At 35.4% G+C, this 144179-nt stretch overlaps 1 protein-coding gene and 1 long non-coding RNA gene across 3 annotated transcripts; one reads left to right on the top strand and one right to left on the bottom strand.

The window, feature by feature from the left end:
• Positions 1 to 23580: 23580 nt before the first annotated feature.
• LOC103106267 (uncharacterized) lies at positions 23581 to 41803 on the top strand. 2 transcript variants are annotated; one of them, XR_463250.3, is made up of 3 exons: positions 23581 to 23701; positions 38565 to 38716; positions 41034 to 41803. It is a non-coding gene; the product is annotated as an uncharacterized LOC103106267 (long non-coding RNA). The 2 variants fall into 2 exon arrangements; XR_463248.3 differs by having other exon boundaries at positions 23602 to 23701; positions 38486 to 38716.
• Positions 34833 to 137377, bottom strand: SNX7 (sorting nexin 7). Its single transcript, XM_007485014.3, has 9 exons — positions 137079 to 137377; positions 116313 to 116495; positions 107692 to 107802; positions 106385 to 106549; positions 100909 to 101107; positions 93804 to 94003; positions 78828 to 78914; positions 51727 to 51879; positions 34833 to 35246 (listed from the first exon to the last, which is right to left on the bottom strand). Exons 1-9 carry the CDS (start codon positions 137271 to 137273, stop codon positions 35169 to 35171), a joined length of 1371 nt encoding a protein of 456 aa, XP_007485076.1. The 5' UTR covers positions 137274 to 137377; the 3' UTR covers positions 34833 to 35168.
• Positions 137378 to 144179: the final 6802 nt, after the last annotated feature.

Genomic DNA, 144179 nt, shown 5'->3' with positions numbered 1-144179 from the left:
ACTTGTAATTAGTTTACTGGTCATATGGCAATCTATATCAAAAGAAAAACTGCTTTTTTTTTCTTAAAAGGATGACCAGAAATGATGACAAGGCAAATGAATGATTATCTTTTCTTTTTTTTTTCAAAAAAGAGAGTTTTATTACCTCTTTTGCCATTCTGATTCCTTCAATTTCTTTTTCTTCTCTTATTGTTATTGCTAGCATTTGTAATATTATAATAAATAATATCAGTTATAATGGGAATCTTTGTTTCTCTACTGATCCTATTGGGAAGGCTTCTGGCTTCTCTCCATTACAAATAATACTTGCTAATGTTTTTAGGTAGATGTTTTTATCATTTTAAGAAAAAAACTCCATTTATACATAGGAATGAATATTTTATTTTATGAAAGACTTTTTCTGCATCTATTGATATAATTATATTATTTTTATTACCTTTGTTAATATGATCAATTCTTTTGATAGTTATCCTGCATTCCTGCTATAAATCTTGTTTGTTCAAAATGTATAAGCTTTCCAATATATTGTTTTTGTCTCCTAGCTAGTATTTTATTTAGGATTTTTGCATCAATATTGATAAATGACATTGGTCTATAATTTTCTTTCCCTATTCTTGCTCTTCCTGGTAAAGGTATTGGCACCATATTTGTTTCTTAAAACTCCTTCTTTACTGATAATTTCAAATAATTTGTTTAGCTTTGGAATTAATTGATCTTTAAATGTTAGGTAGAAATTGCTTGTGAATCCATCTGGTTCTGATATTTAAAAAAAAAACTTCATTGATGGCTTGTTTGATTTCTTTTTTTAAAACAGGTTTATTTATATCTGCTATTTCTTCCATTAATGGTCTAGTTGGTTTATATTTTTGAATCTTCCATTTCACTTAAAGTGTTAAGTTTGTTGGCATATGCTTGAGCAAAAAAATTCCTAAAAATGGCTTTAATTTTATCTTCTTTGTAGGTATATTCATTCTTTTCTCCTTTAATGTGGGCAGTTTTCCTCTTTTTTAAAAAAAAAAGTCATATTAACCAATGCTTTATTTATTTTATTGTTTTTTTTCATAAAACCAATTCTTATATTTATTTATTAATTCATTGGTTTTCTTACATTCAATTTTTTATCTCACCTTTAATTTTTAGGATTTCTAATTTGTTGTTTAGTTGGGTGGGGATTTTTAATTTTTTTCTAGTCATTTAAATTGCATTCCAAATTCATTGGTCTGTTCTTTCTCTGTTTTATTAATATAAACATTTGGAGATATACATTTTCCTCTTCTATTTTTGTTGTATCCCACAGACTTTGGTATATTGTCTCATTATTATAATTCTCTTTAATTAAAGTATTTTTTGTCGTTATGACTTGTTCTTTAGCCCATTCATCCTTCAAGTTAGTCTCCATTTAATTTTTACTTGTGTTTCCATGGAACCTTATTATATGCAATTTTTATTACATTAGTATCTAAAAAGGATTCATTTTATATTTTTGCTTCTTACATTTACTTAATTTTGTTTTATATTTTTGTTTGTTTTTGTGATCTAATATATGATCAATTTTTGCAAAGATATCATTGCCACTGAGAAGGCTTACTTTTTTTTATTCCAATTCAATTCTCTCCAGATATCTATCATATTTAATTATCTAAGATGCTGTTCATCTCCTTGACTTCTTTCTTTTTTAATTTTATTACATGTCTCTAGTTCTGAAAGGGGAAAATTGAAGTCCCCCACAATTATTGTTTGTCATGTATTTCCACCTAACTTATTTAGCTTTTCCTTTAGACATTTAGATGATATAATATTTCATGCATGTAGGTTTAATATCAATAATGTTTCATTATCTTTGTTCCCTTTTAACATCACATACTTTCCCTGTTTATCTCTTTTCATTATATCTATTTTAGCTTTAACTTTGACAGAGAACATAATTTCTATCCATGCTTTTATTATATCAGCTGAGCATAGTATATTCTGCTCATCTATGGAAGAGTAGAATGTCTGGATGCTGTTCTAGGAGAGAAATGCCCTGTCTGAGTGTATAGGAGAATGGGGGTTTCTGGGGAAGCTCTTGAGATCAATCACAGACTAGAGTTTGAGCAAGGTAGAGGGGAGCAGGGACTGTGCATGGCCCTGAATTATATAAATTGGAAGAGCTAAGAATGGTCCAGGAAGTAACAAGCACAAAAAAATCCTGAAACATGAGGCATCACCCCCCACAACCTGTGAATAAAGTCCAACTCAAATATAAAGCTAACACTTAAGTCTATTGGATTGGTCATTAAAATTGGGGGCTGGGGAGTGATTAAAGAGAAAGAACTCAAATATAAATAGCTATTATGGAAACAGAAAAAGCCTGGGTTCAAATTTGGAGGACAACAAAGTTAATATATCTACTTTTAAACAGCAAAGCAAAGCAACAAATGATCACAAACCCAAAAGCATTTTGGAAGAGATTTAAAAAGATTTTAAAAAAGAAATGAAGAAAAACAAGGGGGAAAACACAATGCAATAAATTCAAGAAAATTATGAAAGAAATATCATTCAATTGGAAAGAGAGATTTAAAAACTCACACAAGAAAATAATTTACTAAGAATGAGAATTTGGCAAGGGAAAGGTAATAATTTCCTAATATTATAATAAATGACAAAGCAAAATTTAAAAAAATGAAAGAAGAGAATATGAAACATTACAAGAACAACTGACCTGGAAAATAGAACAAGGAGAAACAATAAAAGAATTGTCAGACTCCAAGAAAGTTATGATTAAAAAAAGAGTTTAGACACAATACTCCAAGAAATCATTAAGAAAATTTGCCCAGAATTTCTAGAACTAAAGGGTAAAATAGAAATTAAAAGAATCCATAAATCACTACCACAAAGAGAATCCAAAATAAAGATGCACAGGACAATCACTGATGAGTTCCATAATTTCCAGGTAAGCAGAAAATACTATCAATAAACACACACACACACACACACACACACACACACACACACACACACAAACAAGAAAAAAGAAATTTAAATGCTATGGAGCTACAGTCATAATAACACAAGACTTATCAGCTTCAATATTAAAAGAATGAAGACCATGGAATACAATATTTTGAAGAGTAAAGGAGCTGGGTTTACAACCAAGAATAACATGCTTAGCAATGCCTTTGAGCATAATTATAAAAGGGAAACTATGAACATTCAACAAACTAAAAGAGCTTCAACTATTCTTGGGGGGACATAGAAATCAGTAAAAAAATTTAGTCTATAAACATCATAATATGGTAACATGAAAGATTAATTAAAAGGGACCCAACAAGATCTAATCATTTACTTCTCATGGGAAAATGTTATCTATAAATCTTAAGAACATCATCATTACTTGGGTAGTTTGAAAAGACATATATAAGACTTGAGGTCAAGTTGAATCTAATGGAATGGGCAAAAAATAACATAAAATACAGTAGAAAAGATAAAATGGAATGATTATCTCATATAAAAGGGGCATGAGTAGAAAGACTGTCACAGAGAAGGTTAGAGGGTTGGTGATATTAGAAACTTATCTCATCAGATCTGTGTTAAAGAGGGAACAACATATACAGGTATAAGTGTAAACATCTTCTAAAGGTATAGAGAAACAGGAAGGTGAGGGAATAGGACAAGTGAGGCTCCAAGAATTCCTTCAAGGAATTAATGGATTTAGAGAAGAAAATGTAGATTAAGAGAAAAAGGGGCAGGGGAATAAGAAAGGGGAAGGTTTCCTAGAAGTGAATACCTATCAAGAAATAGGAGGGCAAGGTAAAAGGGTAAAGGAGGATCCTTAAGGGCAGGATAGGGGAGCAATTTTTAGTAGGGAATTCATATCAAGAAATGAAAGGGCAGGGGGATGAGTGAGGGACTTTTGGAAGGGAAGACGTAATAAAAACTAGAAGGTAAGAGGAAAGGATAAGGAAGTGGCCTTTAGAGGGGTGGATTTTTTTAGAACTAAAGAGGCAAGGAAAAATGATAAGGGAGGGGTTCCAAGAAAAGGTATGAATCAGAGAGCTAATGTATAGAAAAAATTCAATGTCTTAGGAGGGATATGGCAAAAGGAAGGGAAAAGGACAAAATAATGAGGAAAAATAGAATAGAGGAAAATACACAACTAGTAATTATAACTTTGATCATGAATGGGATGAATTAACCCATAAAACAAAAATGGACAACAGAATGGATCAAAAAATAAAACCTGACAATATGCTAACTACAAGAAATGTATTTTAAAATGAGAGACACTCATAGAGTAAAAACAAAGGACTAGATAAGAACACACTTATCTCTTGAAAGCCCTATAAATTCATATTTTGTTGTAAAATGTAATATGTAACTTTGTAAAAAATTGATTAATTATAGGCCTAATTGTGTCATATCTTAATATTAATCACATAAAACTAGTTTTCTGCAATTTTACTTATCTCAGTATGTTTTTCTTTTTTTTCCATTCATACATATCCCATATAGAGACTTTCTACCTTATTTTTTTCTCTCTGAAATTCTCTCTATTTAAGGTAAATAACCTTACACAATATGCATGAGATTCTTAGAGTATCATTAGAATTCAAAATGGGAAGGACTTTAAATAAGGAATTTACTCAGTGACAATTACTGGAAATATATAATTGTAGAAAAAAAGGACCATACATTTGAGACTCTGGAGAGTAGACATTAAACACATCTTTAGCAAATGATTGTCTTTTCTCTAATTCTAGTTTCTCAGGAGCAATGAATTTCAGGTCAGATGCTAAGGGAAATTATAATCATTTGGTTGTCAGTCAATGGCTTTGAAAAGATATTTTGATTTAAGCTGATCCAGGATCAGAGAGCTTCTGCCAACCAAAAATTATTAAATACATGCAGCTTTTTGAGAGTGGTCATTACATACTTTTTTGTGCCTATTTGAGTTCTTAGTGTTATAAGCTGATGAGTTACTATGACGACCGTTTCTACTTGTTCATAAAACAAAACCAAAGGGTTGGCATTTCTCCATACTTCTACTTGGCTTTGAACCAATCAAAGTTGGCTCATAATTAATACCAGAGGTGCCAGAGGTCTATTTATGAGAAGCTGCCATTTTACACTGAAAAAAGTAGCATCATTTCCACTAGTGAATCAATTCAGAGACAAGGGGCACAAACATCAACTGCGCTGTGATGGAGAACCTATGGCACGTGTGCCCAAGGGGGCACTCAGCGCCCTCACTATTGGCACACATGCCATTGCCCCAGTGCAAAGTTCACCAGAGTTCATTATAAGAAAGCCAGATGGAACCAGGGCCAGGCTGCTTCCCTCCCCTTTTCCATGCATGCCTGAGGACATTTCTCACAACATCTACCCCTCTAAAAGGTTTGCCATCACCAACAGAGGTGATGGATAGATCAGTCTTTTTCAATCAGACAAGTACCTCCACGTTGATACAATACTTTGTAATGGGTAAGGAAGACAAATATTTAACCTTGGGATATTGAGGCATCAAAATTCACAGTTTACACTTTAGAATACAAGTTAGTAAAATGTTTGTCTCTTATATTTGTGACAAGCCTATGTAAGGAGAAAATATATTTGGTACAGAGAAATGTGTCTCTCTGGAGCAAGAAGGGGATTTTTTAATTAGCCATTTCCCAAAAATACTTATATGCAGAAAGAATGAAGAAATAGTGGTCAGTAATTGCCCTTGGGGACAATTTGTTGCATTTATTGGGAAGGAAGACAAATATTTTCTAATCTGCTAATCTATCGTTGTTCTTGGTGATACGAAGAAGGATGGTTTCCTTTTATCTTTTGGTTATCCTTATATAAGAACTAGGACAAAGAAAGTTAAAATACAAAAGAAAAGCATGACTGTCCACTTACACTTGGTATTACTCATATCCTGCAAAGGACAAATATACTATCACCTCTGCTACCACAAGGGTCTAGAACTATGTGCATAGTAAGTGGGAAATAGTTATTAGTCATCTATCAAACTATATCATGAAAATAATTTTAAACTTTAAATACTTTAATATTCAAATGCCTTATCTATCAACAGATATGCTTGGGCAAACACAATAAATGGACAAAGAATTGGATGCAGAGGAGGTCCAACAGGAAGAAAACAGGTTCAGTTAGAATCTTATAAGAAATGCAAAACTACTTTAATAACCTCCAAACTTATCACAGATATCCATTTATTATCAATATCCTACCACTGTTGTCATGTGGTTGCAAGTGATCAAACACTGAAATCTTAAGAATTAAAATTTTAAAAAAATTCTAAGAATTAAAAATGATTTTCATCCAGAGGGCAATAAGATATACAAGGTCTACACTAGAGAATAAGCATGAAATTTGAAGAATTCAAATATAATTTAGACTAAGAAATTCATGCATTATATCAACTAGTGGGTCAATATCCCAAAGAGAGAAAAGAAAAGGGAAAAAGGACCTATTTATGAAAAATAGTGTAGCATTATTTTATAGTGGGAAAGAATTGAAATCTAGAGGATGTCTATAATTGGGGAATGACTAAACAGATTGTGATAAATGATTTTGATGGAATCTATTGTGCATTAAGAAATGATGAAGATGGTTTCAGAAAAACCTGGGAAACTTTTATATGAATTCATACAAAAGAAAATGAGCAGAACCAGGAAAACGTTGAACATAGTAACAATATTATAAGGATGATCAACTATGAATAACTTAGTTACTCTGATCAAAGCAATGATCCAAAACATTTCCAAAGGACCCATGATACTATCCACTACCAGAGAGAGAAAACTGATGAAATCTGAATGCAAACTGAAACATATTTTTTTAAACTTTATTTTCTTGGTTTATGTGTGTGTGCCTCTGTTTCTTTTGCAATATGGCTAATATGTGTGTTTTGCCAAAAAAAAGAATCTCAAAACTCATGCATCCTCATTGCTTAACTCTAATAATATTTTTTCACTCTTGTTTTGGGAGACAATCTATTTGGGCCAATATTACAAGAATGAAGAAACCTGACAAAAAAAATAGTTTGTGTAATGGGTTGCTAGATATGAGAGGTAATGAACCCCCCCCCCCATGAAACATGGAAAGGGTTGAAGAAGTTGCTTCCAAAAAGTATGATGCTGAGTAATAGAAATGTCCTGCTCTGCATTTTGCTGCATGTGCAGATGTTCTATGGCTGGTTCCATACAGCTAACCACATAACAAGGAGATAAACTATTAATTGTCTGTATAGCCAGAATTAGGAAAGCTTAAAAAGCATTAGGACTATCTGACACATAAAATGAGTTTGGCAGACTGTTTTCTTTCTAGATTTGTGAGAACAATTTGGGCAGTATAGACATTAAATGCTTTTCTACCTTGGATAGAATTCACTTATAAAGCCATCTGAACTAAGTGTCTCTCTATCCTCACTTGGTGGTTTCTTATAGCTGATTCAATTTCTTTTTTCTGAGGTTGGTTAACAAAGCAATATATTGCTCTGTTTCAAATTCTAATATTTGAAAGTATTTTATATTTTTGCACTTAATTATCCATTTCTTTTAAGCTCTAAGCTTTTTTGTTGAATAATTGCACAGAATTACTTTATTATTATTATTTTTTTTGGTAAACCACTCTAGTATCTGCCAATAAAACCCCAAATGGGGTCATGAAGAGTTGAACACAACTGAAAATGATTGAATAACATTACCTTAAATTTTAATTTTCTAAGTACACAGGAATTGGGATATGAATTTAAATGCTTGCTTTTACCCATTACTAGAGTGACTAATGAGTTCCTTAATCTCACTGTACCTTGGTATAAATACGTTTAAATTGATGAAATTTAACCCCTTCTAGCTCTAAATCTAGGATCAAAAAAAAATATATATATATATATATATATATACACATACATAAAAGTCAGATTCCTACTGAAATATGTATAGACCATGGAATATAGTATTTAGCTCATTTTTGCTCAGTTAATTTCAGTTTAGTTCAATTTATTCAGTGCCATCTTATCCATAAGGCACTGTGTTAGACTCTGTGAATACAAAGACAGAAGTGAAATGGTCCCTAAACCTCAAGTAGCTTACATTGAACTGAATTGTTCAACTAATATTTTTCCATTTATTATAAGGTGATTTTAGAAATTCATACAGTTACTCTCTAGTCTAGGGATTACTCAGTTTTAGAAGGAATTTGTTGCTCCAAGGTCAAAAATCATGTATATATGTATCAAATCAGCATCTCTCTTTAAGATGATCCAGAAATGTACCAAAGTATCTTTACAGAGAAGGAAGTTTTGAAAATGATCAGAGACATATTTGAGATGGCTGATTTATTTACTGAGGTTTATTTTATTTTATTTTATTTTATTTTTTTGCTGGGATAGTGAAGAAAAGATGTGCAAACAAAATTCCCAAGAGTATTTCAGAAATATTTTAGGACAAGCTTAGAAAGGATAATCCACCCCAAAGACAAGGATAATTTAACTTATGGATTATTCACTTCACATCAGGAAAGTGTTCAGGACATAATATTCACTACATTTATATATGAGATAGTAATGTTTCCTCAGCAAAGCCTTCAGCTTAATGCTAGTTATGTCTATAATTTATTCATAATGAAATAAGAATTTATGAATTATATGAATATAAAGAAGAGCATGAATCAAATGGCAAAGATACATCCTAGGAAAGTAGCGGACATTTATTTTGAATAAAAATATAAGGAAAATATTTCATAAGACAATGAACAGAAAAAATATGTGCTATATTATAATATATAACTTATATCTGCCTTGTTGGAGAGGCAAGAGGGGTAAGAGAGAAGATGGAAACAAAAGAGCCAGACAACTTTTTGGACAAAACATATGTGAAAATTTGTTTCTCTTTGATAAGAATATTCATTATGATTAATTACATATTTATAATAAAACATGTTACATGTTATATCATTATTTAGGAAAATGCTAACAAAAAGGATGTCAAATGGTCTTCAACAGGAAGAATCAATGGCAGAAGAACATAAGAACTATAACAACCATTGACTTATCATGACAAAAAAAGATTTTTTTCAATCTCTGTACCCCTCGCACCCAATAGAATGTTTTATATAAAGAAAAATATAGATATAAGAATGATATAGATATAAGAACTGTGCTTATTATTTCATTGGTATAGAGAACTCCCAGGTGAGAAAATATAGCTTGGCAACTTTTCTGTAATTTGTAGTCTTAGAGAGCTGTTGAGAATATTGAGATGTTGTGATGTTCCCAGTGTTACCAGAACCCAGGTTTTCCTGATTTGGAGCCCAGAACTTTTTCATTAATACCAAAGAGTCCTGTACACAGATGGTCATTAATCAACATTTGTTGAATTAAATCAAATTAGTTTCAGATCTTCCTTTTATATTCCTTCTCCTCCTTTTCTTTGACAATACATGTATGTGATGACAATAGGATTCATATGAATAATTTTTAAAATCATGAAATATTTAAAAAATAAACTTTATGTTTATGAGAATATATATCCACACATTCTCCTTTGGAATGTTTTCCCCTTAAGTGCTATGTGTTTGTTTGTTTTTCACAAGTCTACTGTGTAAATGACAAGGCATATATCAAAAAACATTTTACAGAGAAACAAAGGTCAGTTTTTAACTTATTTTTATTAGATACAAATACCTTTGCGTAACACCCCTTTCAAAAAATCTTCCAATATTTTGTCATTATTTACCATAAAAACATAAGGGAGGAGGAAAGTGGTATAAATTGAGCTACCAGATACTGAAGATAACTTCTGCTTTAGGAGGCCCTTCATTAGCAAAGCTGACATGTTTGATGGAAAGACAAACATTCAAAGGAAGGAGCTACCAAATGGAACAAGGGATCTAGTTACCTTCAACTGTGTTTAGACTAGGCTCTATCCTGCTTACATATTATTTCTCCTGGGTCTTGCTATGGAAGGCTCTTAGAAGTGATATGCACCTATTATTGGCCCAAGTGGGTTTCATGATGAGTCTACCATTTTAATTTGCTAGAGCAGCAGGCCTAATGATAAACCGATATACAAATGAATTCCTCCACAAAGAATCTTCTATAGTTAGCAGTCATCTTGACTTAGCAGATTGTCAGTCTGACTTCTTAGGTCATTTCTTTTCTAATTCCTACTATTTGCCCATTTTTAAAAGATTATTTAGTTAATTGTACCTTTAAGAAACAGAGGATCAGGATAAGATTTTTGAAATAGAAAATGATTACATATTTTGTATTTTTTTTTGCAACTGGTCAATGTCAACTTTATTGGAAGTGGTAATATTTTTTATAATAAGCTGGAGTTTCTACGCAAACTTTCCATACACATGGTCACAGGCAATGCTTATATGGTAACAGGTAATGAATAATGGAGAGCCTTGAGGATCATAATACAGCCTGTCATACATTAGTAATTTATCGATTACACTTCATACAGGGATTGGAAGACTGGGGATGTCCATACATGATACATACACAAGAGTTTGTTGGGAATACAGTCACCTTCAGGGGTTTCTAGGGATATAGGATACAAACATGCCCTAGAGAGAGAAGGAGAGAAAGGAGGGTGAGTATGACTCTTCTGCTCGGGAGTCTCATCAGGCAGACTCTGTCATACTTCTTGAAGGCCCACATCAAGAAACTGTTAGCCACTGTTGTGCATAACTCTCAGTTCCCAGTCAAAATGTTTCTTGCCTACTGTAAAGACGTCAGCAGAGAAAGCTACATCTTCTGTATCTGTGGTAACTTCCTTTTCTGGTCTTGTGGCCTGGCATTGCTCACCCTGAAATATTTCATCATCATTATCTGAATAAATATATAAATAATAAGCATTAGTTAAGCTCTATATAAAAACAGAAAAAATAAAGACCAACTCTGGCTCCAAGGAAGTTACTTCCTAATAGGGGAAGAGAACATTTAGAGTGGAGTGGTGGCCAGGGATGAGTGCTTTGGTCAAGGAAGTCACAAGAATGGTAAATGGAGCACTTGACTCACATATCCCTTTAGGGAAGTATGGGTAGGAAGAGCATAGATGGTTGGAGGTCATCTGGGGTTATGCTGGTCTAGCAATGGTGAATTTTCACCAGTCAGAAGACCAGGAGCCCATTACCTAATTGTTTCGTAACTAACGACCTCAGTATGCTTCAAATTAATCTTGAACGTGTTCCTCTTTCCATTTCCTTTCTAGTATTTGCATCTAATATGATTATTAGAGATTACACTATGGAACAGATTAAATCTGAACTCCCCCCCTTTTATTAAAGCAAACTCTTGTTTTATTTTGTTTCATTTTTTTACTAAATTTAAGCTCAATTCACCATATTTGCAGGGTTACAAAGACACCGTAGTAGAAACTTCTTCTTTTAGTTCATCATCTTGTACCTGCTTAAGTGTTCTAATGAGGAATTCATCACAGACAACAGCAGTGAGGCAAAAATGGCTTGGATGCCTGAGTTTAAAGGTCATCTGAACCATCCCCCTGAAACTTCCACTTTTTATTTTACTAATGAGGAAACCAAAGAGTTTAAGTGACTAGTCTAAAGTTACACAGGACTTAAACCCAGGTCATCTGATTCCATCAAGAAAGTCCCAGAATATTGTTATTATGGAATTTTAAATCTCTTTACATCCTTGTTGAGTTGGCTATAAACTTCTGCTCAAGTACTCTTGCAATCTATTCCTATTAAAAATCCCCATGGAATTCTATTGAGTCCAAGATTCAAGTCCATCATGAAGCCATCAAAACTGGCCCCATGGAAAGTTTGAATCTATTGTTTCACCAACTCAGGATGTTAATAAAATGAAAGAAACTCTAAGATGCTGTCATATTTCTCAAAGTCCAATGCTTTGACACACACCAATGGGCACCTGGGAAATATCAATATACATTTAGTAAGTATCTACAATTTTCTGGCATTCCCTAAGCACTGGAGACACAAAAAGAGGCAAAAGACAGTCTTTGCCTTTAAAAAGATTATCATTTAATAAGAGAAACAACAAGCAAGCCATATACAAAATAAAAAGGAAATAATCAACAAAGAGAAGGCACAAGATTTAAGAGGGGTTGGAGGAGCCTTCCTATACAGGATGGGATTTCAGTTAAGTTTTAAATAAGGTCAATAGTCTGTCTGTATAGGCAATTCCAGGTATGGAGAGAGAGAGAAAATTCCTACAGTCAAGAGGTGGAATGTCTTGTTCATGGAACAAACAAAGAGTCCAGTGTCACTGGATCAAAAATTGGATATGTATCATGTTGTCACATATCCACAGTTGGAAAAGATTTTTAAGTCCATCACACCCATCTGAGCCAATCCCTTTACTGTGAAGACTTCTCTGCAAAAATAGATAAGATGAGAACAATTTGTTCCAATGTTCCTGAAGGTGACTAAAGTAGGTGCTGTGTAGTGCTTATCAAAGATAACAAAGTAATCCAGCCATCCACTGCATCTTGGGCCATTTCCAGTCATCCGAACCCTTATCTGGTCACTTTTTTTCTTCAGGAAGAGATAGTGAAGCAGATGATTGCAATTCTGATTCACTTAAATCTAATTCATGTGCAAGTCAATACATCACCCTGTGATGTCATTGGTCCCCTAGTCCAATCCCTTCATTTTACAGATGAAGAATTTCAATGAAGTGACTTGACAAGATCATATAAGTTTTTCAGCTCTTCTAATTCCAAATACAGCCCTCCTTCTCCAGTCTCAAACCATCTTCAGTAGAAACCATTATAATCTTAGGTGTACATCTGATGTTGTGGTTAGCAACCAGCCAAATATCCACTAAGTCTTAGGAGGACTCTTCATCAGGTGGACTAAATTGGGCCTAGAGTCATTAAGAGTTTTCATAAAGGTGCTGGATCCAAGTTAGGCTCTATTTGGAGAGTTGCAGGAAGGCTGGATCTGTTCCATGGTCTTTAATTTATTCAGATTGACTTGGGGAAACAACTCCTGTCCAGGAACCTAATATTCCAGTGATGTAAAGCACTGTAAGGATTGGTGGAATGACCGCTCCAAATATTCCATACCTATTTCTCACACCATTTGTCTCTGGGACACAGGTACTGAGGATGAGGGAAGACTCATTTTTGGATATGGGGTTAGACACAATGCACTGGACACTTTGATAGAGGTCTACTGTATGACTCAGCTACACCTTTTTTTCTGAAAGATGTACATGTGGTTCAGTAATGTTCCATGTATAGTTTAGAAAATTGCTGTCTTCTGTCATATTACATGAAACTGTAATGTTTTCTTCATCAGAAGCACAGGTGAGATCAGGTTGTAGAAGTTTGTTTGTTCTAGCAGCTGTGTCTTTTAGCCGAGTTTGCTGTTAAAAGGGACTAAGTGGTGAGAAGGTAGAGTAAAAAGGCAAGAAAATTCAGAAATTTATTGAGAATTCTTTAGACTCCTGTGTGGTCAGCCACAATGTGATATGGAAATCACTTTAAAAGACTGATATATATTAATTTAAGGTCGCCAAGGAATTCAGCTATGTAATTCCTAAATGAAAACTCAAGTCAGCAGTCAACCTTTTATGGAGTTTTTAATTACTAACAGGAGGAAGAAAGGTGAGGGGGGGGGGGGGAGAAGAGAAGGGAATAGGACTTAAATACCCCCTCTGTTTAGGTTGGGCCAAAGGCCCAAGGCCTTGGATAGCCGAGGCAAAGAAAAGAGATCACGTGACCAAAATGGAAACAGTCTCAGGGCCTCCAACCACCACACTCTCCCTCCACACAGGCCATATTTTGTATTTTAAAGCTTAAAAGCAAGTAGTTAATAGCAGCCCTTGTTATTTATTTTGTATGTGTAGTTGTGTGTGAGTGCTGTTTTTGCCTTTCCACGTTTCAAGTTTAAAATGAAAAATATGCTTTCAAAGAGCATGAACCCTCCTTAAAAGTAAACCTCTTTGCTTGCTAACATGAGAATGGATACATTTTTTTTTCCAGTGAAGGATGTCCATTTAAAATTTTAGCTTTTTTTCCCCCAAGATATCAGAATCAAAAATTATTACTAACAATATGGCAAGGCAAAATAGAGCTAACGGAAAAAGAAATCATGATGGCAATGAAAAGAAAGCAAATATCCCCCAGGATGGTGTTGCTCAAAAGACAAAGTCATACAACATTTTGTGTCAAAGTTTTTATGTTTTCATTTTAATCAAAGAAAAAGAAGAAAATATCTGACTAGCTGGGATAACAGGGATTTATCCCTCTAGATCCCCAAGCACTAAGATACTGATGGCCTTTTTTCTTCATAGTCCTTAACAAGCTGGATGCAATTTGGTACAGTGTATAGAGGGCCAGCTACAGAATTGAGGATGCCTAGGCAAAGGTACTGGAACTGATACAGAATTCTGGTTTACAGATTGTTTTGGTCTTATGCTCAAATAATTCCTATAATATATCACCACAAAGCAAACTCATTTTTAGTATGTTTCCAAAAAAGCTAAAATTCTTTAGATATTCCTAACCAATCCGTGACACTTGTCATAGTTCCCTTGGGCCAAGGCATCCCTTCAGGACAGCAGTTTGATTTTTGGCTCTTGTGGAGTTGAGGAAGGAAATTCTATCCAGACAAGAGAGACAGAGAGGTTTGCATTGTAATAATTGAAGATGATACAAGTGTCCCCTCAGAAGTTTAATATCATCAGGAATGAAAGCATAACTGAAAAAAAAAATTAAGGAACTTCCGGTTAAGATGGCGGCTTAGAGAAAGCTAAAGCTCAGATCTCCTGAAAACCCTTCCCGACCGATCTCAAACGATAAGCTCCTAAGGCGCCGAAATTCAAAACGATCAACAGCACAGACCCTGGGAACCCTCCTCCTGGACCTGGACCCGGTTCAAAAGGTACGGCTCCCCTTAAAAGCCAGAACCCGAGATCCCTCGGACCTCAGGGGTAGGAGCGCAGAGTCCAAGGCTCCCGGAAGCCGCAGCCCGGCCGGGCTCAGAGAGCAGAACCCTCAGGGCCTTCTACAGTCCCAGTGAAAGTTACTGCCTGGGGCTTCCGCTGCAGAGAGCTGGTGGAAACAACAGCAACCCTCAGGGCGAGCAAGACAGCCTCACATCCTGCTATCCAAGTCGCAGTGAAAGTCCTTGCCCTAGAGCTTGGGAAAGCTGCAGCCCATCCCCCCGCAGGCCTACGAAACAGCCTCACGGCCAGCGATTCTGAAGGCAACTTCCTGAAAGCGAGCTAGGGGGAGAGTGTGGCCTCGTGGTCTGACCCTTCCATTCCAGTTCCAGTGAGGCATATTCAGTTTAACCCAGGGAAAACTCTTAGAACCAACATCTGCCCAGGACTAAAGCCTCGGATCACCAGAGATAAGAAAAGCTAATCCTCCACATTCAGAAATGGCAAACTCCACAGAACCACAGAAGCCCCAAAATACCAAGAAAAATAAGAAGAAAGGGGCGACTTTGGACACATTCTATGGAGCCAAAATACAAAATACAGACAGAAGATAATATAAAAGAAAATGCTCCAAAACCTTCCAAAGGAAATGGAAACTCTCCACAAACCTATGAAGAATTTGAATCAGAAATTACCAAAAAGATGGAAGCCTTCTGGGAGGAAAAGTTGGAAATAATGCAAAAGAAATTCACGCATCTACAAAACCAGTTTGACCAAACTGTAAAAGAAAACCAGGCTTTAAAGGCCAGAATCAGGCAGCTGGAAGACAACGATCGTGTAAAAGAGCAAGAATCAATAAAGCAAAGCCAAAATACCAAGAAATTAGAAGAGAACATAAAATATCTCACCGACAAGGTGATAGATCTGGAAAATAGGGGGAGAAGGGATAATTTAAGAATAATTGGACTCCCAGAAAAGCCAGAAATAAACACCAAACTGGACATGGTGATACAAGATATAATCAAAGAAAATTGCCCAGATATTCTAGAACAAGGGGGCAATACAGCCACTGACAGAGCTCACAGAACACCTTCTACACTAAACCCCCAAAAGACAACTCCCAGGAATGTAATTGCCAAATTCCAAAGCTATCAAACAAAAGAAAAAATCCTACAGGAAGCCAGAAAAAGACAATTTAGATATAAAGGAATGCCAATCAGGGTCACACAAGACCTTGCAAGTTCTACTCTGAATGATCGTAAGGCATGGAACATGATCTTCAGAAAGGCAAGAGAGCTGGGTCTCCAACCAAGAATCAGCTACCCAGCAAAACTGACTATATACTTCCAAGGGAAAGTATGGGCATTCAACAAAATAGAAGACTTCCAACTTTTTGCAAAGAAAAGACCAGAGCTCTGTGGAAAGTTTGATACCGAAAATCAAAGAGCAAGGAATACCTGAAAAGGTAAATATTAAGGAAAGGGGAAAATGTTATCTTCTTCTTTTACTCAAACTCTCTTCTATAAGGACTACATTTATATCAACCTATGTATACTAACATGTGGGGAAAATGTAATGTATAAATAGGGGGTAAAGAAAGACCAAATAGAATAATCATTCTCACACAAAGATTCACATGGGAAGGGGAGGGGAAGAAAACTCCTATAAGAAGGAGAGGAAGAGAGGGGGGGTTACTTAAACCTCAATCTCAGGGAAATCAGCTCTGAGAGGGAAAAACATCCAGATCCATTGGGATCTTGAATTCTATCTTACCCAACAAGGGTAAGGAGAAGGGAAAACCAAGGGGGGGAGGGGGAGAGGGAGAACAAAAAGGGAGGGAAAGAGAGGGGGGAGGGGGAGGGAACAAAAAGGGAGGGACTAAAAAGGGAAACATCAAGGGAGGGGACAAGGGGGACTGTTTCAAAGTAAATCACTGGACTAAAAGGTAGAGCCGAAGAAGAAAAGGTTAGAATTAGGGAAGGCAATCAAAATGCCAGGGAGTCCACAAATGACAATCATAACTTTGAACGTGAATGGGATGAACTCACCCATAAAACGTAGACGAATAGCAGAATGGATTAGAATCCAAAACCCTACCATATGTTGTCTTCAAGAAACACACATGAGGCGGGTTGACACCCACAAGGTCAGAATTAAAGGATGGAGTAAGACCTTCTGGGCTTCAACTGATAGAAAGAAGGCAGGAGTGGTAATCATGATATCTGACAAAGTGAAAGCAAAAATAGACCTGATCAAAAGGGATAGGGAAGGTAAATATATTCAGTTAAAAGGGAGTATAGACAATGAGGAAATATCACTAATCAACATGTATGCACCAAATGGTATAGCATCCAAATTTTTAATAGAGAAACTAGGAGAATTGAAGGAGGAAATAGACAATAAAACCATACTAGTGGGAGACTTAAACCAACCATTATCAAATTTAGATAAGTCAAATCAAAAAATAAATAAGAAAGAGGTAAAAGAAGTGAATGAAATCTTAGAAAAATTAGAATTAATAGACATATGGAGAAAAATAAATAGGGATAAAAAGGAATACACCTTCTTCTCAGCACCACATGGCACATTCACAAAAATTGACCATACATTAGGTCACAGAAACATAGCACACAAATGCAGAAAAGCAGAAATAATGAATGCAGCCTTCTCAGATCACAAGGCAATAAAAATAATGATTAGTAATGGTACATGGAAAACCAAATCTAAAACCAATTGGAAATTAAACAATATGATACTCCAAAACCGTTTAGTTAAAGAAGAAATCATAGAAACAATTAATAATTTCATCGAGGAAAATGACAATGGCGAAACATCCTTTCAAACCTTTTGGGATGCAGCCAAAGCGGTAATCAGAGGTAAATTCATATCCCTGAATGCTTATATTAACAAACAAGGGAGAGCAGAGATCAATCAATTGGAAATGCAAATTAAAAAACTGGAAAGCGATCAAATTAAAAACCCCCAGCAGAAAACCAAATTAGAAATCCTAAAAATTAAGGGAGAAATTAATAAAATCGAAAGTGATAGAACTATTGATTTAATAAATGAGACAAGAAGCTGGTACTTTGAAAAAACAAACAAAATAGACAAGGTACTGGTCAATCTTGTTAAAAAAAGGAAGGAAGAAAAGCAAATTCACAGCATTAAAGATGAAAAGGGGGACAGCACCTCCAATGAGGAGGAAATTAAGGCAATCATTAGAAATTACTTTGCCCAATTATATGGCAATAAATACACCAATTTAGGAGAAATGGACGAATATATACAAAAATACAAACTGCCTAGACTAACAGAAGAGGAAATAGAATTCCTAAATAATCCCATATCAGAAATTGAAATCCAACAAGCCATCAAAGAACTTCCTAAGAAAAAGTCCCCAGGGCCTGATGGATTCACCTGTGAATTCTATCAAACATTCAGAGAACAGTTAATCCCAATACTATACAAACTATTTGACATAATAAGCAAAGAGGGAGTTCTACCAAACTCCTTTTACAACACAAACATGGTACTGATTCCAAAACCAGGCAGGTCAAAAACAGAGAAAGAAAACTATAGGCCAATCTCCCTAATGAATATAGATGCAAAAATCTTAAATAGGATACTAGCAAAAAGACTCCAGCAAGTGATCAGAAGGATCATTCACCATGATCAAGTAGGATTCATACCAGGGATGCAGGGCTGGTTCAACATTAGGAAAACCATCCACATAATTGACCACATCAACAAGCAAACTAGCAAGAATCACATGATTATTTCAATAGATGCAGAAAAAGCCTTTGATAAAATACAACACCCATTCCTATTAAAAACACTAGAAAGCATAGGAATAGAAGGGTCATTCCTAAAAATGATAAACAGTATATATCTAAAACCAACAGCTAATATCATCTGCAATGGGGATAAACTAGATGCATTCCCAATAAGATCAGGAGTGAAACAAGGATGCCCATTATCACCTCTACTATTTGACATTGTACTAGAAACACTAGCAGTAGCAATTAGAGAAGATAAAGGAATTGAAGGCATCAAAATAGGCAAGGAGGAGACCAAGTTATCACTCTTTGCGGATGACATGATGGTCTACTTAAAGAATCCTAGAGATTCAACCAAAAAGCTAATTGAAATAATCAACAACTTTAGCAAAGTTGCAGGATACAAAATAAACCCACATAAATCATCAGCTTTTCTATATATCTCCAACACAGCTCAGCAGCAAGAACTAGAAAGAGAAATCCCATTCAAAATCACCTTTGACAAAATAAAATACCTAGGAATCTACCTCCCAAGACAAACACAGGAACTATATGAACACAACTACAAAACACTCGCCACACAACTAAAACTAGACTTGAACAAATGGAAAAACATTAACTGCTCATGGATAGGACGAGCCAATATAATAAAAATGACCATCCTACCCAAACTTATTTATCTATTTAGTGCCATACCCATTGAACTACCAAAATACTTCTTCACTGATTTAGAAAAAACCATAACAAAGTTCATTTGGAAGAACAAAAGATCAAGGATATCCAGGGAAATAATGAAAAAAAACACATATGATGGGGGCCTTGCAGTCCCTGACCTAAAACTATATTACAAAGCAGCAGTCATCAAAACAATTTGGTACTGGCTAAGAAACAGAAAGGAAGATCAGTGGAATAGACTGGGGGAAAGCGACCTCAGCAAGACAGTATACGATAAACCCAAAGATCCCAGCTTTTGGGACAAAAATCCACTATTCGATAAAAACTGCTGGGAAAATTGGAAGACAGTGTGGGAGAGACTAGGAATAGATCAACACCTCACACCCTACACCAAGATAAATTCAAAATGGGTGAGTGACTTAAACATAAAGAAGGAAACCATAAGTAAATTGGGTAAACACAGAATAGTATACATGTCAGACCTTTGGGAGGGGAAAGGCTTTAAAACCAAGCAAGATATAGAAAGAATCACAAAATGTAAAATAAATAATTTTGACTACATCAAACTAAAAAGCTTTTGTACAAACAAAACCAATATAACTAAAATCAGAAGGGAAACATCAAATTGGGAAAAAATCTTCATAGAAACCTCTGACAAAGGTTTAATTACTCATATTTATAATGAGCTAAATCAATTGTACAAAAAATCAAGCCATTCTCCAATTGATAAATGGGCAAGGGAAATGGATAGGCAGTTCTCAGATAAAGAAATCAAAACTATTAACAAGCACATGAAGAAGTGTTCTACATCTCTTATAATCAGAGAGATGCAAATCAAAACAACTCTGAGGTATCACCTCACACCTAGCAGATTGGCTAACATAACAGCAAAGGAAAGTAATGAATGCTGGAGGGGGTGTGGCAAAATAGGGACATTAATTCATTGCTGGTGGAGCTGTGAACTGATCCAACCATTCTGGAGGGCAATTTGGAGCTATGCCCAAAGGGTGCTAAAAGAATATCTACCCTTTGACCCAGCCATAGCACTGCTGGGTCTGTACCCCAAAGAGATAATGGACACAAGGACTTGTACAAAAATATTCATAGCTGCGCTCTTTGTGGTGGCCCAAAACTGGAAAATGAGGGGATGCCCATCAATTGGGGAATGGCTGAACAAACTGTGGTATATGTTGGTGATGGAGTACTATTGTGCTAAAAGGAATAATAAAGTGGAGAAGTTCCATGGAGACTGGAACAACCTCCAGGAAGTGATGCAGAGCGAGAGGAGCAGAACCAGGAGAACATTGTACACAGAGACTAATACACTGTGGTATAATCGAACGTAATGGACTTCTTCATTAGTGGCGGTGTAATGTCCCTGAACAACTTGCAGGGATCCAGGAGAAAAAAACACCATTCATAAGCAAAGGATAAACTATGGGAGTGGAAACACCGAGAAAAAGCAACTGCCTGAATACAGAGGTTGAGGGGACATGACAGAGGATAGACTCTAAATGAACACTCTAATGCAAATACTATCAACAAAGCAATGGGTTCAAATCAAGAAAACATCTAATGCCCAGTGGACTTACGCGTCGGCTATGGGGGGTTGAGGGGGGAGGAAAAGAAAATGATCTATGTCTTTAACGAATAATGCTTGGAAATGATCAAATAAAATATATTAAAAAAAAAGTCAGTTCAAGGGAACTTAATGATTAAAAAAAATGAAAGAAAGACAACAAACAAAAGAAAATGGAAAAGATCTGCAAAAGTTTTTATCTCCAATTTAAATCTAATCATTAATGACACTAGAGAAACCACAATTGGTCTCTAAAAAAAAAAAAAATTAAAGAAATATGCCTTTCAAGTCATGATGACTTGGGTTCAAGCCTTGCCTCTGAAACTTTGGCTATGTGCCTCTGAGGAGGTCCCTTACTTCTGAATCCCATAGTCAGCTCTCTAAGACTGTAAATTATAGAGAATATACTAATTTGCATAAAAAGGGCAGTTTCCTAATCTGGGAGTTCCCTATAGTAATTAAAATAACTTGCCTAGCCCCTATCCTTTATCCTAGTTAGTTCAGGTAATTCCCAAAATTTAGTGAATTTATATGCTAGTTTGGAGCAAAGGAATATCAAAACAACTAATGTAATTCATCACACACCACATGCATGTATTAAAGTAGTTTTTTATTCCTATGCTATGCCCAATTAAGTGTTGGTATTATTTTATGAGAGTAAACCAACTGGTAAATTTGATGAATAAGAGGCAGCAAAAGTATGAGTGAAAAAGGAAATCTGCAGAAATTTAAAATGTGTCTCAGACGGTCTTGGCTTCTTATTGTCGCTATTATAACTGGCATCTTTAATGCACCATTGTATAGTTTGGGAAATTGTGACACACAGATGAACTGAGCTCAGTATTTTAGTTGCTAAATTGTTCAAAACCCAATTTCCTTTCTAACTTACCTTTTATAGCAAGGTGATCTGCAGGATTCTCATCAGTTACTTTACTACATCATCCTCACAGAGTTTGACATTCATGCTACAGTTTCATAGGGAGAATTAAGTCAGGACAGAAGGGCTTTCATTTGGGGATAATGCAGTTATATTTTTCTGGCCGCCACAATTGTAAAACTGTGCTAAAAATGATTAGTGGCTAACCTATGAAGAGCCTCCCAATGAGCAAGAGATTAAAGGAATGAAAAGGAATCAGCTTTCTCTTTACTTCTCTTTTGAACACATCATTTGGAACTCATTCAACTCTACCGTAAATTTCTAGATTGGGAGAGGAGTGCCTTTCTCTCTCTTCTCCTTGTCCAGTAGGAGCTATGGTGGCTATAGACACATAGAAGTAAGAAAATATGCTCATTAAAAAGATCCCGAGACTGGCTCCTAAATCCTTGGCTACCCTTTTCTCCTTTTTCTGAAATAATTTAGTAATATGAGTTACCAAATTATATTCTGGAAAAATAGACATTTCTAAACTCTGGTGGTGCATGAGTGAGTTTGAGACCCAGCAACCAACATTAACTATCACCTCTATTTTATTCTCCTGGGCACAGACTCATTTCTCAGAGATTACATTCTACTGTATTATGGGAAAATCTTGAACCCTTGGACCTGATCTCCCAGAAATCCTTCCATATTTCCCAGAATTCCTCAGCTCTCTCCACCATGTTTGCCTGTGGAGAGTCACAGGGATGTAAATGAAGCCACAGGAAAATTGATTGGCACAATCTTCCTCAAACACATGTAATACCCTATTAAAATATGTAGGTTTTAAAAATTAATATCCCATACTACGAGTATATTTTTATACTTATTATATATTATTATATATTAGATTTATTAATAATAAAACTTAAAGCAAAAGGAAAATAAAAGTCTAGAGAAACAAAGAGAGTTCATCAGCCTCGTACCTGAAAAGGCTAGAGCGGGAAGAGTTACAAAAACATATATACAACAATGCAAGAACATACATAAACAGAAAGGAGAAAAGAATTTTGGGACGAGGAAAGGATTCTGGGAGATGGAGTTCAAATTTTTCCAAGTGTATGAATGATTAGTTATTTTTAAGTTTAGGCGGTAATACATTGATTACCAAGTTCCACTTGATTCCCTCATCTTCAGTTTAAGGGTAGATGAAAAATTCTGGGTTTAGCCAGTAGCACTTCAGGCAGTCAACATTTAAATAGAGGTTGGGATCTCTGCCTAACCTTACATTTGTCTCTATCTCTAGTAAACACCTATCTTGATTTCCTAGAAAGTATGAATAATAAAAGACCAGATTATATTATATTTGTCTATCGGCATCATGAGGGTAAACTGGGAAAGAACAGAACTTTCCTTGAGACTTCCTTCAGTTCTGAGCTGCCTCTAGAGCCAACATTCCTTATCAATATTTCCCTTCTCCATAATAGTTCAGTCCTCCCTTTGCTCCTCAAAGATATGTAGGAAATATCACATTTGTTTTAAACTCTCAAATCCAGAATTTCTGAGACATCTTTTTTATATAGTAAAAGTTAAAATTAAATCTCAATAATAATATTACATTTTAAGAGATTTATTAATGATCATTAGAAATCAAGGAATAAAGAAGTTACAAAATAAAGACCATGTGCCCATGGCTGGTTAACCACTTTTTAGTCAACCCCACTCACCACCATCAATGCTGATTCTACATCAGAGAGAGGAAGCCTCCAAAGCCCATGCCTTTGATCCTCTGTCTACAGGAAGTACATAATGGCAGGAAGTCAGTGGGCTCTTGGGATATGTAGTTCTCTTTTAGGGTAACTGATTTTTCAAACCTGTATTACAGACTGCTTAGGGCATGACTACATCTCTCACCACATGGCTTGGTCAAGCAGGTGTACCAGGTTGTTACTCAATTCTTTTTTTTTTTTGCTTTTCTCTTTATTTTTTTAAAGCCTCAGTGTATTTATTTATTTATTTATTTTTAGTTTAATTTAATTGGTCGATTTAGAACATTGTTCCTTGGTTCAAACTCAATTCTGATTGTATGATCCAAGCCAAAAAACAAGTTTTTGTTTAAGGATACCTGAGCTGTCAATTTGATTATGGATCCTAGTGCAAGAACTGGAAAAGGGCTGGGGAAGGTAGGTGGCAAGAAGAAAGCAAGTGTCTGAATGGGATGTGAAGCATGGCCTGGTCTTAGATGATGTTATATGATGTTGTGAGAGGACAAGTGGAGGCAATGAGTATAAAGGGCTTTTTTTTTAGGACTTTGGTCAGGAAAGGGAAGAGAGATAGAGGGGTTTAAGGAACTCCCCCAAGGTCCTAAAGGGTAATTTAATATTCTGATTCTGTAGGTACTGGAGCAATATTCATGTTATCCTTCTAGTACCATTTGCTCTGGCTTTATGGCCATCTCATCATCTTTTTAGTCAGATATTGCCTCTCCATTTTTTTACATGACACTTTTTATGCATTTTCTAATTATATATACCAATACAATATGATTAAAAACCCAAGTGGCAATGGCAGCTGGGTAGATTGAGTGGATTGAGATTGAGAGCCAGTGGATTGAGAGCCAAGCCTAGAAATGGGAGGTCCTGGGCACTTCCTAGATGTGTGACCCTAGGCTAGTCACTTAACCCTCATTGCATAGCCATTATGCTCTTCCACACTGGAAACAAAACACAGTATTGACTCTAAGATGAAAGGTAAGGGTTTAAAACAAATTTAAAAACAACAAAAAATGGTATGGAAAAAACAGAGATAAAGCAAATGGCTGCTATTGTATTTGGGAGGTGGGACTTGGCTTGCCACATCAGATTTTTTATTTAAAAAAGCAACAATAGAAGTGCTTAGTGGATCATTTTATTTTCTAACTACATGGAACTAGAATTTAGTGAATTTATATGCTGGTGTGCATTAAGGGATCATGAAAACAAGTCATGGTTCATCTCTGAACTTTGCTTTAATCATTAGCACTCACAGAAAACTTAAAATTCAGATCTTGCCCAGGAGCCTGCCCTGGAACTGATCATTTCATAAAGCTGGACATGAATGCAAAATCAGAACTGCTGTCCTCATTTCTAGGCTGGAAAAAAAAAAAAGATTTTCTATTTGAGAATCAATAGATAAGGTACTAAATGGCTAATGGAATTAAGGAATGCAACACACTCATGTGATAGCCCCATTTCCTCCCATCCATATAGCCTAGATTTGTAACCTCTGTGCCCTTTTGCTATTTTCTTACACCCTAAAGCAGATACCATTGTTAAGATGAGAGGGAATATTCATCTCATAGAAATTCTTTAGAGACTAGTACCCTAAATAAAACATAGCAGTGACTTGCCCAGTTATGCTAAGAATATATATTGATAGTAAATTCTCAATCAGTCGCAATCTTCAAAAGGCTTTCTCAGAAAATCATTAGGAAAAGGTTGATTGGATGTAATATTCGGACAATTAATTGTCAAGCATTGTGCTTAAAAATGAAAAGATTCACAAAGAAGTAGACAATCTCCCTCCTCCCCTGAAAAACCAGGCACTCTAGAATTTATGTACATGAAACCAGAAAAATCATAGAAAGGAATATATAATCATGTTTACAGATGAGGAACCAGATGAGATTAGATCTCTCAACATGGTAGGAAAAAACAACTGACTGAAGAATAATGTCTATTGCCCAGTCTTTGATATACAGCTGGATGGAGATCCCACTAAATGAGTTCCCTCAATATCGATATCTTGGACATGCACCATGGATGGATAATAAGTTGGGTTTAGAATTCAACAAGGAGAAGACAGTGGACTAGACTGTAGGTAGTTGGGGGGGGTGCATCAAATAATGTTGAACTTAGTGTAGGGAAGATTAAAATTAGAATTCTGCCTCATAGACTTACAATCTAAGTGATCTTGGTCAAATCACTTCACTTTTCTCAGCCTTGGTTTCTTCCTGTGTAAATTAGGCTAATATTAACAATTGCCTTATAGAATTATTCTGAAGATCAAATGAGATCACATTAAAAGCATTTTGTAAATCTTGCAATGTTCCAGCTATTATTATTTGAGGAAGTTGGGCAATACTTTGAAGAATCTCAAGTTTATTCCTGAAACAAAATTCATCTTTTTACAACAATATTCTTTTGGAGATTCTGTCTATGTGACTAAAAATGATAGAATAGAATAATCTTTAAAGAAGAAAAATTACAGTGTTCCAAAGAACAAAAGAAAGATGAAAACTGAGCACAGAGAGGTTATACTTGCTAGAAACAAAGATATGTTCAAGATGTAGTATAAAATACATCTTCCAGATAAACAAATGATGAAAGCAGGCTCCTCATATATCACTATTAAGGAATGACAGATGGACAATCTGTATTAAAAGCCTTCAGTGTGTTGGATATATTGTAGAGAATTTTAGGAAAGGAATGACTATAAGATCTAAAAAATGAGAAGAGCTGGCAGATGGTGATCTACACCTTAGGAGGAAGTACCACATTAACAGGATGATAATAATAATAATAACACATACTGCTTTAAGATTTGCAATGTGGGTTTTAAAATTAATATACAATAACTAATATATTTTAAAAGTTTTATTAATAATAACTAAAGTAAAAGAACTACCTAAACCCAGCCTGGTCATGAGAGAAGAGAGAAGAGGGAGGAGCTACTGTGAACTTTAGATTACTCCACCCTACTTAGTCTAACAAAAACAGGAATGTCTACACCAATACTTAAGGATTAAGTATTTAGGAGGATGGCCTATGACAGACATGTGCTAGCAAATGACGAATCAGAAACAACTGACAAACCCTTGGGCTGTCTGAAGTCAAGCATAAGCGACCACTGGTACATGTGAGATACAGGAAAGTGGTGTAAAAACCTTCTATATATTTCACATCACTTCCTCTCTCCAGCCTCTTTGGTGGTGGAGAGGTGTCTGGTGGCAGCATGCTGAGCTTTTCGGCATCTTGGCGTAGGGGCTACTATTGTCTGGGTTTAGTGGTGAGTTTTCCTTGATACCAAACTGGAGGAAGCTGAGTTAGTTCAGGGGAGGCATCTTTATTGAGCTCTCTCTGAGTTTAGGCTCCATAAATCTCCAAACTGACTGAGGTATTTTATTTGGGATATTCCCTAGTGACCAAAATTAATTTATATTAGGTCACAACCCTAAAATTATCCTTACACTATAGAACTTATAAAATAATAACACAAATGTGGAGGCACAGGAAAAAAGGGAAAAGGATCCTAGGTAATACAAAAAGGAATTTTGGGTAATGTAGTTTTAGGGGTTCAAGAATTTCCATCTATAGACATATCTTATCACATATGTTATGGGTAAAATTAGGGTTGGTGACTGAATATATTATTTTAGTGGTCCCTAGGGACTTAAATTCATTCCCAACAAAATACTCAAGTCAGTTGTTGTTATTGTTGTTGTTTTTATGGTGGTTTATTTACAATAGTAGGAAGAAATTAAGAAGAAGAGGGAAAGGTGTATAAGATTTCTCCAACCTAGCCTTAACTAAGGGAAGTTCAGAGGGCTCAGCTACAAGGCCTCCTCCAAGATTAAATCTAGTTCTGCTTCCAGTCATGAGGCCTCCAAGATGAGGGGTCTTCTAGGAAGATAGTGCTTTAGGAGGTAAAGAAAAGGAGGAATCAGCCTAACCACTCACCAAGGTCACTCAGGGAAGACACCTCGCCTAAACCACACTACAAATATTTTCGCAGTAACCAAACCACCACCAGAAGCTCCCAACCTCGCCGAGCAGCAAGACACAATGTTGCTGAGTCAGTTGGCCCAACGTCTAGGAGAGAGAGACCAGACAGAGGAAGTGACGCGAAATATATAGACGGTTTTTACATCACTTTCCTGCATCTCACATGTACCAATGGTAGCTTAAGCTTGACTTAGGACAGCCCAGGGGTCTGTCAGTTGTTTCTGATTTGTCACTTGCTAGCACATGTCAGTCATAGGCCATCCTCTTCAACACTTAATCTTTAAGTGGGGTTGTATAGATTCCTGGTTGCTAGAATTCTAAAGACTAAGCAGTGTCTAGTAAATCTAAAATTCACACATGCTATCCTAGGATGTAGATGCTATTATTATTTTTTAAACTCTACCTTCTGTCTTAGATTTATTACTTTGTATTGGTTCCAAGACAGAAAAATGAATTAAGACTAGGCAACTGGGGGTTAAATGACTTGCCCAAATTCATAAAGCTATTAAATGTCTGAAACAGGGTGTGAATATAGATCTTCTTCACACCAAATCCAAGAGTTATATCCATATCCATTGCACTGCCTGCATTCAAATATCTAAAGACCACACATATAAGCTGAATTTTATTGTTTTGGGCGCAGTTAGTTGGTGAGCACTAATAATATATAAGGCTCAGTTTCAAGGGAAGGAATCTTCGTTGTCAATAACTTTTAGTTATTGCTATTCATTTTTATAGGTGGTCTAAATATTGTGATTCATATGACATTTGGCTCTCTTTTATGTCAAGCTTAACTTTTAAATCAGAAGAGTGCTGAACAAAATTTCTCCAGTTTTAAGGATTGCCACTATCAAAGAATTAATCACCGAGTGACCAGTCATTAGCTACCCGTCCATGGGTGATAAGCCTCTCAGGAAAGGGCTAGGCTTTTCCTCAGATAGCAGGTACATATTCACAGCCATTGCTCTAGGAAAGAATTTGTCAATTTATGCTTCAATTGCATAGCTTTCTAGAATTCGTGGCCATCTCTGAGAATTCCATGATGAAGAATCTCAGTAAAATGTATAGGGAGGTCTTACTTATTAAGACTGTAAGGAAAGGTCACATTCATATAGAGTACTATTCTCATTTTTTTAAAAAAAGTATTTTCCTCATAATATATACTACTATTATTAATCCATTTTATATGTTTAAGGAAACTGGGGCTGGAAAGTTTAATGTCCTATCCAGAGAGGTATGATTAGAAAGTAGCAGAGGTGGGATTCAAATACTTTCTACTACACTGTACTGTCTATAAAAACAAAGTATAAAATGATTTAAAAAATATTTGCACAGTAGGTACTAGGATAATACAAATGGACATTAAATGTATGACATATAATTCTTCCCTTTTCCCTCTTCTCAACATCTCATTGACAGTTCATACTTCCCTTGCTCTTTTTCTCTCCCTCTTGTTCATAAATTAATTTCACTAATAGTTTATTGATTATTAAATCAGTTCAACAGTTATTCCTTCTTTTCAATTGTATCTGTCTCCTCTAATTTTTCAAGATTTTGCCTGGTCTTAGGGGTTGTATATTTATATAATATTTAAAAAATTTCATGCTCAGACCATTAGTACTCTTTTGCTATTGTCTTAATGTTTTCTGTCTTAAAATTTTGGTTTTTTTAGGACACCTCTAGTTGCTTTCCATTAATTTTGAAATTTCTCACTATCCTACTACTTTTTTAACATAGTTAATTATTGTTTCCATGATTTTCCTTTGCCCAATTTATGCTGTCAAAACATAGTCCTCATTAAATTCTACATCTTTTGCTTATGCTCCCTTTTTTCAGATGAGGCAAATTTTTATATTTTGATTTCTCAACAATCTGGCCCTTCTCTTTAATTTTGTTTTATATATATTAAAACCCTTACCTTCTGTCTTAGAATCATTACTGTGTATTGGTTCCAAGGCAGAAGAATTGGCAAGGGCTAGGCAATGAGCATCACTTGACTTGCTGAGGACCACACAGCTAAGAAGTGTGTGACGTCAAATTTGAATCCAGACCTGCCTGTCTCTGGACCTGGTCCTCAATCCATTGAGCTACTTAGCTACTCCTTCTCCTTCATTTTATTGGGGTTTTAAAATTTTATTTCTATTTATAGTTATAATTGATAACCCATTGTTTTCTTTTGATTAATTAATTTTAATCCCCTTTAATTAGCCCTAAATCACCACAATTTTTTTTTTGTTTGCACTATTCTTATCCCAGGCTCCTTCTATACATTCCTCATTCATTTCTAACATGAGAAACTGAATATGTCATTTTTATTAAAGTCAATATTTTGCTTCCTGATTGTTGATAGTCTTTGGTGATGTTTATATGTTATTGTTCATTGAATTTAGAAAAAATAGCTATTTAATTAAGATAGGGCTTACCCCAAAATATTATCATCATCGGGGTTTTTAATGCATATATATTTCATGGAGTACAATACTCACTTTTATAAGAAGTATGAACTTAGAATTATCCCTATTCTTTTGACTATCCTTCTAAGAATCCATGTAGATTTTTAACGTTGGCTCAATGGCTTTGAAAAAATGTGGGATGGCACTAAATATATGAAAACATTATTTTGCATTTTAGGATTTTCTTCCAAACTGGATTTTTAAATGTTTCTTTTGTTTAAAATGACTGCACTTCCAATATCCTCCTCATTTCCACTTCCTTTTGAAAGAACTCAATTTTTTCCCATTTGTTTCATGTCTATGATTTTCTTTCATAGTACCCAAGTTTTATTTGGTAGAATATATTATGGCTTATGAAATATGACTTATAAGTATTACTTTATCATAAATGAGGAGAGCAGAATATTTTTTCTTGACTTTGAAGCTTTTTTTCTGCCTATCTGATATGCTTATTATTTGATATGGAAACTCTAAAAGTTTGAGCAGATGCATATGACTGCATTAAATTTAAAGTTTCTCTTTGTTGGTATCATGTGTTTTCCATTTTTCTTTGTCTTGATTTCTAACACATCTAGAAAATATTTTTTCATAAGTTTTTTGAAATATTGTATTCAGAATTTTTATTTCATCATGTTTGTCAGAAGAACTATAACTCTTAAATTCTCTGTCAATTTAGGCTATTTTCTTGGCTTATAGAGTTTGCTGGTTTTTCTAATTTTATTGTCTTGCTTTTATTCTGCTAATATTTCTTTCACATCTGCATTTTAAAAATCTATATCTGTTCTTTCTTAATATCTCAACTTTTTTTGCTTTTTAACCTTTGTGGTCTCAAAAAAATCTCTTCACCTTTTCTATTTAAGCATTTCTTTGGTATTCTAATTCCTGCCTTTATTTCTTTTAATTGTACATTATTCTTTTGGGACATTCCAGAAATTTTTTCTACTGTTTTGTTATCCATTCCATTACATGGTATTGGGTGTTGTATTTTTGCTTTTTTACAGATTGTCTCTTTTATTTTTCCCACTCTCACGAATCTGATCATTTCTTGTCTACCGACTGCTTCCATCATGCCTATAAACATACCAGTGACTGCTCCATCTTCAAAAAATCCACAATAGGGAGGCAGCTGGGTAGCTCAGTGGATTGAGAGTCAGGCCTAGAGATGGGAAGTCCTAGGTTCAAATCTGGCCTCAGACTCTTCACAGCTGTGTGACCCTGGGCAAGTCACTTAACCCCATTGCCTAGCCCTTACCACTCTTCTGCCTTGGAACCAATGCACAGTATTGATTCTAAGATGGAAGGTAATGGTTAAAAAAAATACACAATATATTCTTTTCTTTCTATACCATTCCATTTGGTATTTTCATCAGCTCTCATGGATTCAATGATCATCTCCATGAAGATGATTCTGAGATCTATTTGTTTAGCACTGACCTCTCTCCTGCCTTCTAGTCTTATATCAAACTAATTATTGGACATCCTGAACTCTTTGTCTCCCGTAAAAATTAAGTAGTCTCTAATAATAAAAGTATTATTTTTTTTTGAGGTTTATTAAGGATTATTAGAAATCAAGGAATAAAGAAAATACAAAATAAGAAATCACATGCCTAGGGCTGACTAGCCCATTCAAAGCTTAATTACTACATCATTGCAATGGCCGAGCAGAGCAGAGGGAGGAAGAGGTAGTCGTTACTGCCAGTTAAATACTAATTGTGATCTCACCCAGGTGGAGACTCAGGTGAGATTATAGGGAATTCTGGGAAATACCAAGGACTTCTGGGGATTAAAGTCTAGGGTTCAAAATCTCCATTTTTACACCCCCTAAATATTAAACTTAACATGTCCCAAAATGAACTCATCTTTCATCAAAACTTTCCCAGCTTCTTAACTGTTCTCTTAGTGTAGAGGGTACCCTTCTCCTCCCAGTCATCCAGGCTTGCAATCTAATTGTCATCCTCATTTTTTCATTCTTCAATATCCCATCTGTTGCTGATTTCTTCCTTCACATCTCTCCTCTGACACTGCCACCAACCTGTATGGACCTTCATTACCACACACCTGCACTACTGCAAGAGCCTGCTAGTTGGTCTTCCTGTCTCAATATTTCCATACTCTGGTCCACCCAATTCTCAACTATCATAGTTATCTTCCTAGAGCACAGATTGAAGAAATCATCCCTCTATTCCAACAACTCCAGGCCTTCCTCTTGTCTCCAAGATCAAATATAAAATCCTGTTTGGTGCTTTTGAAGTTGTTCATAAATCTGGACTCTTTCTACCTTTCTAGTCTTTCCTTGCACTTCTTCATGTATTCTATGACCAACCTCCTTATTGTTCTTTGAACACACTCCATCTCCCGGTTCTAGACATTGTCACAAGCTGTCCACCATGACTAGAATGCTCTCTCACCTCACCACTCCAACTTGATTCCTTCAAGTTTCAGCTAAAAATCTATCCAACAAAAGTATTTCTTTACCTCCCTAAAGGCTAATGCTTTCCCCCAGGAATTATATCTAATTTAACATATATTTAAATATATATATGTACATATATATATATATATATTTGTGTGTGTTGCATTTTTTGTTGCATGTTTCTCTCCATATTAATTTTGAGTTTCTTGAGGACTAACACTGTATTTGCTTTTCTTTTTTTATTCACAATACTCAGCATGGTGATAGACACATATAGAACATATATAATAAATGGTTGCTGATTTGATTTTCTCTTAACATGGTGCCCTAGTTGGTTGCCTTCACTGTATAGCTTTTGTTATTTTGATACTCTTTTCTAAAAAAAAAATTCTCACTTTTGTTTTATTTTGTTAGTGTTCTATGATGTTTTTTTTCCACTTGATTCTCTCTTTTAAATTCTATTTGAGGACTAGCTAAGTAGTAGAGTGAATAGAGTGCCAGGTCTGGAATTAGGTAGTCCTGGATTCAAAGGTGATCTCAGACACTTCCTAGCTGTGTGAGCCTGGGCAAGTCACATAACCCCCATTGCTTAGCCCTTATCACTCTTCTGCCTTAGAATAGATACTTAAAATTGATTCTAAGACAGAAGGTAAGGGTTTTTTTTTTAAAAATCAACAATTCTATTTGGCACATTCCTTTCTTTTCTGAGGTGACAAACTGGAACTGAACATAGTTATTCCCTCTTACTCGACCCCTTTAACGGCTGAACTGATGAACTTAGGGCCTTCCCTTCATGTTCTGAGGTTTTAAGAAGGGAATGAAATTCATATCCAAAATCTCACTCTATCTTCTTCCTAGAAGTGCCTTCACTTTTATTTAATCTATTATCAGATGCTTGTTGTTTAAGAAAACTACAAAGTAAAATTCTTGTTACTTCAGTTATATAAAGCATCTCAAATTCCAGGGTTTTTTTTCTTTTTTCTGTTAATCATTGTCATGTAAGAGATTATCTCTTATCAAAATTCCCCTGGCACTTAGCACAGTGCTCTATGCATAGTAGGGGTTTAAATATATGTTGAAGGAATTACTAAATCTTCTTAGCATGCAGCATGATCAAATAACTGAGATTAGCCTTTTGCATTAGCTATGATCCACCTTTCAATGATGTCATGTATATCCTCTTCAATAAGTCTTAGTAAATAAAATAAGGAATTCAGTTTCTTGATGAAACTGAAAAAAATAATATAAACAAATCCAAACAAATGAATGATTTAAAACAATGATGAGCACTTCCGAGAAACCTATTTTTAATTGTAAAGGTAAAACAAAAAAAAGGGTGTCTTCTTTGGTGGAGGAAAATGTTGTCAAAACTTCCTGTCTCCTGCCTTCAACCCACTTGTTGCTTTTTTTTTTTAAAGAAGCTTATTATATCACAGTTATTCAAACTACTGTGAAGGCAATTTTTCATCTTATTAGAGCTATGTAATACTTCTTAACATGTCACCTTAAAAACACATTATCAAAGAAACAGATTCTTTTGAAAACTATCAAGGAAATAAAAAATGAACATTCCCAGTACACTTGTTAACTCATGCGTAATTCATGAGCATCCTACACCACAATACTGTCAAGTTGTGAACATGGTATCAGATAGTAAAAGACCTGAACAGAAAGCTGCTGGATGCATCATAAATATCAGATCACAAAGATTATAAATTCTGAAAGATCGTATCTAGCTCTCCAGTTTAATTTAATGCCACAGAAACTTCAGTAATGTCAACATTAAGACTTTCTGAGAAAGGTATATTTATTTAATTACAAAAATGGGGAAAAAGTGACATTGATTTCCTCTGCTGATGGAAAAAGGCCCTGGAGAAGAAAATCAGAATTCCACTGTTGCACCTCTTTTCTGAACCAAGGCAAATGTTGGCATCATCTTTAGATGAAAGTGAATTGCAGAGATTATAGAACCATGTAGAAAATTATGGCTATCCATTTTGGTAATATTTCTCATCTCTGAATTCACAGTAACACTGATATTTAAATAGCACTTTAAATAGACTTTCAAATTTTTTATATCCAACAACCCTGCTATGATGGTACTATAGTTGTTATCATTCTTAATTACTGCTAAGGATTTTAGCATCGCATAGCTAGGAACCAAAGGAACTCAGAGGCCATCTAGCACAACCCCCTCATTTTACAGATGAGTGATCTGAGGCTCAGAGAAATTCAATGGGTCACAGAGCCAATACATATCAGAAATAAGATGGAGATGCACATCTCACTTCACTCCAAGTCTTATGTTCATTTAATTATACCATTCAGTCCTTCAAGCAATGAATAAAAAAACAACAACCAAAAAACCTGTTCTATATCACAGAGAGATTTCATCTTTAGAAGTATGTTTCATTTGAAGATAGGAACCATTTATACAATTTAGGCATTTCTTATTAAACTTTTTTTTATTAAATGGAGCCTTTACAACCTATTTAAAATGTCACATCCATCAATACAGAATGCTTGAGAAAACAATTGCCATCTGAGTACTAACAGACAAAAATTTTAGAATAGATTCATTAAAACTAAGCAATATATATGTATATCATCATCAAATGCAGGTGAGAACCCTGGAGTACCTGAGTTTTCAAATAATTGGCTTTCCAGATACAGTGACTGCATTTTGACCCAATTCTATTCAACGCAGCCCACCCCATAAAGAATGTCTTTGGTTGGCAGGCACTATATCACCAAAGATTAGGCAAAAGGTCCTGAAGTATGCTCAAGGTTTATCTTCAGAGATTTCTTCCAGACGAAGGTCCGTTTGAGTTGTGAGGAAGGATTCCCATGTGGCAAGGCACTTTGGAAAAAGAAAACACAGAAGACCATTTATTCTTTAAGTGACAGACACAATGCTAGCCGATACATGTTAACATCCGCCTCATTCTCCCCACTCACCTAATCTAGAAACTTTGTAATTATCTTGGCTGTTCCTTCTCCTTTTCTTTACCTCTCACATTCACTGAGCCATTTCTATTTTTTATACTATCTCTTCCTTCTCCCTAATCTTACTTTCCTAGTTGATGTCCTCCTCTCCTCCCATTTTTTGAGAAAAAGCCTCCTGACTCTGTAGCTTCAGTATTTTTTCTTTTTAATTGCTTTTACTTCTTGATGGCATATTAATCTCCTTAATGGTAGCTTTCTTCAAATCATGACCCTGTTTAAATTTTTTTTTTAATGACTTTCCATTAAGTCATTAGTTGATGCATGGAAAAAGTCTTGAGACTCAGAAACTTAACAAGCTGTGGAAATCTGGGCAAGTCATCTAACCTTTGTCTTCCTTATCTATAAAATGGGGAGAGTGATTGCATTCTCTCAACCTCTCAAGGTTATTGTGAGAATCAAATGAGAAAGTACTTGTAAAGCTCTTAACACAGCACATTGTAGATGCTTAATAAATGTTTATCCCCTCTTCCTCTGTCTAGCAAATAAAATCCTCTCTTCCTAACCAAGCATTCAAAATCCTCTATAAACTGAACTCTAAACAATTTTTCTGCCCTATCCAATGCTGATCTCTTTTCACATGGCCCATATACTTGTTAAATTGGAATATTTAATATTCCCTGAACACATCTCCCATCTATTGACCTTTCTGCATTTGTCTGGACTCTTCTCAATATCTGTAATTCTCTCCTTTTCCATCTCTAACTGCTAAAAACCACCTGACGTCATATTGCTCCCCAAAAGATGACCTCCATTGAATACGTCCTGACTGCTTTTGTCCTATCTTCCTTGTACACTGACTTCAAGGTAACAAAAATGGGAATAGTGACGTTGAAGAGTTTATTGAAAAATGGATCCATTAATGCTTTGTTGACAGAGTTGTGAATCTGTATAAACTTTTTGGAAATCAGTTTGGAATTGTGCAAAACAAAGTTACTAAAAAGCCATACCTTTTGACTCAGAGAGTCCAGGCATATAACCCAAAGAGATTATTAATAAAAAAGAAAGTTATTTTTATTTAGCAAAATATTTGTAGCAGCATTTTTTGTCATCATACATAACTGGAAATAAGACAGATGCCCATTTACTGGGGAATAGTTAAACAAATTGTGTTACATAAATATGATAGAATATGACAATGTTATAAGAAAGAGCAAATATGATGGATAAAAAGAAGCATGAAAAGATTTCCATGAATTGATGCAAAATGAAGTGAACAGAGTCAAGAATATGGATAATAACTCTGAAAAAAAAACAATGAAAAAACCAGAAAATTAATGTTGCAAAATGGCAAAAAAAAAAGTCCAACAGAAAAGATATGGGGAAAATACATATTCTGCTTTCCAAATAGAGAGTTTCAGATATAGACAGAATCTTTTTTTTTTTTAACCCTTACCTTTTGCCTTAGAACCAATATTGGTTCTAAGGCAGAAGAGTGGGAAGGGCTAGCCAATGGTGGTTAAGTGACTTGCCCAGGGTCACACAGCTAGGAAGTGTCTGAGATCAAATTTGAACCCAGGATCTAGCCCTGGCTCTCAATCCACTGAGCTACCCAGCTGCTCCCTATAGACAGAATCTTAGACATTAAAGGATATAATTTTTTAAATCAGTTTATTTATTCAAAGTCACAAACTAGGCAATAATGCCAGAAGTAGATCTCAAATATATTTAATTCTATACACAAGAGCCAGTGTTCATAGTACATGTAATTAAACATTCTGTTTCACTCTCAGTCTCTTCCGCCATGCAGTTAGGATAGTCGGTCACAGGTATGGTCAAATACAACTTTAAAATTCAGCCCATCACACATACACTTTCAGTTAGTTTTCTAATTCCTGACAGGTTCAAGAATATTTTAGCCAAAAGGAAGAGTTATCAGTGCAACTTGTTCAAAGCAAGTTTTAAGAATAAAAATCAAAGTTTGTACATTTCATGTAAATGGCACAGAGGCAGGAAAGTTCAGAGGAAAAGGATGAGGTAGGTAATACCTAAAATTGATCATATCTGGTTTCTCTGAGTATAGAATTCCTGTGCAGTGTGTAGAATAAGCAAGCACGTGCCATCAGCATAAGATGTACACAAGGCTTCACTTAGAGAAGCCACCCAGTGATGTCATCTCTCTGTTTATAACATTCCAGGGTTGGAGATAATTATATAGTCAAATTCAGTTTCAAATGTGGCATCCCAATGTCATTTAGTAAATCCTGAATTTATCCTCAGAAACATTCCACTTGCAAATATGCTTTGCACAGACATTTCAGCTTTCTTTGTGGTCTGAGGTCCAGAACTCTGAGAAAATATGTGGAAATATACCCATTTTAGTCAACTGAAATTTGGGGTAAAGCATGGAGTTGAGAACTGGAAGTGTTCTAAGGTTACATAATCAACACAGTGAAAGCAACTTAATTGATTTTCAAATTCTTTCAGGAATACATAGAACACATGTACATATAAGGCACAGCGTAAATGGTGCTAAACCTAAAGTCAAGAAGATATGAGTTCAAATCCATCCTCAGATGCTTACAAATTGACTAATGCTGGTCAAGTCACTTAACCTGGTTTTGCCTCACTTTCTTCACCTCTAAAATGGCAATAATAATAATACCAACCTCATATTAGTTGCCTGGATATTTGGAAAGTATTTTGCAAATGCCCCTTAAATTGCTATTTTTAGCTATTATATGAGTAAAGAAGCAAATATATCCTTACTATAGCTTAAGAGTTATGAACCAAAAAAATAAAGAGTAATGAACCATTGTTTTACAAAATCTTTAAATAAAAAAATAAAATATCAAATGCTGTTTATGTATTATCTTGAAGAAGGGTTGCCTGTCCCAAAGAAAATCTTCAAAGACAGTTTCAACCAGATAGTCTGCGAAGTCCCAATCAACTCAAAGACTGATTTTCTGGGGGGGAAAAATGCTCAAAGTGTCCGAATTTGACATTCTTTCCATTTTATTATCCTGTCTAGGTCCTGTTGATTGACCCTTTCGGTATGCTAAAATTCCAGCTTTGCCCACAAGGGTTAACTGCTTGAATTCTTTGCCTTACGTATAAGAACTCAAAGAAAATTTAATATCCTCCCTTATTTCCTAGGACACGCAGGAGGCAATTGGAAGCCACAAAGCACAGCTTCTCCCTATAACACATGTTCTTAACTTGCTGCTTCTCTTAGAAAGCTGAGAGAATCTAGTGGTCCCAGCATCTTCTAAACAATCAGCTCCTGGAAAGCCCAAGAAGCAACCAAGATGCTCCCAGAAATCCAGTCAAGTGAAAAGATCATTTCTGCTTCAATCCTCAATTCAGATGATAATCCCAGGGAGACAGGTAAAGAATAAGGCTCTCTACAATCCCTTAATTCTGCTGGGGAGTGGAGCTCCAGCTCAGTAGTGCTGCTGCAACTACAGGGGTTCAAAGAAGGCAAAAAAGACTGTAGCTCATCCCTACATATGACTCAAAGGTTTCCCTTTGTGCATGAAGATAATCCTAGTTATTCATCACTTGCTAAAGTCATTTATAACTTGTGTGACCTTGGGCAAGTTACAACCTTAGTTAAGGCCTCAGTTTCCTCATCTGTAAGATGAGTAAATTGGGCTAGATGGTCTCTGAAGTCCCTTTCAGCTTTAGATTTCTCATCTTATCATTCTTTCTTGGGTTCTTTTGAATGGAAAAAGAAGAGGCACCATGTAGAAACTCAAAAAACGAATTAGGTGGCATCACAGAAAAATGGTAACAAGTATAAACAGACAAGAAATTCAAGAAAATTGTTATTCTACTTCAGACAACAATTTCAAAAACAAAATCTAAAATAATAGTTCAAATGAGCTCATTAAAGTTTCACATAGTTCTTTTGTTATTCATAAAAACCACAGAACCAATTCTTTTTCTTTTTTTAATTGTTACCAATTACTATAAAGATACAAGATTTAAAAAAGCAATTATACCAATGAAAAAACAGATCTCTACATAGCAATCCATTATTTTCTTTTGAATTTGAAGCTTGAACAGAATCAGTAATTGATTTCAAGTTGATTCTAGAGTCACAAAGTATAAAAAGTCAACACAAGGGGATAGTTAGGTGGCTCGGAGGACTGAAAGTCAGGCCTGGAGACAAGAGGTCCTTGGTTTAAATCTGCCCTCATACACTTCCTAGCTGTGTGACCCTGGGTAAGTCACTTAACCCCCATTGCCAAGCCTTAGGTGCTCTTCTGTCTTAGAATCAATACACAGTATTGATATATAGTATTGATTCTAAGATGGAAGGTCAGGGTTTAAGAAAAAAATCAACAGAACCAGAAAAGCCAATTTCTCTCTTCTATATTCAATGAATGTTTGCATTAGTTGACTATTGTTTTGTTTCATGTTCATAGTAAACAATAAAGACATCTTTTAAATCACATACTAATGAGACGACATAACCATATGTTTGAAAAAATAATAAATGATAAGATACAACATCTTAAGATAATTTCAGTCAAGACATGTTAGGTATAAATCTTGATATTTTCATGTTGGAAAACAACCCCTCTGGTACTACATTAAATGCAAACCATGAAAAATAAAAATTCTTATCCAATCTGTTCGGGGAAAGGAATGGCAAACAATCACAAATTAAAGTTAATAAAATTACGTTCACAAACAACATGATAGTCAGCTTCCTTCTTAATTCTCTTGCTCTTCCCACTATGACCTAGATTTAGAGAAGGAAGTACTTAGAAAGAATTTGTTTATCTTGTTCATTTTATAGATGAGAATACCAAGGTCCAAAGAATTTAGTGACTCGCCCAAATCAATAAGAAAATAGGATCCAGCTTCAACCAGGTTACTAAATTATCATTTTTTTTTTAACCGTTACCTACCATCTTAGAATCAATACTGTGTATTGGTTCCAAGGCAGAAGGGTGATAAGGGCTAGGCAGTGGAGGTTAAGTGACTTGCCCAGGGTCACACAGCTGGGAAGTGTCTGAGGCCAGATTTGAACCTAGGACCTCCCATCTGTAGGCCTGGCTTTCAATCCACTGAGCTACCCAGCAGCTCACCCCCCAACCCCCATCCCCAATTGTCTTTTGAAATCAAAAGCCTGAATTCTTTAAAAAACAATACTATTATATTTCTAGGTGCTTGTGATATTTCATGGGTGCAAATATTTCCTCTACTAGTGTGGTTTACGTGGAATAGGAAAAGGCCTAGGGTTGAATTTAAAAGATATAGATTTAAAACATGGCTCTCCTGCTTTACTGTTTGCTTTCTCCAGGTCTCATTCATAAAATGAAAGGACTGGGTTAGATGACCTCTGAGGTACCTTTTGGGGTCTAAATCTCTGACCCTATGACTTTCCTCCTGTGAGATTCTTGCCCATGTCCTCACATAAATCCTCCATAAGAGTTCTTTTCAATCATTGGATCCTCTGGGTCTGTTATTATCTGGGGGCATACCAATGCATTACTTAGGACAATGTATTAAATAAAAAAGACTGTCAAGAATTAAGGGGCTGCATAAGGGAGTCAAGAGAAATGCAATAAACAGGAAAATGAGGTTATTTGGGGGTTTAAAAGTTTAAAGCAAAAACATGGAAATATTGCTTAGAAGATGAAATTTTGACTTCAAAATTTATGGTTTTTAAAGTAAACTATTATTGTTTCAGCATAAATACTGAAGCACTTCAAGGAAAAAGAACCATGCCTAGCCTGCTTGCCTTCTCCATCTGCTTCCTGGATTTCCTGGCTGTCCTTAAGAATCAGCTCAAATCCTACCTTGTGCAGGAGACCATCCCTATCTTGCTCATGTGCCTTGTCTCAGAGATCACTTCCTATTTACACTGCATTCATCTTGCGGGTTTGGAGTTATTTGCATGCTATTATTTCTTATTAAAAGATGAGTACTTTGAGAGCAAGAACCATGTTTTTGTATTCTCAGTATTTAGCACAGTGCCTGGCATACAATAAATACTTAACTAAATGCTTGCTAATTGATTGATAACCTAGCTGAGAGGCAAATGATGATATTATACTGGATGATCTCTAAGGTTCCTGACAGCTTTAAATCTTAAGATCGGTTATAATTATGACAAAATTAGTGTCTAGGTTGGCAGGGGAGTTAAACTATTTTCACCATTATTAGGCGATGAGAGGTAATGAGGAACTCTGGCATCAATTCTAGTTAGCTCTGACTTTCCATCTCAGTTGGGAGATTAAAGATTTGTATGGAGAAGCACAAAAAATAATAATTTCTACAGTTTTTCCTATTGGGTTAGGTGCCAGATGGCCCAGATTTTGCTATAAATTTTCTTATTTTAAAAAACTAAACAGGCCATGCTAAGCAATAAACACTGAAAAATTATAAACAGTTTTAAAAAAGGCTTACTGGAATTGCTATAAATGAATGATTTTCAGTGAACACATGGTACATACATGAGAGAGGGAAAAGATGATGGCCAGCTGTCATTAACTAGCCCAATGACCAAGAAATTTGTCTCTAGAGGTCAATTACCTTTTTTCCCTGTAAAAAAAGGGTTTGAACTAAATGACCTCTAACATGCCATGATTTTTGAGTATTAATTTTATTCAGCTAGGAGGGTAAAAGCACAAAACCGTATAAATTTGTACTCTGTGCTCGAAAAATTTTTTAACGTGACAAATGAGGACAATTCTACATCATTTAAAACTTGAAAGATTCTTGAGGGCAATTATCAAGTTACATACCTTCATATTTCCCATAGTGCCCTGAAGGAGTCTAGGATTTTGTGAATCATTGAATAATATTATGAATATCATTGAAGAAAACTATTATCAATGTATATTGTATTTACTTCAGATTCCCCATATATGAAACATTTTTTAAAATATGTATTTTCTTGCTTCAGTTTTTCTACCCAAATCTACAATGGCATAGTAGTGATACTGAGTTCTCAGAAAATTCTAAAAGATTATTGCATGATAAACAGGATGATTTCAGGAAGAGCTGGATTTACATGAAGTGATACAGAGTGAAATAAGCAGAACCAGGAGAACACTGTACACAGTCACAATATTGTACAAAGATCAGTCATGAAAGACTTCACTACTCTCAGCAATACAATGATCCAGGACACTTCTGAATGGCTATCCACTTCCAAAGAAAGAACTATTGAAGTTGGAATGCAAATCAAAGCATAACATTTTTCACTTTAGTTTATTTGTGTTTTTATTTTGGGGTTTTACTTTTATATGAGTACTCTTACAAAAATGAACAATATGAAATATGTTTTGCATGATAATACACATATAACCCAGATCAAACTGTTTACCAGTTCAGGGAAGGGATAAGGAAAGGATCAGATGAGACAATTGGGATCATATAACTTCAGAAAACTAATGGGGGAAATTATTAATACATGTAATTGATAAAAATATCTTTACCAAATAAAAAAATTTAAATTTAAAAAATAAAAGATCATTTCAGTGAAACTAAACTCTAATAGGACTTACTAGACCTTACTAGCCCAATGAACCAAGTTCAAAATGCAGGTAATCTTTAAAATGTTTCAATGAAAAAAAAAATCTTTTGTTTCCTTTTTATAAACAATTAGTTAAATACTCACCCTAATAGTTCTTTGTGGTTTCTGGGTTTCCTCACATGTATACCTTCTTAATATATAATGATACCAACTTTCTCAACACCAACATTTATATTTCTTGTTTCTTTTGAATAAGTAATCTTCATTCAGAGCTACGGTCTAGTTGTAGATTTCTTTCCACCAAGTCTCAGCAATAGCTTTGAAATAAAATTTGCTTTCTCACATTAGGAGTTTCCCTTGTTTATTGCCTAAATTTTAGCATTTATATATAGACATTTGAGATCATGGGCTTTATTACTAGTTCCTTTTTTGGACTTTGAGTGAATTTGTGGGGTTTATATTTTTTAATCTTTCTTCATCTTATTTGTTGTTTAGTCATTTTTTCATTTATATCTGATTCTTCCTGACCTCATTTGGAGTTTTCTTGGTAAATGTTTAATGAGAATATCTTGAACCTTTGGACTCTACCTCCCAGAATTCTTTTCGTGTCCCAAGAATCCTTTCCTCTTCATTTATGTTAATGTCATTACGTTATTATTTTTAAGCTATGTGTAACTCCTTCCTAGCTCTCTTTTTTCCCCCTGCATGTGTGGCTGGGTGAACTCTCTCTGTTTCACTAGCCTTTTATTTTCCTTTTTACTTTAAGTTATTATTAGTAAATCTTATTAAATATATACTTGAAGTATTTTAGATATTAATTTGTAATCTACATAAGGATACTGGAATGTTTTTCTAATTCCTTCTCCAGCTCATTTTATAAATGAAGAAACAGAGGCAAACAAGTTTAAGTAACTTACCCAGACCACACAGGTAGTAAGTATCTGAGGTCAGATTTGAACTCAGAAAGATAAGTCTTCCTGACTACAGGCTTGGTCCTCCTCCACTGTGCCACCTTGCTGCCCCTTCTTCCTATTAACATCAGTAGCTGGCCCTGAAAATTTCCTCCTTCAAACTTTCCCATATTTCACAAAATGTCTCCTCCCCAAATTCAATCTTTAATCTATTTCACTAGTTCAAAGTCCTCCAAGTAAACTATATTCATTTCCTCCTCTTTTTTATCTGGTTTAAATCCTTCTAATTCTTTCTGTTCATTCTCTCACAATTTGCTCCTACAGAGGCTGAAAGTAGAATCTTGTGAAATTTCATTCATTATTGCCTTTAGATGCATGATAAAACCAAACCTGAAACTCTTTTATATGTCTCTTTAAGGAACAACCTTTGAATCATTTATCCATTTAATTGCAACTTCCTTTTGTCTTCAGGTATAATTTATAGGAAGAATGCTAGCATTACTACACTCCAGTTACTCCAAAAGCCTTTACTGAACACTGAAAAGGAATGGTAAATTTGGAGTACTAATAGTTAAATAAAAATTTAGATGTGATTTTAAAACCACCTGATTCTTAGCATCCTCTGCTCCCTTTTTTCTGTTTCTGTGCCAGTCTCTGAAAAAGAAGCAAGTGATCACTCATACGAGATAAGCCTTGTGTGTAGTCAGCTTGGTCCCCAGAAAGCAGATGAAGTCTGTTACTGGTACTGTCTTTCCTAGCATGGTAGAATTTTCTAGAGCCTTGAACTCCATGGGCAATTCCTCTGAAGAATCAAGTGTTGTCACTAATGCCACGGTGTACATCAGAGTAGAACTTGATTGTTTAGGCCTTGAAAAACTGACTAATAAGTGAAAAAATAGCCTTGTGGCATTAATTTTGTAGCAATACCAATATAGGTCAATAAAAGAAGGGTGGTTGTGACCAAAATTAGATTCAATGCTGACCAAAATAGGAAACAGTTTATGTATCTTAAAAAGCATCAGACCTATTTTTGGCACTACATAAAACTAAAAGTCTATTATTTAGGATACTAAGATCTAATATAAAACGCAACTACTTAATTGTTTGAAAACATTATTAAGTTGTCTATTATATATAAAAACAAAGAAAATATAGGTATATTACTTTAAAACAAAAGATGACTTCAGAAGGATTGTGATGAAGTGGGCCATTCACCTTTTACAAAGAAACATACATTTTTCAGATATGGCTGATGTATTCATTAATCTGGTTATACTTATTTGATATTCTATTGGGGAGTCAGATATAGGTAGTATGAAAGATGGGGAAAAAAGACAGAAAAGAACATTACAATAGACAAAATATTTAAGAAAGATACAAATAGGACAATTTTATTACTCAGGCTAAATTTAATATGTAATTTAATATACTTAACAAAAGGCTTTTATATACAGTTCTCTTTTTTGTCCTCTGTATTCAGAGGTTTATGTTTTTTGAGGATTACTAAATTTAATATAAAGATATTAAAGAAAAAATAACCAGTTACAGTAATTCACTAGTTGTTTTTAAAAAAGTATGACTGAATTAACTTTAATTCAGAAAAAAGAGATTAAGCTACTACGAATAAAAACAACTTTCCTAATACTGCAGAAGTCCAAATTTAAACTTTATAATTTTGAAAGATTATATAGGCACCATTCCAGGAAGTCATCTGTTATTTTGTACTTTTAGAAATACTAATATCACAAAAATAACTTGGAGTAGAATTTGGATCATTTTCTTGGGCTAAAAATTGCTACTCTGTCCCACTCTGTCAAAGCTGGATATGAGAGAAGTTTGCACATAAAATAATGCCAGAACACTTAGAAGAATGATTATATCTGGGTACAATTCTCACAATGTCTTACTGGTTATAAACGCCACCTTGTGGTCAATTTCTGCAATTTTGCATCCATGAAGCAAATTGGAAGATGCTTGTTAAGCAGGGAACATCAATCATAGGTGACAGAAACCATTGTGAAGTTTAAAAGAAAATTTCTTACATGATCCTGGTTGCATGGCATATTTGCATTTGGGAGTAGCAATAATCCTAGCTCATTTTTTTTTAAAAGAAGTCATAGTTAAGGTTAAGTATTGTTTTACAGCTACCTGATGTATTATAACAGAAGCAGTAGTAGTAAACTTGTATAGTCCTTAAATTTTTCAAAACACATAAGTATTATCTGAGTTTATCATTAAGTGCCTTAAAATACATTTTTATTATTTAAAAAGTCATTCTGACAAGAAAAGGATTCTTCCTTCATACTTAATATGGACATAAATTACCCTTTAAGTCTTATTATAAATGGAACCAAAAGAGATGCAAAATTTGCAGTTAACTAGAAAACTAGGTCACAAGTATTCATTAAAGAAGTAAATTGAAGAGTTGGAAAGGTGGGCTTTCTTGTGTGTCCAAGGAAAAACATTTAAAGATAGATTTTAAAGTGTTAGGGTTGAGAAGAAAGGAGGGTTTTTACATGCCTTCATCATATATCATACAATAAACATAAGCAACATCACAAAGAAGAAAAAAATTGAATACACAAGAAACTACAAAAAATAAACATAAAACCCCCAATATTTTTTAAATAAATAGAGTATTAATAGTGTATTAAAAAATAATGGACTGGGGGGCAGCTGGGTGGCTCAGTGGATTGAGAGTCATGCCTAGAGACGGGAGGTCCTAGGTTCAAATCTGGCCTCAGACACTTCCTAGCTGTGTGACACTAAGCAAGTCACTTGACCCCCCCCCCCATCCCTAGCCCTTACCACTCTTCTGCCTTGGAGCCAATATACAATATTGACTCCAAGACGGAAGGTAAGGGTTCAAAAACAAACAAACAAACAAAAACACAAAAAATAAATAAAATAAAAATAATGGACTGCAATTAATCAGCTAAAATAAGAGAAAGGGAAAATATTATGCAAAAAGTCCTCAAAAGGAAGAATTAAGAAGGAAAACTGGCAGTGTTAAGAAGAATCACATGACTAGACGAAAGACCTTAAAATACAGTTTTAAAAATATCAGAAATGAAATTAAAAAATTAAAAGATGCTAGGGGGGAAAATGAGAGGAATCAAATTGACTAAAATAACCAATAAGAAATATTTGATGACATCCTTTGGCTATTTCATCTTTCAGGGCTTTTGATTAGACAAGCCAAAAAAAAAAACAAAACCCTAAAATACCTCAAAACACTGAGAAGACAAAATGCAACTTATTCAACAGACTTTGTATAGAACTAGATTATATCCTCTGAAACAAGTCAAGATATATAACATGATGTTAAATTGACTTCAAGGCAAAAATGAACATGAAAGAAAAGATAAAAATACATTGGAAAATATGATTTGGGAAGAAATGGAAGAGCCCAGAGGCTTGTAGACTACTCAGAAGTGTCATCACAGTATGCCATGAATATTTTCTTTTAAAAGAGCAGTAAAAGACACTACACATGGCAAGTAAAACACACACAAGTCAAAAGGACTGAATATGGACATCCTGAAAATCACTGGCTACTGATGTAGGAGTCATTTCAGAATCAGCTGATAGAATTTCAGAAAGGGAAGATACTAAAAGAATGGGAAGAAGGATGAGTGCAGGCTTTGCATCTCTTCTGCTGGACTTTTTTCTCCTGCTCTGATTCCAATAAGAGTGCTGGCATCAAGACCCTCTAGGGACCCTGGGAGTGGTTATGACTATGCTGCATGCCCGACCAGCTATAACCAATGTCCCTCCAGCTGTCAGCCCTTTTTACTGGAGATTCAGGTGCCTTCAGACCCCTGACTCAGAAGCTTCAGGTCCTGAATGCCAGAGATGAGTCAGTTTGTTTTATTGCTAACTGGATCATCCCTGTTGAGAACGCCCACAGGCTTCTGGCTGCCTCTTCTACACCCTTTGACTGCAAAGAAGGAACCTACCTACTGGTGTTTCTCCTTGATCTTAATGATCACTATGTCAATTGGTGGTCTTTCCATCTTTGATGGGGTATTTGCTAGGAGACACATCTCTAGGATCTTTCATGCTGCCATCTTAATGGGAAGCCACCTGGACACTAATCCAGGAGACTTTTGACAATGTGTATAGCAAGGAAATGTTAGAGGTAGATGGCATAGTGGAATAAATACTGGACCTGGATCTGAATCTCAGTTCTATTTACTGGGTGAACTTGGGAGGTAACTTGAAGGTGCTAAATAAACCTCAGCTATTAACATAATTAATAAATATAATGATCACTTTGAGGAAATCACATACCCTCAGTAATTTAAACAATATAGTCAAACCTAAATAGAATAAAGTGGGAAGGGCAACATCTTATCCACACTAATTTATGATACATAATTACTTGGGCACCAAACAGACTGAGTGAATCAATGTGTACAGCTAGGTACAATATCCTCCTAGAGTCCCAGTTCTGCCTGTAATTAGAATCTTATGCAGTTCATGACTCACATCTATAATCTGATTTTCCTCTGCCACTTAGATATTAAAATCTGAAGTTCTCATTAAGCCACAAACATTCTGTTTAGTATGAGGAAACCCAAGGACGAATGCTTGGGTCCCATTTCATATCTTGCTTTCACAATAACAATTTCAGTTTATTTACATATATTTTCATAAAAATCAGATGGCTCAATATCAATCTGATTGAATTATAAAGAAAACAGGGTACCCTGGAACCATTCAGCTTCTATGTCTGGGATATTTTGAACTTTATAATAGAGAATATCAGATTGTCCATACTCATGCTTTGGAGACTTAAAAACATATTAATGGCTTGATTATTTAAAGGAAATGTTTTTCTAAAGATATAAAAAAATTAGTGTTATGTATGAAGTGAATAATAAATAAATTATCTCAAAATAGGAGTTTGGTGGCTTCTGAAGTTGGATTAAAACAAATTCATCCTACTTTACAAATGAAAAATTCAAAATGCCTCATTTTCATGAAGGTTTAAAAGATTATTTTGGTGGGAAATAGTTTAAAATTAAGGAAACTGGAAAAAAAACAGAAGAGCTTCATAACATAATATTACTGGGTTAACTGTTAAGGAAGCAAAGGTGTATTCTTTCAAATGGGGGAAAAAATGTACATGGATGATAAAAGTCCAAAATCATGAAAATGAAGCTCTAACATTTATGTTTCTATTGAAAAGACAGTAGATATAAATATATTTTGTAAAATGCATAGTATATAATATTTCATAAACAAAATAGCCTATCTTTACCTTGGAATTATTTTTTAATGAAGCATTTTCACAAAAAAAATCTGACACCACATTCCCAACCACCCTGTGAAATGGCACAGGCAGGTGGCACTGTCTTCACTTAACAGATGATAAATTGAAAGTTTAGCAAAGTCAATCCAGGGACTTATTCAAAGTGACCACAACTAAGTGGCAAATTGAAGACTGGAAGGTAGATCTTATTCAGTTTTTAGTATGGGATTCTTCCCACTATATCAGCTAAGATATCAGAGGTAATAATGCATAATCCCAAAACTTGGGTTCCAATTCCCAGCCTCTGAAACTTTATAATTCTATGACTCTGGACTAGTCACTTAATCTTTTATCTTGATGTATAGCCCAGAGAAAGTCACTTCATCTTAGTTTTTTAATGCCTTATGCAGCTCCCTAGGATATATCTAGAAAGTCATGAGTTTTCTATCTGTTTTCAGGGTGCCTTGGAATGTGTGGAAAATACCCAGATGATCTAGTGTATATTCAAGTAATGATAGTCAACTATTAAGGTAAAGAATTGTGATGACACAAACTGTTCATTCAACAAAAATATTTTAAATGATTTCATTGCAAGAGGCTTTTTAGATACTTATGCTAAAGGTTTTTTTTTAAACTAATTAAATGAATATTAAGAAAGCATATGTACTAGTTACTGCTCCCAAAGAGGCAATATTTTATTTCCAAACATCTTAGAAATGTGGGATATTGTAGAATATAAAACAACTGCATAATTGTCAATGAATCATTTCCCTGCTTTCATTAAATTCATATTATGGAATCTATTTTCCTAAATTACTTTTTTTTAGAGAACTCCAATTTGTATTCAGACCTGGAAATTATTATATTCAAAGCAAAATGAATGATTGGCTCTACCCTGAATCAAGAAATTATGATAATATTCTTTAACCAATGCCATAGGTCCCTTTATTGTTTTTAACTCAAGGAAAAGTAAGGCTGTTTAAAGGGTAGCTTTGGAATGATTTTCTCTTTAATCTACCTGACAGTTCTTCATTCCCTCACTCCTGACCTCAGATATCCAAAATATAAGAAAAAGGGAAGAGACACAAACAGGAAGATTAATGGAAGATATTATAGAATTTTTTTTAAATATTAGGAAGAGAATGGAATTTAAAGAACTTTCCTTACATCTTCTAAAACTAAAGAAAACCAAAAAATAGTGACAAAAATATTGTTATTATTCTATAGCCCTACTTAATTTCCCCTAATCTCAAACTCTGAAATCTGTCTAATTCTTAAATTTTAACTACTAAGAGAATTCTCTCTGTGTATTTTGGCTACTTTGTACTACAGTTAGCTTCTGATTTACCATGATTTATCATAATTTACTATGATTCTGCAAATCAGAGAAAAGTACAGGAGTTCTCAAAATTTTTATATGCATAGTGAGCCCCTTTGGCAGTTTAGAAAAGTCTATAGATTCATTCAAAGAATTCTGTTTTTAAATACAAAAGAAAATATATAGGATTACAAAGGAAATCAATTAGACTGAAACATTCCTGAATTTTATACACACAAACACCCCCCATATATATGGATATATACACACACATACATGTATAAACAATTCATAGACTTTATCATGGCATAGGAAAAAAATCTGTCAATTAATGTTTATTGACTAGTGTATGTAAAGCACTCTGCTAAGTAATGGGTATATAAAGAAAACTCTCAAAGACCTCATAGTTCAATGGGGTTACTGGACTGAGAAGAGGAAGAGCTGAGTTTTATTATTTCTTTTGTTTTTATACCACTATCACTTCCCCAGAAATTTTCATACTCGCAATAAACTCTCTCTTAAAACACAAATAAATGAATAAAAGCAAGTCACACTGACTAGGTTGACCATATTCTAACTCTCGAGCCTCCCATGTCTCTCGGGGAGGAGGGAGAAGTGTTTTCTTCTTGAGTTCCTGGAGAATGAGACTGGTATCTAGGTTTTCATTCATTCCACCTCTGCTCTTAATTCTCTGGTGTAAGTTACATTGCCTCAACACACCTCTGCTTTGACAGTTACACAAAATGGACTCTAAAATTCTCTCTAAATCTAAATTTCTATGATTATGCCAGTCTATCTTACTAATTAATAGCAATAGTAGCACATATATATGTCTATATGGTGCTTACTAGGTGCTAGGCTTGTGTTAAGTACTTTACAGTTATTATGTCACTTCATCCACAGAATAACTCCTAGAGGAAGGTGCTGTTACTATCCCCCATTTTACAGTTGAGGAAAATGAGGCTAACCCCATTTTACAGGTGGGAAACTCAAGCAAATTCTAAGTGTCTGAGATGGGATTTGAACTCGTGCCTTCTTGACTCCAGACCCAGTGCTCTGTGCCATCTAAATGTACAGGTCAATATGACAGAGAACAAGGCAATCTGAATTCTTGCTCTCTCTCATTTACCTCTCTGTCACTTTGTCTCTCTATAGTAAAGCAAAAGGGTAGGAATAGTTGACGTCAAAGATCCCTTTTAGCTTAAACATGCAATTCTTTCTGATTGTGCCCATTTAATCAGGCTGAATTTAAAGCATTAACTAATTCATAGTTTCTCCTGTTCCTGATAAGTGACTTGTGTGTGTGTGTGTGAAGGCATGAATAGTGGAGACCGAAAGGACCTTAAGGATGAAGGGATAATGCTGGTGTGCTTATATATTAAAAAAAAAATAAAGGTAAACATTCACAACAATTACCTGTTCATAGTAGCTGATATTTTTCTCCGCCATCTCTGTAAATGCCAACTTGATATCATTTTGCATATTTTGTTTCCACCGGCCCCAGTCGGCTTTCAGAGCATTATTAGCACATTCTACCTTATCTTCTAGTTTTCCAATCTCTTCTGTAAGCTGAACAGAGTTTCAAAGATTAAAAAAAATCAATTAGGGAATTCTTGCAATTTGGTGATTTTTTTTCTTTTGTTGATCACATAAGATATAAATACTGTCTAAGTCTAACATGTGGAGAGCTCCCCAGGCTCAGGATTTCATACTTATAGAGAGAGCTGAATAGGAGGAAAGAACAGAGGTATAAGACAGAAGCACTGAAATAATTCTACTCCTTTGTAGTTTGACCAACTATTAGCCCATTACATTGTGCAGGGGCTTTTCTATACCACTTGTATAAAACTCAAAATTAAATGTCTATAAAAGAAATATTACATCTTAAGAGATTTATTAGTGATCATTAGAAATCAAGAAATAAAAGAGAATATAAAATAAAGACCATATGCCCAGGGCTGATTAGGCATTTCAAAATCTTCACTTACCACCACATGCTCACCAACAAGGCCAAAAAGAGGGCGGGACCCTCCATATCCCCACCCCTGACTAATATCCTCTGCCTACAGGAAGTACATAAGAACAGGAAGTCTGGGAAATAGTTCTTTTTTTAGGGCAATAGATTTTTAATTTTACACTTGGGCCCTGAAAGAATTGGCAAATATGAATGCTAAGGCCTGTCAGTAACATTTGAAAGGTCATGGGAAATGGAAGAAGTTGCAATATTTCTCTAATTTTCAAAAATGGAAAGAGAACAAAGTCTGCAAATTATAATCCAGGGAGCTTTATTTTCATTTTTAGGAATGTTCTAGAATGAGTCATTAAGTAGATTGTTGGTGACATCAAGACAGAAGAATGATTACAAAAAGTCATCAGGATTCACTTAATTCTCCCCAGACTAATCTTATTGGGTTTTTGACAGAATTACTAAAATGGTAAATGAGGCAAATAACATAGGCACAATACACTTAGACTTCATCAATGTACTTGCAAAGTATTTCAGACTAAAGAAAAAATGAAGAAACAAAGTGACATTAATAGACAAGAATTGGACTAAGATATATTCACATGGCTTCTGAACTTATTGGATGGTTTGATCCAAAGAGTAGTTGTGGAAAGTTCCATGTCGGTGGCAGAAGTTCTCAAGTGGATAATCTCAGGTTTCTCTACTGTTTTAACATTTTTGTCAGTGACCAGTATAAATACATATCTGGTATATTCACTGAATTTGCAGATGACACCAAGCCAGGAGGGCCAACAGTGGATCAAAGGGTCAGCAGGATCTAAATGATTTTTCTTATGTGAAACATTGGGATGAATCTAATAAGGTGAAATTTAAAAAGAATAAATGGAAATTTTGGGCACAAAAAAATCAGCTTCCAAAGTCTTAAACAGGCAGGCATGGTTAGGAAACATTTATTCCAAAAGAAATCTGAGGGTTTAAGTAAATTTCAAATTCTATATGAATCAGCAGTGTGATAAAGTAACCAAAAGAGCTAATGAAATATTGGGCTACACTAAGAGAGGAATGGCTTTCAGGAATAAGGACTCTCATTATTCAGGTAAAAAAGTCTGCCTTTTAAGCACTTTGCTTATGAAATGTACTAAAAACCATATTGTTATTGGCTGTATGAAAGCTTTAAGTTCAAATAAAAAAAATAAATTTCAAGTACCATATAAAATTTTTAATTTTAAAAGTTATATTTCTATTAGATATTTTCCATTTTAAAAACATTCTGAGATATCGGGAATATTGCCTTTTCTAAGAATATTGCACTAGATCTTCATTAGAAAGTTTGCACTCAATAAGTATGAATAAAAGGGAACTCTCAGGACTATTTCTGGTGCTTCTCCAGGGCCCCAGATTACCCTGAAAGGAGATAGGCTGAAAACCATTAATGCTACAAACTCTTCTCTTTATACATAATGATATGGAGATTGACCTCCTCTTCTGGTCAAAATCCTTAGCAGCAGGAAGCTTTAATCAAGCAGGAAGCAGTAAACAAGGGAGCAGTGGCCAAAGGCTTCTTGCAAATTTGTATCTTAGTACCTTGGAAGGTTATTAAGAGAAATTCAGACCAACAAAATAAATATTTGGTTTAAAGAGAAGGGAGAGTAGGCTAACAGTAAAGAGGCTGTGGTATACACCTAAATAAAATAAAGGCTACAAGGTGTGGTCTAGGAAAAGGTAATAAAGAGGGTTGAAAAGCTTCTATATTGGTGAGCTTTTAATTAGAATTTTTGAGTAAATCATTTTATTGTCTCTATATAAATAAACATCCTTAAGCAGCTCCAGGACGACAATAATAATAACATTCATATCACACTTACTATGTACCAGCCACTGTGCTCAATGCTTTGCAATTCATAGCTCATTTGACCATCAACCCCATGAGGTAGGTGCTATAATTATCCAAATATTACCAATAAAGAAATTGAGACAATTAAGTGACTTACCTAGGTTGAATTTAAACTCATGTCTTCCTGACTCCCAGACCAATATTCTCTCTACTTATTTGCTCACAACTCAATTATCAGTGCTGAGGATAACTCAGCAGCAACGATGAGCTAGATGACTGACTTTTGTCGAATGGACATTTTCAGATATTCCATAACCTTTGTGATAGTTTTTATAAAGGAGAGTCAATACTATTTTAACTGTTTCTTTTCTGTATGTGGCCTGTGAGAAGATCTCTTGGAGATACAAAGTTCCTGGCCCCAATCCGTGGAGAGTCAAGAACATGACCCCAAAACCTTCAGAAATGGTAGTTTCCCAGGAAAAGAAGTAGTGGCAAGTAGGGCTATATTGGGGTAATGAGCATGCTTGGATACCAGCTTCCTAGGCTTTGAATGCCAGGGTCCATCCCTGGAGAGGCAGTGATAAAGGCACATAAATATATCAGCCAAGGAGAATAGTAACAGAAAGTCTGAATGATGTGAGTTCTTGAACCTTAGAACCTAAAGGACTGTTGAAAATGTCTCCTCAAGAGTAAGCTGCTGAACAACCTAACACAAACCTCTTTATGGGGATAGGCACTGGGAGAAAGAAGAGAATTCCTGAAGAGTAGGAACTGATGGGAACTGGACAATGGCAGGATCAATGCCTCTCCAAGCAACTTTCTGTCTCAGGGTTATAGAGTTGGGCATTCTTTTAGAATTGAGGAGTTATTGAACATCCCTAGAAGGCTCCTAATAGCAAGAGAAAAGGGATACAAGAGGGATTTGCTGGGCATCACCATCCTTTGTGGTGGTATTTCTAGGAACACAAATTTTAGCCATAATCAGACCTTTGATGAGAAAACTGGAATTCCAGGGCAGAGATAAGTTCTTGGAGATGATGGTGTATGTGACCCTCCAAAGTAAAAATAATGGCAAAGGCCTAATATAGAAAAAGAAAAGAATCTGGACTTTGCATTGCATTTTGCTATGAGATCAGAGCCCCTCCACCACCAACACCTCACAATGATAATAAGGTTGGAATACATTGAGCAGAAATAGGAACTCTATTCTCTCAGGGGTATATGGAAAAAGAGATATTCTTGAGAGTATATCTAGATGAGAAGATTGGTAACATTTTGACTTTTTGGTAAATCTTTTTTGACATCAAGAAATCATGTAGGCTACTAACAGAAATATATAAAGTGGGGACTTGAGCTACTTTTCCTGCCAGAGCTTTAGGTTCTGGAATAAAAATCTACCCAGAAACTCCTTTATTATCAGTTCTGAAGCATCCATATAATTTGGCACCCTCTAAAATCATCAATATAATTAGGGAATTTTCATGATTAATCTCTACATTCAACATTCACAAATATGAAAAAAACTATTTTTGAGACATTGGTTGCTTTTTTAACTGGAATTTTAAATATTGGTCATATTTGATATAGTAATTAGAAAAATTATCATCATTATTTTAATGTAGCCCAGTTTTATTAAAATTAATTGTTTTGAGCATATTTGTTTAGAAATAATAGTAGATAATGACAACATAACAAGGAAAAAAGATTCAAAATACCATGATAAATAGAACAGATGTCTAGATAAGGTAATATGAACTGGGATAAATAAATAATTCCATTAGAGAGATTGATCAGTGGGAGGGTAAAGAATCCAATTTGCCTCTTTCTCCCACAAGGACTGAGCTGTCTCCCTCAGAGCATTTAAAATATGTCAGTGATGAAAACAACTGAAGTACTGCCCTCTTGTGTTTGGGATAAGAGACTTGGTATATAAACAAATAATTTAAATTGGTTGTTTGTAATAGCTATATTTACTTTTTATAAACTAGAACAGAAGCCAGTACAGGGCAGAAAATTTTAAAATTGGGGGAAAATGACTGCTTATTTAAGAAAAATCATAAACTACCACCATCCACTATATAAAGCTCATTAAAACACATAAGTACATTTGCTCTAAACTTAGTTATATTTATTGCTTGTGAACTATTTTTGGCACAATTATTTTGTTTTGCAGTGCAATATTTCAATGTTAGGAAAATTGTAAAATAGCAGAGGTGTACGTTTTAGAGTTATAAGATATTTAAATGTGTTGTCTATATTCAATCATCAGAAGTATTTCACCTATTAAATTAAAATACAGTGTAAAATGTGGGGAGAAAAGGAACTTAAGACAGCAATTTTGTAAGTCTTTAAGTCCTATGTCTATGACACTATTTCTCAGATAGGCAATATTATATAGTTCCTAAAGAAAAGGCTTCAAAGCCAGAAATACATAGGTTGCAGCCCTGCATCTGATATTATTAGTTGGACCACAGGGAGTACGTTGCTTAAATACTCAGTGCTCTAAGCAACTAACTAAACTGTTAAGTTGCAGAGAAGGTGATCTGCATAAAGAGAGGGTATTTCCTCAACTAGGCATTCCCTCAGACTCATGAAATCCCAGATTCTGTCTCTACAGCAGTCTGTCAAATATATGAACATATATACGCGGGTATCTTGTTTGTACATAATTGTTTGCTTGCTATCTCCCCAATTAGACTGTGAGCTCCTTGAGGATAGGGGCTATCTTTTGCCTCTTTTTATATCCCTAGTGCTCTTTCTTCCTCAATTCATTGAAAAGGGCAATCTTTTTTTTTTTAACCCTGATCTTCTATTTTAGAAACAATACCATGTCTTTGTTTCAAGCTAGAAGAGTGGCCAGGGCTATTCAAGGGCGGTTAAGTCACTTTCCCAGGGTCACAGAAATAAGAAGCTTCTGAGGCCACATTTGAACCTAGGACCCCCATCTCTAATCCTGGTTCTCAGGCCACTAGCCGCCTACCTGCCCCTTTCATCTTTTGTGACTAAAATTCACTTTCTCCTCATCACCACCTTTCAGGGTGGAGAGATACAGGGGTAAAAAGATGGAAAATTATGGGATAGAGTTACATGGTAGATAGCACTGAATTCTGTGGTGAGGAATAGGGTCTTCAGGATGAAAGAGTGAAAAGTCCTTTGAAAGAGCAATGAAGTGCCATGATGAGTGTGATTACTTGGAAAGACCTAGCATCCACATCTTGGATGGATTGGAAGGGGAAGAAAGCTGGAGTCATGTGGACCAACTGAGATGCTATTACATTGGCCCAGACCAAAGTAAGAAGGCTCTGACATAATGGGTAGTGATAATGGGAATGGAGTGAAAGGAAACTGAGAAATAAGAATTGACAGTGATTGATTAATGTGAGTTGTCAGTGTTGCAGAAGGACATCAAAGATATCTCTAAGGTTCCAAAAGTGAAGTTTCAGTGGTGGGAACACAATATCTCTCACATCTATATTACTCCTGTATTCTATCTAATCACTATTTCAGGCTCTAATTTCCTCTCCCATAGATTACTCTAATATGGATCTAATCATAGATTCCCCCTGAATTTACCCTTCCCTTAGTTAATCCTTCAACAGAAGTGTCAAAATAACCATCTTAATGTACTTTCCTGATTACCATACAATTTGGATGAATTATGAAATTAACCTCCTCACGTTATCCTGGAGCTCTTTGACAGGATCCTACTCATTGCCCCTGTTATATCTTAGCTCATATTTATTTGTGTATGCATTATGTTATCATAAATGGACTGTTTCACTTTCACCTTTGTATCCTTAAAGCCTATTACTGTTCTGGGCACAGAAGCAACACTTAACAAGTATTTGCCAAATAGAATGAAAAGAAAGAAAAGTGAGGACAAGGTAACTTAGCTGAGATGCTCTAACAATACTGACTAGTACATCATACCCTTTGATCTCTACCCTTCTTTTTTTTTCTCCCTTTCTCTCTCATATGCTCTTCCCTCCTTTCTCCTTTCATGACTTCTTTTGCCCTTACCAAAAGTTTTCATAGGCTTTACTTATTTCCATCATTAATCTCTAGTTATCTCTGGAATAAGAAGACTACTAAACTTTAGACAAATTCTTTTCAATTGTAAAATTCTTGCATTTGGATAACTTACACCATTATTTTAAAAGTTCAGGTTAAATAGTATAAATAATTTACTTCCTTCTGGAAAATGTTGTCTTTTCTTTTTCTTAATGAGGTGAAAATATTAATATACTAAAATTGTACATATGGCTTATTAAGTGTCAAGCACTGAACTAAACAGTTTACAATTATTATATCATTTGAGTTCAATGACAACCCTGAAATGGAAAAATTATTTTCATTTTACAGATGAGGAAACTGAGGCAGACAGAGGAGAAATGACTTCCCCACAGTCACACAGTTAGTGTCTAAAGCCAGATCTGAACTCTATCTTCTAAATCAAACATGATGTTTTTTAATATTATACTGTTAGAATAAAAGTAAATATACTGGCTTCTGAGAAGTTAAGAAATGAATCTTCCTTTGAAGTCTCCATGGAGCTCTCTAATGCTGAGGCAGTACAAAATATTTTTCTTTGACAATATTCTGCTTTAAATGACTAATTACAGCACAATACCCACTATATGATAAATTAAATGCTAAGTCCAAAAAGTCTTTTCAATTTATCTCTAAATATCTGGAGGACTGAAAATATTATTAATCAAACAATATATCCCAGTGTAACCAACCCACACACATCAAGATTGCCTTCATTTCAACCTTAACATTGGCCTTGCCTATTCCTCCCACCACTAGATCAATTGATCTGGGAGTCACCATCCACTACTAATTTCTCCAAAACACAACTTCTATAATGATGCTACCTTGATTTTCATTTCTCCCCACCTCCCTCCCACACACACACACACACACACACCCCTTTTCTGACCTTAGCATTACTTCCAGGCTCAAGATAAGGAGAATATACACTTAGGAATTCCAGAATTTAAAATTAAATCAGTATAAGCGAAAAAAAAAAAGAAAATCAAGGCTCTTATTCTGTATAAAATTAGAGTGGCTTGGATAAGAAAGTCCATCCATCAAAAATAATTCCCCTTGTAAGACAATGTGGAAATGCATATTGCAAGAAGTATGTTCCTTATTTAAATTAAACCTTATTTATTTATTTAAAGTAACCTTATTTGAATTAAAAATTAAATTATAAAATTAAAATAAATTAAATTAAGAAATTAAACCAAGTATAACAGTTAGGGAACTCAATCTAGAGTCAGAAAAATATATCTATATATATAGATAGATATATCTCACCTGAGATATTCATAAGTTGTGTAATCTTGGGCAAGTCACTTAACTATTCTACAGCTAAAATTCTTCATTGATAAAATAAGGTAGGTGGATTTATTGCCCTCCAAGGTCCCTTACACTCCAAATCTATGCTTTCTGGATAAGATGACATAGTAAATCCTTTTTTTCTTTTTTTTTAAGGAATCAAAATATTATATGGTAGAAGAATTTAACTCTGGAGTCAGAAGACTGGGGTTCAAATCTTATCTCTGACATATTTACCTATATGAATATGGATGTCATTTTCTCATCTGTAAAATGAATGGGTAGGACAAAATAAAGGATCCATTTCTCTTTATAATCTAGGCAGCAAAGGAGCATATTGGACAGAATGCTAGTCTTGGATTGAGGAAGGCCTGAATTTAAATCCTTGATGTAGGATTTACTTACTGGCTGTGGGAAATCTAGGCAAGCTCCTTTCAATTTTAGTTTCCTTATCTGAAAAATGGTGATACTGGTAGCACTTACATTATAAGATTGCTGTGAGAATCAAATGATATATGTTCATGACTGCAAACCTTAATGCATTATATGAATGATGACTATTATTACTAATATTCTGTGATACAAGTTGTATCGTGGGATATGGGGAAATTTAGTTTCATGGCTGGGATGCAACTCCACTGCTAGCATAATCAAGAGAATCTTAACTCTCTGAGGTCATATCTATATGGTTTTCTAACTGTTCTCCCATTACTCTCCAGTTCTATCACTGATATATCTCTTTACCTCTTGTTTTCTCTGAGTTATCCACACTTGTAGTCCCTAGACTCTCTTATCTCTCACCAAATGAAAGTGTTTATAAAAAGCAAAACTTTAAAATAAACCAGGTACAAAAGGTATTTTTCAATCACTTCCTAACCTTTTCTTTTAGAATTTTCTACTACATGTTAACACTAAAATGTAGATTTTCTGATGTATAATAGAATGAAACCATTTTTAAAGTGGAAAAATATTTTTAAAGTTTTTGACAAGAAGATTGTCCCAAGTATCTTTCCACCTTTCTGTTAAGGACAACTTTCCTCCTACTACAAGGTTTTGATTTCGAGTAGATGGAAAATTACTCTGGTCATAGCTTACTCATAGTACGTATGGTAATAATATATTATAGAGAATGATGTTTGAGGTCTAAATAATATATTCATATATTATATATGTAAATATACATATACACGTAAATATAAACATATAGTACATATATGTGCATATAGCTCACTACTATGTAGTTCTATATATTTTGAAAAGTGTTCTACCTATAATCTGATAGAATTTGCTAATCATCTCCTGATGCTGATCAAGGACCAAAAGGCAACTGAGCAAATAAAATTGGAGCTCTACATCCAGGAGAGTGGTCCAGTGGGAAGAACATTGGATAAGGTCGAAGGACTTGGGTTCAAATCATGACTTTACTCCTCACTACCTGTGTAACCTTAGGCAAGCCTCTTCATCTCCCTGGACCTTATTTTCCTCATCTATAAAGTGAAAATTGGTCTAGATTTCCTCTAAAATACTTTCTAACTCTTAAATTTAGGATCCTATAATTCAGTATCTCTTTTCTTTTAACCTTATTTATTTTGCCCCCTGATTGTATACTTTTGACTCTTTTGAAATGATGGCTGTTATTAGTAATATTAAGGTTTCAAATTTTTTGCAAATTTGATAATTATTCCATCAATAGTTTTATCCAAAGTACTGATAAAAATATTGAACTACACATATAGATAAATTTCTAAGGAATTATATTATAGACATGATTCTGAGTAGATAATGACCTACCACGGCCTGCTTTTTAGGGCCAATAACTCAATTAGTTCCAAATTCACCTAAATGTACTATATTATCTAGCCAGTATAATTATGTTTATCATCATCTTATCCACAAGATAATCATGAAGACTTTGGATTATATTCTGTGATTAAAGCATGTAAAGTACTTTGCAAATCTTAATATGTCATATAAATATATCAATTTTTTAATTTGCTATTTCCTTCGCAAGTCTAAGATTATTCTCATTGGCTGAGAAAACAGAAGGAATCACGTTCAAGTCTCCTCAGTTGTAAATGTTTTCCCCTGTCCCTTTGAAGATTCAGCTTTTACTGGATTTATCTCTTGACCATCATTGATAAATCTGCTTCCTTGAAAATTTCCTCCTTGGAAAAAATGATCTAAACTTAATTCCACTATTTCCTTAGTACCTCTGTTCTAAACTCCTTTTGATCAAATCTCTCTTACCAATAATATACTGAAACTGCTCTCTAAAGCTGTACCTCTGAAACACATCCAATGTCCCATGTTAATTGTTGGTTTTCTTGACTTGTCTGCCATGTTTGATATCATTAACCATCTACACCATCTCTATCCTTACTTGTTAATCTCTCCTCTGTTGGCTTCAGAATCACTAGTTTAAAGTTCTCTTCTGAAACGATTAGCATTTTGTAGTTTACCTGTAAAATGAGGGCATTGGGCTCAAAATCAGTAGTCTTTTAAGATCTTTTTCAATTATAATTCTATGACCTATTATATGCCTCATCGATTCTAGGCCATATTCTTAGCAGCAGGGATACATAAACCTTTCTAAGAGCTCATCTTCTTCCATTATTATCCAAAGATCTATCCTTATATCCCACCCTCATTTCTATCAGCAATGTATTCACTTCCTTTGGTTGTAAATGCTGTACCACTTCTATGCAAATGTCTTCTGAGTTTATACATCTAGATCTACACTAGAGCCTTAGATCCTCATTGTTGCTCAGTCATTTCAGTTGTGCCCAACTTTTCAGAACTCCATTTGAGGTTTTCTTGGTGAAATACTGCAGTGATTTGCCTTTTCCTTCTGCAGCTAATTTTACAGATGAGGAAACAGAGCCAAACAGGGTAAAATGACTTGTCCAGGGTTCCACAGCCAATAAGTGTCTGGAGTCATTTTTGAACACAGCAATATGAACATTCCTGACTCTCTCCATCCTCATGGTCCAGATCCCTATTACTGTGAATCATCAATGAATCCTCTGAAGTGTTTGCATTACTTGGATGTTTACAACTTACTTCCACTGCAATGAAATAAATTACAGTATTTTACATAATTATAACTCTGAATAGTGAAAATTTGAAGACAAGTAACCACTTCAAGGGATTCATTATTTACACTAATAAAGTATTTACATGAATAAGGTACCAATTGAATTTATGGATATCCTAATTCTTATTTCCAAACACCTCTGAGATGTATTAGATCATAAGATCCCTAAGGGTAGGTGGTAGACCCATTTTGCATCTAATCTTTGTATCTCCCACAACACTGAACATAATGTTCTGTACAGGTCAATTAAAGTCTGTTCTATTATCTTCCTTCCCAGTTGGTCTTCTGCCACAGAAATCAGGAAGATAGTACCAAACAAGATATCAAGGATCCTTACCCCTCATGTGTCTACCTAGAAGAATTTGCTAACACACAGCTAGCAGGTATCCTAGAATACTTCTCCTGGATAACTATATAAAGAAGAATCAGTCATATTCCCTTAGCTGCTTTCCTCATGATTTTTCCATATAGTTCATTTGCAAGTTATATTGCTTACAAATACATGCATATAAATAATATAAGCAAATATAGTTTTACAGCACCAAATACTGTCTTACTATATGACTTTTTCATTTTTCACCAAAATAGAAAAATCAACAGAATATGCTTATTCACATGGCAAAATCTCTGGTATTCAGAAAAATAAAGATTTTTTTAAGTTCTCAAAAATATAGCAGAATGTACAATATCTAAATATGTGGATTTTAGAATGCCACTAAATCACAAGACAATACAATTTAAAAACAGTCCTAATTTGACACATTGTTTTGAGGAAAAAAGATATTAATTTAATTGTAGGAGAGAGAGATAAGAGTTTAAGTGTAAAATTATAGTGTTTTCTTAAGTATGAGAGAAGAAAGATAAGTCTGAAGAATCAAATCCCTGAACATTCTGGACTATGTATCACTCTTTAGGCATAGACATGATTAACAAGCTGATCCTTTTAAGATACCTTTGAATGTATCATATTATTCTTTTATTTTCAAAAAGAAGCCCTTACCAATGAAATTCCTCACTTATTTGATGGGAAAAAATAAGATGGATTCTTCCCACAGTCTTTCTGGAAAAGGAAATAATGAAAACTCAGAAAATCACAAAATATAATTCAAAATCCAAATCATTTCTCTTAAAATTAATATAATTGTTAATAGTCCAATTTTCTTTTGGCAAAAGAGGAAACTAAAGAACAAAAGGGTTAAGTGACTTGTTTGAGCTGTAGACAAAGTTAGTGGTGCCTCTTCCATATTTGTTTCTGCCTAACTTCTTTTATTAGAATTTGACATGTCCTGTTTTTCTTTTCTTAAATAGACATGAAGTATATTTCTAAAAGATAAAGCCTCAGACCTGATGTTTTTCTTATTTATCTTCCTGAAAAAACAAATAGTCAGCATTTAGAGTAGGCTTGGAAAATGATGTAATCTATTGATTTTTGTACTTCTTACATTATTCATTATTTCTCTAATACATAAAGGGGCCATTATTTTCTGAGTAGGTATTCCTTACAATGACATGGATTATAGCTTCTTACAACTTGGTAGAAGACTTCATATTTCACAGAGGTTATGGATGTGCTGGCATACACTTGTCCTTTGCAGAGTCTGAGCTTGGTTGATTGCTTGAGTGTTGGAGTTCAAAGCTGTAGTAGGGCTCAAGAGATTGGGTATCTTCACTGTCTAGCACTATGGTGAGCCCTTTGAGGATGGGGAGAACAATTTGACTGCCTGCAGAGTGGGGGAATTGTTGATCAGTTATGGCACTGGGTGCATGAGTGAATGCTGTTCTTCCATCCTGGGCAAGACAGTGAAATATAATATAAAAGAAGTTTCCAAGGCCAAAATAATTCACTATTCCATAGCTAACCAAGCAACAAGCCTCTGAGCAATTATCTAAACTAGTCAATGAAGGACAAGCAGTTCTCTGAACCTGTACCCACAGCCTCTGCACTTTGGTGGAATCTGCAGGAGTCTGAGTTCCCCTGACATAGTTTCAAGAGTCAGTATCAGAGTAACAGTTTCATAAAAGATGAAGAACCAAAGATGGTTACAAGCTGACTCTTTTTCAGACTTTCAGAGAGTTGTAAACTATTCTGTGGCCTTGTTTCAACATACGTTTTCCTAGTTGAATTTCAACATTCCTCTATTCTTCATATACCCCTTAACTCTTGAAACTTGAGGTATCCAGAAGGATAAGTTTCTCTATCCCAGTCTCATGAAAGAATATCATGTCTGGATAAAGTAGTCAAATCGTCCCCTTTCTGTCATTCTAAACAGCTTTTGAAATGACATCACCATAAATTATCACCAACACATACAACCAGAAAATTGACAGTGATTCATCTATTGCATAATTTCCAAAATTCCTGTTTCCATCAGGTCACTACCAAGTTGTAAATAGGTTAGAAATTGGGATTTTATGAGTATGGGAAACTCTCTGGAAAAAGAAACTCCCTCTTTAAATACCTTTTAGATTAGGAGATTCCCAGGGCACTGACAAGTCAAATGATTTTTGTAGAATCCAACAGCTAGTATATATCAGAGCCTGAATTTGAAACAAATTCTACTTGATTCTGAAGTTAGCTCTCTATTCATGTTGCCATGGTGCATCTTCAAACATAAGTATCTGACTTTTGACTTTTTAAAAATCTTTTTGTTAATATCTTTTGCTTTTATATCAATCACATCTCTAAATATAGTTCTTCACCCTTCCTCTACACAGGAAGCTATCCCCTCGAACAAAGAATATAAAATTAGAGATAAAAAATAGTAAAAATACATTGAGTCAAACAGTATATGCAATTATTCACATCTAAATTTGCCCACCTTTCAAAGAAAGGAAGGAGATATAATTTTTCTGCTCTTCCCTAGAGTTATGTTTGGTCATAAAATTACAGAGCTAGCTTTCTTTCTTTCTATTTCCATTTATATTTAGTGAACTTCTACATTGTTTTCCTGGTTCTATTCTTTTCACCTTAACACCAGCTCATATGTCTTGCCATGCTTCTGCAATCTTTTTATTCACTTTTTCTTAGGTTACAGTAATATTTGATTGCATTCATATGCTACAATTTGTTTAGCCATTCACCACCTGATAAGCTTTGTTTGCCCATTTTTGCTACCACACACATACACACAAAACCACTGCTATCAAAAACACCTAAAAGGACCTACATGAACTGCTGTAGAGTGAAGTAAGCAGTACTAGAACATTTCACATGGTAACGGCAATTGTAAACGACCTAGCTCTTCTCAGCAAACAGAATGATCCAAGATAAATCTGAAGGATTTATGACAAAGAATGCTATCCACCTCCAGAAAAAGAACTGGTGGAGTCTGAATGTAGATTGGAAGCATACTATTTTTCACTTTATCTTATTCATGTGTTTTTATTTTGTAGTTTTAGTTCTAAATGACTATTCTCTCACTACTTGACCAATACAGAAATATGTTCTGAATGATCATACATGTATAACCCAGATCAAATTGCTTAGCATCTCAGGAAAGGGATAGAGGGAGAGAATTTGGAACTTATAATTTCAGAAAATTTATGTTAAAAATTATTATTACATATAATTGGGAAACAAATATTTTTATAAGACATGGTCATAAATATTTTGGTGTCAGGCTTTTCTTTATGTCTTTGATCTCCTTGGAATACATATATATGTATATATATATATATATATCAAATGTAATAGATCAAGTCATAGCTCCCAAAAAGTGTATAAGTATGCTAATCTTCTTATAGTCCCTCCAATATTAATCTATTTCCATCTTTTGTCATATTTACAAATATGCTGGTTGGTAAAACTTCTAAATCAGAGTTTCTTAAGTTGAGAGTCAAGAACTTTAAATAGATAAATAGATAGATAGATAGATAGATAGATAGATACCCACATATATTTCAATATAACTGATTTTCTTTCCATATATTTCTATATATTTTATTTTATTGATTTAGAAACATTATTCTGAGGACTCCATAGGTTTCACCAGACTGCCAAAGAGATCTATGACAGAAAAGTGAAGAACCATGTTCTAAGCTGTTTTCATTTGTAGTATTTCTTTCTTTATTGTCAATGATTTGCAGCAATCTTTCATATAGTTATTAATAGTTTCTAGCTTATATTTTTGAAAACTATTTGTTAATTTTATTGGAATAGGGTTTTCATAGGAGCATTAGAATGTCTTTAGTACAGAGTACTCCTGGGGGAGTAGTGGAGAACTCCCTCTTATCAATGCAGGCAATCATCTTTTCTGTAATTTATAGTCTTAGAGAATTTCCTAGAGCAGAGGCTGATTGGCCTGAACCAGATTAAAATGCAATTGGGAAACGTTCAACAAAGTGAAGAAAAATACAACAGAACATATATAATGTTAACCTGTGATTTTTTAATCACATGGACCTTAAAGGATCTTTACATATGGTTTAATGGCCCTATTTCTAGTTGAGTTTGATTCCATTGGCCTAGATTACTAAGAAAACTTGCCCAGAGTCAGAGTCATTATTATGTCCTTTAAACTCTGGCCTTTCTGACTTCAAGGATGATTCTTTATACACTATATCACATTGTCTTATTTTTGTGTCATTATCTATAATAACATATCATACATTTATTCCTTCTATATTGCAGATATAAGACCTTTATCAGAAATATCTGATGCCAAGCTTTTTTTTCCCTCCAACTAGCAATTTCCATTGATACACTGATTTATCATTTTAGGTTACTGCTACCTGTCTTTATATAATTCTTGTCTGTCTCAGAGGACAAGTAATCAAACCAAAGGCAGAAATTAAACCTGTTTACCTCATTTTACATAAGAAAGTGCCCTCTATAACAAATGTCATTGAAACTGATGGTTTATTGTAATAATAATAATATGCACACACACATATATATTTATATTCTTCAATAGTCTATATTAATAGTCCTTAGTTATGAAAAAATTTCCCATAATAAGAATCTACAAAGGTGGGAATACGGATGATGTCTACAATATACTCATATTAAATACTAAGCTTAGATCAAAATAAATTAAATGAGGTATACTTAGCCTTCTCCCCATACAAACACACCTTTGTTGAAGCTAGGGGTTATAGATATGGAACACTGCAAATCAACATTTTTTATATTAGAATTTTTGATATATAAGAATTTCTTCTGAGTTTTAACCTCAAATCCTTGACATGAGTAAAAAATCATCCTGTAACACATACATCTTCTGCAATCCTCTGGGATTCAGAAATTTGTTGATAGAAGATAAGATGGGAAGAACACTTCCTTAAAGTGAATAGTAATTTGCTTTGGGGAAAGAGGTTTTTATTCCACACAGAAACACTTAATAAATGCTTGTGGAAGGCCTGCATTTTCCTCATTGTGCTCAGGATGCTTCTCTTTACTTGCTAATTGACTTACAGTCAATATCCAGAAATCCATAAGAGATAAATCCAAGAAGGGAGCATGGGATAAAGCTCATGGCTCCCTATATCTATACACAAATGTATAATGTATGGGTATCACGAAAGTGAACTAGAGAAATTAACACTAAAAAGTAAATTTTACTACAGAGGCATCTCAGAGTTGGAGGGATTAAAACAAAGATCTGGTTCTCAAAGGATATAACTTATTCAAAAGAAATAGTATAGGAAAAAGAGAGTATAGAATTTCATTAAAAGAAGCTATAGCATCTTGGGAGGTTACTTTGGGAAGCATTTTGACAAAATCAACACTAGGGTGGGGAGTGATCATACCATAAGTGTATACTGCAGACCACATAGAGAAATTTAGGAAATAGATGAGGAGTTCAGAATGTGAAATGCACAAAGAGGAGAATGCATTTATTCATAGAACAGCTAATAATTTTCTAGATTCACCCTATAGATAGCTTCATTCTTCAAAAGGCAAAGAGAAAATAATAAGGACCTATTCTTTTAGATATAATTATCACTGACAAGAAGGAACTAGTTGCTGGAGTGGAATGATAGGAACCTTCAGAGTAAAATGACTAGTGCAATTTGTGATTTGTGATAGAGAGAGAAAATGGGCTGTCTGACACACATCCTTGATTTGGGAGGAGAGATTTCAAAGAGTTCAAGAGAAAGCCCTGATAGAAGTAACTGTTAGGCCTAAAATTCTGTTGGGGGAAGGGAGGAATGATGATAAGCTGTCAAGAATGAAATTCTGAAAACAAAATGCCCATGTTCTGAAATTTAGAGATACAATTATAGAGATACATTTATTACAGTGGTCTTGGCATAACAAAAAGAAATCAATCAAAAATAACTGAATATATCCTTTGTCATAGACACTCTGGAGGATGCAAGATGTAGTCTCTCAATCGAGTTTCTCATTCATACAAAAAACTAAATGAAAAAGGAAATATGAACATCTTTTGGAATACTACATACATCTGCGCTAACCATCATATCTACTTTGAGTAAAAACTTGAACACTGGTTCACCACAACCTCAGAGATAATATTCACAAGGCATAGGGTGGAAATTACCAGACTTTTAAACTATTCTATAGTGCTGTCTGTGTTGTTGTTAAACCATTAAAGATGCATAGCTTTCATTTTCCTTTACAAAAATAACTATAAAAATTGACAACACCTCTTTCTCTGCTGCCTGCCTTACAAATTGCTTCACCTCCACGCAAATGAAGCATCCTTAAAATGTAGGCTGTAGGAAGTTGGGTTTCTATATGCATTCTAAAATGAGTTGCTCCTAAATGTGGTAACTTGGTAATACAAATTGTCAGTATCTAATAAATATTTAGAAGCAATCAAAAAATATTCTGCCTCCTCCCCACACATCTCACATCTAATTTTCTGATAAATTACCCAAGCACTTTGAAAACTGTCATCTATAAAACCCATATGGTCAATGATCAGGTTTTGACTTACATTAGGAATGGTAGTTTAAACAGATATTCAATTAGCCACCTAAAGGATAATTTTCTTTCCCCAGGTTACAACTCTCAGTCCTTGACTTATTTAAGAAATCTAGCTCCACATCACACATTACCAAAAAAAAAAAAAATGAATGTGAAATGTCTCTGAATTTTCAGTCACATGAGTCATCGGCAGAAAAAAAAAATTCATGCACTCTCAAAGGTTACCTGAAAAATCTACCCTTAATCTATGGATCTCTAGGAAACTGAATTCTATGCTAAAAAGGATGCTTAGAACTATAGAAGCTGCTTTCAATTTCTTATATATCAGTAAGTTTTTACTGAGTTTAAACCTGAGGACCATTAACTTGTTTTAACTAACAATATTTTAATATTTTTGTTTCCTTTGTAATATTATGTATTTATTTTATTTAAAAACATTATTTTGAGGAGTACACAGATTTGATCAAATTGCCAAGGATCCATGACCCAAAAAATGGTTAAAAAATCTTATAAACTTTTATGCTGCTCTTGAATAGTAAAGTTCTCCTAGGTTTCCCTTATTAATAACGTGATTCATAGGGCACTACATTAGTGAGTCCAAGAGATTGACGTAATAACTTAACCCTGGCATATTTCTATTTTCAAACTTCAAATTCCAGGGTATGGTACATATTTACAGAGAAGACATGCTTTATGTCTCTAGAGAGTTTCAATTTGTTATTTCAGTGACATTCCCATTAACAATAGAAATAGTTATATTGTCCTCCATCACAATAGTCCAGTAATTTAGAAATCTGATTTAATCTGTATGAGTATTCCTCTTTCAAATGAAGCAAGATCACAACCATACTATAAGTTAAAATGGCTTTCAAGAGTTGCTGTGCAAGAAAAAAATTAATAACTTGTTGCCACCTTGGTGATGAGATACCCCAAATTTATGCAGGCCAGTTGCAGTTAAAATAGCAATAACCTAGCACTGCCTTTTCACTTTGGTTGGACCTGAAAGAGCTTGAGCTGTACTCAAAGAATTTGGGGACCCCATGGTTACCTCCACTCCATAATAGGAAGAGGGCACTATTATCATACTACATAAATGAGAAATGCTTTACATGTACATATAGCCCAACAACTTTTGAGCTTCTGTTTTGGGATAAATTAAATATTAAATATTCTATGAAAATGTTGATGTCAGAAACATTCCCTTGGTAACATCTACCCATGTCATTTTTGTTCATTTCAGATCTGTCATTTCCAGAAAGCAAAAAGAGGTCCATTGTGCTTCAAAAAGCACTTGGGAGCTTAACAGACATTCCTGGATGAGGCAGAGTTGGCAGAGATTCAAAGAAACTGATCAAGGAGGTATGTATGCCATCTGAACAATCTATTAACTTATCTTACTGGGCTTAATTAAAGTCAGGAAGTCCAGAGTTTAAATTCCCCTCAGACACATTCATTGGCCAGACATGAGCAAATCATTTAATAGCTCTAAATTTCAGTTTTTTTTATTTATAAAATATGGATGTAATTAATGCATTAACATACCTCACAGGGTTATTGTAAAATTTACATAGCTAACATATGTTAAGTTCCTTTCAAAAATAAAAGATACACATATGTAAAAATTACTATCCTCCTCTTCAATCATACTGTATATTTAATGGAATTCATATAGAAATAATAGTGGGAAAAGTTGGATTCATACTATCATTCTTTTATATTTAATGTTAAATTAATTATTGCAAAGGTAGGTAAAAATGATGGTTTCTTGTAGATTACTAAAATTATTGAGCTATGAGCTCATGTGCTATTAAATAAAAACTTATTTGAGATAGCTTCAGTAGTGGATAGGATAAAAGTGATAATAATATTTACTTTGTCCTATTTCTAAAAGATTATGATTTCTTCCATTAGGACAATATATTTCAAGGCCATTCCATGTATTTATTAGTTTGTTATTTCACAAAATTTATTAAAGTATAACCTTAACATGTTATTAATAAGAATAATAGTAAGATCCATAAATTTACAACCAAAGCAATATGATTAAAGAATCCATTTTCCTTTAGCATAATAAATGTACTGAGAAAAAGTTCTGATTTGTATCACCAGATCATTTTCTCAGGGAATTTGCACATTTTGCTAAATGTCAAAAGTATTTATTTTTATTAAATAGATGCCTTATGAGGGAAAAAAAAACAGCTCATTCATTCAAAACTCTAAAACTGCAGCTGATATACAACATGACTGAGCATTACAAATATCCCTTATTTATTTTATAGCTAAATGTGGAAGGGAATTTTCAAACCAGAAATCATATCTGTGAAAACTATGGCAAAACTGTAATTCTTTGTAGACATCTCCAAATTTTTCTTCTCTGAGTTTTTCCTAGGACCTTTATTTCCACCATAATGATAACGAAAATTCAATCGTTTTGCAGGTACTAGAACATCCTCTTTCACTGAAGAAAAGCTTAAGCTATTCTACCACCTCATAGAACATCTTTTGAAGCACTCCACATCAAGCAATTTTCTATTTCTGCCTTTACGTGACCTTATTTAACTTCATCCTACCAACCTGTTTCATTTCATATTCTTCTCTCTCTAAATACTATACATTTCCCAAGCAAGGTGAAACAGTAAAGGTATTAATGTCTTTAACAAAGTTACTACAACTTTGTTTCCCTGGTTTGTTGTTTCCCTTGAAGACCTTCTGTCATCTGTAGCCTTGGGAGGAGGTGTAGGGAGTATGGCAGCTATCTTTACATACTGTAAGAACTGTCATATAAAAGAATATTTGGACTTTTCATTGGGTCAGAGGGCAGGGCTATAAACAATAGATGGAAGCTAAAGAGAGATAAATTTAGGATTCAATGTAATAAACTCTGAGTGACTATCTACCACACAGCATGCAAGGCATATGCTGGGTGCTGGACATAGAAAGATAAAAATGAGAGTCCTTTCCATCAAGGATCTTATATTCTATTAGGGATGGGGAAAAGATATACAACATGTACAGAGATAAGAAGATAAAAAGGTATTATAGGAGAGAAAGCATTAAGAACTGAAGCATTTCAAAAAGAGGTACTGCTTTGGCTTTAAGGAAGAAAAAGATTCTCAATACTGACTATTCAGTATACCACATTGTCTCTCACCTTACATTATTCATAACTTAATTGTTGACTCCATGGACCATATCACATGTGACAGAGGATGGCACATAAGAAAAGTGCCAGGCTGAAGAGTGTGTGAATCTGATCACCTCAATGGGGGAGGGGTCCCAGGAGGTGGGGAATGTTGAGAGAAACCAGAAGATTCTGGCTGGGATTTCAGTTGGTTTCTCAGTTTGGAGAAGCTGAAGAGAGGGGGCTGATTAAGACTTTCTCTTGAGGGTTACCCACCTTTTTCCTGCTAGTGACTGGAAATCCTTCCCCCCAACATTTCCCAATTGAAAGTCTACTGAAGAGGAACCTGAGAAAGACATTTTTGAATCTCTGTCAGACTTGACCTCAGCTCCTGTTGCCCTGGGTCTGAACTGTGGCCAAGGGGCCGAATTCAGGGTTAGTCAACTTGACTATCTCTCAGGGGGCTCAGGCTGCCAAAGCCCGAGTTCCCCCGAACTCAAGGAGGGAAGGAAAAGGGGTTAGAGAAGGGACCTCCTTTCCCCACTTTTCTTTCCTATTCTTTCCTTGTCTGCCATTCCTTTGTTATATGTTATATGACCCTGGGCAAGTCATTTAACCCCAATTACCAGGGGTCCATACTGCTCTTCAGCCTAGGAATCAATATTTACAATCAATTTTAAGTCAAAAGGTAAGAGTTTGTTTGTTTGTTTTTTAAGTGATTTTCCCCAGACAACATGGCTAATAAGTACTGGAGGCAGGACTTGACCTTTGATTTTCCTGATTCCAAGGCCAGGTTTCTATCCACTATACCCTGGTGTTTCTCAAACTAAAAGACTAAACCAAAGTTAAGGCCAGTTGTCTTAATGGAGTTAGGAAGACCAAAGCTTTACCCAGTCAGTCATCTCCTACTGTTGTTACTTGCCATACTAAAGGTTCACTGATGTAGTTGATGTGACCCCTAGAAATCATTGCTCCAACTCTCCTTTCTTAACTGACTATAACTTTATCTGCAACACTCCTCTAGGCATTAGTGCTTTCATTTGAATGTGTCTACACAGATGGATCTAGCTGCCTTAGGCAGGCTTTGGTGGGAGGCCCAAAGAGCAGTCTCAGCTGGGTATGTAAAGATACAGCCCCGGGGGTTATCTGTAGAGTGGCTCCCCCAGGGTTGTCATGGAGATCAATCAGCCTATCTGCAGTTCTTTGCCAGGGTCACCATAGTTACTATAAGGGAGCTGCTCCCTAACTCAACCTCAATGGGGTGGGTTACCATGGTTACCCTACCACTTGTGAGAGTAACCAAGGCTTGCATATTCCTAAAGAAACTCTGGCAGGTTTTTCCCCTTAGGAAATAGGAGATAAATGCATTAAAAGCTGAAAATGTGTAAATGCCTAAACATTACACCATTCATTTCCTCCCAGGAAGGTTTTTTTTTTTAATGTTTTGGGACTGTTTTGATTTCATGTTAATGGTCAGCAAAATATTTAGTGTATACATCATACCAGAAATTATTTTCTGGCTTCCTCCTTCTCTCCCATCTCTACCTACTGAAATATTTTTTTCTTTTTTTCAAGGGCTAAAGTTTTTGCTGATCCCACAAGTGATCTTCCTCAAATCTTTCTGCCCACTCTGCACTTCTCCAACCCTTAGGAAAAAGGATTAAACAACTATTAAATTCCAATTATTGTTTGAAGCATGTGTGTATGAAGAAGTCTCTGCCCTCAAGGAAATTATATTCTAATTAGTGGAGACAAGTATATAAGTGAATGGTGTCAGAAAAGGAGGATTATGGCTTGGAAAGTTACTGAGTTTGGTTAATGGAGCCACAGAGATGTAGGCCAATAAAATCTTTCCAAGAGTAATGAGAGAATTGATTTGGTTATTGTTCTAGAATGGAAAAGGAAAATTGAAGGCAAGTAAACAGCTATAAGGCCATTGGCAAGATGGCAGGTCTAGTAAAGCATGGTTAGAGCCCACTTTCAATAGTGGACCTTGGGAAGGGCTCACCAAAAATTCCGGCCTCCAGAATTGAAAGGGTTAAGTCTTTGGGGCATGGTTTCTGGTTCTGGGAGTAAGGCAGATATCAAAAAGATGGGGAAGTAAACTACATTACCCAGCATCCCTTTTCTTTATGTCCTAACTTTGTGTCCTTATGTTTGGGAAATAAATTTGTTGGATATGCCACCCTTGGGGCTTCTCCGGAGGTTCTGCTCTCTCTCCCAGTGTGTGGTCTGGAAAACTTTTCTCTTTACTGAAGCTATTCTTTCCTTTGCTTCAAGTTATTATTATTAAATTTTATAAAAAAAACAATGCTTGGAGTATTTGGATATTAATTTTTAATCTTACAAAGGGAATATATATATATATTGGGGGGGGATTGTTTTAGTGTGTGAACATGTGATTTTTTCAATATAGAAAACTGCCATTGGGCTAACTTTCACCAAAACGTATCTCCTACTCATGCAATTTACAATCAGGGCACCAATAAGTTAAGGAACTTGCCTATTATATAGTTAATGTATCAGAATTGTGACTTGAAACCAAATCATCTTCATTCTAAAGGCCAGCCCTTTATTCTGGAAAACAAATTTTTCCTCCACATTTTTATCATGATGTTTGCTTTATTGGTGAGTGTCATATCTCTTTTTCCTATTAAACTATAATCAAGGGATGTTTTTTTTTATTTTTTATTTTGGACCTCCACTGCCTATCAAAATTCCCTGAACAAAAGATTTACTTTGTAAATTGGTGCCTGATTTATTTGAATTGTCCCATGCATTTCATTTGGTAATCCTATATAGACATATTCTCTGGGAGCTTGATATCAATTCATTTTGGAGAAAGATTGACTTCTTGGTAAACTTTCAAGCCTACATCTGAATTTTTCAAAGTGCTTACAATAGTAATACAATGGAAAAATAATTTTTCCTGTTCTAAAACGAAAACTCCAAACAAGTACTGTTACCAGAATCAAAAAGAAAAAGATATAAAATGCTTTTCTCTGACCATGAATCAGAGAAAATTTGATCATAAATACATGGCACCAAATAAGCTATAATAGTCTGGATAAGATATGTCTGTGCAGCAAAGGCAAAGTATCAAGGCTAGGCTATAATTACTAAAGTCTGTTACATATTGTTGGGGAAAAGTTAATTCTCTTTGAGTTGAGAAAACCAAACCACAGTGGATTAAAACAATTTTTTCCAGGCTTTAGATTTGGGGAAAATACCAAGTACATTTTTCCTTGTCATTTAAAAAATCTGTACACATGCCAATGTTCACTGGAAAAAAAACTATATCTGAGTCATCAGAAGGCTTATTAGAAGCAAATACTTAAGTTTCAAGCTGTCTTACAGAATTTCTCTGTGAGACTTGAAAATACCCTTAGAATAGACTTCTTTATTATAAGACAAAGATCTCATCCTAAACTTGAAAAAAAAAAGCAGTTCCAAGATGTAAAAGCAATGTGAGCCACTCTTTATAATGTACTTGCCTATAAAAGTATCTCAATATTTGACAGAAAATTCCTTTTTTTGCATAAGAAGCCCAATTGATTTGGACAAAAAGCTGTTCCCTCTAAGTCCCTCTTTATTTTCTTCCAGGCCCTTGATTTTACTTAAAAAGCTAAGTACCTTCATATGACAAGACTAATTATATTGCCACTCTCTGGAGGAGTTACCAATCTTTCATTTACTTTTGTTCTTGGATTTCCTCTTGAATGGTATGCCATTCAAAGAAAAAGAGACAGATGATTTCTCCATCAAAGATCATGCTTCTGCACCCTGATCATACTCTATCTAGCACTCCTACATCTTTCTCCTATGATGCTTATCACAGCATGATTAAATTTTCCTAGAATGTGAAAGAATTTCAAAGTACAAACTAAACATACGTGACGTTTCTCTCATGAAGTCCCCTTCTTTATTCCCTGATAAAGAGCTGGCTCTTCTTTTTTTTTTCCAGGAAGGGAAGGCGCAACTCTTTTTACATGAATCCTTACATGATGCCATCCCTTTTAGTCTTCTACAAATGACTGCTTGCCCCACTATCATCCTCTCTCCCTATCTTATATTCAGTCATCCTTATCCTTTAAAAGTCCCTCTAGATCCTGCCAACCTCTTAAGCTCTCATCCTTCTTTATTATTTTTCCTTTTCTTTGCCAAATACTTTGATAAAGCAATCTCTGCTTCCTATCCTCATTCACTTATTCTTCATAGTCTGACTTCCAATCTCATCACTCAGTTGAAAATACTGATCCCAAATTACCATTCCAGTTGTTATTATAAATTATTTTTTTCAATTAACAACCTTCCAACTTTCCCATTTCAACTGAAAAAGAGAGAGAGGTCAGAAGAGTGAAGGAGGGAAGAAGAGAGAAAAGAGAACCTTCAAAACAAATATTCATAGTTAAGTAAAAGAAAACCTTATCCATGTCTAAAAATATGTCTCTGCATCTTGAGGCTTTGAGTCATTTCTCTGCTTTACGTTCAATCTTTAGGTATCATGTTTTATCATTGCGATTATAACTAGTTAACTCTTAATTGCCCAATCTGCTGGCCTCTCAATGCTCATCTATATTAATCCCTGCAGCATTAAGAACCCTGACTTCCCAGATATTCTCTCTTGTGAAAATGCTCTTTTGCCCTGTCTGATCAAGCTTCCTCAGTTTCTTTTGTTGGCTCATCATCCATTTTCTATGCTCTAACTCTTGGTATACCCCAAAGTTCTATCCTGCACCCTCTTTTCTCTCTATATTCCCTCCCTTGATGACTTCCTTAGCCCAGTAAAAGAAAAGAGAGGGAAAGGTGGGAAGGAAATAATAGATTATGGTCAGATAAGGGGATTTTGGTGTTCCTGAACATGGAGGTAGTTTTTTTGTGGTCGATGACAAGATCAAAATATAAGTATCTTTGTATGGACTGAGGTGGGGTGGAAGTACAGGTCCCAGGAATCCAGAAAGTGGAGTAAGTGAATAGTTGTTTAAGGAAGTATCAGTATGTTTAAGGGAGCATCACTATGGATATTGAAGTCCCCTAGTGTGAGGGCAGGAGTTGAGGAGGAGAAAATGATGTGAGCCAGATACTAATTCACTGAGGAAAGAAAGGGTCTGTCCTGAAAAGCAGTAGACAGAAGCTACCAGGATTGTGAATGGATGATAGAGGGAGGGTGTTATAGACCTCAAAGGAGGAAAGATTACTGAGTGATGGACATTTATATAGTACTTAGAAGTCTGCAAAGCTCTTAACATGTTATTTCATATGACAATCATAAGAACCCTGTGACATCGGTGGTGCTACTAAACAGATGGGGAAAATGAAGCTGAAAAAGGTTAAGTATCTTACCCAGAATTACACAGTTCCAAGAATATGAAATAGGATTTGAATTTAGGTTTTCCTGATGGTAACAGAGCTCAAATAGTTTAGTGTGTATATATATATATATATATATATATATATATATATATATATATATATACACACACATACATATGGATAAAGTAACAAGTCCAGATTGTGTATGTGAAAATAAACATATATATTATATTTATTTCTTAAATTTTAATAAAATATTTAATAAAAATAAAAAAAATGTTTAATGAAAATAAATTTAAATGTAAATATATATTTATATTTATTTTATTACATATATTTATGTTACATACACATTCTGGACTTGTCACTTTATTCATATAAGGAACTCCTAGTATGAAAATTCTTTCAACCAGTACAGATTAGCAATTGATCTGTAATTTAGTTTTTAGAGCGTCATCAAGGGCATAGAAAGTTTAACCACTTGTCTAGGGTCACAAAGTCTGAAAATCAACTTAGACCAGTCAATAAAATTATAGGAACTATAGTGGAAAAGTTTCTATCTTAATGGCTATCTATTTCCTTGAAAACTAAGATAAAACGATTTTCTTAGCTGAAGTATGGTTTGAATCAAGCCCAGTTTAGCTTTTTTTTTTCTATTTCTTAAAATTAAAGAATCCCACATACCTAGGATCAGAATCAATTAGGATTATAATTAGAGTTTTATTTTGCCTTGTTTACATGGAAAACTTCCACAGATACCCATTAAATAGAGAGGACAAATAGAATAAGGCCCCACAAAATAAATACATAATTTTCTCACTTGGTAAAATAAATTGGGCTTTGTGGTAATTTCTTAATCCGATAAAAAAATCTTCGAAAAATGTTTAACTTTTCTGCTAACAAACAATTAAAAGCAAACTTTATATGACTTGAAGAATAAATTTGAAAACTTACCAACTCCTTTTCAACCTTTTTGTAGTTCAAAGCTTCAACTTTGGAATCCAGTTCTGCTTGAATTTGATCTCTTCTTTTCATAACTCCCTTTAAATTAAAACATGAAGTTAAAACATGTTGCAATTCATTCTGTCACTTGTTTCAACAATAATCTTATGAAGCAAAATTAATGAGTATTACAATAATGTAGACAAACTCTCTTCCACAGGGGGGCAGGCTAACTATTCTTTTGCTTCTGTTTCTGTTTTGTTTTTGGTTTTTTTCAGGGTTGGGGGGATTGGTTTGAGAATTTTGTCAAAAAGGTGAAGATTCAAATTCTCAGTTACAGAATATCTTTAAGAAAAGCAAAATAGCATAGTACATTGACTTCTGGCTGTGAATTCAGAAAAGCCCAAATGTAAATTCTGCCTCTGACACTGACAAACTACACTAACAAGGGTAAACTATTAAACCTCTACAACCCTCAGTTTCCTCATTTGTAAAAGGAGATTTGATGAAATATCCTGTAAGATCTAAATCTCTAATCTTATGAACTTTTTGGTGTTTTTTTTTTTAATTTCTCCACTTAAAAGGTTAACTTAGAAACAAAGACTAAAGATTTTTTTTTCTAATCCATTCCATTTTGTGAGGTTTTCTGATATACAAAGTGTTCCATTTGAATGTAATAAAATAGGATCTGCTTATAAAACATTACAACTGTTGTCAGTGGAGAAGGGGTTATACATTTCAAATAGAAATACATAAAGCTTTGAAAAATGTTAGAAATAGAATAGATTAGCAGAGTAAGCAACCCAAAGAGGACCCTAAGAGGTGACTTGTGACCAAGGTTCTGAAACAAAAGCATGAGGGACCAATTTAACATATAATTTTAAATAAACTGTAATCTGTATCATGGTATTAAAAATAAAGGCAATGTTGCCTTATGGGTGACAGGTAAGCCTTGATCTCAATTTGAATGAAGACATTATCCTTATAAAGCTCAATCAAAATTATTAATGTATTTCCTAGTACTTTTTCAATAGAATAGTAATAGAATATATGATTTATTATAAATTTACTCAATTGGGGGCAACTGGGTAGCTCAGTGATTGAGAGTCAGACCTAGAGACGGGAGATGCTGAGTTCAAAATCTGGCCTCAGACACTTCCTAGCTGTGTGACCCTGGGCAAGTCACTTAACCCCCCTTGCCTAGCCCTTATTCTTCTGCTTTGGAACCAATACCCAGTATTAATTCTAAGATGGAATTTAAGGGCTTCTCAAAAAAAAAATGAATGAATAAATTCAATTGCATTGCTCAACATGCCCATGAGACTGTGACTATAAAAAGCATAAATCTATAAATTATATATAAAAACATTAGTATATAAATTTTATACATGTATGTACATGTGCTTGACATATATCTGGCACTTTGCTATATATGTAATATGCATTTCTATATGTGTACATAAATAATATATAAATGGCACTTGGGTCATTTTAGTTAATAAATATTTCTAAGAATATCTGTATACATTTATATACAGATAAATACACACAAATATACACATGATATATAATCAGATTTTAAACTCTATGAGAGCACAAACTATATCTTCATTATCTTTGCATTGCTCCCTATATCTAATATAATGTTTTATATGTCATAATTAATTAATAGGTAATTGTTGCATTAACAAATGACAGGACAACGGTATATGTGCAGTCTAAAAGATTGAGTCTCGGTCCAAACTATACATTGTGATGTAATACAATATATAAATTCTGAAACATTACCTTCTTCTAATTTTAGGGGCCTTGGGGCAAACAAAACACAAAGTGAAGGGTCAGTTTATTAGTTTCAAAACTTTCCTTATAGTAAGAGCTTTGCAGGCTATTTTATTAAAATGGACCATTAATGCTCTGTGAACTGGTGATTAGCAAGTGAGCTGCCAGCAGAGGAGGAGAACCAAAGGGTAAGAATTCATCACAATAACACAACTTCGTTCTACAAGCAACGGAGCAATCATTTAATAATTGTCTTGCCCAAGCACTAAGCTAGGCATTGGGGGATGCAAAGGCAAAGCAAAACAGTCCTTGACTTTCTGAAACTTACATGCCAATGTAGAGACAACCTGTAGACACAGATATATTTAAATAAACACACCAACAGATATATATATATATATATGTGTATATATATATATATATATATATATATATATATATAGAGAGAGAGAGAGAGAGAGAGAGAGAGAGAGAGAGAGAGAGAGAGAGAGAGAGAGAGAGAGAGAGATAAAGCTATCACAAACTTTGGAGAAAAACTTTCCTGTAGAAGGTGTCACAGGACTGATTCTTAAAGGAATCTGGAATACAAAAGGCAGATATTAGAAGAAAAAAGAAGTTTTCAGATGGGGTCCAGGCCTTTCGAAGGCATGAAGATCAGAGCTGGAAGATCACCTATGGATCAGCAAGGAGGCCAATAAGTCCTATTGCATAAGAAGTCTGAAAAGGGAGGGAGGGAGCATATTTAAAGAGTTTTAAGGGCTCCCAAAAAAGTTACATCCAGTGATGTTTATTTATTGAACACAGGAGGGATGTAGACTAGATTGGAATTTTAGGAAAATCACTGCCAGCTGTAGAGTGTGGATTTGAAAAGGGAAAGACAGGAGATGGGCAGAACAATTAGGAGGCTTCTGGAAGAGTCCAGGCGAAGAGCTTGATGATTATGCGAGTAGGCAGTAAAGGTTATATCAGATAGATGTGGTGGGCAAAGAAACAAGAACTGGAAAGTAATCAGACGTGTGGGACAAGTGAAAGAGAGGATTGGAAAATGGCATGGACTCTGAGACATTGAGAATGCAGAGGGCTGAAAGGCAGCCAGGTGGCACGGTAGAAAAGAGTGCTGGACCTGGAATCCGAAAGACACGATTTAAAATCTTTCCTTGGGTACTTACTAGCTGTGTGACTTTAGGCAAGTCAATCAACCTCGCTCCTCAACTGTAAAATGGGAATAATAATAGCACCTACATTGAAGGGTTGTTATAATGATCAAATGAGATAATACAGCAAAACACTTAGCACAGTGCCCAGCACATAATGTGTTTAATAAATAATTATTCCCTCCCCTTTCTCCCTTAAAAAGATGGTTGAGGCACAGCTAGGTGGTTCAGTGGAAAGAGAGACAGGTCTAGAGTAGGGAAGTTCTAGGTTCAAATCTGGCCTCAGACAGAGGTTATGTGACCTTGAGCAAGTCACTAAACCCTCATTGCCTAGTGTCAACTCTGAGACAGATTGGAATGTATTCTTTTATTTGTTTTTGTAAGAAAGAAAAGATGGTTGTGTCCTCAACAGTAATATGGAAATTCATAAGAAGGGCAGATTGACAAAGGAGGAGGTTGGAGAGGGATAATGAGTTCTTTTTTGGACCTGCTGAGTTTGAGATGTCTTTAAGACAAACAGTTTGAAATAATCAATAGGTAATCAGTTGGTAAAATAGAACAGGAGTTGAGGAGAAGGACTAGAACTTGATATACAGCTTTGTGAGTCATCTGAATAGGAATGATAATAGAACACGTGGAACTGATGAGGTTACCAAGGGGGAAAGTATAAAGAGAGAAGTCCTAGAACAAAATTTGGGGGTTCATCCACAGTTATGGATGTGACCTGAATAATGGTCTGCCTAGTCAAAAAGGCTGAAAAGGAGAAATCAGACATATAAAAGGAGGGCAAAAAGAGAAAATTTCATGGAAATGTAGAGAGGAAAGACTCTAGGAAAAGATAATCAACAGTTTCAGAGGTTGCAAAATAATTATAAAGGATAAGGACTGAGAAAATGCCAGTTGATTTGTACATTAAGAAATTACTAGTAACTTTGGAGAGAGAAGTTTCAGTTGAATGACTAACCAAAGCAAGACTACAGAAGGTTTAGATGAAAGAAGAAATAGAACTGATAACTCTAGATAACTTTTTCTATCTTTTTTATTGTTACTTTCCATTTAAAAATCAATACTGTATATTGGGTCCGAGGCAAGAAGAGCACTCTAAGAAAGGGGTTGGGGGTTAAGGGACTTGCTCAGGGTCAGATATGAATCCAGGACTTCTCATCTATAGGCCAGCTCTCAATCTACTGAACTACCTCATTGCCCCTTGCCCTAACCCTAACCAAAGGAAAGATATAAGCCAGGCACAGGTTAGGAAATAGTTCTATGATAACATGATTTTATGGAAATATCCTTTAATTATATCCAATTCATTTTGCACTAAACACACACATCTTGGTTACTTTATAATTTAGTCCTAAAAGGGGATCCACTCATTTGGAAGGAGTAGCATGTATAGCATATTCAGGTATCATCACTATGACAACAATATTTTCTAAACCACAAACTGAGACAAATGATATTCCTTTTGAAAAATAAATATAAAAAGTCAACTTTCTTTTCTGAAATTGTAACTGTCCATGAAGGTACAGGACTTGGAGATGACTAGTAATCTATTTTATAATTGGGTATTCTGATTTTGGCTGATCCATAAAAGAAGAAAAACTCTAAGAAAAGAACTAGTACCAGTTCTCATCTGGCATGTATTACCCTATAAATAATGTAGTAGTGGTAGTGATAGTGGTAGTAGTAGGGTAGTTGTAGCAGTCCACACCTATCTATGGTCAAGGGAAATAGTTAAAATGTAAAGATTGTCTTAGGAGAGCGCATGCTCAGTCCTGTGCATGGCAAGTAAAGCATTTGACCCTTGATCCCAGTGTCTGTCCACCAGGTTTAGGCATGAACTCCAGTTTCTTTGTGCTCACCTGGTTGAGACAAACCTCGCCCCTACAGTGTCATAATTTACAATTGACCCAATGGCAATCCACTATGCATTCATCCATATGTATTGTGCACATTTGCATCTCAATGAGAATAAATAGGAGCATCCACAGAAAGCCAGCCCCTTACCTCCTCACCTCTCACCTGTCTCTGTCTTTCCTGGAGCTTAGCCTCTGGCCAAACTCATCTTTAACTTTCTCTCTCTCTCTCTCTCTCTCTCTCTCTCTCTCTCTCTCTCTCTCTCTCTCTCTCTCTCTCAAGACCTTTGCTTATTATCCTCCTAACCTCAAGCTGGAGTGGTCTGGGTTTAGAGTATCTACTCTAAAGCACTGGGTTTTCCTCTCAGCTAATCTCTATACTCCTGGTAACCTCGTGTTGTTAATTTAAAGCTACTTAACAGTCTCATGTCCTTGTGAGAGTTTAATAGCTGGGCTTATTCTGTGGAGCTCGATTTATAAATATTACGTGTGTCTGCCTGCTTTTTATCCATCTCCTTGGCTTCAGTCCTTCCCCCAAGGTCAACCTTCTATCTTTCCTTTCATGGGAGGGCTGCGGGCCAGCCCCCCACTATAGTAGTAGTAGTGGTGGTAGTGGTAATAAAGGAGGAGGAGGAAGAGAGTAGTAGTAGTGGTAGTGTAGTTGTAATGGAAGTGGTAGTAGAGTAGTAGTGATAGTTGTAGTAGTGGTAGTAGTGGTTAGTGGTGGTAGTGATGATGATAGTAGTGATGCTGATGGTGGTAGTAGTGTTGGTGGTGGTAGTAGTGGTGATGCTAGTAGTGCTAGTGGTGGTACGGTGGTGCTAGTGATGGAAGTAGCTGATCCTTACAACAGCCCTGGGAGATTGGTGCTGTTACCATCTCAGTTTTATAGATGAGTTGGAAAGCTAGGTAGATAAAGGTTAACTGATGTGCTCAGGGTTAAATGTCTGGAGAAGGATCTGAATTCAGGTCTTTATGACTCCAAGGCCACAACATTATCCAGCTAATTGCTTTACCATTGGGCAGCTTTCTGGCTGGCCAGCGGCCACACTTTGCTGTCGGGGAATCAGCTCCCCAGAGCTTACTCACCCTTGGGTGAACAGATAAAATCAAGTTCACGAGCCTGTCAAGTTAAGTACAGGAGACACACCTGAGGGGGTGACCCTGTCGGGTCCAGTTTGTCTAACTAACTCACCTCTTTCCTGACTCTCGATTTCATTAGCAATTATGCAATGCTATGCAGCACACACACACACACAAATTGCTAACAGTTATGCTTAAGTCACTTAATAGCTCTGACATTCCGTTTCCTTATCTATAAAAAGGCGATATTAATATCTGCATTGCCTCCTGCACAGAGACCAAATAGGAACATGAATTTGAAAGTCAATGAAGGTGCTTCAAAGCATTATCCAAAATTTAGGTGTCGGTGCCTATAAGAGAAAGCTATACTATGCCTTGAAGATGTTGGAATTTTACTCAGAACTGAAGCAACTGAAAAATTGAACTCTGATTTTCAAGTAAAGGACTAGAAACATGCTAAGATGATAAAAAAAGAATGAATCCAAGAGCAAGCCTGCAAGGGTCTGTTCTGTGTTAGGTTCTGAGCAACGTACTGGGGATAAAAAGACAAATTAAATAGCCTCCTCCATCAAGGACCTTATTTTTCTTATGGGTGGAGGGAGATAATACAGACATAACAAATAAGTATGTGAGTAGGTATAAAATATAGAAAAAATAATTTAGGATAATTTGGGGGACAGGGAAAAAGGCCCCAGTACCTAAAGTTATAATGAAACACAGAATCCAAATTAAGATCTGAAGAACAGAAGGGATATTAATTAAGGGGGAAAGGAGGAAGGAGGAGTATATTTCCATCATGGGAGACAGTGAAAAAAAATCCTGTAAATGAGAGATGGAGTGTCATATGAAAAGAAGATCAAGAAGACCAAACTGGATATGGCAAAGAACATAAGAAGAGGGAAAAATATATGATTTGGCTGTGTGAATTTTAAAACTACTCCACCCTACTCAGACCATACAGGTCTGATTTAGCTATTTCCTTATTGGTAACAATGGAGATACTTGGTTTAACAGAATCAGGCCTTGGGAACTCTACATTGCTCCACCCTACTTAGTTAAACAAGGTCAGGAATGTCCACACCCATACTCAAGGATTAAGTATCTGAGAAGATGGCCTTCAACAGACATGTACAGAAACAGCTGACAGAATCCTGGGCTGTCTTAAGTCAAGCTAAGAAGCTAAGCTATAGTTGGTACAGATGAGACGCAGGAAAGTGATGTAAAACTGTCTATATAAGGCATGTGACTTCCTCTCTTCTCTCTCTTTTCCGCGGAGAGGTGACTCTGGCTGGCAGCATGCTAAGCATTCCAACATCTTGGCATGGTGGCATCTATTTGTCTGGGTTTGGCGGTGAGTTTGCCCTTGAGCTGATTCAGGTTCAGGCATCTTGGCAGAGCCCTCTTGGAGTCAGGCTGATTCCTTCCTCCTTTATTCTCCAAAAACCTTACCTTCCTAGAGCCTCTGGTCTTCCTCCTGGCACTAACCAGGTGGGAGAAATCCTACACCATTTCCTTCTTCCTTCTTCTTAATTTCTTTCCACTATACTAATTAAATTGATTAAATTAAAACCATAAATTTCCAGCTGACTTGGTTATATATTTTTTTTATATCGGAGATATCCATGGTGACCAAATAATTAACATAGTTTAGGTCACAATGCTAAAATTATCTTTTACAGCTGGAAAGTTAGGTTAAAGTCAGTTTGTGATGGATGTTAAATAATGGAGGAGTTTTCACTGAATTCTAGAAGGATATGTGTTTTAGAATGATCACTTTAGCATCTGTAAAGTATCTGTAAGGTAAGGAGGCCAATAAAACTTGAAGAAAATTGTTTAATTACTGAAGAAGCAAACTGGAAAGAAATGATAGAACTAAGAAAATGTTGAGTTTAGATGTGCATCTGCAAAACTCACTATTAATAAATCAAAAAGCATGCATTAAGTATTTACTATGCACTGTGTTAAGTAAGTATAGGAGATTCAAAGAATGGCAAAAACAGAATCTGTCCTTGGGATGCTTACCATTTGATGGAAGAGATATCATTTAAATAAACAAATACATACAGAGAAGATGTAAGAGTTTCAAAAAATGCACTTGAGCAAGAGAGAAGTAAGTAGATCTATGAATGGAGAAACCAAGAACCTCAGAGAGATGTTTCTGGTAAACTGCGTGCGTGAATGTGTGTCTGTTCCTAGAGTAGTACTACTCACAAATTCTATTTTCTTTGGGATAAATTGTGCATGTGTTTGTATTTTAGACTCACATATTTCTTCTAAAGCCAAGACAATCAAGCCCTACTTGTAGCAGACCTACCATAAGCATCTCAAAGGAGAACAGAGAATGGGATTCAATCAAAATATTTATTAACCACCTACTACTATGTGCCAGGAACTTTGGTAAAGTACCGTGTGTGTGTGTGTGTGTGTGTGTGTGTGTGTGTGTGTGTGTGTGTGTGTGTGTGTGTGTGTGTGTGTATGTGTGTGTGTGTGTGAGAGAGAGAGAGAGAGAGAGAGAGAGAGATTGGAAGGAGTTCTTAATCTCTGGTGGATTATAATACACCAAAAGAAACAGCAAGAGGAAAGGATCTGATGAAATATAGGGGTATACCATTTAGTGAGTAACCAGAAAGATCTGGTTCTCCACAGTCCACCCACTACACTCTTCAATAAGAGGAAGGGAAGGGTTCCAGAGGCAGAGTTCCAAGGAAGCATGAATGAGAAAGGGTTAATAGGATCTAGCAGAAAGATGAAATTTTGGAGAAGGTGATGAAATCTAGAAGATTCAGAGAACTACTAAATGAAATGTAAGACTTATTGAGGACTGACAAGCTCAAACTTCTGGAGAAATTTTTCAATTGGAAATTGAGAAGAGGAAATGCTATAGAACAACCAGGTTTACTTTTGTGGGCATTATATGTTTTATACTTTCAGTTACACTATTTTCAGGTGTTTGTGGGCTGTCAAGTGGAAGATTTATTCTGCTTGTCTACCTGGGCAGAACTTGGATCAATAGGTGGACTTGGCAATAAAATCAACTTAGGCTTGACAATCAGGAAAATAATTAACAATGACAGCCATCCACAGAGGCCCAAAAGATAATCATTTATTGCATATATAATATTAGGGATTCCTTATTCCCAGTCAGGGCATCTGGATGATACAGTGGATTCAGCACTGTACTTGGAATCAGGAAGACTCATCTTCATGAGTTCGAATTCAGCCTCAGACACTAGTTGTGTGACTGTTTGCCTCGAATTCCTCTTCTGTAAAATTATCTGGGGAAGAAAATGGCAGTATCTTTGGCCAGAAAGAATAGGGCATGATTGTAATGAAGGAAGAATAGCACTTCCTGTCAATATGCTTCCTTGTTCAAACTCCTAATACTTACCTCCTCACTGTTTTTCAGGGACCTCCCTAGTTTTAAATTCCAACAAAATCACTTCTTTTAATGGAAGCTTCCTCCAAATGCACTTAATTTTAATGTCTCCCCTTAGTTAAGGATTCCCTACTCATTTGCTTTGTATGTATTTATTTGCATTTGTTTTCTCACCCTCACCCCATTAGATTGTAAATTCCTTGAGGAAAGGGACAAGCCTTTAGTCTCTTTTGGTATCCTTCCCCATCTCTGCCTACTTATTTCTCTGACATCCTTTTAAGTCCCAACTAAAAGCTCATCTTCTCCAGGAAGACTTTCCCAACCCTACTAAATTGTACCTTCCCTCTCTTAATTATTTCCTTATTATCAGATATTGAGCTTCTTTATATATATATATTTGTTTGCTTGTTGTCTCTCTCATTAGACTCAGCTCCTAGAGGACAGGGACTGGGACAGATTACCAGCGCAATGACTGAGATATAGGAGGCACATAATAAATTATGGCTTTTGGCCCAAACAGATATGGATTGCACAAAGTGAGCATTGAGATCTTTCATATTCTAAAACTGTATTATTTTGTTATATGAATTTAACATAAATCTGGACCCCTCTTTCCTTTTTACTAGGGGGCAGCTGGGTGGATCAGTGGATTGAGAGTCAGGCCAAGAGTCCTGGATTCAAATCTGTCCTCAGATACCTCTTAGTTATGTGACCCTGGGCCTGTCACTTGACCCCCATTGCCAAGCTCTTACCACTCTTCAGTCTTAGAACAAATACATAGTATTCATTCTAAGAGGGAAGGCAAGGGTTTCAAATAAACAAACAAATAAATGAATAAAGGAAAGTTTTGAAAATCCATTTCAGATTCACTCCTACTCTTTGGGTTAAGAACAAAGCCTGAGGCTCATCTGTATAAGTAGGACTTGGCTACCTAGTATCTCTGGAGATGCTCCCCTCTTGTCCCACATGACTCCTGGCATCTGGAAGACTGGCCTATGACCTGGACTGAGGTTAAGTCTGCCCAACTAGGGAGAGCCAGAAAAAGTGACATGACTGTGGTTATAAATTATGGATCTGAGAAGTTTTTTAGGAAGCAACTGGAGTGAACAGGACAAGAGTGAGCAGTGAGCTAAAATCAGTTAAGCAACCAGCCCTGTGATTATGTCCCTTTTTTCTCTCCAACCTGCTTTCATTTCAATAAATAATTTTAAAGTAACATACAATCTCCAGAGTATTTTAATCTTAACCCTGTGAATATCAAAAGAATAGAATGAAAAGATTCTTGGAAGAGCTCCCCTAGGGACTAATTTAGGGAAGAGGCACTAAAGAACCACCCTAGAGAAATGGGTGGGACTTCTAGGCTGAATATTTGATATTCATTAAATTCTATTAATCTTCCCTTTGTAAAAGAACAGAGAAAAGAGGTCCCTTAGGGAAGGGCCATCTAAAGGGAAGGAAAAGGAACCACAACTCCAGAAGCTCATGCAACTAATACAATCCAAGGCTAGAATTTAGTTTTAATAAAGGAAGAATGTAATTAAAAACCTTGGGAAAAGTTTTATTTCTGCCTAGAAAATATTTGAGTGATGAGTCATGAGTGAATAAACCTAGAGAAATAGGAGGAGCAAGTAACCTCAGAACAGTTTCCAGTAAACTTTTATGGACTGGTTTTTTGAGTTGTTGTTTTGCTTTTGTTTGTGTTGATTGGTTTTCTCCTAGCAAACCTTCTCTCAACTATTTTTCCCATACCTTATTAAGTCTAGGCAGGAGAAAGAACATGCTCCAAGATACTTATTGGGTAGAGCTGATGGCAACAGCCAGATAAAAGCAACTGAGTTGCAAAGAATTGGGGAGCTGGAACAGAGAAAGTGAGAACGCAGGAAGAATAATAGGTCAGAGCCATGGGTATTAAGTTCTTCTCACCTAAGCAATTCTCTCATCTTTACTTGTACTAATAATTTTGGGGAAGTGGTTAACTTTTAACCATTTGAAAAAGTTTATTGTTAAGGTAGTTCCAGTCAATCTAAAAACAATAGAATGATACTAGGTATAAAGTCAACTCCTCCAGAATTATGAAAATGTAACTTCTGTATTGTTATGCCAACCTAGTGACATAGTAAAATCAAAAGTGAATAAATCTATTAAAATAATAATACAAAGTTATCTATTCCTCTTCCACTGGGTCCTTCTCCTATAACAAATATGTTCATATTTTCATTATTTTTAAAAATCTTGATAAAAAAAGGTTCAAAAAACTTTCTTTAGGGATGTTACTTTTCTCTTCTCCCTTTCCTTCAAACTTCTTTTTTAAAAGAGTGAACACAAAGTGTCTACTTCCTCACCACTTGATTCTTCCTTAACCCTTTGCAATCTGGCTTACCACTTGGCTCTTACCACTCTATTGAAAGTGCTCACTCCAAAGTAAAATCACCAAATGATCAAATTACCAATTCAATATTGTTACTCATTGCCAAATTCAATAGTCTCTTCCCAAGTCTTATCCTCTTTTATTCCTCCTTAGCATTTTTTATTGACAACTCTTCCTCTAGAGGTCCTGGTGACATAATTTCTCTGGTTCCCCCCTTTATTATTCCTCCAGTATCAGCATGTTGTGTGTGTGGGGTTAAGGTGAACCCCTCAGGTTTGGGAAGGATACCCTTTGCAAGAATGCAAGATTCCAAACTTAGCTTAAAAATAAAAAGAGAAATTTTTATTAATTTAGGAGGTACTATTGAATCTGGCTAGGAGGACAGCATAGATGGAAAGCTGCCTCCCAGAAGACATCACTTCTGGGGTCTTTATATTCTTTACAACAGTTGATATGTGACTTGAGGAGCTCATGTATTAAGGCACATGGTGGGGAGTTGGTCAGCCAGAAGACATAGGGGGTGACCCTCATAGTTTAGGGGACAGATAGATATCTTAGATACAACCCAGTGGTATCAAGACATGGCCTGGAGGTGTATCTCTATATCCATTTCAAACCCTAAAGGACAATTCAAGGAGGACAATCCTCTCAGGGGACTTTCCCCATTGATGTAACAGGGTCTTATCAGGAGTTATCAGATGTTTTAGGGTTAGTAGTCACAAGGATGCAAGGAAGCAAAGGAATTTTCCTGCTAACAGTTTGGCCTGAAACACTTCTACAATTTGGGAGTACAAAGTCCCAAGGCAAGCACATAATCTAGTGCAATAGTAGATACTTAATAAAGTATAATAGGAATAAGGTAACATTGATATGCAGATTTAAGATTCCAAAATAATTTTATTATTTCTATTTAAAAGTATTATAATATCAGATTATTAGATATTATTAAATGTAATTAATTTATTAAATATTAAATGTAGTGTTTTATTAAAACTATTATTAAATTTTATTTTATTTATAAAATATTTATATTCTCAAATTATTGGATGCTTTAAGATAATAATTTATTTAAAAATTATGCTTATAAATATGAAATATTTATAAAATAAATAAATATCTGATTTGATAATTACAAGGCTATGAGGTAGATGCTATTACCATCTTCATTTTTCAGATGAGGAAACTGAGGCTGAAAGAAGTTACGTGACTTGTCAAGGGTCACAGTAAAGTTAATAAGTGTCTCAGACAAGATTTCCACTCAGGACTTTCTGACTCACAATAAGGAAATCTAGTATGAGCTAGATGTTTATTAACTCTTGTGTTCAAGTGACATCTTTTCTATGGATCATGAATCACAAAATTAATAGATTTTGAGAACTAGAAGGCATGCCAGTAACCATCTAACCTAACCTATACATGAAAAGAATTCCATTATAAGATATCTTTCCATGATCATCCCAGCTAAGGTCACCTTGTCTTCTTTTATTTTCCTTTGTAAATCTATTTAAATTCATTTATGCACTTAATCCTATTCTAATTTATATTCTAGTTATTGATATGTTTCTTACTCCTTTTATTGAATTGAAAGCTAGAAATTGTGATTGACTTTATCTCTGAATCTTCAACACTAGCACAGTATTTTTCATGGTGTTTGTTTTTTTTAATCAGACCTGTGATTTCATGTGTGTAGGAAGTCATAAGTAGTAAGGAATTCCCTGTAACAATAGAGATAGAGGCTCCTGCTCTGTGATTTATCTTTTTAGTTGTCTGGGGCCCTACAAGGGTAAGTGACTTACCCAAAGTCAAGGACATCGAACTCTATATGTCAGAAGTAGGATCTTAACTCAGATCTTTCTAACTCTGAGGCCACCTCTTTATCCACTTCCTTTACATCTATATCATGTGTGATATTAGGAAAAGAACTTTGGATCTGACATTAAAGAACCCAGAATTGAAGCCTGGATATAATTCTACATAACCATAGGTAAGCCCCTTTCCTGACCTATAATGAGGGGTTAGATTATGTGAGCTCTACAGTCCCCTCCAACTCTAAATTCTGTCATCTATAACTTTAAAATAATATGAAACATAAACATATATCTCTGGGTCTCGAATATTTTTTAACTGCAAAATGAAGTTTTTAACCTAAATGATATCCAAGTTGTTGTTGTTGAGTCATTTTTCATTCATGTACAACCACTTTGTGACCTCATTTGGGTTGTTTTTAGCAAGGATACTGGAATGGTTTGCTATTTTCTTCTCTAGCTCATTTTATAAATGAGGAAACTGAGGCAAATAGGATTAAGTGATTTGCCCAGGGTCATACAGCTAGAAACTGCCTGAGGCCAGATTTGAATTCAGGAAGATGAATCTTTCTGACTTCAAGTCTGGCACTCTAACCACTGTGTAAATGGAGGGTAGTTTATCAGCTAAACAGTTTTCCACTATTCAATTATCCAGAAGCAAAGAAAGAATTTTTCTGCTAATCTGGAATGATTATACTATTTGCATAGCATTTCTGAGGGATATTACAGAAATTATAAGTGAATGGAAAAATAAATGAAAGAAGATAAACTTATGAACTATAAATTCTACAAAGAAGCTCCTAACCATCAGTCAAAGAAGGAAAGAATCTTGGTTTTCCATGTCTATTTTCTCTGCTTAAAAATGTTTGAGCCTCTCTACAGCATCCAAATAAGAATTGAGACTAGCTATTAGCTAGAAAGAAAAGATTCAGGTTAATTTGAAAAACAAAAGTATAACTTTTTGCTATATCTTATGAAACCTAAGAAACATTCCTTAAAATGCATGTCCTACTAAAGCAATCTCTGCCTCAAGAGGAAGGGTTCCTTAATCTTTTTTTGTTTGTCATGGAGACCTCTGGATATCTCCTAAAGCCTAGGGATCCCTTCTATGAATACTGTTTTTTTTTTTTAAATACATAAAATACAAAGGATTATAAAGGAAATCAATTGAAGTGAAATCTAATTGTGAAAAAAAAATTTATTATTTTTTATTTTTTAAAAAATAAAACCCTTACCTTCTGTCTTGGAGCCAATACATAGAATACATAGTATTTGCTCCAAGGCTGAAGAGTGATAAGGGCTAGGCAATGGGGATTAAGTGACTTGCCCAGGGTCACCCAGCTAGAAAGTGTCTGAGGTCAAATTTGAATCTAGGACCTCCTGTCTCTAGGTCTGGCTTTCAATCCACTGAGCTACCCAGCTGCCCCTGTGAAAAAAAAAATTGTTAAAAGTTCAATGACTCTAGGTTAAAACCTCCTGGTAGAAACAAGTTATTCTTCGACAATCACTTCTTGTTTCTGTATTATATTGAGTGCTGAAAATATAAAATAAACTCCAAACTTACCATTAATATTTCACTATAAAGAACATATTCATGTACAACTGGAAGCAATGTCTCAGAAAGGTCAAATATTCGTCTTTCAGTGGCCTTACAACACTTATCAATGCAGCTGGCAACAACTTTCAGGGAATCCACTAGATCCTCTTCAGATGCTGACCACCAGGTATAGGTTGGACCATATTCCCTCATTTCATCCAAATACTCTGAAGGAATATAGATATAAACCAAAACAAACAAAAAAGACATATAACTTTTTAAATAAATATTGTAATTAAGCAAAAGCTATTGGCAATCAAATTAAATCTTTAAAACATTATTTTACAAATATGCAATTTCTGAATTCCATGTGAAAATACACATTTATTTCAAAAATGAAATTTGAAAAGTATTACTCCCATGTTTTATCATGCCATGAGTCATCCCCAAAGACCATCTCTACAGAGTACAAGTTTTGAGAGCCTCTAACACACTAAATTGAATACAATTGCCCAAAAGATTATTTGCTATCTGAGAACCACCAAACTACAGCATGGAGTGGCTCATCAACAATTTGCTGTTACTTGAGTGATAAATTCACTGACTATGGCGTTGCCCATGACACAAAATAAAATACAAAATAGCCCTCATGCCTGTGTAGACCACTACCCACTCCTATACTGATGATGGTAGTATGGTGAAGAAGAGAGAGAAGAATATAAGAATCACATAGTTTTTAGAACATCTGAATGTATCTAGAACAAGTACTGAAAATGGACAATAATCAGTATCTCACAAGTCTATTTCATTTTTTGAGTACTACTAAAATTTTAAATGAGAAACAGATGCATACACTAACCAAAAGGTAGTGGTATCAAATGATTACTCCACTAAATGCCTACATTCTGAGTAAACAAGATGTGATTTTGAAATTTATCAAGCCTCTGCCTCTCTCTGTGTTATTCTCTCCTTCCATTTTTGCCCATGTCAGTCTCTTTCTTCTATATTTGTCCCTTCTTGCTTTACACTCATCCTAAATTTTTTTTTACTTCCTCCCTCTAAAATAGGGAAAACTGTAATAAGTTAGCATTGATAGAGCTCTTTTAGATTGGCAAACCTTTTTACATGTTATCACATTATATTTCCTGTTCTAAATTATAAAACATCTAAATGGCCTATTTTTTTTTAACAAAATACATAGCACAAAAGTTTAAATTCTCCTTTAATTCACTGTGGCTCTTTATATTTTTTCTAGCATTCCGTAGTTTGCTAAACAAATTAAATGCCTCTGCAAAACTGCAGAAGAATACTTAATCACTAAGAAGTGTTGTAATTACTTTAGAATTATACACTTATATATGCAAACAATCAATCAATTGTTTATCACTTACTTTAGTCATTAAAACAGGTCAGAAGGACCTCTTGCTTGGCAAAGCTTCATAGCAACAAGTCTTGTTCATGTTTCTCTATGTACTTGAACATAGTAAAACTACTTATTGTTATTGTTATTGTAACAACTGCTAGAAAATTTAAGGTTATCACCCACAAATCAAATCACACACTATCTCCGTAATTGATATATGAGTGGTTTCTTGAAATATGTGAAGGGCCAGCTTGAAGGAAAAAGAAAATGGATTTTCTATATGGCTCCAAAGAACAAAGTAGGAATAATGTGGAAATAACAGAGAATCAGATTTTGGCTGAATGAGAAAAATAAAACAAACCAAAAAATGTCCTAACAAGTAGAGTAATCCAAAAATGGAACAAGCTGTCTTAGAAGTAATGAGAACTGCCCAAGAATGGACTTCACAAGAAAAGACAAATGACCATCAGTGAACTCTTTTCCAACTTGATATTGTGAATGCCTTTAAAGTGACTAAAACCATTGACATGAGTTGTGTATTTTACCTTTTTCACATTCATCATATCAGCTTTCACACTCAGGTGGAGGCCTCTTTCCTTGGCTAAAGAATGACTTTCTTTCTCCCAGTTCCTGACAAAAAAAATAGTTTGTTTCTTTGCCAAGGCCAAACCTTCTTTCTACATCTGCACTAGATCTCCTAATCTCTTCTGATCCCTTCTAATCTCCTCTAGTAGACTGCAACTTCTTTTTCTCCCCATCTTAAAATGTTTTAACTTCTTCCTATCTACTAGTGAATTCTGAACTGTTTTACAAAATGTTCAATTCTCCCCTATGCTAGAACAAAACCCCTCATTGGACCTTGTCATCTGTAAGAGGAACAATCATCCTCTATCTTTCCTCTTTCTTAAATTCCAAAAGAAAAACAAAAAAGCTGTCCACACTCTCCACACATTGCCTTTACTTCCTTTCCCATTTTTAACTTTCTATAATGTCTCCTGACCTCATCACTCAATTGAATCTGCTCTCTCCAAACAATACAACAGTCTCTGATGTCCCTTTCTCAGTCCACATCTTTCTTGGCAAATCTGTTGCATTACTGTAATCAGTGAACAAGTATTTATTACAAAAACTTTCCTAAGCACCAGGTACTGGGCTAAATACCAATGATACAAAGAAAAGCAAACATATAGTCTCTGAAAGCTCATATTCCAATGTGAGTGATAAATGCAAAAATGTTAGACAATCTCTGGAGTATTCATGGAAGGCAATCCTAGACAAAAGGCATGAGCATGCAAAGAATGTGAACTAAGTCTTGAAAGAATTGAGGGAAACTGGGAGGTGGAAGTGAACAGGAAGCCAATTGGAGACATGAGGAATAGCCAGGGACAAGGCATAGGTTCAGGAGATAAAATGTCACGTGTGAGGAAAGGCAGAAGGCTAATAATGTTGCTAGATCCTAGATTGCACAGAAGAGAGTAACATGGAATAAGAAGGGCAGGAAGGGGCCAATTTGTGGGTGGGTTTTCAAAGCTAAACAGGGTTTTAGATTAGATACTGAATGCAACAGGGAACCATTAGAATTCAGTAAGTAGGAGGAGAACATACACAGACCTGTGCTTTAGGGAGATCATGTCAGTAGCTAAATGGAGAACAGACTGGAACAGGGAGAAATTTGAGGGAGGGAGAACAACCAGAAAGTAATTTCAATAGTCCAGGAACAAGAAGCTAAAAGCCTGAACTTGAGTGTTGGCTAAATGAGGAAAGAGAAGTTATGGATACAAAAGAAGTTGCAAAGGGGAACACAGGAAAGAATGTGAGAGAAGGGTGCAGGATTCACCAAGGCTGAGTGAGGGGGAGAAGGAGGGTATCCTAAAGAGTAACAGGCGAGGGTCAGTGGAAAGGGGAAAAAATGATGAGATTTTGCAACAATGTGGTAGCTGTATGAGTACAAAGAAGGGAACTCATGTAAGAGACATTGTGAATGTGGAGAGGACAATATTTGACAACAGGAGGGATATTTGTGGTGAGTACAAGAGAGAAGTAAAGGATGACAATAAGACTGTAAGTCTAGATCCTTACCCTTACTCTGTTTACCTCAGTTTCTTCATCTGTAAAATGAACTGAAAAAGGAAATGACAAACTACTTTGGTACTTTTGTCAAGAAAACCCCAAATGGGATCACAACTGAAATAACTGAACAACAAAAAGGTAATATAAAGTTTCACACTGGTGGCCCAGACATAATGATAAAACTGAAAATGCCATGCCTTCAGGGACCATCCATTCTAAAAGGGGGAGGAGATTCATGGTATAACCAAACTTCTAGAGCCATATAACTAGTAATTACTGAGGAAGGAGAGAAGAAAAAAATAGTCAAAATAGAGTAAGAATAGTGAGAAATTGAGCCAAATTTCTTTAATCCACTACTTATGACACTAGATTGTAATGAAATATTAAAACCAAAAAAACACTGAATGTCATTATCTTCATTTATGAATTTAATGATACATTCATCATTTAGTCATAGAACGGTTATGATGAGTCACTCATATTAATGTAGTATCTTAGATTATAGGGTGCTTTATTGTGAGTATTACACAAATAACATATTTTTCCCTAAATAGAATTTGTATAATCCCTATTTTCTAAAGAATCATATTTAGGACTGAAAGGGCCATCACAGGTCATCTAGTCCAACACTCCTTATTTTCAGATGAGCAAACAGGGATCAAAGGCCACACAAGTAATGAGTAAAAGTGCGGTACCAGATGCAGGAATCTTTCTATTTCATTGCACTAAAGCCTGAAAAGGAAATGAAGCTAATGATGTAAAAAGGAAGAGTCAGATAAAGTCAGAAACTGTTGATCACTCTAGTGCTTGTTAATGACAGGGAGCCTACCTTTTCCTTTTCTATCTATTTATCCACACCATAACCACAGCTGTACATTTTTCTGAATAATAGAAACCATTCCGTGTTTTGCTGATCAGCTCATTTAAAAATGAGAACTTGAAAACAACAACAACAAAGTTAATCCTTAGTAAAAACAAAACAAAAAAACTGCATGCAATTCTTAAATTAAAAAAAAAAGCAAGGAAAAATTAGTAATAATTCTAATTAGTTTCCATAGCAGACACCCTGGAAAGGCAGCAAACATAATCACCATTTACTACCTCACATAATGGTTTACAATGGAAAGAGCTAAGAGTCAAAAGGTTGGCAAGTTCACTTGATCTCACTCAATAATAACAATAAAAGATAGTAAATAAATAAAAACTAATAATTATACAGGGCATTAATATTTGCCAAGTGATTTACATATATTATTTCACTTGAGCCTCACAAATGTATGAGGTAAGTGCTATTATTATCCTATTTACAGATAAGGAAACTGAGGCAGACAGGTTAAGTGATTTCATCAACTGTACATAGTTAGCAAGTGATTAAAGCAGAACTGGAAGGATGAAACTAGATAACATGGATATTATGATTTTTTTTTACCATAAAATTCTAAAAAGAAAAAGTTCATTATGATTACAATTTCATAAGCATCCTGAAACTTGTATTTCTAAAGATGTTCATAATTTAAAGTGGGATGCATTAAGCTGAAAAAAATTAAAATCTCTTTCACTTGAATATGAAATAACCTATGCAGGCTGAATGGGCCATCTGGGACAATAATTTCCAGAAGCTACAAAGAACAGTAATCTCATCATTTTTAAGGAAATCTAGTTTCATACTCTAAAGACAAAAGATGTTCTTACATTTGGGTCAGTGACACTCTATTATGTTATATTTTATATAAACTTACAAATCATAAAATATTCTCACTATACATAAGGATTCAAATTTATAAGATGTATCCCATCACTCAATTTTCCTAGAAAATCTCTTAATACAGAATATAGCTTTTCAAGAGATTGCTTAAAACAGCTACCTAGAAACAAGTTTAATTTAAATTCTACAAATCATCAAGTATCGTTATAGGATTCTAGGGAGCTTTCTGAATATTTATTTCAAAGATATAAGAGATGGGAGGTCCCAGGTTCAAATTTGACCTCAGACACTTCCTAGCTGTGTGACCCCGAGGCAAATCACAGACAAAGGTTTTAAATAACTAAATAACAAGATTAGCAGTATGTGTAAAATATCCACAATAAATTTACAAATGTATATATGTTTTATAAATACTTATTTGCAAATTTTATATGTATATATATAAAATTTGTAAATAAACTCATTTTATACTTACAAATGTGTACACATTTGTAAATATACTCTTATACACACATACACACATTCACACACACATTTCAGGAAAAGTGAGACATACTTCATTAAATGTGTTTTTATATATAATCAAAGTGCTTTCTTTTTTTGTCCCCTATAACTCCACCGAGTAAGATCATGCTTCCACTAAGCAGGTATAAAATGGTAAAAGATAAACTCAGGGAAAGATTAGTTTTTCCTGCCTAGGTACTTAAAGGCATAATTCTAGACTATGTAATACATTCACAAATTTCTTCAAAAGAGCAAGAGTGGAAGCGAATGAGAAGCCATTGAATCACTACTCTTTTTCTTTACCTTCAATTTTGGAGACTTCTTTATGTCCCTACCATAATCCAGGTAACCCCAAAGTCTTAATAGTACAGTTCTAAGCTTCAGCAGCTTTTAGAAGCTTCGTATTACAGTAAGACTTTTGCACTGTCTTGTAACATTATCTTTTCCTCCTACACATTTATACTTCTTTATTTCAACTTAACTCCCAACCCCCACACATAACACCCTTTTAGAAAGACTGGATACTGTTTACCATTGTATCCTCCACACTGACAACCATAGTGCTTGGCACGTTCCCCACAAATATTTGCTGAATTGAACTAATATTAGTGAAGAGATTTGCTAGATCTCTCACTCCTTATAAAAAGACAATTGTGTTATTGGATTTTTTTTTTAAATAAGTAATAGCAATAGAACAAATCTTAACTTCCAAAGGTGAAGAAATGTTAAAAATAGAAGCAAATAGGGTGGAATAAAATGGAAGGAAATAGCAGAAAACCCTTACTCAAAAATTCATGAATGTTTTTTCTGGGTCCCTTGATTTGGGTCACTATTCATAGAATCACTAGAAGATATGGTGACTTCCATATCAAAGGTTCTTTATATCTCATTTCCCCTAACTAAAATCCACTAAATCATAGATGGACAGTTAGCTGGTCTATTTTATGGATGAGGAAATGGAAGGCTGGAATAGAGTTGGGACTTGAAAGTAGGTCCTTTGACTTGAAAGCCAAACCTCTTACTATGCTTCCTCCTCAGGATTCTGGGAATACAAAGCCAGAAAAGCAAGTCTCAATATCCAAGAAATATACAAGGCAGACAAGAAGTGTAGATGCTGTAGAAATAGATATGGGGAAATGAAAGTATTGGGATACCTTCCAAATTATAAGATTCATAGGATAAGGTATTAATCTTAACAACCTATAATCTGAATCCAAATATCAGGTCTTATCTCCTTTTTGTCATCTAGTTTTCCTTTCCAAGATAGCTTGTACCACTTGTTAGTAATCAGACTCTATAAAGTAGGTGCCTGGGCACACATAGATACAGATCTATGCCTATGGATCAGGGATTAACTTTGGGAAAGGACTGTGTTGTTGTTTTAAAAGACATTTTAAATTGAAATTCTAGTTTTAACATTTATAGCTCAAAACGGCAAATGCACCACAAACTATACCAAGGGAAAGATTAAGATCAGTGATTTTACATACCCTTTTCTTCCTTGTAAATTCTATGAGATATTTTGTCTATTAAGTTTATCTCATGGCTAAATGTTCCCACATAATCATTCATTTCAGTGAACTCATCTGGGCGGTTTTTAACTCCTCTCACTGAGGATGCTACAGCTCTGACTGTCTGCCCCATTCTGCTAAGCAGTCCAGGACCTTGTTTCTTGTGAGAAGAGAGTTCCTAAAAATAAAACACAAAAAATGAAAGTGAAGTAGGGAGCAGTAGTCTAAATTTCAAGAGTCAAAACATATATACAATGGAGATGAAAGATGCAGCTTGTAAAAGTCATGGTACAGGGTTTAAAAGACATCTTAAAACATTTAGGGATTTTTAGAGCTTGTTATAGAAGATTAATGTAAATATTTTCCCCAGGTGTTTCTCTCTCTCTCTTCCTTTGCTTTCTTTCTTTTTCTGCTAGAATTCTGTTTTAAATGATTGTGCAAAAATATATCAGTTACAAATAGTGTAACAACAGAGGGGATGGGGACAGATGAGTGTGTGTGTGTGTGTGTGTGTGTGTGTGTGTGTAGATCTGTGATTTTGATATAAAGAACTCTTTCTATAGAAAGGAAAGTTTCATCACTGCAGGTCACCAACTCGTGTACCTGAGAAAATAATTTGAGGCTTTGACGATTTCCCCATGATTATGCAATTATTAAGACCTGAACTCAGATCCTCCTGATGCCAAGTCTGGTTCTCTATTGTAATGGGACATCTTTTATAATATTCAATAAAAAAATTTACAAATGCCATACCTTTACATAAAGGTGAGCTGTACCATTTTTTTTGCCTGAATTTCATTCTGATACTCATTTAAGAACTGACATCTTTCTGATCACTAGAATATTTAGTTTGTTACTGCTGATAGCATATGGTTGATTTTAAAGCACTGCAAGAATTCTAATTGCAACCCAACATTTTTCCCATTACAATAGATGACCAAAAAGAAACTCCAAAGGACAGGAGTAAAAAGCATCATCAAAGAATTCTTTGAAAGAAAGAAAAAAGATGGACTAATTACACAATAAGATAGAGAAGAGAAGTGGACATCCAGAGTGCTCCAGAGGTAATCTTGACATGACAAGAGAAAAAAGCAGGTTCTCCAGGCACTAGATAACCTCCTTGTCACAAACTTTTGGGAGAACACAGAGTAGAATCAGAAAGGATAGGATGGTGATCATCATTAGAAAGGATTTCCAAATCAATCAACTCAGAGATCCATTTGAGTACACTAGCAAACTATCCAAGCATTTACTATGAGAATATCCTCAAGGAGTTTAATTGGGGGAGAGAGCAAGCAGAAGAAATACTTAAAGTAGACTCAGATTTATGGCATCAACAATGTAGTATAGACACGAACACTTTAACATGACCATTTCGGTTTAAACTCAGCATCCTGAATACTGTCTGGCACTTGATAAATGATAGTTGGATAAATATTGAATGAATCTGAAAGGCTGAAAAACAACAAGTGATGAATGGACACACTTACCTCAAATCATAAGGATGAGGGTAGGTCTTTTGGAATACAGAATTTAGGTCAAATATGAGTCAAAGAGACATAACTATGAATAAGACTAGGTTCCAAAAATAGAGATGTTGATTGTTTCATATGAATGATGGGCAACTTTAGTTACTTGCCTTAAACATAAATGGAAAAGGGAAAGGAAAGGTAAATCATAACTGTTTTCTCACCAGGTCCCTAAAACGATCCTTTCCTTTCTCTTGTCTATGTATTAGGAATATATTAGAAAATGCTGAAGCAAACCATGGCAGCTTCCTTTTCATAATTAAAATTTCCAAGAGGTAAGAAACCTTTATGGTCAGTTTATTTAGCTAATGCCCATGAAGGAAAGAGCCGTAAAAACATTTGTAATAAATAGTAACACAGTCCGTAATTAAAGGCCTCCAGTGAATAAGAATTTGTCATCATTCATTGAAAGCCATATCCATTTCATGTTGGAGCAGCTATAACTTCAAATAAGTGATTATTTGTATTTAAACCAAAAATTCTCATTGTTGCTACTTCTATCCATTGCTCCTACTTTGGCCTTTGGGACCAAGCAGAATAATTCTATTTTTTCCTTCTATTGCCTTTCAAAATCTTGAAGGCAGCTAACTCACCCCTCCAAAGTCTTCTCTTCTTTAGCTTAAATATATACAATTACATCAAATTGTCTACATGTACCAAAGAAAAATACAAGGAAGAAGTTTGAATCAAATGCAAAGTCCTAGTCTAGAAAATGTGGATAGAAATATGAGTAAGCCAAAAGAAGAAAGTTCTGAACATAGTGAAAAAATACCTTGGACTAAGAAAACAACTCCAGAACAAGTAAAAGCAGAAAAAGGAATGTCCCAACCTAAAGAACTATAAAAGTATCTATGGGGGGAAAAAATGGAATGAGGTATAAAATGGAATAGCTAATAAGAAAAAAGAAGCCATGGAAAATTCATAATTTAGAATGCAGGATGGTAAACTTACCCAAGAATTAAACTCCCTGAAAAACAGAATGAGCCAAATAAATAGGAGAAATAGTAAACAGAATGAGCCAAATAGGAGAAATATTAAACAGAAAATAAAAATCAAAAGACTGCATGGGAGAGGGAAACAAAAAGAAGTGAAGTTGTACAGTACCAAAAATAACTGACTTGGAAAAAAAGATCAAAGAGAGACAATCTAAGGACCTTTGGAGTACAGGAAAATCATGTGAGGTGGCTCACCAGAATCAGGAATTCAATCCTTGGAGTAGCACTAACTGGTCCATACAAAGATTCATTTATGATCTTGACTTCATTAGTACCATATTCTATCATCAACTCTCCTTTTAAATCTTTATGTTTTAATGTCACTTTCAGAATTATGAATCGGTGTTTTCCTGTGAACCTCTATAGTGGCAGCTTTATAGGGTAGAACATCTGATTTTGGCTCTGGGTTTGTCATCTGTAATGGTCAAACAGTAACTGCTATTTAACTATTCTGGAAAGATAAAATGGGAACTAGCAACTCAGTGGTAGTGTCTAAATTATTTTCTCATTAAACTTTCACTAGACAAGAAGTCATAGAAACATCAAATATTGGATTTCTCAGAGGCAGTATGAAATGGTGCCTAGTTTGCTATATTTGGTGTTAAGATGATCACAATTTGCACTTAATATCCAGCTAAGTGACCATGGGATAGTCATGTGATCTCTCTAGGCCTCTGCTTCCTCATTTTCAAAATAGAAATTATAATATATAAAAGGCTATCATTTATAGATTTTCTTTTCTTGACTATATAAAAAATTATCAAATAATTGAGAACCATATTTATATTTGTGTGCATGATTATTTATGCAAATACATGTAGTACAGGGGAAAAGGTGCTTAATATAGAAGAGGCCCAGAATTTGAACCTAGGTCCTTCCATATACTATTTAAGTCACCTAAATTTTCTGTGACACAGTTTCCTCTCATGTAAAAGGAAGATGTTGGAGCAACTTCTGACAAACGTTTGATATCTGAGAAATATTGAAAGCTAACATAGAAGTTCAAAGGCTTTGTCCTAATAGAAAAGTGAACAAAGGATAAAGTGAACCTAGGATTGGCAAAAAGAACTGCAAACTATTGCTAGCCATATGAATGAACACTTCAAATTTCTATGTAACAAGAAGAATGCAAATTTAAATGACAGAGATTTCAGCTGACATGCAGAAAGTTAGCAAAGATAATAACTGAAAATTGCAAATAGCAAAGACAATGTTGGAGTAAGTTGCAGAAATAGAGATCTACTAATTGCCTATAGAAAGACAGACACACTAATGCACTGTTGGTGCTGTGAACTGATCCAATTATTCTGCAAAGCAATTTAGAATGACTGGGCATACACTGCAAAGAAGGTCAAAGAAAGAAAGGACTTAAAAACTTATAGCAACATTTTTTGGAAGAGGAAAGAATGTAAAACAAAGTATATGCCTATCTATTCAGGAATGGCTAAATAAACTAGAGCACATGGGAAAAATATGCCACATGAAATGGTGATATGACGATATTTTGAATATAGAGAAGCCTGGAAAGAGTTGTATGAGCTTATGCAAAGTGAAGTATGCAGAATCAAGAAAACAGAATATATGCAATGATTACAGCAATGCATATAGAAAATAAAACCAAATCAATAAAAAATAAAAGTTATGAATTATAGACTGACCAAACTTTTGTAAGGGAAGATGGGGCAGTTCGGGTATTATATAGGTATGTAATATAGCAAATAATGATTGGATTAGTTGATTTGATAATTTTCCTAAACTCTTTCCCTAAGAAAGATAAGGGGAAGGATATGTTGAGGAATATCTGTAATATAAAAACAAAAGATATCAATATTTTGATATGATAAAGGTTGGACTTGATGACTTATCATTTTACATGTATGTTCCCAAAGCTATAAGTACTCCTTGACCAGAGAGCATTTTTGCTCATTAGTGTTTGAGAATGATTTGATAGCATTACTATTGTTTTAGGCAGTCCACAGGGCCTATTTGCACAAGCAAACTATTAGCCAGCTTCTTTGGTAATCAGGTCTTTGACAATTTCTAAGGATGCAATTCAGAACTGGAGTTAAGCCACAACATCATCTCAGACACATAAGAAAAGCCATCCAGATTATTATTGGCTTTTAACAGACTGACCTAACCAGTAACAGACCTTAAAACTGTATAAAACCTTAATATCAAGAAATAAAGTACATAATCCTTTAAATAGTTCATCTGTTAAAATATAAATAAATAGTTCATCTGTTGATCTAAAATTTATGACAAAAATATAGCAAAGTATACTGCACTATTTTGAGTGTCACAAAAAAGATAATGATTTACTCTTTTATAGAACTTTAAGATTACCTCACATTAATCCTTTGAGAGAGGTAATCCAATTATTAATTCTGTTTCACAGATGAAGGATCTCTGAGAGAAAATGATATGGCCAAGGTCATCCTGGTAAGTGCCTGAGGCAAGATCATCTAATTAAGCTTGAATGTCCAGGAATTGAAAACTATGGGAAGAGGAGGTGTCAGTTGATTGATTGTCTTTTAGATGCCCAAAAAGACATAAGGTGTCCAGAAGAACTGATACACACTATCACATGCACTACTCTCAAAAATGCCAAGAAATAGAGTATTTTTAAAGCCCTGAATATTTATTCAATCCAAAGAACAACTTGAATTTTAAAAAATCATCTCCAAAGAGAAATAGAGAATTGTGTGTGGGAGGTGATATTTGGATACAAATAAAACAAAAATCTTATGGCTTTGGGATACTTTTAGAAAACAGCTGCCCATCTAAAGACCATTTACTCATATTAGAAACTTCATTCTTTCAATAGAGAACAATGTTTCCTGAAAAAAAAATAGTATTAATAGTAAGAACAAAGTCAAGATGGCATCAAAATGTATATGTATAATAGAATTGGAAATCAAAGATTTTTACCCAGGCTTGTGCAGTGAGAAAAACTTTGAAGTCTTCATTAAAAGTTAAAGTTGGGTGATCAGCAATCCGATTTAAGAATTTATGGAGTGCCTTTCTTCGAGTCTCAATGAAGTCATCGTTAAACCGTTCCACCATGCCTTTCATTATAAACTTTTCTGGTAAAGGCTAAAGAAATAAAGCATAATATTACACAGAGTAAGTGGCAAAGGGTGTTCTAAAAGTTTTAAAGCAGTTTTAAATTATTAAAACTTAATAATAATATTAATAATACTTAATAATAATAATAATAAACAATTGTACGAAACTTTGAAGGTCATTAATTGTAATCTCAATTTTGAAAAAATAAAAAAGAGACAGAGAAATTAAATAGCGTAATGAGGTAATGTGGTGAAATGGATAAAGAACTTTGAGTCAGGAAGAACTGTGTTCAAATTCTGCCTCTGACAGTTAAAAGTTAATGACTTTATTTTGCGGAACCTATTTCCTCATCCATAAAATGACAGTTCAACTAGATAGCCTCTAAGATGTATTCCAATGCTGAATCTATGATCCAATGAATTTGATTAACCTCCTTACGGTCACAATGTATATTCATATTTTTATCCCTGGGACCTGTAATAAAGTTGACGCTTAATCAAACTTTAATGATTGAATAATTGAAATCAAGATTTGCATCAAGGATGATTTTAAGAGTTTGATGATTCAACTATCTATTAAAAAAGATTAAATTATATAGTTTGAAGAAAATAGCAATAACCTAGTATGGGTATAATGTAAAAATAAAAATCAATACTCTAAAGAAGTCTTGATTTTCTTTTAAAAGGCAAAGATTCTCAAAATAAAATCAGGCTGATTTTCAGGGTCTGAAATAAAGTGCCAAAGTATTAAATTTTTTTTTAAGTGTGTGTAGAGAGGGGTCAGAAACTGTGAATTCAACTTCATGGGCAATTGCCCCTGTGGAAAATTCTTCAGCCAAAGCAGACTGGCAATCTATCCATAATCTACAGTTCTAAAAAGTTAACAGAATCACTAGTATGTTAAATGGCATCCCAGGATCACCCAACAAGCTGTTGGTTATGGAAGGAACCAGATTAAAATATAACTGGTTAAAATTTAACAAAATATAAAAATTCAATACAACATAGTTAATGTTACTCTGTGATTTTCTATGTAGAATGAGGGGATTCACTTTCTATTTTTTTTAATTGAAGTTTGACATCACTATATTTTATACTGTGCTATCTCTCATGCATGAAATAATCATGAGGAAAAATAGTTAATATAGTCTGCAAAGCTAACAAACTTACAGGAATAATGAGAGTGGGATGTGCTTCTTCAAGTTTTCCCTTTAACCAAAGGAAATCTTGATAACGTCTTCGAACTTCAAATTCACTAGAATCAAATTCCCCACGAGATGTCTAAAGAGGAGAAAAAATAAGACAGTAAGTAATTCAAGATGAATGATGTTAATTATTTAGGATATGACTGAATAAATTTGAGCCTAGAAAGGGCATTAACAAACACTAATTTTTTTCTTGTTGTCAGCTTGTATATTATCTTGGTGCAGTGAAATATTTACTCACACAGCAGATGAAATAAGGCAAATTCAATGTCCTTCCTGAAAAAGCATCTAGCTGAAATTCCTTTCGTTTGAAAATCAAAGCTAAAAAAAAAATCTATATCATAACAGCCATCTGCCATCTACAAAATGTTATAAAACTATTATATTGGATATGCTTTTCCTCCTAATATATATGTATGCTCTGAATATAATATTTAAAATTACTGCTTTTCACCACTTAAGTGAAAATTAAAATGGGAGGAACATTTGTTTGTTTTGTTTCTCTTTTTACCATAGTTTGGTGACGATTCTGATCTTAAGTGCAAAGAAATATTTCCCATAAATTTGCTCAAATGAATCTCTTTCCTACAATGTCCTCATAGTATGTGAAAACTCTGACATCCTGCACAGTGGACGAACCAGCACTGAATTCTATTCATATATTTTTTGACTCTCAAAGAAAAACTCACTGCTGTTTCCAGGGTATTTTACTAAGACTGAATTTGCATCTTTCAGCAGAAATTAAAGACATTAAGGCAAATACTATTCCAAAAAAAGAAGTGCCTACTTAGAGTTACTGGCAAGACAATAAAAATAGAGATTGTCCCAAGACAAACAGAACAAAAATTCTCTAATTAAAAAATGGGAAGAATAAATCTCAGAGGTCATATTTATCATGCTTCTCAAGAGCTCACTTATCCTTGTGCTCTTTGTCTCTCTCTCTCTCTCTCTCTCTCTCTCTCTCTCTCTCACACACACACACACACACACACACACACATACACAGAGTAGTCTTTCTGAAAAAGTTCTGTAGGTAGTATTTCCTCCCTCTAATTGTACTGAAATGTGAGGGTAAAGATTTTATGACAGTAATGCCATTGTTGAGATTTTTTCTGTAGGAGTATTGGTGGGATGAAACATTGTTAAATTCCTTAAAAACAATTTAGCCTGTACATTTCAAACACTGGAAATGTCTATCACACATACTGATTAAATCTACAATTTGCTACAAGCCATAAATTGCAGAATTAATTGTCATAAAGTAAGGATTGGAAAGCTATTAATGCCAACAGATTAGTCTTTTTGAAAATGATTGCTTCAAATAATACACTCAATATGTAGAGTATTGCCAAGACATTTCCTTTGCAATGCATTAAAAGAGAACAATGCGATCTCTCAATTTTAAAAACATAATCATTAGGAAATGGTGCAAAACTTTCACTATTGAGGAAACATAGAAATTGATCAAGTATTAAAAAGTAAGAAATAAAAAAATATATACACACATATATAATAAATATAGAACACCATGGAAAGATTAAAATTAATATTCAATACTCTAAGTATTATTTTAATATTATTTATTAAAATCAACTTAGAGAAAAGAGAAATTAAAAAAAAAAAAGCAGAGAAACCTAGCCAGCAATTCCCTTCCTCCACACCAACCAGTCCAGCCAGAGAGGAAAGCTTCCAGGAGAGAGCACAAGTGTGGAAGAAGTCCTGACAATAAGTTTTGGAGGCAAAGACTCTACCGTAATAATTAGTCCAATCAATGTTCTTTTAAGTTGCCAAACCATAGGGATCTTGAGCAAGTTTCACGGATAATGAAGAAACATAAAAATGAAATGATTGTTCAAGCAGCTCCAAGAAAAGTTTCAGGTCTTAAGAACTGCCTCAAGGACAGTTAGGTGATTCGATGGATAGAGTGCCAGGCCCAGAGTCAGGAGAAGCTGGGTTCAACTATGGCTTCGGCCATTTCCCAGCTGTGTGATCCTGAGTAAGTCACTTGGCGCCAATTAACTAGCCCTTACTGCTCTTCTGCCTTGAAATTGATACTTAGAATAGATTTTAAGATAGATGACATGTTCTTTAAAAGAAATCATCTCACCACCAAGCACTGTAAGAGAATACAATAGAAGTAATAAGTCATTGTACTTTAAATATCCATCAATGTGAACTCATGAATCCTTTGTGATCCAAGCTTTTCTTTTGTGGTAGAGGAAATAGATTTTTATCTGACCTATTCTGTACCCTGGGTACTTTTATAGAGGGATTCTATTGTTCCTTCTGGGGAGTCCAACTAAGCTTTAAAAGATTTTCTCCTAGGTTCTAAAGCTGAAGTATAATGAGCTACAGCGTACAAAATGAGCCTGACTCCCCTCTTTCAGATCAGGATCCCTCAAGACTGAATGCATTCCATAAGACCTCAATACAGAATGATATAAAATCCCTTAAAGGAAAAAGGTGCCCTTTCCCCAGGCCACTGGCATATCAGTACATTGATAATTGTTTATGCTCATATATATGTACTTCAAAAATATTTCTCTAGGGCAGGTCAATCATACCAAAGGTTAGATCCTAGATATTCTAAAATGAAAGACAAAAGCTGGTTCTCAAAAGGAGTCAAGGCAAGGGCTGTTAAAAACAGTAAGGTATCTAATAAACCCAGAAGGCTAATAGGAGAACTCAATGGATAGATGTAGTTTCCACTTAGAGAACTCCCTAAATACCCAGTGTAGTCTCCTGGTATTCTAGCCTCCTGTTAGTGAAAGTAAGGCAGAATCACTTTCTCTCACTGAGCCAGTCCTGCAAAACACCTTGGAGACAATGATATATAAAGTCAGTATCTCTATTTATTCAAAGAGAGGGTACAAACTGAGGATCAGAATAAGGTGTCCCTGACTGTAAAGGATCTAGTGATCCAACCCACCAACATCTATGTCCCTGGCAAGAGGGGGTCTTCTTGTCTTCAAGCTCCCTCTTTCTACCTAGGTATCCCCCCTCCTAGCTAAGCTATCTATGACCCTCAGTAGTTGGTTTGGTTGATTTCAAAAGCTGTCTCCAAAACCCATTAAGATGGCTCTCAAAATGGCTAAGTCCAACCCAGTGGGTCTGACCCCGGAGATTTAGACAAAACCTTCTGGAAAGCTGATAAAATCACAATAGATATAGTTGGATCCTTTACTAGATGTTCTCCAGTCAAACACAGAACCTTCAAAGATGATTTTAGGGTTTTCCCTTCTCTACAGACAGGCTGAAGTAGCCAAGGTTTAGACAAGCAGCCTTTTCTCCTCCCTTTGCTACCACAGGAAATCACTCACTCTAACAGTTGTCCCAAATGTTCTTCCTCTGCCCCCTGCCTGCTAACATCCTTTCTCTAGAGTTCTTGCATGTGCCTTAAAGATAACCTTCCACTTCTCTTAAGTCTTATCCTTATTTCTATCCTTTTCCCATTAAAGCTGGTGCTTCAAATTCAGATGCCTCCAGCATCTTTTCATAGGTATTTATAAAATGGGAAGTACTTTTATTAAAGCATCTAATATGAAGGGAGTAAAGGAATGAGGGAGGGGAAGGAGAGAGAAAGAGAGAAAGAGAGAGAGAGAGAGAGAGAGAGAGAGAGAGAGAGAGAGAGAGAGAGAGAGAGAGAGAGAGAGAGAGACTGACTGTGAGTGAATAGTGGCATAATATGTCTTTGAAGTCAGGAAGACTTCAAGCTCATGCCCTGCCTCTGATACTTGCTAGGTGTGAAATGAGTGACTTTTCATACATGAACTTTATTCTCTCCCTGTCCATCTCTTGCAATTCTTCATTTCATCAAAGCTCAGCTTAAGCTCCATCTTTTATAAAAGGCATTTTCTGATCTCTCAAGCTACTAACTACCTTCCCTCCACAATAAATACTTTTTTAATATTTTGTATATCCTTGCATAGTACATAAAAGTTGCCTTTATTAATACAGAATGTAGCCTCCTTCAGGGAGAAATTGCTTCACCTTTGTGTTCCTAGCATAGCTCCCGACACAATTTTTACTAGTCTTCTGACTGCTCTCAAGCAGTATTGTCAAATTCAAATAGAAATCAGGGCACCAAATCATGTATATGGATGCCAGTGGGCTGCATATTGACTTAATATTAAAGTATATTGCCTATATTTTATAGTATTTTTATTTCTTTTGTTAACTATTTTCCACTTACATTTTAATCTGGTTCAGGTTACATCTGCATCAGGCCTTATATTTGACACATATTGTTTATAGATCAGCACTTTCTCTGCAATGTATTGAAATGCCTAGGTCACTAAGCAGTTAAGTGACTTTCACAGGGTATGTGTCACAAGCCAGTATGTGTCAAAAATAGGACTTGGACCTAAAACATGATTACTTCAATTCTCTAGCCAGTGTTCTACGATATAGTAGGTATTTAACAAATGTTTGTGGATTGGCAGACTGGATGAGCAAATCATTTTTTCTCTCAGTGTCATAGGCAATTTTTTCAAACTAAAAATTATGGATAAGTTGACAATCTGCAAAGGTAGCTGAAGTAGTCTCCATATAGTAAGCATCTCACAATCATGAAGTTACAGACCTAGATTTTTTTAAAAAAATCAAACAGGAATAACATATGTAAATATGTATTTATATATTATATATATATATATATGATTATGCTTCAATACTTTGTGTCATAAGTTATGTTGCTGCAATCAAAGACATAAGACCTTAGCACCTCTACAACTTGAAAATAAATGTCTTTGAGAGTTGTGTGATTGGAAATTTCATCTCCTTGGAGCTAAGATGATGAAGAGTATTTCCAAACTTAACTTGCTCAGGAGATCTATGATTTGGGGAGTAGAATCAAGGCAAGACAGGGAAAAAGAAAAACAATGATACCATTTATAATAGCAGCACAAAAAAGATCATTTGACAGGTTTAAAAACACTGAAATAAATCAATAATTAAAAATATTTATTAAACACTTTGTGCCAAGAATTGCACTATGTGCTGCCAAAAGTAAGGAAGGAAACATAGACCATTGCCTCAAAAAATTCACATCTTAAAGATGGAGACAATATGTAAATAAAAAATGTGGATAAAAATCAAATACATTATAATGGGAGAGGGTAATCTTAAAGCAAAGGCCCTAAAAGCAGGGGAAGAAGGTGTGGGGTTTTCCTTAATGGACTTCCCTGACCAGCAGGGTCCCACAAGGGAAGGGGCTCACCTTTGTAATGGGACCCGAGGAGAGGTAGGAACCGAGAACCAGGGTGGAAATGAAAGACACCGACAAATCAGTGATTGGATAGGGCAAGCAACCCCTATGATTTTCCTTAAGGCGGAAAATGAGGATAATGGAATACAAGGTGGTTGAGGAGATTAAGATAGAGAATGCAGGCCAAGATGATCACAGCCTCGGGGAAGGAAAGGACTTGGAGGAGAAAGAGAGAGAGAAAGGGTAATCCTATCAAGGGAAAGAACCTTCCTAAAAAGAGAAAATTCCAGGGGTTGCCTTGCTTTTATTGATGAGGAGGCAGAGGGATGCCTCTAATCAGGTAACAATTACATCACACATCTTAGACAATCATGATTGGGTGGTACAATGGAGGGAACACCTTTTGGGCGTGTAGGACATAACCACGCTTTCCCGGGCAAGTCTCCGAACATGTTAATGGACTTGTGTTGGGCAATAGGTCTCGTGATCAGGTCAAGGTTACCTTCACAAACCTTACTGGTAAAGCCTCATGCTTGGAGACACAGTAATAATACAGTCATCTATATTTCATAGATGTGAATATGCTTGGGATGCTACAGAAGGGCAAGGGAAACACATATATGAATTTGTGAATTTCTTTTACTTTATTTTCTTCAAAAAATATTTTCCTAAAATCGGCAATGAGAAGACCAAGTTATCACTCTTTGAGGATGACATGATGGTCTACTTAAAGAATCCTAGAGATTCAACCAAAAAGCTAATCAAAATAATCAACAACTTTAGTAAAGTTGCAGGATACAAAATAAACCCACATAAGTCATCAGCATTTCTATATATTTCCAACACAGCTCAGCAGCAAGAACTAGAAAGAGAAATCCCATTCAAAATCACCTTAGACAAAATAAAATACCTAGGAATCTATCTCCCAAGACAAACACAGGATCTATATGAACACAACTACAAAACACTCGCCACACAACTAAAACTAGATTTGAACAATTGGAAAAACATTAACTGCTCATGGGTAGGACGAGCCAATATAATAAAAATGACCATCCTACCCCAAACTCATCTATCTATTTAGTGCCATACCCATGGAACTTCCAAAAAAATTTTTTTACTGATCTAGAAAAACCATAACAAAGTTCATTTGGAAGAACAAAGGATCAAGGATATCCAGGGAAATAATGAAAAAAAAATACAAAGGAAGGGGGCCTTGCAGTCCCAGACCTCAGACTATATTATAAAGCAGCTGTCATCAAAACAATTTGGTACTGGCTAAGAGACAGAAAGAAGGATCAGTGGAATAGACTCGGGGTAAGTGACCTCAGCAAGACAGTATATGACAAAGTCAAAGATCCCAGCTTTTGGGTCAAAAATCCACTATTTCATAAAAACTGCTGGGAAAATTGGAGGACAGTGTGGGAAAGATTAGGCTTAGATCAACACCTCACACTCTACACCAAGATAAATTCAAAATGGGTGAATGACTTGAACATAAAGAAGGAAACTATAAGAAAATTAGGCGAACACAAAATAGTATACATGTCAGACCTTTGGGAAAGGAGAGGCTTTAAAACCAAGCAAGACTTAGAAAGAGTCACAAAATGCAAAATAAATAATCTGGAATACATCAAATTAAAAAGTTTTTGTACAAACAAAACCAATGTAACTAAAATCAGAAGGGAAGCAACAAATTGGGAAACAATCTTCATAAAAACCTCTGACAAAAGTTTAATTACTCAAATTTACAAAGAGCTAAGTCAATTGTACAAAAAGTCAAGCCATTCTCCAATTGATAAATGGGCAAGGGACATGAACAGGCAGTTCTCAGCCAAAGAAATCAAAACTATTAATAAGCACATGAAAAAGTGTTCTACATCTCTTATAATCAGAGAGATGCAAATCAAAACAACCCTGAGGTATCACCTCACACCTAGCAGATTGGCTAACATGACAGCAAAGGAAAGTAGTGAATGCTGGAGGGGATGTGGCAAAGTAGGGACATTAATTCATTGCTGGTGGAGTTGTGACTTGATCCAGCCATACTGGAGAGCAATTTGGAACTATGCCCAAAGGGTGATAAAAGACTGTCTGCCCTTTGATCCAGCTATAGCACTGCTGGGTTTGTACCCCAAAGAGATAATAAGGAAAAAGATATGTACAAGAATATTCATAGCTGCGCTCTTTGTGGTAGCCAAAAATTGGAAAATGGGGGGATGCCCTTTAATTGGGGAATGGCTGAGCAAATTGTGGTATATGTTGGTAATGGAATACTATTGTGCTAAAAGGAATAATAAAGTGGAGAAGTTCCATGGAGACTGGAACAACCTCCAGGAAGTGATGCAGAGCGAGAGGAGCAGAACCAGGAGAACATTGTACACAGAGACTAATACACTGTGGTATAATCGAATGTAATGGACGTCTCCATTAATGGTGGTGTAATGTCCCTGAACAATTTGCAGGGATCCAGGAGAAAAAAACACTATTAATAAGCAAAGGATAAACTATGGGAGTGGAAACACCAATGAAAAGCACCTACTTGACTACAGGGGTTGAGGGAATATGACTGAGGAGAGACTCTAAATGAACACTCTAATGCAAATACCAACAACACGGAAATGGGTTCGAACCAAGAACACATGTGATATCCAGTGGAATCGTGCATAGGCTATGGGAGAAGTGGCAGGAAGGGGGTTGGGGAGAGGAAAAGAAAATGATCTTTGTTTCCAATGAATAATGTTTGGAAATGACTAAATAAAATAATGTTTAAAGTGACAAAAAAAAAAGATTTTCCCTAGAAAATCAGCAATAAGTTTTGGTCCTATTTTTTGAGTTATTCAGGTAAACTTTCCATACAACTCAATTTCTATACACTTATAAAAAATGGGTATTACGAACTACACCCATTTTTTGAGGACCAGTCAAATTTGCAAAAGCCTAGCAAGTGTTTCAGAAAATAGCTTACTTATTTTGTGAATTTTTAGAATACTAAATATGTATACAGCCATGCAATGTTCTGTCCTTGAAAACTAATGTTTCTCCAGGAAAGCTTTTTTTTTTATTATTATTTTGTAAACTAAAAAACAACAATAATACATCATGGGTATCTTATATACTTATTTTACAGGAAGGGAACAACTGCTTTGAAATACAGTACTTTGTATTGTAGCTTTAACAGTGTGTTTGAATTTAACTAAACTCTTGGGGAAAACCTGGCAGACATTAGAGAAAATCTGAGTTATACAAAATGCTCAAAGCAGTGATGAGCAATTCAGTGCTAAGTCTTGCCAAATTCTAAAATGCCAAGTGTAAAATCAAATGGAAGCACTGCTAAATTTTCAAAGAAAACACTTGTGATGGAGGAAGAAGAAAGTTACCTTAGTCGTAACTCTGTAGGTGATGAAAGTCTCAATTGTAGTAATGTGGCTTTCTGGATCATCAACTGTAATGAAAAGATCCTTCAAGTCTGGCTCATCTTCAAACTTGTATTGGTTTATCATGGATAAAGGGGATGTTGGCATCATGGGACTAAAAGAATTCATGTCCATCAGGGAGGCATCCTAAAGAAGAAAACATTGGAAGACAGGGTTAGCCATGAAAGACGCCTATATATCTGTGATTCCTAAACGCCAAATATGTTCATGTAACACAACAAATGCGTTAAAGAGAGTTAACTACAAGTTACAAATTCAACAAACTGCAAAGTACAACTATCTTCTTTCTAGAAGATGAAGACCAAAAGAAATGTATTTGGGGTCATTTCCAGTAAAAGGAAGAGAAATTAAATTTTATAACAGCACCTAACAGGATTCTGTGAGTTCTTTAGCTCCATCTTACTGAATCTAAAGAAATATAGGTTAACCCCTTTCCAAGGATCACCGAGTCATAGGTTTCAACATTGGATAAGACCTAAGGGAAAAAAATCCAGCCAAATCCCCTTATCAAATAAGGAAATCAAGTCAGTCAAGGGAAGAGAAATTATTTGCCCACGGTCACACATGTACTTATTATTTAACTTCACTAGGCCTCAATTTTTCATTGGGAAAATTAGAAGGTTGGCTTTAGGATGCCTTTTAGATTAGCTCTAAATTTTAAAATAGAATCCCTAAGACCAAAGGATCTTGAAAATCTTTTAAATGATAAGGTATCTCCAAATTAGATGGTAAATTCCTTAAAGGCAAGGATTGACTTTTTGTTTGCCTTTTGACTCTTTTTGTATCCCCAGGGTTTAGCATAGTGCTCTACTGGTAGTAAGCACTTAATGAATGCTTATTGAATTTTTTAACTAAAAATTCCCCTTCCAGTTAGTCATTTTAAAAAATTTCCAAATTAAAAAAAGAAAACAGCTGAGAAAAATTTATGATCTCTTCCAAAGTACAGTCAGACATACAAAAACATGCACTGAAATGGTCTGTTTGGATTAACTATGAGTTGAGGTCTTTTAAGCTTCATTTTCCTATCTAATTACATTAAACCTAATTCTATTTCTACTGGGTTAAATTATGGTTTCAAAATTAACAAAGAATTTCTTCTAGCTTTTAAAAATACAGCCTTTCTGTGGAGGAGGAAACCAGGAAAACTTACATGATTTTTGCAGTTACAGAATACAGCAAGCCTAGTAAGGCATCTGAGGAAATGTTTCCATATCAATGAAAAAAAACTGAAGTTGAGGCCATAAATTCTAAAATGCTTGAAATTTCTGAAGGATAAATTATTTCTAAGGGCTATTTCATAAGCATTATGAGCAAAACTGTGACAATGAGTATTTTTCATATTAGATTAAAAAGGTCTCAATTCATATGAGGCTTGCACTGTTATGAACAGCACAAAATATTTTAATTCTTTGTTATTGTTTTTGGGTTTCTTTGTTTTTTTTTAGAAAAAAATAATTAGCTAAAATGAACTCTGGCTTACCTTTTGCAGCAAGCACTTTTCTAAAAGGTAGGATGAATCAGCAAAGAAGACAAAGATCTCTAATCTCTGAAAAATACTACTTCCATACATCTGAAGCCCTTTGGGCATGGACTCTAATGCCTTGGGGACTATATTATACTAGTGATTTTATGGTGGTTCCGGCAAAGAAATGCTTGCATTTTTTTCTTCTGACTTTTAAAAGAAGTGAGAGGGAAAGAACTGTGTACTAAGCTTCTATCTTTTACATGAATCTAATCAGTTTACCATAAATAAAAGCAAACAATCTGAACAAAAAGTTAACATGTTTGTCTAAGTGAAATAGAGGGGATAAAGTTAGTGTTTCTCTGATCATCCTGCCATGTGTTCTCTTCAATCTCAAGTCTCCTAGGCGGTAAAGTTTTTAATATGGAAGTTTTTAGCACCACTAGTGAGGTAACAGGATATGGGATCACAGATACTGAGCTGGAACATTTCTGAGATGCAATATTTGAATCCACTCGTTTTCCAAAAGAAAAAGTTGAGGCCCAGGAAAGCTGTAGCTTCCCCAAGGTTATATAACATGAAAAATAAATGACAGATAGGGAAGCTGAAGCTGTAAGAAAGTGTCTTGCTAATGATCACATAGCTACTAAGTGTGCAGTCTCTATTTGAACCTGGATCTTCCCAAGTCCAAGTTTTGCCAACGTTCACCTATTATACTAATACAGAAGAGCAACATTTAGTTTCTTTTTCAGTATCAAAACTTAATGCTACAAGCACTGTCTAAGTGAGTTGTCATCATTACCAACTGAGTCTAAATTCTGCTAGAGATGACTCTTGACAGGAGACAGTCATTCCTGAGATAAGGAAAGAGAACTCAGTCTGATCAGTTTCAAAGAAGGGTAAATTGTAAATTCTAAACATTTACAAGTCACTTTCAAAGACTGATTTCATGATTCCTAATAAACCTATTAGCCAAAATCTAAAAACAAATATTCTATTTGGGTTCGATTACTTAAAAAAAATGGGTTTGAAAATTTGGAATACATTAAAGAAAAATACAGCTTCACTTTAAAATAACTGATTAGCATTATTTCTGCAATATGCTTTTGAGAAGGGTGAACACTTCAGCAGCAGAGCAGAATGGAAAGGTATTAGCTCCAGCTTCCAGATTCAATCCTGGCACTGGAGAAAGCTTTATTCCTCACTAACATGCTCCTCAGGAACTTCTCATCAATATGACATGAATCATCCAAGTTATTACTGGATCTCATAGACCATCTGCACACAAATAGCTTTTTGCTTCTTCCCAGCAAAGAGAAAGTCAATGTGAGGAGTGTGCTAAGTTAGAATGCTGGCATGAAAAGACCATGCCAATGAAAGTGCTGATGCAAAAGAAGCACACTCACCAGGCATGAGACATCTGGCTAAAAAGCAATTTAATGTGTGGAAGGAGTTTGAGAAACCAAGCTTGTTAAAGAGGGACACTCATCTTGATACGTCTAAAATTAGACTCACCAGCTGTGTTTTGGTTTATAAACCCCTCCAATCTGCCTGCTTATTACAATAATAATAATAATGCTGAGGCAGGCCAGGAGTAGACTAGAGCTGGGAGTGTGATTTAGGGAAAAGACTGTCTGTGACATGCTGTGAAACTGGGGTTGAGGTACTTGGCCTTGCTTGGCTCAGTTTCCCTTCCATTAAAAAAGAGCTTGAGACAATAATCAGCAAGCTGTGAGGGAGTTCCTATCAGTGATGAAATGGCTGCCTGAGAAGTCCAGGTGTGTAGTGCCCCAAGGATGTATTAGCTCAGTAAGTAGCCATGCTCCTGCTCTAATTGGCAATTCCCCTCTTTAAAACTCCTTTATGAATCAGACAGTCTGTAGAGAAAAAAAAAAGTTGTAGATGAACAAAAATAAGCATCTACCAGTAAAGAAGACTAGTTTCATTTTTATTTTTCAGATTGTAAATTGTCCTTGTGCTTCTGGTAAAAGGTGAAGTTTTACTTGTGTCCACAGGAACAAAGATACATCACCCCAACCTTCAATTCAAAAAATTTTTATTACAATGAGGCACGAATTAGCCCTGAAGAGCAAAATGAACAGTTTCTATCCTCCAAGAAATGACTTTCTAGGAAGGAGATAAAATATACATACAAATAAGGAAACACAAAACTTATGCAAAGGAATGGCCAAAATGCAAAGAGTCAGAAGCCTATACTGGATAGGAAGTCAGCCTTCTAAGGAAGAGTGAGGTTCAAGTCCCCACCTGTGACACATACTGGCTGAATGACTCAGACCAAGTTACTTAACTAAGGTAAGTGCCAATCCACATTACTGGAAGGAGTTCCTCACCAGAAATATGAGGTTCTATTGTTTTTATTTGTTTTTAAAGGAGGACTAACCACAGATAGAAACTAAAAAAGGCTGGGGGAAGGGGGGCAGGGGAGTGGCCCCTGAGGTGAGTTTTGAAGGAAAATAGGATTTTAAATTGAGGTGAGGAGGAAATGTATCCTGGTCAGAGGTAGGAAGAGCAGTAAAGACCCTGGCCCTAATTGCTCAGAATGCCATTTCTTCAGCATAATACATTCTAAGGAAATGCCACAAAATACCAAAATATCTTCCCCTTGTTGTCACAAAAAAAGGTAGAAAATCTGATTGTGTACCTAAGTTCTTCCAGTTCTTATACCACATATTTTATATCACTTATAAGTTTTCCAGATTATAACATAACCCTAGTATATGAAATAAAAGGGAACCTATCTTTTCTGCTAGACTTATTTTGGGACAAGGTCTATATAAAACACAAAAGCATTATATACAACACACAAGAGTCCTTTGTTTAATAAAGCCATTTTGAAGGCTTAAGGAAATGTTTCCAAGGACCCCACTGTAGAACAGTAAGGTTGGTCACATCAAGTACTAATCGTGCATGGGATACCTTTACTGAAAGAGGGAATATAGTGATAACCTCAATTAGTTCATCAGGAATGGGATGAGCGTCTCTTTCTATAAGATTAGACTACCTCAAAGAAATCTTTGAGCCCAGCCATCCATATCGAAACAAAAAGTAGAATAGTTGCCTTTTTATTGTTCTGTTAAGTTTCAATTTCTCTAACTTGGTACTCATTGATGGTACACAAAAGTAATGATGACTTTCGTGGACTTACAAAAAAGGTTTGACCAAAGCTCAACACTAGGAAGAGTTAGTAAGACCCAACATAGTCCAAGCTACATCCAATGCATTTCACACAGTCATGCTCAAGAATATTGGTGATAACTGGGGACTTGGAAGAGCTTGTCAGAATAATCGCCTAGTTCTTTCAGAATATGCCATTTTGACCGTCTGCAGACATTTCAGTAGCTATAGTAAGCCAGGGACTATATTCTATAAAGATTCATGCCAGAACATTTACAAAAATTAAGAATCTTTTTATATCACTGAAGCCACATATATGAGCTGAAAAAGTTATGATGAAATTCCATTGGAACACCACTAGGTGGGAAATAAAAAGAATTAATTTGTTCTTCTTGGGGTGAATATCCATCCTAAATCCCCCATTAGGAATCAAAGTCAGTTTAGGCTTACAGAATAAAACCTCAAGGACACTTCCTTATTGTCAAAGGCCTGGTAAGTCAGAGGGCCTTTTATATCATTTCAAGGATGAAAACCATTAGACTATACTACCTCCTTATCTCCTTAGACCTTTAGGAGCTGGAGGACTCACTCCTAAGGACATGGCTACCTCTCCATAACCTTACCCCTCCCTGGTGGAAGCTTATAATGAGCTCACATTTTGTATCTTGCTATTTTCTGATTGGGTAAATTTTCAAGCCTAGCTTGTATGTTCAATCCCCAGACAGTAGGGTATTATTGGACAGAATGGGGAGGGGTCCTTGCCTCAGGAATCTATATGATGTTTGTATCTGCACTCATGCATTGGCATTGCAACTAAGGCAATTGCCCTTTCATCATGAGAAAGAATCAAGACTGCTAATTATACTATCCACTCTCCAGGTTTGTAATTGTAATTTGGGTGGGTGGTCATTTTATTTTATCTCATTCACCTACCAATTATGTAAAGCATCATTTCCTGATTATCCTGACAGAATAAATAAGAAAGCCAAAATCAAGAAGGTCATGTTATCTTTTGGGAAGTTGTCAGAGAGAACCTATTGACTAGTCCAAGTCAAGCCCAAAACCAAATTAAGGCTATTTCTAATCTTTCCAGTGGCTATGAGACTCAGAGGAAAGACTGAGCTCAAATTTAATGTTATCAGATTTTTCTTTTTTCTATATTGGACCAAACCTACAATTTTTTTCACAGTAGAGAATTGTCTGTGAGAAAATTTGCTCCACCCATGCAGCTTATTTGAAATTTTTAATTTAGAATTATCTGTGATCATTAAGAGATTGACTTGACCAAGGTCATGTGTGGCAGAGGCAGAACCCAAATCCATATCTCTGTGATTTTAAGCTGGACCTCTGTGGTTTGAGCAACATCCTAATCCTTGTCCCAAAGCAAATGAGACGAATTACTTCTTTAAAAGAGTTTTAAAACATCAAGACTTATCTGGCTCAAGAGGCCAGGTTGTTGGCATCCCTTGTTGTTTGCCTGAGTACAAAACAACCTCAAGGAGCTCCAGTAATCTGTGATGTCTGGCCAGTGGAAAACAATGAGGAACTCAAAATAATTTTGATTTTGTTTTTATGCCTACCTTATATGAATAGTCTTTCTGAGCTAAACTAAGTAAATCTATTTTTGTGAACTGTTGGAAGTATCTTATTTTATTCCAATATCAAAACAAAAGCACTAGCCTAGAACAAATCCAGGTCAGAACACATATATCTACTCCACCATGTTAGGTCAATGTCATAGAATAAATGACAAAGATCATCAACAGCAATAACCCACAATGAAATTGGTCATACTTCCTGTAACATCATCATGGGAGCCTGAGTAACAGGCATTGAAGGTGGATAACAGCTAACATGCCCCATTACCTTGCTATATGTGCTGACAATAAGTAGGGCAGGCAGAAGATGGGCTACCAATCTTGCTGAAGCAAAAATGTGGAGGATTTTGGAATGTTTGTGGCCATGCCGAGAACAACAGGCAAACCCAATACACAGTAATTACAAATGGAATGATGTTTTTTAGAGAAAAGAGAATAGGATGAATAGTGGTTAGAGACACTGCTACAAACAGTGTTTGTACAAATTTGTACAAATTGAAGCAAGAACCACAAATCAAAGTATAGTCTTTAAATTCATATATTGTGGAAATCATTTGTCATACCTATAAATATACCCAGAAATGTCTGCAGAATCTACTGTAATAAGGAGTAGAATGCATGCATGTGCTTACAACAGGAATGCCATTAGACTATTCAAACTATAAATGTGAGCTATTTCAACTTCTAAACTCCAAAAAAACACATCATCCCAGTAAAGTGGAAGAGAAACATTTACCTCTAAAAAGAACTTAATCATAAGCCAACATGAAAGCCTTATTTTGAAAGAAGATGGTGAGGCACTGTGGTATAATTGGAAGAAACACTGAACATAAAAGACCTGCATACAAATCCCACTTCAGACACTAACTGCATGTGTGGTCCTAGATAAGTCATCCACCTCTCTTTGCCTCACTTTCTTCTTCTGGTTAAAAAAAAAAGAAAGAAAGAAAAAGAGAGAGAGGTAGATTCAAAGGCTTTTAAGGTCCCTTCCAGCTCTAAATGTGTGATCCTTTGGCCTATATTAATATAAATAATATATCATGACATTTTATGAGTTGTAGCACCACTGTGTGAAATCTTACTGGATGTGTTTAGCTTAGCACAAAAATCTAGATTATTTTTATCCATCTTTGAAATTCTTCCCTACTAGGAAGCCTTCCTTAAATAACTTGACTTAAATAACTTAAAAAACTTAAATAGCTGCCTTAAATAAAAAATAACTTAAATTAAAAAAAAACTCAGTTTCCTTGTTGTATACATATGTATTTACCACATTATGGTGATACATATTATAAGGTCTCCCAGGACAGAAAATAACATGTTGTTTGTATCCTATACTATATAACCATTGAAAGTCAATGTCTCCAATTTCTCTCCTCTCACTCATTTCTAAACTCTTTCCAATTTGGCTTTCAGGTGCATCAATCAAATGAAATTGTTATCTCTTAAAAATATCAATAATCTCTTACTTGCCAGATCAAAAACCTTTTCTCTTTAGTCTTAATCCTTAACCTCTCTGAAGCATTTGACCATATTGTTCACCACTTTCTCCTCTCTGCCTTTTCATGGCCACACTTTCTCGCTCAATTTCTTTTGCTGGATCTTCTTTATTCTCTCCTATAAATTCCTATAGATTCAATTATCTCCATGCAGATAATCCCCAGATCTTCATACCCAGCACTGGTTTCTCTCCTAAGGCTCAGTTCAATATCACAAATGGCCTATTAGACATTTCAAACTGTGTGAACCATAGACAAGACAGCTCAGACTGAACAGATCTAAAATAAGCCTAATTCCCCACCCCCCACAATAGTACTAGTAGAAGTAATAATAATCAGAATATATATAGTGCCTACTATATACTGAGCACTGTACAAAGTGCTTTATAAATATCTCATTTGATTTCTATGACAATCCTTGCAAGGGAGATGCAATTGTTATTCCCCTTTTGCTGATAAAGAAATTGAGGCAAATAGTGGTTGTGACTTGCTTAAAGTCACAGAATTAATAATGTCAGAGGATATTTGAACTCAGGAATTCTCCAGCCCAGCACTCTATCCATTGTACTCTCTAGGTGCCTATCTCTATTACTATTGAGTAGAGCATCATTTCCTCAGTCTCTCAGGCTCCCAAGCTTTGTGGCATCCTCAATGCCTCACTCTCACTCACCCACATATCCAATTAGTAATTTTTGACAACTTTAGAATATATCCCTTTCTCTTCACTAATCCCCTAGTTTAGCCTTCATTACCTGCCTTATTGCAATAGCCTTTAAATAGTTCTCTCTACTTCAAGTTTCTCACTGCTTCAATCCATCCTCCAGATAACTGCCAAAGTGACTTTCCTAAAAGTCTAATCAAGTCTTTCCCCTTACCCATTAAACTCTAGTGTTTCCCAATTGCATCCATGATTAAATTAAAAAGTGTTTAATTGGCATTTAAAAATCCTTTCACAAATTCCTATCTTTCTAAATCTTCTTATGATTTTTCCTCCTAGATCCACTTTTACAAGTCAGTTACACAAGTCACTCACGTGTCCCATCTCTGTGTCTTTGCATTAGCTGTTTTCTTGTGGCTATAAAACTCTCCATCCTCTTCTCCACATCTTAAAAATATTGGGTTCCTTTCACTTTCTTCAAGGGGTTCCTTTCATCATCTTCCTGATCCTTCAAATTCTAGAACTTTCTACTGAGGTCATGTACCACATTCTCTGCATATATGCTATCTTTCCACTTAGAATGTGAAATTCTTGAAGGCAGGGACTTTCCCCCTCTTTATCTTTATATGCATTGGTTTGTTGGGGGCTGGGTAAGGGAAACCCAAAGCAAGTTCTTAATTAAATGCTTATTGGTTGATTTATCTAAAGGTCTATTTGCTGAATAAAACTCCTCAAAGCCTACACATATTACCAACATCAATCAATGAATGAATCCTGTTTCCTCTTCTCCCTACAAAGAAGAGGCTTAGCTACTCATCTACCATATTCAATATAGTAACCAAGCTGGCATAAATTGATCTCCACCCAGTAGTCAGTGAGGGGTACTTTCCCTCTTCCCCCACCTCCTCTTTTGTTTTTCACTTCTCTTTGCACACAGTTAAAGTTAATAAATACTACCTGAGCCTGGGGCCCTTCACACCTTCAGACACATACACTTTCTCTTTTCCTTCCATTGCCCAAGTAGCACAGCATACATATCTCTCTTCTCTTCCCCACATTCCAACTGTGAAATAAAAAAATGACCTCTGATCTCAGTTAAAAAATTTAACTTATACCCCCTCAAAGTTAAAGAATACAATATATTTCCAAATTAAATTAAAGATTAAATAGTTATATACAGAACCAAGCCTTTGAAGTCACCTTTGGAATCTACAAAACTTTCATTTCCACTTCATCTTCCACTTAAAACTTGCTTTTTTCAAATTCAACATTCAAGATATAATAAAAAACATTTTTATTCTATTGAAGTGTTTTTTTCTTTCTTGTAAGTAGAACAGTACTGAAGCAGCAAGAATCCTTTGCCGTTTTTCACTGCAAACACAAAGTATTTCAGAAGTAGTATGATTTTTATTGGCTAGTCTAGGAACCTGACAATTTTTAATACTGTCTCTAAAGGAAAGCATTTTTTTGAGTCCCAAAACAAATGATTTACAGAAGAACTACTGAGACACAAGTCTTTTGTGTGATGGAGATAAAAGAATGGAAAATAACTAATTTTGGCAAAACTGTTCTTGATATTATTTACTGTGAACCATAATGAAAAAGTAAATCATTAATATTCAACATTAAAGGGACTAGAGGGAAAAATATACTACTATAATGTTGATGGAACTGTCAATTTGTCCAACTACTCTGGAAAACAAGTTGGAATTATCAATCAACCTTTATTCTGCACCTATTATTTGTCAGGTACTCTGCTCAACACTGGTAATGGGACAAGAGGTAAAGATATCCCCTGCTCTTGAACCAGGAGAACATTGTACACAGAGACTGATAGATACACTATGGTACAATCAAATGTAATGGACTTCTCCATTAGTGGCAATGCAGTGACCCTGAACAACCTGGAGGGATCTATGAGAAAGAACACTATCCACATTCAGAGGGAAAACTGTGGAAGTAAAAATACTGAAGAAAAACAACTGCTTGAATACATGGATCGAAGGGATATGACTGGGGATGTAGACTAAATGAACATCCTAGTGCAAACATCAACAACATGGAAATGGGTTCTGATCAAAGACACATGTAATACCCAGTGAAATTGCACATCCATAGGTTATGGGAGGGATGGGAGAGGGGAGGGAGGAATAGAAAATGATTTTTGTACCCAAGGAATAATGTTTGAAATTGACCAAACCAAAAAAAAATGGTAAAAAAAAAAGATATCCCCTGCTCTAGAGTTTACAATCTAATTGGGGAGACAACTTGTAAATAAATATATAGAGAGAACAATCTATTTATAAGATACACAGGGAAAATTTGACAAGAGAGAAAGGTACTGGAAGTAAGAAAAGTAGGGAAAGATTTTCTGTAGAAGATGGGACTTTTGTTGGGATATAAGGAAGTCAAAGAGGCCAGCAGTTGGAGCTAAAAAAGGGGAAAGCATTCTCAGAATACCGGACAGCCAGAGAGAAGCAAAAAAGTTTATTATACTATTTAGACCCAATGACACATAAACATCCTGTTTCTGGAAATATGCTTCGATAAAGTCAAAGAAAAAAGCTAGGTTCAATATATATGTCAAAATATTTGGAGCACTGTGGCAATAAAGAAATGATAACAAAGTTCCCATGGGTTTGGAAGGAGATGAATAAATTACAATATAGGTGTGTAACTGAATATGATTGCCTTGTGAGAAATGATGACTGCGGAATTCATATGAACTGATGTAGCAAAGTAATGAGAATTGGGAAAATATATATATATATCTAAAGTAATATAAATGTAAAGAACATTACATATCTACTTATTTTATAAATCCTTACCTTCTGTGCCGTAATATCAATTCCAAGACAGAAGAGTGACTATTGCCAGGCAACTGGGGTTAAGTGACTTGGCCAGGATTGCACAGCTTTGAAATGTTTGAGGTCAAATTTGAACCCAGGACCTCCCCAACTACAGGCACAGCATAGTATCCACTGTGCTACTTGGCTATCCAAATAAAATAGTCCAATTGGGGTCACAAAGAAGAGATGAAAAAATCCATCCATCACACCAAAGGCAAAAGGCTGTGGATGTGAAATACTGCTTGCATATGCTATCAGAAAGGGCCAGGGGGCAGTTGGGTTGCTCAGTGGATTGAGAGTCAGGTCCAGAGATGTGTAGTCCTAGATTCAAATCTGGCCTCAGATTTGGCCTTAACTGTATGACCCTGGGCAAGTCACTTAATCCCCATTGCCTAGCCCTTACTGCTCTTCTGTCATGTATTGATTCTAAGGAAAAAAGGGTAAAAAAAAAGGGGGGGGAAGTGTTTCAGTTACTTTTTCTTTGTCATAAAAACAAACAAAAAAAAACCATGCCACTGCTAGGGGCAGCAGAGGAGGGCAGAGTGCTAAGATTAAGAGTTCAGGGAACAGAGAGGTGGACTAATCTAGTAAACAGAGTCAGAGGGAAGGATTGGGTCCAAGTCCTGATTCTCACCTATCTATCTCTGTGGCCCAGGCCAAGTGGTCTGGTTAATTTTTAAAGCCTATAATCAACAGAGAAGATATCAAATTGCATAGACAGAGGAATTTTGTCCTGCAGGGAATTCTCTAAGTCAAGGAAATGAGACTTCTGTTCACTGACATTATTAATCAGGTTAATTCAAAAGAAGAAATACCCCCCTTCAAGTCCTAGTTTTCTTACCTTTAAAAAAGGGGGGGGGGGGGCCAGGGGGTTGAAATCTACTAAAAAGGACACTCCATGACTGAAGGAGTGAAATGTTTATTACAGTTGCCATGGATTTGAATGCTGAGTGTTTTCTTTCTACCATACTTTTCTGCCACCTGGAAACAGACACAAGGCATAAACATGTGTGTGTTTTCATAATAGCTTACAAATATTTATCAAAGCTAAGTTTATGTATACACATAGTTAACTATAACACAATGGTTCAATTATTAGCAGAAATTGGGGAAAGGGGGCTAAGGCTCTCCTTGTGCAACAGTGGTAATTGCTCACTTAAATACCTGAATATGTAAACAAAATCCTGCCTCATACCAGGTAGTGGGTAACAGAAGCAGGGAGGAACTGTTGATGTGTATAAATTTTACTAAAGACAAGGCATTTCAGCAGTGCATTAGGCCAAGTTCAAAGCAAACCAGCTTTAGGAAAGAGTATTTTGAACTCAGTTCACTTCCTTTCCCCATTATATGTTCAGGAATGGTAGTTATGTTTTCTACAAAAGAATTGCTGATACCTGTAAAGAGAAACTGTTTCACAAATACTAATGTAAAAGGCTTATTTTTGTAATTGAGATGTCTGCTTTTCCTTATTTGAAAACACACGGTTATTTTAGCTCTACAGGCTATCTAACTCATGAACTAAATGGGTATTGTTCTGAAAGTTCATTACTAAGTCTCTTTGGAGCTGATAATGCATTTTCTTATATAAACAACATTATGTGTGGTGATTAGGTTTCTAGGTCAGCCCACAAAAGTCCATTTAACTCATAAGGGTAGCTAAAATAGACAACTAGGAGTAGTATTAACAGCAGTGTCAGAAATTGACATTTATATAGCTCTTTAAATTTGGCAAAGGGCTTTACACATTTATTCACTTGAGCCTCTCAACACAGAAACACTAGTCTCAGTTAGACTTTATAGATGATAATATCTCTATTTTAGATAAGAGAAAATTGAGACTCCACAAGTTTCAGTAACTTGCCCATAGCCATACAAGCCTCTGATGCATCAGGGTGCGATTTGAAAACCAAATCTGCTGTCACCTCTTAAGTAAACCTCTTCTGATCTCCCAGATGCTAGCTGCTAGTTGTTCCTTACTACCACCCCCTCAAAAATCTTGAATTTGTTTTGTTTTTATTTACATATATAAATAGAGATATAATGGTAAATATTTAAGAACTGGCTTTCTTGGGGGGAAATTGTTCACAAGACACATTTTTAAGTTTAATTTGTGCTAATTGCATTTTCTCCATCACTTTAAGTCTAGCCAGTGAATAAAATAATAAATCAAATCCTGATTTATAATGTTTGATTTTTAACATGTGAATGCTCACATTGAAAAATCTAACAATCAACTCTTACAATTTCCAGCTGGCTCCAGTACATCTTTGTGTATCCATATAGCTATTGTAATGTTTATATTCCTTTTTTTTTAAACCCTTAATTTCCATCTTAGAATTCATACTAAATATTATATCCAGGGCAGAAAAGCAGTAAAGGCTAGGCAATTGTAGTTAAGTGACTTGTCCAGAGCCACACAGCTTTGAAGTTTTGGGCCATTGTGAACCCAGGACCTCACCTCCCATCTCTATACTGGCTCTCCATCCACTGAGATACCTAGCTTACCCTACATTTCTTCCTTTTTCATATATAAGTTCCTTGAAAGGATAAATTGTTTCTTCCCCCCCCCCCTAAAATCCCTAGTACCTCAGACAATGCCTAGTATATGACAGTCATTAAAAACTCTTTTTATTGATCCCTGATTAAATCTTAAACTCTATCAATTGAACCAATCTGTCTTTCAGAATCTAGCCATCTAGTAAAAAGTATGATTTCTACAGGTATTTGAGTCCCAAGTTCCTGTTCAGGATGCCAGAAACTTTGCTATTATAGCTGGCATCAGAGTGAATGGTACAATAGTCCCACTGTTCTTTGCCCTGGACTGACCACCTCTAAAGTACTCTTTTCAGGGCACCAAGCTGAAAGAATGATAGTAAAAGAGGTGTGTTTCATACCTCTCCCTCAATAATTACAGAAAGCTCAGACTTAGTGATTGAATTATCCAGAGTCTGAACATCTCTCTTGAATCATTTCATTAAGGGCATTAGACAAGGACTTAGCATGCTATCTGGTTAATCAAGCAGAAGGAGTATGGGGCTTCCAGGCATAGAATGAAATGGAGTGCAGTTGCATAGGAAGTGGAATGATATTGGCCGAAGAGCTTCAGTCACATCCTGTTAGTATTAAAAAAAAATAGTAGGATGGTTCAAAATTCAAGCAACTGCTGAGTGCCTGGAAACCAAGAGAAGAGGGCAGTTCAACCAAGCCCCTAATCAGAAATCTCCTTGGGGGTGGGAGAGTAGAAGAAAATGGAGACTGAGATTAGAGAAAACCCAGTCACCTTCCCAGCCTCCTGGACCAGAAGATGACTACATGAATCACAAAGGGTCAGAGGATTTGGGGTTGTTTTTTTTTTTTTAATCAGCTTTCTAGTATTGGCTACACTGGGAGCTGGCTACACTGGGCAAACAAGCTACACTGAAGAAAGGTAGCTTCAAGCTTCCAGAAGCCCACTAGAAAGCAATACTATGCCTACTGGGAATTTCATGAAGGGGGAGAAAGGATTTCTAGCAAAGCAATCTCCATGATTTGTGAGTTACCCCTTCACCACATTATCTGCTCCAAGTTTGAGCCCACTTTCCCTGGACTCTGTATGTACTTTTGAAATAGTTTGTCCCTGGTTTGAGAGGATCCATTTTGGTAATGCTTCTTTCTAATGGCTGAGTAATTCTGGCTAAAGAGTGATATCAAATGATAATCATTAGGTAAAACACCCCGTTGGAGAATCATTAGCTACAATAGCAGAAAAACCATACCCTTAGGAACCTGCTTAGAGAAGCCAACCACCCTCAGGCAAATCAGCCTACTAGTGCAAACAAGCAGTGGGAGAATGAGACTGGAGCCTTTGCTACATCTGTAATCTAGGATTTCAAAAGGATAACAAATCTGGGTATCAAAGGACCTCAAAATCAAGCCCTGAGCATCAGTGTATGGAACTGGTGCTGTTTAAGACTAGAGAAAGAAAGCTTCGGGGAGGAAGGATTGTGATCACTATCTTCATGTAGCTATAATATGGAAGGGGGATTACACTTCCTCTGGCCTCAGAAAGAAAAGCTAGGAGCAACAAATATATAGCAGTATGTAAAAACTCAAGACAAAGTAAAATAATCACATTATTTTATCTCTAAAAGTTTACAATATGCAATATTCATCTTTTATTATGAATACTTGTTTTATATAACTTGCTATCATTAAAATGACCTTTCTTTTAAATTTTCATTACTATGGATTTTGTATTGTCTTGCCTTTTTTTCTTCTTCATAGCAAAGGGTAGCAGATTTTTTTTTTACTGGTCCTCTCACTGCTTTTTCAACTTCAAGAATCCTACATTGAACTCTGGAAGTCATACTAGCAATCTTTCTGGTTGCCAGATCCCTATGCTTGTTTTCAAAGGATTATTTAGGTTATTTCAAAACAGCAGTTTGCCAGTTCTTGATATTGGTTTTCATTTTAGTCCACATTTTAGATTTCAATACAACTGAGACTTCATTTTGACATTTAATCATTTGGAAACATAACATTTCCAAAAAAAGGGCTTCTGCCATATATATAATGAATATTAAAATGTGCACTATGAGAATTCTAATTTTTGTATGTTCCATGCTATAATATCCATTCTTAATAGCCACAGAATTAAAAACACAATAAGGGCAATAAACCATATGGGTGTGGCCTGAAAAATATCAGTCAACTTAGAGAGAATCAGCTGAAGCTGTGATAGCTAATTTAATCTAGTTTCAGTTGGCCTACTCTGAAATTTCTATGAGCCCAGGGTCAACACAAGAACAGATATGACCATTGAAATCATAAACCAAAAACATATTAAAATTGTTGCTTGCCTTGAGTAATTCAGAAACCACCATAAGTTGCAGAGGCAGATACAAATTTTAAATAAGAAAAATTCATAAAAATTACAACACTTCAAAATAGAAATAGACTATCATCCCAGCAAGAAGCCTTTAAGTAGAATGGATAAACTATATGCATAAAAGGGCATCCCTGTTCATAGACAGTTTGTAAGACAAGGTTTCTGAGGTCTCTTCTAAATGAGATTCTGTGATTAAATTATTATATACTCAACATGCTTAATTCCTATTTTATATCTATTTTCTCTTTGAGAATAATCATCTTTGCACCAGAATTAAAGAATAAAAATAAATGACTAATAAGGAATTTTTTTTAAATGTCTTACAAGAAAAGAGATAACTTCAAATATCCTCAATGAATTCAAGTGACCAGGCCAAAATGAATTGAAAGAAATGGCAAATGTGATTACTGAGTCATTGTCTGAAATCTTTGAAAATCATGAAAAATAGGAAAGGTAACATAGGATTGTAGAATGACTAGGTTTTTTTTTTTTTTTAGGGAAAAAGAAGTCCTCTTACAATGGTCCTACTATGTGGCAGTCAGTTCTAAGTGCTTTATAGGCATTAATCTCAGCTGATCCTCATACTGCCTGCATTAATATACTTTCTAGCTCTAGTTCTATGTACCCATCAAATAGATATTAGATCCAAGATCTTGATTGAAGTACTTCTTATTGCTTTTAGATATTGATTGCTTCTCCATTTAAATTTCCTTCATAAAATATTCTGCTGCTGTCACATGCTTGTGCTCATCTGTCAACAGACTAAACAAATGAACAATGTGATAAAATTCACCTACAAAAGTAACAAAATTAAGGTTAGAACTCATTGTCTTTGATGACCCTTTAAAATAATTAAGGATTTATTTTGTTTTTGATTAGATAATAGCTGATACTGGGCTGATACTTATCTCAGAATTTTAACTTTCAAAATTGCTGGTTCTATAGAATCACTATTTGTTCTGACAAGTATCTCCACAGATGTTATCAATCTATAGTGAACTCTTTTTATCCAGGATGCTTTGAAAATGAGGAATTCTGATTATTTAAATAAGCTGGTTAACAGTGATTTAAAACCCTTTCACACATAATTTAACTTCTTGTTATTGTTCAAGTTGGCAGAAGAGTCATAGTGCACTAAACCTCATTTTATAACTGCCATGGTTAAAATTTAACACATGCACATTTTTTTTCTAAAGAACTGCTCCACTATTGTATCACATGAGTCATTTGTAAAGCAACAGCATTCTATTATATCTTAATTATTCTAGAGTAGCACATGTGCCAAGGCCTATCATGACCTGACTGTAGCTCAATATATCTGCTCCAGGAGACTATCAACAAAGAAGAAATAATACAATTTCAACATCAAGAACACCTGGTATAACATGTTATTACTCTATAGTTTATAAATCATTTGAAGGCAGAAGTATGGGTACTGACCTTTCTCCCCTCTAGCACTTAGTACAATGTGTAAAACATAGGTTATTAATGAAAATTTGCTGAATGAATTCATGAATGAAGAAAAGCACCATCCATATCCTCAATCCAGCAGGAAGTCTTGCAGGGGTAATAACACATCAGTTTCATTCTCTTTTGAGCTTCAGTACAAGCAATCATATATAAATTTCTTGTTGATTCACTAAAGGCAATGCTTTCTTAACTACTTTTAAGTAGATCTATTTCTTCTGGAAAAATTATCTTCCATTGCCATATTCCAACAATGAGTAGCAAGACAATAATACCTCTTAGATTGTATTTATCTCCTTGCATTAAGACTGCGCTTACCTTCTTGTAATAACACTTCTTGTTCATTTTGGTTTATTATTATATAAGATACATGTAAAACATAAAAAGGATTCTAGCCATGTGAGGACTTTAGAAAATCTTTTGACTCACTCAATTTTTCTTCTTCTGGAAATTATTAGGAACCTGCTTCACCAATTCTTCTTTTTTTAATGTCTCTTCTATTCTCCTCCTTATTAACCAGTTTTATTTTGGATATTTCTTTATCTTCCCCCTCAGTTTTCAGTTTAAATCTCTTGACTGACTCAGTGAGTCTACTGCCAAAGTTCTTTCTTGGTTAATAAGATAAACCCCAGCCTTAGATCTTTTTATCAATGATCTCTCTTTGACCATGAAATGTGACTTTGGTTTCAGTAACATAAGCAAGATATGGTATAGAAAGCCACATTTTAGCATTTTAGAGATGATTAATTTATTCAACAACTTGGTATTTTCTCTATTAAAAAGAACATGTGTGTATGTGTGTGTGTGTAAATGTAATATATATGTATAGAAAATGCTTTGAGAATGAAAGGAAGGAGATTTTTCTAACTACCAGAAGATACAAGGGGAAATGGCAGGAAGGAGTTGTTATTGAGCTGGGCTTTGAAATATAGATAGAACATTAGCATATATGAAGTTTAAAAGAATGATGAAGTAAGAGTTGGAAAGTTTTGAATACCAGTCTAAGTTAAAAGCAGTTGATTGGAAAACCTGTAGGATTTCCTTGAAGGTTTTCAAGAAGTGGAGAGACATTATGATTGCTATTCTATTGCTTTATCTGACGCTGACACCAATCAATTAAATCAATTATTTAAAAGTTTTCTAAAATATCATCCTTCAACTAAGGAAAGCTGAAGGTCTCCATAGGCACTAATATTATTCTCTCCCCCACTCATCTTTCAATTACCCAGGCCAAGTTCCACCTCCAAGAAGCCTTATGACAGTGATTTCACTATCATTTGGAAATTAAACAGTAGCATATGTAGATCGCATACATGATAAGTAAATTCTTTTCCAACCTAGATTTTAAGACCTTTGGAAGCAAGAACTGTCTTTGGCATTTCCTTGGATCTCTTATGGATCTGACCACATGGCTTTAGGTTCAATATTTGTATGTCCGCTGAAAAAAATAAACAGAGTTTACAAGTCTACAAATTATTATTTCATTCCTGGCAGACTTCCTCCAAAATTACAGCTTGTGCCCTGACAAATGTTCCATTTCAACCAAGTATAAACATTACATAGGGTATAACCCCAGATACAGTGATTGTCAACGTGAAGGAAGAAAGAGGTCAACCAATTATTTTGTAATTTGAACATTGTGTCTATGTATTTAGAGCTGATTAATTTATTCAACCAAATCTTCCCAAGAGATCATAGACTGAGAACTTGAAGAGACCCAGAGGCTTTCTGTATTACTTTTCACATTTGAACCTACAGGAATTCTTTTTTTTTCCCCTTAGAGATTCATTTTAATGGAAAGGTAAAATAGGAGAATATTGTGACATTGTATTTAAAGATCCTAATGATCCTAAGGGCATATGCGGGGAAGAACAAAAATGTAGTATTGAATGTTTCCTTTTTCATTTAATTTGATAGGCAAAAAGTGACTATTATGAGCAAGACCATCTTCTAGGCCTTGGGAACAAAAAGACATTGGGTGAGAGAGTTCTGGCTGTCAAAAAGTTTACTGTCTCATTATTCTTTAGTCAATTCAGGCTACAAAATCAGGCCAAGGACCAGTTTGTTCACTTTTCCACCCCCATTCACAATCCTAAAAGCTAAAGGACTGGTTATGATTAAGTTCACTTACCCAGGATCTCCATGTAACATTTAACTGCGCAAAAGCAGTTGTAATTAATACATTGTTTTGATCTCAACCCACTACCTCAGACAGAAACTTAGGACAAGCTAGAGTTTCATTCATCCCGCCCCCCCAAAAAGCATTTTTTTTAAAAGTGTAACTGGGGAGGGGGGGGGGGGGGGAGAAGACAATGCTTGCAAGGACCAAGAGTCTCAATATGCTTTTGCAAGACATAATGCCTGAGGGCTCCTGAGAAATGCCTTTGCTCTTTAATGAATGTGTAGAAACCAGTTTCCAGTAGGATCTCCTTCTCCATAAATTGACTCTTTAGGTCTCATTTCTACCAGAATCCCCTTCTAGTCTCTCCAGGCTGGCAGTGATTAAGGCAGGGCGACAGCCATGGGCAGGGGGCCCTTCCCCTCTGGACATCTGTGGCAATCTGGGGCTTCCATTCCCAGTCTCTAAATCAAAACAATCTAAATCAATCTCAAACCCAGGCAGGCGCCCTATGAGCCCCAGGCTCTCTGCTCCCAGTAATTCTCAGCGCTGAAAGGAAAGGAAGGCAGCTGGGCTAGCTCAGCTACTGCTGGGCATGGTTTGGTCTGGTCAGGCAGGGGATGAAGAGTCAAGGATATCGGGATTGAACTTTCTGTTTTTGACCCCAGTCGGACAATAAAACTTTGCAGCCTCTGAAAGCTATACACGGTCAGAGTGCAGAGAAAGGAGAGGCTGAGAACTGAAAGTCCGGCTGCTGGGCTCCAGGCTGCAAACTTCTCTCCGGACAAAGGCTTGGAGGCTTGCAAAGAGCCTGCGTTTGGTGTCCGGAGAGCTGCAGGACAAGACAATCGGAGGAGGAAAAGAAGAGAAAAAGAGAAGGAAGAGGAGGAAGAAACAGCTGGGGAAGACTTCACCCACCCTGTCCCTTCGTACCCCCAAATCTCCTGATAGGACCAGACAGTGGGCAGGCCCAGCTGACAACCTCTGTGGCAGCTCTGGAAGAAGACTTGGGAAGTTTCCCTGGGACGAGCCTCCGCCGCTGCTGCCGTCCTCACCTTGCTGAACACCTCCAGATCATCCTCGTCCTCGTCCAGGTCCAGCACCTCGGGCTGCATCAGGACAGCGGCGCTGCGACCGTCTCGGGGACTCTCCCCGCTGCCGCTGCCCGCCCCGCCACTGCCGCCGCCGCCGCCCGCTCCACCCGGGGGCCCCGGGGAGAAGGGCTGCGGTACCCAGCTCTCGCCGTCCATCCCGTCAGTGTGTGTGAGCCTAGCCGGCCGCCCCGACTGCTTTGACTCCCCCAAGCTTGCCCATTGGCTCCGCGCACATCCCTCCGCCTCCCCTCCCAGTCCTCTCCCCAGTCCCTGAGCCCGCTGCGCTGCGCAGAAGCGGAACTGCCGGCCTCAGAGCTTTGCTACGCGGCGCTGAGGCTGAGCCGAGGCTGCGCTGAATTGGGCAGAGTGCCGGAGCTGTTGCGCTGTGGGCAAACCACTGATGGGGCAGACCATCGCCTCGGGACCAGTGGGAGGCAGAGAGTACCTGGGAGAGAAGAGACACATAGCCCTTTAGTTGGGATGGAAGATCCCCCCAGTGCTGCTCCTCGTAGGGAATAGGCTTTTCAGCTAGGAAGGAGCCATGAAGGACCTCCAGTGATAAAGAAGACCAGAGCATGCTGCTGGGGGGCAGGGTAGAGAGGTCTGGGAAGAATGTACAGAATGGACCGGCAGAGTTTCCTATGGGAAGGAAAGCAGAGGTCTCTGAAGGAACGGATGAGTACAGTATTGCAAGAAGGGAGAGAGAATTCTTATATCCCTCCCTTCACTCCACACACACACACACACACACACACACACACACACACACACACACACACACTCCCCCGTCCTTGTTCTTTTTCCACTGTGCTCACATTTGCCAACTGTCTTTAGTCTGATTTACTTCTTAAAAAAAAAAAAAGAAAAGAAAAAGAAGGGGGAGGGGGGTGGAAATCCCCACACAGGAAGCCACTTAACTCAATTAGACAGGTGTTAATGGTTTCAGTTTCAGACCTTTTTTCCCGCCTATTGGTAAGTCTTTAAGTCAAATACTCGGTTTGATACCTAAGAAAGAGCTGGGAAGATCCCTGGATTTGGAACCAAAGAACCTGGCTCAGAATCTTGATTCTGCACTCTATTTATCTAAGGTAGGGTTTGGACTAGATGACCTCTAAAGTCCTCTTCAGCACCAATCAGAACCTAGAAAAAACAGCTGAATGGCAGAGGAGGAATCCAACCCACTCATTTTTTGATGAGGAAACTTCTGTCAGAGATTTTCTGGTTCAGGAACTAAATAGGTAGTAAATGTCTTGAGTCGGGATAAAAACAAGTCTTGACGCCAAGTCCAGTTCTCTCTGTCCACTGTGCCATGCAACTGCTACTGTGTTATTTGAGTATACTAGAATGGGAGGGGAAATCCAGAACTGATGTCTGCTGATCTGGTCTTGGCATGAGGAAAACAGGAAAAACAGATCTGTGTTTAAAACCTGACTCAAACATTGAGCTATTTGACTCTGGATAAACTGTTTAGCTTCTCTGGACATCAATTAACCTAAAATCTAAGCCCCTAAAAGCCCTAAATCCATGATCCTGATTTCTTCATGTATAAACTATAGCCTCTTTCAGTAGCTAAATAGCATGTAGCACTTTTAAAAGTTCACAAAGTACTTTGTGTATGCCAGCTCATTCTATCCTTATAACAATCCAATTAAGTAGGTGCTATCATAACTCTCAAATTAAAGATGAGGAAACTGAGGCTGGGAGAAACTTAGTGACTTGCCAGGTGTCACAACTCCTAAATGTCTGGAGCAAGAGTCAAAATCAGGTCATGGGCACACTATCCACAATGCCACCTAGAGGTCAATAGAAGGTAAGGTCTTTGAAATCAGAGGAGTTCTGGTTTGGTCTTTAAATCCTCAGTTCCTAGTAAGTAATATTTTTTAAATAAATGCCCTTTGATTTCTTATGTGATCCTAGGTATCTTACTTCACCTCAATGAGCCCCAATTTCCTCATATTTTCTGGCACCATTTCAAAGAATTGTTGCAAGGAAAGCTTTTTGTAACCCTCAAATTCACTTATCTATGTGAGTCCTTGTTTAGGACTTAGGAAGATACACACATGTCTTAAGGGTCAAGTTAAAATAAGAAGTTTTCAACAATATTCTTCAAATTACATAAAACCTGGGTCTGGTCTGTCTCGATTGGTGAGTCCTGATTCTAGCTGGCAGAAGACCAATCATTCTCTCTAACTCTTGCCTATTTTCAGACTCACCACCAGATATGTACCCTCACTTCAATATGCTCTTTCCCTCTTTTTCATACATTCATTTACTAAGTCCTTAATAAGTGCTTTTTCATACACTCATTGACTAGACATAAAATCAAAAGGGCATTTTTTGTCTTCTTGGAACATGACCTTTCATTGCCAGAATCTGGGTCTTTTCACTAGCTGCCCTCCATGCCTGGCACATTCCCTCTATTCATCTCTACTTACTGGTTTCTGTGGCTTTCTTCAAGAGAGGACCAATGGTAGAAACATGCTATCCATTACAGAGAGGTAATGGATTTGGAATGCAGAATGAGACATATGTAATTTTATGTGCAATCATTCGAGAAATTTGCCTTGCTTGGCTATCCATATTTGTTACAAGAAATTATTGTTGTTATTTTAATTTTATATTTAATAAAGGGTAGGTGAACCTAGTTGTATACAAATATTTATAGTAGCAAAGAACTGGAAACTAAAGAAATGTCTTTCAGTTGAGGAATGGCTGAAAAAATATGATTATAATGGAACACTTGTGCCATAAGAAACCACAATTAAGACCATACACACACACACCTGAAAAGACTTATATGAAGTGATGCAAAGTGAAAAGTGAAACAAGGATTACTTTGCATACAGTAATAGCAATAATGTAAGGTAATCAACTATGATTGAATTAATTATCAATAAAGCAAGATCTAGGGCAAAGAATTCATAATAAAACAAAACAAAACAAAACTCTCCATTTCCATAGAAGGAACTCATTGAGTCTAAATGCAGATTGAACTATACCATTCTTTACTTTATATCCTCTAGGATTTCTTCTCTAAGTGATGTGTGTCTTCTTTTACAATATGACTAACATAGAAATATATATTGTGGAATAACACATGTATAACCTATATTATATTGCCTGCTTTCTTGGGAAGAAAGAAGAGTTGGAGGGAAAGAGAGAACATGAATCAAAATACATCAGAAAACAATTATTAAAAATTACATCCTCATGTAAAAATAATGAAAAGGGGTGTAGAAGTGAAAGGATATAAATTCTGTTGATTTTTTTTAATAGAAAGGAGGATTACTGGTGTGAAATGTTGGCTGCACATTTAGATGAGGTCACTTTATATTGAGTTTTAATTTTCTGTTTTGTTGCAAAAGACCCCTCATGAAATGAGATCAATCTATAAGTTATATATTATAAAAGATAAAACACCAATAAAAATGAAAGTTACCAAATAAAAGACAGCTCAAATCCCATCATTTTCAGGCAATCTTTCCAGGTCACCTACCTCCTCTACCTCTACATGTATTTTTCTGCTTGCCTGTTTTTCTCCCTCTTCAGAATGTGATCTTGAGAGCAGGGACATTTTTTTTTTGCCTTTTTTTGTTTATTCATCACTTAACATAGTATTTAGTACACTATAAACCATAAGTATTTAATATGTACTTGTTAGCTTGCAAAATTCAATTTAGTATTTTTTAAACATCTACATCAATGAAAAATGGTTTTGTTTTCTTGATGCCCCCTAAATGAGATACTTATCCCCCAACTTAACTGTTTTGGTCATTGACACTGGAACTTTCTCAGTCTCCTTCAGTGATGCTTTTGATTCCTTCATCAATTTAATTCAACCAAGTGAGCATTTATGAAACAACTGCTATGTACAAGACAGTATTAGGTTGGGGACATAGAAGAAAATACCCATCTTTCCTTCAATGAACTTAGATTTTATTAAAATAATATAATATGTGTCTAGATAGCAAATGTCAAACAGTTATAGGGGAGACTGAATGTACCTTGTTGTGGAGGTGACAGATGTTGTGTCTGTTCTCTGTATCAATCAGAAAAAATGGTCTAGATGGTGGCAAATTCGGATGTGCCAAATAGTTCTTCATTCAAGAAGCCCACAGCACTCTATGTCATTTGGCGTCTTGGGTCTTGTTGTCTTGGCATGAGTGTGCTAGGTGAGTGATTTAGACTGATTCCTTTTTCCTTTACCTCCTAAAAGCACTATCCTCTTAGGAGGCTCCTCATGTAGGAGTAGACCTCATGGCTAGAAGCCAAGCTAGTTTTAATCTTCTGAGGAGGCCTCATGGCTGAGTTCTCTGAACTTCCCTTGGCTTAGGCTAGGCTGGAGAAATCTCTTACTCTTTTCTCTCTCTCTTCTTCTTAATTCCTCCCCTCTATGTTAATTAAACCACCATAAAATTCCCAAACTGACTTGAGTATTTTTATTGGGGTTTGAATTAATCCCTGGCAACCACTAGTATAATATATTCAATCTATAACCCCTAAATTTACCCCTTACGGTCATGATCAGTTCCATACACTCTTCAGCCTGGCACTTTTTCTTTATGTGCCAGCCTCTGTCACACAACCAAAAAATGTTAGATTTGATCTTGGAATTAACGGGGAGTCACTGAAGTTTATTGAGTAGGGGAATAATATGGACAAACCTTTGTTGTAAGAAAAAAAGTCACTTTAGCAGCAAGGGGAGCTTAGACTGAAGTGGAGACAACTGATGAAAAAAAGATAATTGGAAAGTTATTGCCACAGTTCATGACTCTAATTGATATAGACCTTAACTAGCCTGGTAGTTCTATGAATGGAGAGAAGAGAAAAAAAATGTGAAGTAGAAATGATATGGATCAACACATTAACAATTCCACACACAAAAGGAGGAAAACTGATAAAGATTCTTGAAAAAAAGCAGATATCATTTCACCCCAGTGCTCCACTCAGATCCACTGCACAGATCCTCTATAACTCCTATACCATCATTGACAAAATTCCTTCAATTTGAAACTTCTTGACTAGTTCATTCTATTTTCAGCACTTCAACAAGACCTTCCTGCCAGTCTATCAACTTTAGTTTTGATTGCATTGTCTCTCAATCCCCAACCTCAACTTAGTGGTTCCAATGTAAGAGTCAAAATACTCCTAAATTAGTATTGCCTATCCTAGTCTTTTCCTCTACTACCATTATTCAACAGTTTTTCGTTTGAGGTTCCAATTATCTAAAATATATTGCCAGTTTAGATCCTTGCAACCCTTATTTTTCAATCTCTAAGATTCTCCTTTCTTTCTTAAGTACCTTATTCATAGTGTTTCTTTCCCACTCTACTTCTGCCTTCAAACAAGTGAATTTCAGCATATTCCAATCACACATATCTTTCATCTCCCCAACTTCTATGACTTATTCCTCCACAGCACTTCATCTTTCATAGCTGAAGCCATAAATTTTATCCTCCTATCACTTTCTGATGTTCAGCTTCCATACTGAAGAACTGAAATACATGTGTTCAGTTATAATCTTTTATCTTTCTAGTCCTTATTTCTCCAAATTCTTTTCTTCATTCTCACTGAAACCTCTAATCCTTCCACCCCTTTAACTTTTACAATCACCTCCTAGTTAGTTTCCTCTACCCAAGTCTCTTCCTACTCTAATCCATGGCTGTCACAGTGATTTTTCTGAAGTATATATATGATCATGTCAGCGAAACTCCCCATCAATAAAATCAATGACTCCCTATTAACTCCAGGATCAAATATAAAGTCCTCAAGTTTTAAAGACTTTCCAAAACAATCCATTTTATCTTATCAAATAACTAATTTATTATTTTATTTTAATTTTATTAAAACTGAACAAGCATTTTAAACTAATTTGTCCTTCCTAGTACCCTTATTGATTTAATTTTTTAAAATACCCACATAAACTCCACCATACATAGCTATATAGTTCAACAAAATAAATTCTCAAAAATGTATGTCTTTTTCTACATTTCAAATTCATTACCTTTTTGCCAAAAAGTGAATGGCATGTTTTTATTTTCATTCTTCCAGACTTGGGGTTTATTTATAATTGTGTTGATTAGGGTTCTAGTGTTTCAAAGTTATTTTTCTCTATGCTGTTCCCATTGCATAAAATGTTCTGATCACTACACTATAATTATCTTCTGAGTTTCCTCTAAAATTGACCATTTCATTCTTTGTTTTGGTACACTAATATTTCATTATATTTAGTAATACAATTTGCTCACCCATTCCCAGAGAGGAAGACAAGATATATTGTTAGGTAACAATTATGGCCTACCATGAAATATATATATATATATATATATATTTTTTTTTTTTTTTTGGAAATGTAAGGGATGTTGTGTTTGGCTGTTTTGTTTGGTCCATGTAGATTATGTGAGTTCACCTGGGTTTGTACAGATGTAGCTTGCAGGAACACAAGGGTAAATATTTCTGGAGTTTCCTCCTCCAACCCTTTTTCAAAGGAAACTTGTTTTTGCCAAGTTGGGAAGTAGGAGGATGGAGCCAGAGACTGGAGAGTGCCTTCCTCACAGAGTGTGGGTACAAGGTTAGCATTATATCTGTTTCCTCCTTTAAATATTGTTAATTGAGGAGAATAATTTTTAGATTCAATCTACACTACTAATTGTTATTCTTTTATGGGAAAGGCATACCCTAAGCTTATCTATCCATCTTTCTTTCTTTCTTTCTTTCTTTCTTTCTTTCTTTCTTTCTTTCTTTCTTTCTTTCTTTCTTTCTTTCTTTCTTTCTTTCTTTCTTTCTTTCTTTCTTTCTTTCTTTCTTTCTTTCTTTCTTTCTTTCTTTCTTTCTTTCTTTCTTTCTTTCTTTCTTTCTTCCTTCCTTCCTTCCTTCCTTCCTTCCTTCCTTCCTTCCTTCCTTCCTTCCTTCCTCTCCTCCTTCCTTCCTTCCTTCCTTCCTTCCTTCCTTCCTCTCCTCCTTCCTTCCTTCCTTCCTTCCTTCCTTCCTTCCTTCCTTCCTTCCTTCCTTCCTTCCTTCCTTCCTTCCTTCCTTCCTTCCTTCCTTTCTTCCTTCCTTCCT

The sequence above is a fragment of the Monodelphis domestica genome, chromosome 2 (assembly GCF_027887165.1).
Source record: "Monodelphis domestica isolate mMonDom1 chromosome 2, mMonDom1.pri, whole genome shotgun sequence".
NCBI classification, from domain to species: Eukaryota; Metazoa; Chordata; class Mammalia; order Didelphimorphia; family Didelphidae; genus Monodelphis; species Monodelphis domestica.
Note: the sequence above shows the minus strand (reverse complement) of the source record. Positions and strands in the feature narration are given on the sequence as shown.

Excerpts from the sequence above, each read along its gene's own strand:
- SNX7 (XM_007485014.3), bottom strand. The coding sequence starts at position 137,273 with ATGGACGGCGAGAGCTGGGTACCGCAGCCCTTCTCCCCGGGGCCCCCG. Across the intron at positions 116,496-137,078 it reads ATCTGGAGGTGTTCAGCAAG|GATGCCTCCCTGATGGACAT; the intron begins GTGAGGACGGCA and ends TTTCTTCTTTAG. Across the intron at positions 106,550-107,691 it reads ATCCCACTCTCATTATTCCT|CCTTTACCAGAAAAGTTTAT; the intron begins GTAAGTTTGTTA and ends TTATTTCTTTAG.